The 138,417-nt window shown below is 47.0% G+C and overlaps 5 protein-coding genes and 1 non-coding gene across 26 annotated transcripts; 4 read left to right on the top strand and 2 right to left on the bottom strand.

The window, feature by feature from the left end:
- The first annotated feature begins 19,962 nt into the window (after window positions 1-19,962).
- LOC149332507 (BTB/POZ domain-containing protein 3-like) lies at window positions 19,963-91,653 on the top strand. Its single transcript, XM_089555791.1, has 5 exons — window positions 19,963-20,342; window positions 23,476-23,641; window positions 83,382-83,703; window positions 87,534-88,090; window positions 89,854-91,653. The coding sequence occupies exons 2-5, from the start codon at window positions 23,635-23,637 to the stop codon at window positions 90,384-90,386; spliced, it is 1,419 nt and encodes a 472-aa protein (XP_089411917.1). The 5' UTR covers window positions 19,963-20,342; window positions 23,476-23,634; the 3' UTR covers window positions 90,387-91,653.
- On the top strand, window positions 58,236-60,424 carry LOC149332509 (uncharacterized). The gene is made up of 3 exons (XM_089558115.1): window positions 58,236-58,752; window positions 58,815-59,027; window positions 60,179-60,424. The coding sequence occupies exons 1-3, from the start codon at window positions 58,550-58,552 to the stop codon at window positions 60,333-60,335; spliced, it is 573 nt and encodes a 190-aa protein (XP_089414241.1). The 5' UTR covers window positions 58,236-58,549; the 3' UTR covers window positions 60,336-60,424.
- On the bottom strand, window positions 66,876-72,547 carry LOC149332508 (uncharacterized). Of its 6 annotated transcripts, XM_089558113.1 has the most exons (16): window positions 71,871-72,547; window positions 71,256-71,370; window positions 71,030-71,198; window positions 70,597-70,969; window positions 70,193-70,366; window positions 69,818-70,073; window positions 69,482-69,730; window positions 69,252-69,423; window positions 68,970-69,118; window positions 68,692-68,889; window positions 68,498-68,616; window positions 68,297-68,416; window positions 67,895-68,211; window positions 67,691-67,809; window positions 67,490-67,609; window positions 66,876-67,351 (listed from the first exon to the last, which is right to left on the bottom strand). In XM_089558113.1, exons 1-10 carry the CDS (start codon window positions 72,174-72,176, stop codon window positions 68,708-68,710), a joined length of 2,145 nt encoding a protein of 714 aa, XP_089414239.1. In that variant the 5' UTR covers window positions 72,177-72,547; the 3' UTR covers window positions 66,876-67,351; window positions 67,490-67,609; window positions 67,691-67,809; window positions 67,895-68,211; window positions 68,297-68,416; window positions 68,498-68,616; window positions 68,692-68,707. The 6 variants fall into 6 exon arrangements, with proteins under 6 accessions (XP_089414239.1, XP_089414238.1, XP_089414235.1 ...); XM_089558112.1 differs by having other exon boundaries at window positions 67,431-67,809; XM_089558109.1 differs by having other exon boundaries at window positions 66,876-67,609.
- Window positions 91,654-98,467: 6,814 nt separating the features above from the next.
- On the top strand, window positions 98,468-101,522 carry LOC149332506 (sulfotransferase 1B1-like). Its single transcript, XM_089555790.1, has 2 exons — window positions 98,468-99,147; window positions 100,863-101,522. The coding sequence occupies exons 1-2, from the start codon at window positions 98,755-98,757 to the stop codon at window positions 101,520-101,522; spliced, it is 1,053 nt and encodes a 350-aa protein (XP_089411916.1). The 5' UTR covers window positions 98,468-98,754.
- Window positions 101,523-116,323: 14,801 nt separating this feature from the next.
- On the bottom strand, window positions 116,324-129,272 carry LOC149332505 (uncharacterized). Of its 16 annotated transcripts, none has more exons than XR_016285228.1 (9): window positions 128,650-129,272; window positions 128,526-128,582; window positions 127,446-127,502; window positions 126,271-126,339; window positions 125,350-125,425; window positions 118,438-118,481; window positions 118,135-118,347; window positions 117,862-118,052; window positions 116,324-116,599 (listed from the first exon to the last, which is right to left on the bottom strand). XR_016285228.1 is itself a non-coding variant. In XM_089558104.1 (7 exons), the coding sequence occupies exons 1-7, from the start codon at window positions 129,148-129,150 to the stop codon at window positions 116,498-116,500; spliced, it is 906 nt and encodes a 301-aa protein (XP_089414230.1). In that variant the 5' UTR covers window positions 129,151-129,269; the 3' UTR covers window positions 116,324-116,497. The 16 variants fall into 16 exon arrangements, 8 of the variants coding, with proteins under 8 accessions (XP_089414230.1, XP_089414227.1, XP_089414232.1 ...); XR_016285226.1 differs by having other exon boundaries at window positions 117,862-118,032; window positions 128,650-129,270; XR_016285227.1 differs by lacking the exon at window positions 117,862-118,052 and having other exon boundaries at window positions 128,650-129,271.
- Window positions 129,273-129,274: 2 nt separating this feature from the next.
- TRNAE-UUC (transfer RNA glutamic acid (anticodon UUC)) lies at window positions 129,275-129,346 on the top strand. Its single transcript has one exon. It is a non-coding gene; the product is annotated as a tRNA-Glu (tRNA).
- The last annotated feature ends 9,071 nt before the right edge of the window (window positions 129,347-138,417 follow it).

Below are 138,417 nucleotides of genomic sequence, written 5' to 3'. Positions count from 1 at the left end.
ACACCTCTCTCCCTCTCCACTCCCCCTCCCCCACTCGACACGGCGCATGCGCACAGCTGTTGCAGCTCGGTTTCGCTGGCGCGCCACCGGCAGCAGCAGCTGCTCTGCACCAGGTGACCAACCCATGTGACCAACCACGTGACCAACGGCGCCGCCATGGAGCTCAAGGGGTGCCACGATGAAGGCTCGAAGAGCGGGAGTAGTGTAGCTCTCGCTGCAATAAACTCCTGATTTCAGCCTTTTTATTTCTTATAGTAGCCTGGCAACACTGTATACCTCCAGGGGTTAAATATTGAGAGGAGGTAGAGCTAACATCCTTCGTCTACATCACTCTAGCATGGTAACTGCCCGCAAGTTTGGCCAGCATAGATTGTTTTTAACAGAATGTTCACACAAAAAAAGACATTCAGTTTAGACTGTGCTTCAGCAGCTATTGCAATCTGTCTAGAAAGAATATATTGATGTTGCTTCGGAGTACTCCACTGCAAAACGTTGCAGGATTGCTGTCTGGTAACTTTCGTTTTTTTTTTTTGTATTAGCGATCATCATTGTACACTGCCGAGAACAACGGGATCAAAAAATATCGACAATGCCACATTAGTTCACTGTGCATTTTCTTTCTGTTTAGAGTAGGGTGTAGTATAAACAGAAATGAGTAAAAAAGGGGGTAAACTGTGTTCCAACGCACTCACATTTAGAGAAAGGAGGCACGCTAGAGGGCAGAATACTCCCTTTTTACTCCCATATAGGAGTATTCTTGTTTAGTGCGCACGATGGAAGTACGGCAAAAATCAAACGGAAGACAGCGCGTTGTTTCAGTTTGTTGCGCCGGTAGATATCGTCTTCTCTTCTCAATGCGCAGGAGCGAATCCAGGCGCCAAGGATTAATTCAGGCCAACCAGTACACGGTGTTCCTAACGTACAGTCGGGGGCAAAAGTCTCCGGACCACGTGTTCTTCTAACGAAGCCGATATATTAGTCGGCGGCTAGGGACCACACTTGTGGAGGTAAAAGTTCAATTTTTGTCCTTTCATCTCCACAAGTGTGGTATCCAGCCGCTGTCTGGTAGTAGAGCTGTAACCTTCGTTTAAGGAACACGTGGTCCGGAGACCTTTGTCCCCGACTGTACACTGATATTCTGCGCGAGGTGCCATCACGATCGTTCAGCCGGCTAGGAGTAGGAAGAGAGTTTTAATACGATAACATTAGCGCTGTCGTCACACCGAAACACAGCTGATGTCCGGTGTCACGTAATTCGCCGGTTTGTCAAAAAGAGGTCGCGTAATGACTTTGTCACCAACCTGCTCACCGTGGCAAGTGACATTTAAATTATTGATCGGTAGAGACAGGTCACGTGACCTTGTGATGTCATCACAACCTGCTCACTTATCTTCCACACAGCAACCTAGATAGAAAATCGAGATAAAAAATCAGAAAAAAGCGACATATGCAAATGTCGGCACCGTCACAAAATAACGGATACCTGCTACTGAAGATAGCAGTCCTAATTTGGCGGTAGACGGACCGACAACTGCGAAGAATTTGACGTACACACACACAGCTGTTGCAACAGGAACTCCGGCAAATTTGAAATGTAAAAATACTGCATTCCACTAAATATAAGGTGACTTAAACGTCCAAGTAGTTTTTTTTTTTTTTGTCGCAAGTTCGAATCTCTCTGCTTTCCCTACAGGAAAATAAATTATCTCTTTCCATTCTTTCCATGCAACAGCTGTACCTTACCGGTACTCACCTATAGGGCAGAAACGTGGAGGCTAACAAAGAGGGTTCAGCATAATTTAAAGACAACGCAGCGAGGTATGGAAAGAAAAATGATAGGTGTAACGTTAAGAGATCGGAAGAGGGCGGAGTGGGTGAGGGAACAAACGCAGGTTAATGATATTCTACTAGTCGAAATCAAGAGGAAGAGGTGGGCTTGGGCAAGGCATGTAATGCGAAGGCAAGATAACCGCTGGTCCTTAAGGGCAACGGAGTGGATTCCAAGAGAAGGCAAGCGTAGCAGGGGGCGGCAGAAAGTTAGGTGGGCGGATGAGATTAAGAAATTTGCAGGGATACGGTGGCCGCAACTGTCGAGGGACCGGATTAATTAGAGAGACATGGGAGATGCCTTTGCCCTGCAGTGGGCGTAGTCAGGCTGATGATGATGATGATTCTCTCTTCTATAGTAGGATACAACTTAAAAAAACAGCAGTTGCTAACACTGGGCCGCGGTCCGCGGCGTCCTGTATTACTCCGCTGGCCAACCGTAACTCTAAACGAAATCAGCTTTTTAATGCTTGACTATATCAAACAATCCACGGGTAAAAATCCTAGAGCTTATAATTTTTTTTCTTGTGATAAGCTTCTTGTTTACGTAACAAGAAACATTTAACCAGCGGACTACTTTTTCGTCGTGGAGGAATTCTGTGCGCGGAAGCTGAATGTGGGCGGAGCTTCACTGCAGACTTAAGTTGTATCCGACTATAGTCAGTTTCGGCCCATGTTAGAATAAAGTTTCTCGTCGACCTCAAGTCCGGAAACTAATCCTGGGTATGGTCTTGGGCAAATGTTGAGGGGAATCCCCCAAGGTGGAGTGGGTTTGTAATAAGGGAGTAATTACTCGTTAGAGTCCGCCCAAGCGCAGCCATACGGCTACAAAGGAAAACTTTCCACTTCTAGTTATTGATCAATTCGCTCTCGCCCTAACATACACTACCCGTCCCGGTTAGCTCAGTCGACAGGGCGACTACTGCGGTGAATTTCATGTCTGGTATTCGTAAACAAAAATTTTGAACATTGGAATATTATAAGGTGCTGATATATAATGTATTGTAGGCCATGGTCCGTTCTTCCGATGCTTACCAAAATATTTATTTTAAAGTTTTTCCGTAGCTCGCATTGAGCCGTTAAGACTGGCATAGAAAACCAATGGGCAACGTCTCTAAAAAATAGCCAAAACGTCAATAGCAAAAAGAAACCTGCTGTCGGAAGATCTGCGGATAAATTTTTTGTTATAGCGAAATCTTGCAATAAATGAAAGAAACGGCGTTCATAAATTCTTTCCCGTTGAAATATGGCTTTTTCAGAATTGTTCGGTATGCCTAGGCTCGAACCTCTGACCAGGATGAATTTTTCTTTAACTACGAAGTTTCTGTAAAAGCTGTAGAGCTTTCCTTCGAGAGAGAGAGAGAGAGACTCTTTAATGAAATGCAGAGAATTTAGCCGGCGTTTAAAAATCGCTGGCATGCTACTCTGCGTAGGAAGGGGAATTTGGGAGAAAAAGACAGAAGGAGAGCAGCGTGGAAAAGGTAAAAAAAAAAACCCGAAGATAAAATGCGGCCATGAAATGGGTACTAAGGATGCAATGGCGAGTATTGATGTAACCTATGGAATGATGCAGCGCATAGTCCGACAAATGGGCTGACGAAGTTCACTGCATGAAGAATGCATGAAAGGTGACGTGCAAGTGAATTTAGAGCTTATCAAGACGTCGTATGGATGCGCTTCGGTGGATGCCAATGATTAATTACTCTCTTATTATTAATCTAGGAATGAAAGCAAAAAATCACCTTTTGCAGAAACAGAAACACCCTGGCCGGAGAAAGGAGGGAAGGCGGAGGTAGGGGAGGGGAGAGGGGAGAGGAGAGGAGGAGTGACGACGCCTTGCTTGGTGAATGGCGTCTAGAGGACCCCTGATGATGGAAGCTCGGCGCGTGTTGAAATCCCTCGCGAGCGCGTGGCGATCACTGCAGGAAGTTTTTCCGCGAAAAAACAGCGTCATCATCCCCATATACCGCCACTTTGCATTCTGCTCGAGAGCTCTCGGCGGGCGTCGCGTCATCCTCTCCCCCCCAAACTCGCGAAAACGAGCGACTGCATAGAAGGTAAGTGGGGGGGGGGGGGGGGGGGGGGGGTATGATTAGGGCTAACGACGTCGTTATTAATCTGCTCGCGAGGTGAAAATAGCAGGCGAAAAAGACGAAAAAGAGAGACTAACAAGATTCACGTATCACACGCAGTTCTGTACAGTACTGATGGGTAAAAAAAAAATGCGCCTGTTAGAGAGGGCGGGGGGGGGGGGGGGGAGGACTATATAGTCCCATACATATCCCCCTCGCCTCCGCATTACTGCCTAATATTCGGCCCCTACGCCCTCTCCACACGTTTACGGGGCGTTGCGAGTCCCACTCCTTGATACTTCGTCAGCCACGCCCGATTAAATTTGCGTTCGTTACTGGAAACAACAGAATGCACTTTGGAATGATCGCTACCTACGGACGCGAGATGATTTGTGTTCAGCAGGTTCTCTTCCGTGAGGAAAGGGAGCAAATGAAGAAGAGGACTGCTGCGCTGTTGTTGTCTTTTTTTTTTTTTTCAGGGCGGAAGTGTTAATCGTTCTTTAGGCTTTAAACCGAGGCTGATTTATATGTGATGGTTTCAGGATGACTTTTATGCTCCAGCCATGGGTGCACCCATGAAGCACTCATTAACTCACCTTAACGTGCACAAGCTGCTTTCAACACGCGTTGCCGTTTTTTTTTTTTTTTTTGCGGTTTAGATGCTTCACGACGACTGATTTATACGACAGCATACAGGGACTGCGCTCGTAAAGCAATCGCTTCAGCAACTAATGCACTACAAGTTGCCGGCTTTTACGACAGCCTTCCCAGAGGCCATGCTTTTGTGGTTTAGGGGGGTTTAACGTCCCAAAGCGACTCAGGCTATGAGGGACGCCATAGAGGAGGGCTCCGGAAATTTCGACCACCTGGGGTTCTTTAACGAGCACTGACATCGCACAGCACACAGGCCTCTAGAGTTTCGCCTCCATCGGAATTCAACCGCCGTTGCCGGCATCGAACCCGCTAACTTCGGGTCAGCAGCCGAGGGTCATAACCACTGAGCCACTGCGGCGGCATTTTGCTAAACATACATCTGACGCAAGCAGTCATAACTTCAGTTTAGATAATCGCAAGGCAAACTGCTTTTGTACTTTTATTACATAAAGGCATATGAGCTGTGCAATTAACCAAAATAATTAGTATGCCATCACCATAGTCCTCACTATCACTGTAGTCCCCATAAGTGAACTTTTCTTTCGACATAAAGCCACGGTGGGCGCGTGTGGCGCACATTCATGCACCCGTCTGCAAAAATACACCTCCTACACAATTGGTCTCCGCCCACCACGCCCCTCAAACTTCAAGAAGCTCCGCCTACCTCCATTTCCACCCTCAGGAAGGTCCTCCCACCACCATCCACACACCTCACCCTCCGTATACTTCCGGCTACCTAAATGCTATGCAGAAACGAAAAAAGTTGGGAGGGGACACTTAAGGACACTTAATTGGAGAGACATAGGAGAGGCCTTCGCCCTGCAGTGGGTGTACTCAGGCTGATGATGATGATGATGAATAAAATTCAAGGACGCAATTGGCGGCGATCGTTGCATAAACTAAAACGAAAAAAAAAACGATATAAAGGGTGTTTCACCCTAAGACTTTACACAATTCTTAAAAATAGGTTTTTTGAATTAAAAGATTGCTTTTTTCAGCGTAGCATTGTCTACGGTGTAGTATACATCCGAATACAGCTAAGGCATGCTAACTAGCACGGGTTAGCTAATATTGAATAGTTAACTTTTTAACCATTACTGTTAGACTCCTTAGTTACTGAGAAGCTGTAGCCCACTCTAAGTAATATCCATATCAGTTTTTGGAATTTCGAAAATGCACTTACCCTCCGTGCTTTGGCCCAACAAATTTTGGCTATATCGACGAGTTACGTTCACTGGAGAGGTTGCTTTTTTTTTTTTAGAAAGAAAGAAAGTATTTATTTAGCATAAAACATGAAATACAAACAGACAATTTCAGGGACCCAACAAAATTTGTTTAAGGGTCCCGACCACTATAAGCTATTACATATGACGTAGACGACAGCAACAAAAAACGCAACTATATGACAATAAGCATGTTACAGCAGTAGGCACTGGATACTAGTGACAATATCAAATAAACATGTTATAATTAGAAAAGAAAAACACAAACCACAGCACTAAAGAATGTAGACTAGGTTGAATTTAGTAGAAAATGTTTTAATTGTTTCTGAAAGGCATGAAGTGTAGGTGAAATTTGAACGTTATATTCAAGACTATTTCACAGATAAGGACCCGTAAATTGCAACGTTTGTCGACCATAATTTGTATGTATTGTAGGAAGCAAGAGCCGATGTCTTGTAGTAGAGGTGTTCGTGCGTAGTGAGTGACGAAGACATACTGTAGTTAAATTGAGTGTGTTGTGAATTATCTGATAAATTAAGGAAGCGGTATTATATGTTACTAGGTCATATACATTTAGGATACCAAGAACGGCAAATAATTCATCCGGATGAGTATGCTGAATGTTTTGCTCGACAATTCGAAGAGCTCTTTTTTGAAAAGCATATAAGGGGACGATGTGAGATGAATATGTGCATCCCCAAACAGACACACAGTAATTAATATGTGAATGGACAAAGGCGTAATAAAGGTTAACAAGCACATCAACGGGGAAAAAATTTCGGCATTTGGAAAGTGCATGCAGGCCGTATGAGGCTTTCTTAATTACTGAACGGATGTGTAAATCAAACTTGAGATAACTATCTATCACAATACCCAAAAATTTTGTGTTGGTAGCATGCTGAATAGGCCGGTTATTGTAAATTACATCTGTATGCTGAGACACCATTCTTCTGCCAGAGTGAAAAAGGATAAAAACGGTTTTATTAGGATTAAGGTTGACTGCATTCGCCATGCACCATTTATGTACATTTTGTAATTCTTTATTTACTTTTCTAATCAGGGCACTTTCATCGCGATCTGATAATACTAGAGTCGTATCATCGGCATATAATACAGTTTGGGCATAAGTTAATTGGGAAGGCAAGTCATTGATATAAAGCAAAAAAAACAAAGGTCCCAACACGGAGCCTTGGGGAACCCCGATATTAATCACCTTTGCAGTCGACTGTGAATTTCCGAAGAAAACAACTTGATGGCGGTCCTTTAGGTAACTTTCAATGAGTGTTAGGGGTGTGCCGTTGACGCCGTAACCAATTAACTTTTCTTTAAGAATGCTGTGGTTTAGAGAATCAAAGGCTTTTGCGAAGTCGATAAATATGCCTGCTGCTAGGGAACCCGAATCAATAAACTTCCTAACTATGTCAACAAAGGTCGAAACGGCAGTTGTTGTGGAATATCCTTTTCTGAACCCAAATTGGTAGGGTGACAGAATACTGTGTTTTTCTAGGTAGCTGTTAATTCTTGCTGCTAACAGTTTTTCAGCGACCTTGCTGAAAAACGGTAATATTGATATCGGCCTGTAATTCTGGATGTTATCTTTTTCTTTTGACTTGTATAATGGAAGAACTTTTGCTGCTTTCATTTTTGCCGGAAAAACGCCTGTCGAGAAAATTAAATTGACAATATGGGCTAGCACTGGAGATATTATTTCTATCACCAATTTAGCACTTTGGGCTGAAATGTTACCAATGCCACAAGAAGCATTACGCATGCCGGTTATTGCTGACTTTACCTCATCACCAACTGTAGCAAAAAGATAAAATGAGCCAGTTGGTCGGACGAGGCATGTGGCACAGGGTTCGGTTGGATTTATATTTTCTATTGACGAAAAGTAATCGCTAAAAGCTGCACAGATATCCTCTGGTGACGTATGTGTTGTGCCATTATATGCTACTTTATCAGGCGATTGTTGCTTTCTTTCTCTGCCAAGGTATTTGTTCACGATACTCCAGTTTTTCTTTGAATCCTTTCCATTAAAACGGACCTGATCACTGAAGTAGGCTTTTTTTGCAGCAAAGAGCACATTGTTTAAAATTCTTGAGTACTCTGAATACCGGCGTCTTAATGATGCATTAAAGGGTTGTTTTTTTAGTTTTCTATACATATTGTATTTCTTTTTAATGCAAAGTAAGACCGAGTTCGATACCCAAGGATTTCGTGGGGTTTTGTGCTTAGCAGTAACAGAGTAAGAGGTGGTCGCAGACGTCATTGCTTCTGTGTAAAGTTGAACAAATTGGTTATAGCTGTCATTAGCGCAGCTAGATGAATATACAGACGACCAGTCAATAGCACATACATTATTTACAAACCTGCAAGCTTCCCGAAGCGCGTGTATTTTGACGCGATGTAGCCAAAATTTGTTGGGCCACAGCACCGAGGGTAACCGTGTTTTCGAAATTATAAAAGCTGATGTGGATATTACTTACTGTGGGCCACACTTCTGTCAGTAATTTAGGAGCCTGACAGTGGTAGATAAAAAGTTAACTATTCAACATCAGTTAACCGCCCCGCCGCGGTGGCTCAGTGGTTACGGCGCTCGGCGCCTGCCCGAAAGACGCGGGTTCGATCCCGGCCGCGGCGGTCGAATTTCGATGGAGGCGAAAATCCAGAGGTCCGTGTACTGTGCGATGTCAGTGCACGTTAAAGAACCCCAGGTGGTCGGAATTTCTGGAGCCCTTCACTACGGCGTCCCTTATAGCCTGAGTTGCTTTGGGACGTTAAAACCCAACAAACCAAACCATCAACATCACTTAACCAGCCTGCTAGTTAGCACGTCTTGGCATTATTCTGATGTACTAAGCTGCTGACAATACTATGCCCAAAAAATCACTCTTCTAATTCAAAAAGCCCGTTTTTTTTTAATTTTGTAAAGTCTTAGGTGAACACCCTGTATAAAACCAATACTGCAAACTCGCATTCGTCGCATCATTATGTAGGATCGCCCGTCAATTTCTTTTTTTTTTCTCTAGCCTCTTTGTACCTTTTTCTCGCCTTCCACATCATTCTGGGCTTCTGGGCTTATAGTGCTTTTATTTTGCCTTCGATCTTCCTGTGCTTTTTAGTTTCTTTCACCTTCCATCCTTCTCCAGCCGTTGATGACTTTCATCTTTCTCTACCTTTTTCTTGACTTTTTATATCATCCTTTTTTTCCAGCTGTTTATGAGCTTTCTATAGCCTTAAAAAATTATTTCAGATTTCAGAGTGTTTATCGCCTTTTATCTTTCTCCACCCTTTACTTTCTCCCTGCACCCATTTTTAACCCTCCGGCAACTTTCGCCTTCACTTTTTTCTTACCTCTTTCTTGGCTTTCAGTGCCGTCTGTCGCTTTTCGGACCTTTTATTAATTTACATTCTCTTATGTATTTCGCTGGTATTTCGTTGACTCCTGCTCGCCTTCCATTTTGCACAGCCCCCCCCCCCCCTTGTTTTTTTACACCTTTTGACTCCTTATGCTTTCCTTGACCTTCGACCATCTTACATTTTCCAGCCTTACATCTACTTTTTTTGTTGCCTATTTTTCTGTGGCCTTTCACTGACCTTCCACTTTTCTGCAGCCTATGTAATTGACTTATTGCTGTCATCGGTTCGTTTATTTCCTACACAGAATGTATTCACAGTAAAAAAATCTAGTTAATGACTAGTTCGTCATGACTAATTAGTTGATGACTAACTAGTCACAATTGATTAATGACTAACTAGTCAACACTAACTATTTGATGGCTAGCTAATATCAGTTAGTTATGACTAGTCATAAGTGGTTAATGACTAGGTAGTCATTACTTGTGACTAGTAATGACTAGTTATGACTTTCACTTGAGATGTAACGGACGGACGGAGAGTCATGGCTGCGAGTATGAGCCATTAAAGGCTTTCGCCTTAAAAAACAAAAATAAAAGCACTGCGGGGCGGCCACCCCCGAGGAGCAGCCGAGTGCGCCGGCGAGATAACGCCTGCAGCGCCCTCTGTGCGCGGATATCGGCGGTGTGTACGTACTTAGGATGCCAGCACACAGTCCGATGTCCAGTGACGGACCCTCTGCGGCCGTCGAAAAACAGGGCGACGCGCGAGACGTGACCTGTGTTTACGAGGTCGTCGCGCGATTGCAAGCTAGCTGGACAGCCGCTGCGGCTCATGGTGTGTTTGTGTGTACGCACGGCTGTTGATTCGCGGGAACAAAAAGGTAAGGAAAGGCAAATAGAACGCTCAAGTTTCTTTAATCAACATAAATCGCTTCAGTTTAAGCACCGCAAGTAACTTGCAGAGAAGGTGATTACTTTCAGTTAGACATAGACGCTCTATACCGAAAAACTTTGACATCACTGCGCCGACCCGCATTGGAGCAATGCGAAAGCAAAACGTCCACGTACTATAACGACGTCCGTGGCTGTTCTGACGTCTATGTACTATATCGACGTCCATGGCTATTTTGACGTCTAAGTGTACTTTTTCGCGTTTAATTAATTAATTTAATTAATAAATAGTGAACCCCTTGTCTTTTTGGTTTCTTTTTTCGCATCATCGTTTGCTCTTGCATGACGTTCGTGCATATCTTGTTTTTTATTTGTATCTGTGCTCATGTCCGTGCTCATGCCTGCTTGGAGTCAAGCGACTCTGCAGTATTAAATAAATAAATAAATAAATTACACCTCATGGCAGTTTGCCACTATCAGTCAAGAGAAAAGTATACAACAGCTGTATCTTACAGGTACTCACCTATGGGGCAGAAATGTGGAGGCTAACACAGAGGGTTGAGTTTAAGTTAAGGACAACGCAGCGAGCTATGGAAAGAAAAATGATAGGTGTAACGTGAAAAGATCGGAAGCGGGCGGAGTGGGTGAGGGAACAGACGCGGGTTAATGACATCCTAGTTGAAATCAAGAGGAAAAAATGGGGTTGGGCAGGGCATGTAATACGAAGGCAAGATCACCGCTGGTCCTTAAGGGTAACGGAGTGGATTCCAAGAGAAAGCAAACGTAGCAGGGGCGGTGGGCGGATGAGATTAAGAAGTTTGCGGGGATACGGTGGCCGAAACTGGCAAAGGACAGGGTGAATTGGAGAGACATGGGAGAGGCCCTGGCCTTTGCCGTACAGTCGGCGCAGTCAAGCTGATGATGATGATGATCTGCCACAATCGCACTTTCTGACATTTATCTTCAGAGAACGACGTAGTCGTGCGAACAAAATTGCGGACGCTTTTTGCTGACACGATAGAGCCAGGCAATGCTCTGACATTAATAATGCCTCTGATGATGAGAGCCGTCAGTTGTGATGATAATTATCGGAGAGATGCTGAGATAACACCCGGCCTATAACACACGGCGCCGTCGAGTATATCCAACCTACCCGCTCTAGCTGATGTCAGTTCGATTCCGCGTGGCATAGGAACACGTGAAACACCTGCGCAAAGCGGTTGCGTCTGCGGGTGTTTTATATTTACAAAGCGTTGACTAATTTAAGGGATCTGTTCTCGCTTCGGCGAGCGCGGCTTCGGCCGCTTATCTGTTTTTTGAGCAGCGTCCGCTCCGGCGGACGCAGTTGTTGCTGCGACGCGCGTCTTTCCTTTCCTCTCTCTCCTTCCTCTGATCTTTTAACTCTCCTCTATCTGCACGTGGCAGCGGTGGTGGCTTGGCTCGAGCCAGTAGCAGGCCCGTGCAATTTCCTTTTCATCCTTCTCTCAGTCACAACAACAACAACAACTAATTTAAGCCTTTTTCTTTTGCGAAATGGACCAAAATTTTTTTACCGAAGATAAATTCGGCAGAGACACAAGACTGCTTAACGTGAGAATGCAAACGCATTAAAGTGCGGAGTCAGAATACGTTGCAGAATAACTATCAGTCATCAGTCATGACTATGCATACTTCGTACAAACTCTTTGTACAAATTTTGGTTATTTCGAGATTGATTCGCCTGCAAGCTTCTCGAAAGCGCATGTATTTTGGCGCGATGTAGCTGAAATTTGTTGGGCCACATCACCGAGGGTAAGCACGCTTTTGAAATTTTAAAAACTGATATTGATATTAATTACGGTGGGCTACACGCCTCAAAACAATTAAAGAGCCTGACTGTAATAGTTGGAAAGTTAACTATCCAATACTAGTTAACCAGCCTGCTAGTCAGCACGTCTTAGCTGTAGCCTGATGCACTACACTGCTGACAAAGCTATGGCGAAAAAAAAAAGCGTTCTTCTAAGTGGAAAAGCCTACTTTTAAACATTGCGCAAAAGATGAAACATCCTGTATGTTTCCTTACATATGTGTTATGACATCCGACATCGGCGTACTGCATAATCCGAATTGCGTGAAACGGACGGCGATGGACGCAGGCGTATGTGCTAATGGGACTTGTAATGGTTTGGCATTAAAACAGTTGTAAAAATTGGTTTTGAGGAAATGATTTCAAGTAAAACTCTTGTACGGACTAGCTGGTACGTGAGACTTACGAAAGAAGACGGGGCGACAGGCGAAGAAAAAATTGCGAGCACACTTTGGCAACTAAAATGTTGAGAGGCGAAAGCCGCGGACACTATGCCGTGACGACTTCCGGTATATGTGACGTCACACCGTTCCCCTCAACGTTCCTAGACAGTTTCAGTATCGCAGCTCCGCTCGGAAGGTGGCTAAAGTGGCGGTCACGGGAACTAGTGGCGCTGCAGTCGAGCTTTTCTACATCGTCTGCTGTCGCGGGAGTTTCGCTCGCTGCAGTTACGACAGGCTAGTCAGATTTTCAAGCTGGTTTTCCGTGTGGTGGTGCTGTTAGTGTTGTGAAAACGTGTTTGTGGTGAAATATGTGCACTTGGTGACTTCAAGCGAGAGGTACACATGCCATCCTGCTTTGCGCCCGGCTGCACAAGTGGCAACAGAAACGATGCCACCGGTCGTCATTTTTTCAAATCGCCTCGCGATGCAAGCGAATTTAAAAGGTGGGAGCAGACGTTGCATGGCAAGTACAGACGGCTCTCTCACACGTCTAAGATATGTGAGCATCATTTTGAGCATGAAGATATTATCAAGGAGTACAAGCAGGTTGTGAATAGGCAAGAGGTCCGAATTCCCCGCGGGAACTGGGCGCTAGTGCGCGATGCCGTCCCTCGACTCTTTCCCGGCCTGCCAGACCGATTCTCAAAGCCAAAAATTGTGAAATTCAGACGGAAGTCACCAAAAACGCGTGCTGTCATGCAGACTGATAAGTGTGAAGATTCTTGCAGCGACAGTACGTCCTCCTCAGGCGATCCTTGCGTAGAGGCAGTCAGCCCGAATGAGCTGATGCCTCTTTCCCGCTCAGCGGAAACCAGTACTACGTCGACTGCACTGAGGATTGGTGACCTGGCGACTGCGACTCTGCCATCTACTGAGTGGCAACATGATTCTATACAGGACGAAATAACTGGGAAGGTGTGTGCAGTTTTCTACTGCAGAAAGCTATAGCGGCAAGCCGTCTAGTCATTCCCAAGGCGTGGAAGATGGTAGCTGCTTCGTGAACGGCTACAACAAGCTGCACAAGCAGCTTTTAAAAACTGTAGCTTCTGTCACTGACCTTGAGGACATTCTGCTGGAAACAGATGGCTTAAATATCTGTGCAGGAGTAAATACAAACCTTCATGAACACTGTTATGTTTGTTTTTTTTTTCGAAACAGCTAATCTGTGCGCGTTGCTTGCGTTTTCGAAAACAGGTTCGAGCGAGGAAGAAAACGTCAGCACCTAAGAAGGGCCAGAAGCTGCAGAACTTGAAGAGGAAAGCTTTTCGAGCAACTGCCGCGCGGGAGAAAAAACAGAGCGATGTTGTGGCACTGAAAGCAGCGCTCGCAACGCTTACAGATCAAGGAATTGAAACAGCACTGGTTGATCTCCCAGCTTTGCAGCGCCTGCGTTCATGACATCCTTAAAGCAGCTGAAATCGATCATACAGTTCAGCTTGAGTTCAGCATAAGCTCTTTTTCGAGTGAAAGTGATGACTTGGGCGAGCATGGATACGAAAGAGCTGGACCAGAAGAAATGGTTGTTTATTACTTAGCAGGATATGTGCATAAGAAGATAGCTAAGGCAGTGCATTGTAAGGATTGCCAGGTCACGCTGACGACTGCTCCTGGACACGCCAGCCCAAGTGATGTTGTTCAGAGGCACTTGACTGACCTGAGGTCGTTCAAGCCAGGATGCCTTCACGAGCCGTCGCTAAGGCTGTACGCAGTCATAAATTAAATATGATAGAGAGCATTGTTCACAAAGCCCCTGAGAAACGCGTTGTATTTGGCGACCTGTCCTGGGAGGTACTAGACAAGCATGAAGAGTCCTCTGTGCCTGCAGTCGGTTGTCATGCTCACTGCCAGGAAGTCACTCCTAAAGTGATCAAGTTTTACGTCATCATGAGGATGAACTTTTTTCCAGGAAAATGAACTCTGAAATGCTGGTAACTGCTCAAGTGCAGTCGGCGAGAAAGAGAGAAAAACTGCTTTAAGCACCCATTAATGGAACGCTTTTTACAAAGCAAGACGTTTTTTTTTCTTTCCATGGAAGCGTTTGACATTTAAAATAATTTTCTCCTCAAGAGATCGATAAATTGTTTTTAAAAATGGCGCAGTTTAACAAACGATGTGCCGTAAAAGAGCTGTACAGTGAAACATTTAAACAAGTTTGTCTTACCTTATTCAGATCACGTTCAATTATTCGAACCTAATGAACACAAGAAACAGTAGATTATTTCGTTGCACAGGTTGGTGTGAAGTGCTATAACCGCCAGAAAAACCATAATATATACAATGACACACACGAGAAGGTTGGGACTATAGACACCTAAAAGGCGAACCGCGCCGATCGTGCGTGCCTCCTTCAGATATTGTTCGCCCCAACCTCATAGGTTGTACCCTTCTGCCCTCCAAGCGGAACAGCTTTTCGACACGTACCAACAGCAGTTATGCCATATTCTTGTTTGGTCACGCCGGAAAAAAATAATTAACCTGCAGGTATGGGCGCGGCGCCTCCCGTCTCTACGAGGGTGTAGCAGACGACGCGCGAGATGCGTAGAAAAGCGCGACTGCAGCGCCGTTAGTTCCAGTGACGTCCACTATAGGCACGCCATCAAGCGGCGAGTATAGGGAGCTGCGAAACTGAAACTGTCTAAGAACGTTGGTTCCCCTGGCTATATCGATACTGACTCCGACCCGAGCACTCAGCTTATGCTGGTGACGAGGGCCAAGGCAGCGGCGGAGGCCAACGGTATCCTGGACTAGGGAAGACCGACCACTGTAGCTCCACATCTATCTATCCCCATCCCCCTACTCCCTAACTCTTCCTTTTGAAAAAAAAAATAAATAAATGTTTTTACTACTACTACTACTATATCGATACCCAAATTATACATCTTTCGGTGATCTTAAGTGCTAATTACGCTTAATTACACATTTTGCCGTCTAATTTGACACAAGTCCGACGTTTTTCCGACCATTCTGTGACAATATTCACTATGCGGTGACGACTTCCGGTGGATGTGACGTCACAGCGTCCACGTGGCTATATCGACGTCCGCGCTATTTCGACGCAATTTCGACATTTTTGCCTGTAATTAATTAACTAAATAATCTACAGTCATAAAACTTGGTTTCTAGGTTCATTTTTTCCTCCTCTATCTGAAGCAAACATTGGTTTTCTTCTATCTTTTTTAGTTCCCTAGTTAAATACGTATGACACGCTTTGTTAACAGACGACAGTATGAGCCAATAAAGGCTTTCGCCTCAAAAACAGGCACAGAAAACGACAGGACCGGCGCCACCCGGGACTGGCAAGTAGAGGCGGTGATGAGGTTGACACAAACAATGGCAGGTTCAGTGAGGAAGCCTCGAAAAAGTAAAGGGCCAACTCTCTGTTAGGCATGTTCTGTTCTGTTAAGCATATTCTCTGTTAAGCCAAGCTCTGTTAAGCATGGTCTCCTATGATTCACATCAAATTTCAAGGTCAAGATCAAAGGTCAGGTACCCAATGGTCATAGTCATAGGATTTCATGGTCATACTACCATTGCTTGGGCCATACCACCACGGAGTTAAGTTCGGTTTGACCTTGTGAGTCATTGAAGGTCACTGGCGACGTGCCCACTGTCTCAAATCAAATGTAAAGGTCATGTTCAGGCATCCAATGGTCATAGTCAAATCATCACGTGGTCATACCGCAGCTTGGGCCATACCACCGCGCAGTTGAGTTCTGAAAGTCGAACGATCTGCAGTCATCGTTTTAACGCACACATTTAAGCATCGGTTCAAGAGTCGCGCGTTATGATCGTTATTTTATTTCCAAGTGCACAAAAATTCATCTGGTAGGGTAGCGAGCGATTGTTTTGCGCTGAGTGCGTTGTCCTGGGCCAACATGCGTGGCAGTGAAAACAGTCGTGCGTGCCGACGTCAGCAGCTGCGTTCAATGGAGTTCAATCACACGACCCTCTGAGAGCTGCGTAATGGCATTTCTTTTAACTGCAATGTTCCATGCACATCCTCGGGTTTTAAACGCTTCCGTTATGAAGCCCGGCGGCGTTGCTATAATGCGTTGATTTCCGCTTCTATAGTGCCACGTTTTCAACGAGGCATGTTAGCAGTAGCATGTCCTTCCCCGCTGCCATGAAGAGCGCGCTTTATTAGAGAAAGATGTTTGGATTCGATGTGCTGATCAAGCTGTGTGTACAGGTGTGGAATTCGCATGCTTTGATTGCTTCCGACAGTTAATTGGCTCGCTCACAAAGCTGGATAAATGGCTTTGTCGCTGAGCAAATTGCAGCTTGCCACAATTATAATAAAATCAGAGGGCGCCTGAAGCGTTATCAGCACTGTAGTACTTTTGTAACTTTAAAATGCACCCCTCCTTCACGATAAAATAGCTACATCATCCACTTTCTGAACGCATTTTAGTCGCCGCAAATATGGATTGTACGAATCCTGAAAAAAATAAAACGTTCGAACCTCACTTTTTACACATAGTGCGTATTCAAAAAGACGCATTAACACGCAGAACATGCGGACGCGATCGCACGATATTAGCCCGTGTACTGTGTGATGTCAGTGCACGTTAAAGAACCCCAGGTGGTCGAAATTTCCGGAGCCCTCCACTACGGCGTCTCTCGTAGCCTTAGTCGCTTTGGGACGTTAAACCCCATAAACTAAACTAAACTAACTAAACTGATATTAGAGGAAGACGATGCGTGGCACCTTGCGACAACTCCACGGTCAGGAGAACTTTCTATCCCTTCTAAAATTGTTGAGCACGGGAAAAACTTGAAGCCCGTGGAAAACTAAGCAGCAACAATCGGTGTATGGTTCTTTGAGTGCTATCAGTTCGCCACTACACGACAAATCGAGTTTTAGAGATGGAGCGCACTGAATACGTGTGGCTATGTGAGTTGCCGGTAAATTAATGAAAGGGCTTCTTCGCGACTGGACTGGAGAAACTGGAGAAACTCAGGCGTAGGCCGGTGGTGATGGTGGTAGTGAAACTTTATTACCAGCGGATATAGAGGAGCGACCCGAAGTCGCCCCCCGCTTAAACGGCGGCCGCTATCCCTTGGGCAGCGGCGGCGTCTTCAGCCAGCTGGAGGAGCTTGATCTGTATCCCCGGGTCGGGGCTGAGCAATAGAGCCTCCCAATCATCAGAGTCGGTAATGAAGTGACTCGCGGGTAGGGACTGCGGGCAGTTCCAGATCATATGATTTAGATCGACTTTCATATCACAATTTTTGCATTTGTCTGAGTAGAGTCCTTCCGAATAGAAGCTACACAAATGGGGATTTGGATAGGTGTTAGTTTTAAGTTTACGCCAGGCTTTGGCCTGTTGCTTGGAGAGCGTTTTATCTGCTGGGGGGAATCTGAGTCTTGCAAGCCTGTAGTGCTGCAGGATTTCTCTGTAAGAAAACAACCTGTCCTTGCCGGAGTATAGGGCGGGTGGGCTGCACGACCCATCTCGGCGGGACAGTTCTCGAGCTAGGTTATGAGCCGCCTCATTACCAGCAGCAAGGGAGGCATGAGCAGGCGTCCAGATTATGCGAATGCGCCGCGTGGGCTGATAATTTAGCAGAATCCGTGCTGCTTATGGGGAGATTCTTCCAAACGTGTAGTTACGTATCGCCAATTTTGAGTCGCTGACAAAGGTTTCTGCCGAGGATCCCGCATTGGCTAGAGCAATGGCGGTTAGAGGCAAATTTTTTATCCGGCCTACGCCTGTGCATAACTATACGCACAGGCGTAGGCCGGATAAAAATTTGGCCTCCTCTATTTCGTTGTTCAAGTAGGCGTCGACGCTTTCACGCCCGACTGGCTATGGGCTATCGGAGAGTTGATAAACGCAAGAATTTGGCTTTTTTTTTATAATAGACAGCAAAGACAGTGATCTGTATCTTAATTCAAACGCCACTCTCCTATAAAGCTTTGCAAAAATCAGCTCACTGGTCGGCGTGCTGACACATGATACCTCGCATTGCATTTGGTGTGATTAAAACGTTGGCACAGAATTTAAAAAAGCGAGAAGCTGATACGTAATTTGTTCCCACACATATCGCAGTATCCACTCAGAGCGCATAGCATAGCGCCGCAGTGCATCGGCATCTCACGTTTCAAAGAAAGCGCCGCCATTTTAACCCAATCCTGGGCAGAGGTTTCGTTTTCTCAACCGAACCAATGTGGCGCGCCTAGTTCTCAGAGCCCCAACAGATGGCGCCGCGCAATTCGCATATGTCTATTTAAAGAATTTTCAGTTCCTGAATGGAGCATCAGTGCGTCGAATCTTCTCTTTCCAATGCGGCGTGCAGTTTAGTGCTTCGTGATTTCCAAGGATCATATAGCTAAACTGCGGAAAGGAAGAGTGTAGAAGCATGCATGGCACCGCTCTAACATTTCTTAGAGGCGGTATCAACACACAGTTAACAAAGACAGATTTCAAAGTCAGATTTATTTCAGCATCCAACGTCCACTGGACAGGTGTAATGTTGAGACGGGCAAACAAAAATACTAAAAAAATTCAGGCGGCACTTTGGCTCTCTAAAGTGCTGCAAGGCGAAAGCGATTCTGGTGTTTTTTTTATTTTTACATTTTATTTTTCATTTCATTTCTTTTTTATTTTAATTTATTTCTTTTATTTTATTTTTGCTACCCATGCGTAGATGCGCCTTTATTCGTGCCCAAACCCTGAGCCTTCGTGGCGGAGTGATAGCGTCTCCACTTCAAATGCCAATGACCCTGGTTCGATTCTCAACCTTTACACAGTTTCTTTTTAAGTAGTGACGCCGAAACGCGGACACATTTGCTAACATTCCTTGGTCACGACAGCATGAGGCATTAAAAGCTTTCGCCTTAAAAAGGAATTGACAAGGCCAGTACCCGTGCAGGGGGCAGGGGGCAGGGCGACGCAAAGCAGACATAATAAAGTCTGTGAAAGTTACAAAAAGAAACAAAAGGTGAAAAAAGAGCACAAATAAACAAAAGCAAACTTAGACGCGGGTTCGATTCCGGTCGCGGCGGTCGAATTTCGATGGAGGCGAAATTCTAGATGCCCGTGTACTGTGCGATGTCAGTGCACGTTAAAGAACCCCAGGTGGTCGATATTTCCGGAGCCCTTCACTACGGCGTCCCTCATATTAGTTGCTTTGGGACGTTAAACCCCAATAAACCAATAAACCAACCAAAAGCAAACTTAGGACAAGTAAATCACGCCTATTCTCGACATCAGCGAGAAAGCAACAGCTAAGATCAGCATATAAACCTCAGTGAAAGCCTCAATCTCAAACCGCAAGTCCGGTAGTAGAAGCACGACTGCTCCAGGATAAGAACACACACGGCCCGGAGCTCTGTTGTGACGGTGGTTCCCAGCACGCGTGGACAGCGCGGTGTCGTTCACGAGGGAAAGGGGGGCTACAGGACCGCGGTCGCCATGACGACCCGGGGCTACGTGCCTCCCGGACCCCAGCCAATGAGCGAAGGCTGACCTCGATTCGCACCACGGATTCACCCCCCCTACCCTGCTGCCTGTTTTCACTGGTCCACGGGGGGATCGCTCGCTATATTATTTTCTATCCTTTTGTTTCGCTCGGCCCTCGCCGACGTAAACCACCGCATGCGGGCGCTCGAGCTTAGAGGAAAAAGGCAGCGAGGACCAGCTGACTCCCCGCGGGGTGCAGTTCAGCGACTACCTCGCTAGGCCTAGCGTTGCCACCACGAGGTAGCGCTTGCGTCGGCGGCAACGTGCGCGGTGTCGTAACGGTATTCGGAAGTGTTGTTGGTGGTACGGACGTCGTTTAAACAGTGGCGCCTCAACGACACGGATCTTTAGAAGGAAGAGCGAAAACCGGATGGTGTCCGGACGGCGGGAAAACGCGTCTACACTGCAACGTTCTCGTGCGAACATGTGCCGCGACCCATAGTTTACTGTCGTTCCTGATGTTTCCGAATACCTGTCGGGACTTGTTTTGAGAGCGCCGGAGGGCGGAAGGCGCTGCCTTTGGGGATAACGTCCCAGCAGAGGAGAACAGTACAAGAAAAGGTATTTTCTCTCTGGCATTATTTCTCTCTGTAAGCGTGGGAGAGAGGGTTCAGTGACCTGCTCGCGAGGCGCGCGTTTTGAAGCAGTGAGGTTTTGCGCTGCCGTCTTCGTGTTCATATGTGCAACGGATGTGAACCGGTCGAAAGCATGGATTATTACGGTAGTCGCTATACATATCGCAGTTGGAAGTTCAGGCTGTTTGATGGTACTGCTAGTATTTTGGAATGCGGCAGAGACGGTGGGCGCAAAGGCTGAATAACAACCGGATAGTAATGTGACAGCTTTGTCAACACGAGTGTCTTTTCAATTCCGATTACTGATGTGCTTTCATACTAGAGCCTGCAATGATAGTGGCGCAAAACACCGCATGAGAATGAAAGGTGGCTGAATAACAACCGGGAAGTAATGTGACACCTTTGTCAACATGAGTGCCTTTTTAATTCCGATTGCTGATATGCTTTCGTACTACAACTTGCAATGATACTAAAACCGCATGAAAATGAAAGGTGGAAAGCAGAGATTCGCGGGAGAAATCATGGTCACGACCTTTTCTTTTTTTTTTTGCGTGCGAATAACGTTCTTTCGCGAAAAGAAACGGAAAAATTATGAATCTGCTCGTTACCGAAGAGGCCGTGCAGAGTTTTGGTTTAACAGAAAAAAAAATTAATTCTTTATCGATTCTTCAAGAGAATATGAAAATTTACTACGAATTATTTTTCTGCCAAACCACATAGTTGCGATAGCCATGAACTTGACCGAAAATTATGTTTAATCTTTTCTAGGTAAATCTCGTTCATGCTTTAGGTTTTCCAGCATCCGATGCGAAGGAAAATTAAAGTCGTATAGCAGGTTGTTTTCTGTACAATTCATCTTTTTTACAATGAATTTTTTGCTCAGATGAATTTGCCATCTCAGCTAGTCTACGGAAAGTCTAGCTGGCTGGACTCTTGTAGTGGCGTAAAATGGTGTAATACAATAGGGGAAGGGATAGTGGAGGAGGGAACAGCGCATGTACCATGTTTTCTTCCCCGAATACTTTGTCGATGTTTGCGTCAGTTTCTGGCAGTGTTGCTTTAGCGCGAAATCCGACTAACGCAGTCCCACTGATACTGGCATCACGTGAAGCCAGGTGGCGCTTCGACTGCTGCCGTAAGCGCATGAGTGGCCAACAAGGCATGGGCGACGCGAACAGGGTGCAGCATGTTATTCGTCTTCTGTTCAAAATAATTTTGTGCCTCAGTGTACAATAGAACCGTACCACCGATCATCGGCGTCTTCGCTGCATGTTTATTTCTCTCAAAACATTGCGAGTCATTTATACACAAACGGTGTCAGTTGAAATAACATCGCATGACATTACTTGGAAGTATCAGGCATCCCGCACCTACAATAACGGCGCCGAAAGCGACCTCTTCTTTAATTTTCCAACATATATATATTTTTTTTTAATTTGCAAGTTTTGACGCAGCGGCGACTGAGTGGTTATGGCGCTCGGCTGCTGACCCGAAAGATGCGTGTTCGATCTCGACAGCGGCGGTCGTAGTTCGATGGAAGCGAAATTCTAAAGGCCCGTGTGCTGCGCGATGTCAGTGCACGTTAAAGAACCCCAGGTGGTCGAAATTTCCGGAGCCCTCCACTACGGCGTCTCTCATAGACTGAATCGCTTTGGGACGTTAAACCCCATAAACCATAAGCCGGCCCGTTTGTGAATTTTCTGTATGAAGTTATTAAAGGGAAACCACCGGGAAAGTTATCGCAGAGAACCATCAGTGGCCACAAGGGACTGAAACTTCATCACCGCGCTCAAGACACTTGTATACAGCGCAAGAAAGACAGCATCCCGGCAAGCGGCACCGGGCGAAAAAATTATGCCGTTGCCTGTCAATATAGAAATTTATGACATAGCGAGTAGAGGACGGAAATACCTGCTCGGCACTAAATCCACCGCGCTACCGAACTGAGTGCTTCACGGGGTGAAGTGTACACATAACAGGGGTAGGTGGCCAGGTTTAAGAAAAACAGCAGTCCGATGACAGCACGGTGAAAGAACAACGGACTACACGACGGTTTAGTCGTGTAGTCTAGCGTTGTTTAGTCGAGTAGTGTAGCTATAGTCTATCGTTCCTTATCGCTCCTGTCCGCTGTTTATGTTTTGTTAGCACAATTGCAATCTCGCTCAATGTTAACTGCAACGACCGAGATCTGGTATGGGAACTCTCTTCACGAAGAAGCGTGGGAGCGATAGTGCCGAAAATTTAAGCATTTTAGATGAAAATAAAGAGAGTAGATTTTCCTGTTGTGTTCCTGAATGTGTGGTGCTCTGAATCATGGCGTACTCATTTGCCAAGAAGCTGCTGGTTATCTTGGGTACGGCTGTAGTAACCCGTTCGTATTAGATCATTCTTCTGAGCAAGAAAGGGCACCATTTCCGATGCAATGGTAGAGGAGTCAGTATGAATGTCAGCGCCTCCGTATGCGTCATGCTTATAATCGGCATACCCAAACAATTCTAGACAAAACCATTTTTCAAAGGGAAAGTTTATGGACGCAAATTTTTCCTATATTGTAAGATTTCATTATAACAATCAATACAGCCGCAGATCTCTGGTAGGAAGGCTTGCTTTTTTTTTTTTGCCGTTAACGTTTTTGCTGTGGTCAAAAACGTTCCCCATTGGTTTTTTATGGCAGTTTTAACTGCTCGATGCGAACGAGGGAAAAGGTTAAAAGAAGGATTTCGCTACGCATCGGAAGAATGCACCCTTACTTGCATATTTCCATAACAGTATACTTACAATACTCCGATATCCAAAGACTTTTGTCCAAGAATGCTGAACACGGGCAGCTTATGTTCCTAACCAGCAATACGGAAAACATTCAGAATTGTGAGAATCTTCGTGAGGAACTTAAGCGTAGGCTTCTACGACGAAGAATGTTCAAGAAGAATGTATTGTGAAAAGAAGACTCCTTTGTAGAGACCCAATCGATGAGTTTCCCATATATGCACCATTGTGTAAGAAGAGATCATACCGTCTCTCCTGACTAGCCTCACCCTTCGTTCTGCATGTCTTTCCTTTCGCTCGTCAGCGGTTCCTTGACCCTCTGCTCAACAGTGTGTGGCGGGGTTTCCGCGCAGGGTCCTGCTCTCCCACCCCCCTGCTTGGTCTCGCGTGTGGCGTCTACTGCGGAGCGTGTCGGTCGGTCGGGCGAGGCGGTGGCGGAGGCCCGGCCCAATCGGCGAGTACGTGATCAGGCCGCTAGGGGCCGCTGAGTCACGGCGCTCGAGGCCATTGGAATGCAAGGTGAGCGCGCGCGAGCAGCGGACGGCGGCCGCTTGCAGCCCACCTCCTTCCCCTCTCTCCCTTTTCCTCATACTTTCTCTTCTCTTACCAACGGGCCACAGGCCAAAATCTTGGTCGTGCCAAAACGCTTCCTGCAGCTCATCCGGAAGAGAAAAGAATTTCAGGGGCCACTTTGGCTCTCTAAAGTGCTGCAAGACGAAAGCCTTTCCTGGCGCACTGTTTGGCATTGACTGCGAGGCTGTTTGTGCTGTACTAGTGCTTTATTTGACTACACACTTCGACTACACATTACAGCTACACACATTTGACTACCGTCTTTGACTGCTTCTTTAGCACTACTCTCGCTCTGCTTCGATGAGTTCGGCTGTATCCATGGCTCTGTTCGCAGTAATGGGGTTTGCAATGTTGTCATCAAAGGACGCCCTACGCCCCCTGTCGGAGCGGACGACAACTATTTTAGTAGTTGTCGTCTGCTCCAAAAGGGGGCGTCAGACATCCGTGGGTGACCTCATTACTCCGAATCCGCGCACTCTGACGTCATAACCATTTCGACCAACCGAAAAGCGTGACATGTCTGCTGACAACGTTCTGTCGACAACGATGAGGCATTAAATGCTTTCGCCTTAAAAGGGAATAAGCTGTCCTCTACAGTCGGATGAAACTCAAGACTGAAGCGGCTTTTCTCCGGCGAGGGACCCCCTTCCAGAAAATGGCGTCGGCCGATTCTCACGAACCTGCTAGTGTGAAAGTGCAAGGAGCGGACCATTCCCTGTATGGGAGGGAGGGAACTGTCCCCTTTCATCTGGTAGTCCTTGCACTGCCACGATAGCAGGGTCATGAGAATCTGCCGACGCCACTGTCTGGAAGGAGGTCCTTTGACGGGGAAAAAATCCACTTCGTTCTTGAGTTGTATTCGATTATAGTGCACTCTCCTTTTATAAAATGGAGTGCGTTATAAGACAGCTTACTCCCTTTTTTATTCCTTTCTGCTTAGAATGTAATGGATGAAAAAAAACGTTTTGCACCCCTAAAAGTGTTTTTGTGGGTCGAAAAGTGACCCCTTTACATTCTCTTCAGGAGACTCTAAACAGAAAGGAGTAAAAAGGGAGTAAAGTTGTCCTCTAACTCCCTTTCATGAAATGGTGTGCGCTAGAGGACATATTACTCCCTTTTACTCCCATATAGGTGTATTCGTGTTTAGAGTGTAGAACGGGTGTAAAATGCGGCTCCCCTGGCTCCTGTGACTCCCACATTCTGCGGCTCCGCTGGCTGTGTGGCAATGTACGCTTAAGAAAATAAATGTCCTGCTTCGCTAAGGGTGTTTAGACACCCCAGATTGGGTGTAAAGGGGGCTGAAGCACACTGCGCACTTAGTACGCAGTGCACAGGCCGTTGCATAGAATAAACACGTTGTTATGAGATGCAGTCAATGATTACTCCTCTATGAGCGAGGATCATACCTTCTTTCTTTTTTTAACGATAAAAAAGTGGATCTCATCTGCCTGCATGATCCGTTTAATGCATTTTCAAGTTGAACGCATATATAACGATATATTTATTTTTGAAGTTATTGCTAACTATTCCCTCTCATATAAGCCCTCTCATATAAGCTTTCTTTATAAAGTAGGTATAGGGTCGGTCAAAAGTTCCCAGGCCACAGGGTCGGCTTTCGAGCATTATAGACTGGCAGTTACGACACCCTCAAAGCCCAAAATCTCCACAGGAGATAGAATAAATACCATTCTCACAGAAGAGGACAAATACGGGCTGGTTGGTACATATTTTACGAATTGGGAAAACAGCGCAATGAAAGACGACACAAGAGAAGGACGATGGTGTTTTGTCCTTCTCTTGTGTCGTCTTTCATTGCGCTGTTTTCACCATACTCACCTCTGAGAGACTTGATACCTTTATTGCTATCATAAGTGGCAGGAAGTGCCGCTGAAAAGCCGACCCTGTGGCCTTGGAACTTTTGACTAACCCTGTACGCTAATTCGTTACACGCTTTCTAACTCCCCCATCTTTCACAACAGCTGTTGAAACGCTTGGAAATGTATTTATACGCTTTGTTTATTACATCTATAGGCCGGTGCCTGAGCGCACTATGTTCGGTAAACAAGCCAGGTGTCAAGCGCCTTTTAGGCGCTTCCCTTTCCCCCAACAGTTCAGGCGCTTATCTACGTTTCGAAACTTCGCACCGGGCCGTTGACCAGTGTGTTTACCTGATAGACACCCAGTGAGAAAGGTACAGGCAGTTATCTCAGATGGCGGTGCAAATAGCGAACGTCTAGTTCACGTCCCGTCAGATTGCCGGTCTCGAGTGTCGCAACGATGCTGCGGGGATGACGACCAGAAAACAGATACTCCCGTTCTCATTAATGCAACGCTTGCCAAAAAACTTCACGTCGGATTGTAGCGTCGAATGCATGCACCATACTGGCTCAGCTCACGTTACATTTCTACGTACAGAGGGCAAAACACATGTCTACAACGACCGACCTGTGTGTTCCGCAAATCCCAAAGCCACCGCGAACAAGAAAGCAAGAAATTAAGATGAAATCCTATGAGTTTAGCTGTATATGCTCACATCCAGACCATTTTTAACCCAAGGCTATTGCTAGATGTCGCGTGTTCAGGCCGAAACACGCCCAGAACAAGCGTTTTGCCTCTGTACGTGTGCATGAGTGTCATGCGAGTGTCTCCTATGTAACGGTGTGGTGGCGAATGCCGGCAAGGTCGGTACATTTTTTTTTTAATATTTTCAAACCAATCTGTCAAAATTTAAAGTACGATCTAGAAACTCTCCCATTTAAAAACAAATTTCAGGGACTTCTGTGGTGTTGACCAAGGTCGAATCCTGACATTGCATCTTTAGGTCATTGCCCTACTTTTAAGCCATCGATCCTCCAACCGTTTCTCAGTAATGTCCACCGCGGATGCATTCATACTACATCCGTTATCTCTTAACCGTACAGCCTCGGTCATACTGACTGCGTCGATATCTGTAAGGATAGTGCCATGTGAAAGCAAAATATGTTCTCTTGTTTCTTAAGATTTACCATCCTGAACAAACAATTTTATACAGCAAAATAATCTAAGGGGCGCCCGACGCACCCCGTAAGAGGTCGCTCCAAAAAACACCGTGCGAGGACGAACGATGCGGTCAATAAAAGAGCGCGAGACAAGTGCGATGAGTCGTCTCGACATTACTCCCTCTTCTGAAATAGCCGCCGCGGTGGCTCAGTGGCTATGGTGCTCGGCTGCTGACCCGAAAGACGCGGGTTCCATCCCGGCCGCGGCGGCTAGAATTTCTTTGGAGGAGAAATTCTAGAGGCCCGTGTACCGTGCGATGTCAGTGCACGTTAAAGAATCCCAGGTGGTCGAAATTTCCGGAACCCTCCACTACGGCGTCTCTCATAGCCTTAGTCGCTTTGGGACGTTAAACCCCATAAACCAACCAACTATCTCCTGAAATAGCCAATAAAAATAATCTAAGTGCATTTAGCTACTTATAACTGCACCATTATATGGGGTTAGAACTGAACTTTACAAAGAGACCAATTGTCACTTCCTAGAGGGAAACCCTCAATTTCTTAGCATTCATCAAAGTGCGGGCTCTTCTAGAAACTGTCGCAAAGGAACCTGGGCGAGCAGCGCTTAAGTTCAACCTGCACTAAGGAGGAGGAGGATAAACTTTATTTCCGCCGACAAATGTATGATGGTGCGGGGTTATAGCCCCCATCAAGTGGCCATGAGCCCGTGGCGTTCGGCGACTTCTAGGGCTCTTGTCACCACTCGGATCTGTGTGTCCGAGTCGGAACTGAGCAATGCGGCCTCCCACTGGTCTGGATTCGAGAGCTGCAAGCCTCGAGGAGGGGAGTCCCGAGGGCAAGCCCACAGTATGTGGGATAGAGCGGCATGTTGGCCACACAGTTGACAGGAAGGGGAGTAGACCCCAGGGTATATGCGGGAATATATCACAGAGTTGGGGAAGGCGTTCCAAGAAGTTACGTGGAGGCAACCTGCACTAAATCTGAGTACCCCTTAAGTATTCCATGGGACGTAGAGCTTATCACGTATGCACATCAGGACGCAGCGAAATGAGCCGGGATTCATGTCTGTTTCGCAACATGTCTTCACTATTCTGCAGCAGAATGTACAGTCCATGCCAGAATGAGTTTGAGGTCAGAAGACAAGGCCTTTACCCTGCAGCGGCTTAGCATGGCTGATGATGATAGTGACCATTGGAGCTGGAAGCGCTGATTGATCCGAAACGATGAGGAGGAGGCACGGCTTATCAGTGAAGAAGACAAGAGTAACTGAAACCATAGAAAGCATAAGGAACTGCTTTTATTCTGATCTTGAGAGGTGCACGCTTCCAAACATTTTGCACCGTCATCTCTGAAATACAGCCAAGCGTGCACTTTTTTTACCGGTTACACTGCACCTTTCAATTTACTGTCAGCTATGGACTGCTTGTATGTTACGCTGCACTTTTCAGTTTACCGGCGGAGACTATTTGCAGATTACACCACTGTAACCCTCATCTTTTCTGTGAGCTGCGAATAATTTACAGGTTGAGCTGTAACCTTCATTATTACCGCCAGCTGTGAATATTTGGCAGGCTACGCTGTACTTTTCGTATTTTTGCCTCCCGCGAAGGCACCCGTAACCAACATGCCCAGACACGTCCCGTGCGCCGGGCGGGAAGCACACACTTCGTGGAGCCGCTCGATATCGTTCCCCGGAACTCCGGCGGCTGCAATTGCCGTTCCTCTCCGCGGTGGCATTCATGTCCGACATTATCGGAGAAAAATATTGAATATTGAAAAACTATAAGATAATTTTATGGAAATACTGAAGGTAATGTTCCACTCTTCCGATGTGTAGTAAAATATTTCTTTTAAACTTTTTCCATCGCTCGCATAGAGGAGTTAGGACTGCCATAGAAAACCAATGGGGAACGCTTTTGATGATAGCAAAAACGTTAATAGAAAAAAAAATAAAGATAGACGTGGGGTGACCTGCGAATGTATTGATTGCTATAATGAAATCTTACATTACGTGAAAAAAATTGCTTTCGTAAGCGATTTCCCACTCAAAATTGCTTTTGCCCAGAATTCCTGGGTATGTAAGCCTGGAACGGTCAGGAGGGGGTGGGTAGCACAGGTAGCGATGACGTCAGAGTCAAAGTGTGCAGGTTTCAGATGGTCAACGGAGACGTTACCTTCCCGGTCGTTGATGAGCAGGAGAAAGTACTCAGGAGTGCGCTCCAGAATTTTCGGATAAGAGTGGTCATGAGGAAATAGTATTCACGGCTGATTTGCCAAAATGTGTCAATATTTTAACATCAATATTACCCTTCGCGACGGTGTAAGAAGCCCTTCGCGTTATCGAACTCATTACAGCTCAGTGATTAAGAGACTTACCCTGTCTGACTTAGTGCCTGATGGACTGAACACTTAAATAGCCTCTAACTAAAACAATGTTCAAGGCTGTTCAAGAATTATAAATTAATATATTTTTCGTAATAAACCAGGAAACCATGAACGCTATTCTGTCCTCTGAGTGCGCACTGAGAATACAATACTACGCACTATGCTTACTGAGTTTCAGAAGCAACCAAAAGTAAAAAAAAAACACCTTAACGCAAAGCTTCAGGAACGGCAGCACAAAGAGCGTAATGCTGTGAAACCGCTGAAAGAAACACAGAGTATTTTTTTTTATTTTGGCTTCCTTTATAGCAACTAATAAGGATCTTTTCACGCATTGTGAAAAAACGCTTGCGTAGTTCTTGGTGAGTCTTGCCGGCACAGGCTTGGTTGCCAGCGTAAGCAAGCGTCTGAAAAAACAGCGGCGACGTAGAAAACGAATTTAGACGTTCCCGATATATGGCAAGCTGCTACTGCAGGCCAGCTCAAAATATACGATTAAACACTACCGAAAACAAATATTGATATAACCGCTTCAAATGAACGCAGACAAAAGCGACTGCATGCGTAAAGTTCTTAAAGTAGTTATAGATATAACAGATGATTATTAACAATCAAGCAATGTACAGAGATTATGGTTTAGTATCTAGTTAAAACATAAAAGTTTACTCCGTGGTGAACTGAATTCCTTGATTACACACTGGAATGTGCACTTGTTAAGCCCACACTCGATGAGCGCACACATGCACACTGATCCGTAATATTTGTCTAATTACTCAAAGCAAAGAAAATAAATGAATTAATTCGCTCGCTTACACGATAATGGTGTGCCCTCTAAAAACTGCGCAAGTGAACTTATGACTGCATGCGGGTAAGTCGCATAAAAAGGGGCAATAGACGATGGCAATGTGGGTTTCTCCTGTGGCCACGTAACTGTGCGAGTTAGAAAATGCAACAAACGTAGTCTCAAGCCATTCGCAGTAACTAGCATGCATGGGCGGGTATATCAACACGAAAACATGCCTTGCAAACCGGGATTCATAAAACGTGAAATCCTAAAGACTGATTTCACAATGTTTAAAAGCAATTCACCGCATGATCAGGCGTTATTCACCGGCGTCAGGCTGTTGGAATGAATCCTCGGCCATGTGTCCTCCAAGCGCATTAGGACATTTCGGCAACGTAGCACGAATTGTTCCTTCGGAGCCGTGCGCCCACATTTACGTATTCCCACCACGAAAACAGTAAGGCTGTAACGAAGACGCGGGGCAATAGGACTGGTACAAAAAATCGCCTGGCTTAGCTTATGGTTAAGCCTAGGATGCGAAGCATACCGCCGGCGGAGGCTGCGCGTCCGCAAGCGAGCGCACGAGTTGAGCCCCAGCTTTCACAGCTGTTGTGACGTCAGCGCCCCTTGCGGAAGGAGCGGGAGTTAGGCCGCCGGTGGAGGCTGCGCGTCCGCAAGCATAGAGTTTCTTACTATTACCTAGAGGGAAAGCTGGCAGCCCGTCTATGGGAGTTTGCATGGCGACCCCTCGAGACCACTTCAGCCACCATGGGCGCTCAAAGCATCATGGGGCGGTGAGCTACTTGTTGCGGAACTGCAACTTTTGGCCAAAAAATAATAGAAAAATTAAGCTGTTTGATAACTACAAACGTCCAAATATTCAATATCTTGTCTAATGATTGCAACAAACGAGCAGAAAAGCATTTAAGTGCAAAGTTTGCCCAAAATAAAAGATGACTCGCTCTCCTATTGGCCAAGTAGTGAACACTATAAAAACAAATATTTCGTAATTAACAGGCGCGTTTTTAAAAGGAAATATGTTTTCAAAAAAATTTAGTTGCTTAAATACTTCAAAAGGTTTTTTAATGGCATTTTAGAAAAGTGAAACCGTTTATTGGCGTTGTGTGTCGTTGCGGTTTCACTACTATGGTTTTTGCACATTGCGTTCGCGCGAAAGTCGTCTGCGCACACACAAACAGCGTTTTCGGAATGAAACGTGTTAGTAGTGTCACTATGTATTCCCGAAACTACGATTGTCCCGCAACAAGTAGCTCACCGCCCCATGATGCTTTGGGCGTCCATGGTGGCTGAAGTGCAGCGCCGCCAGCTTTCCCTCTAGGTAATAGTAAGAAACTCTATGTCCGCAAGCGAGCGCACGAGTTGAGCCCCAGCTTTCACAGCTGTTGTGACGTCAGCCCCCTAGCGGAAGGAGCGGGAGCTAGGCCGCCGGCGGAGGCTGCGCGTCCGCAAGCCAGCGCACGAGTTCAGCCCCAGCTTTCACAGCTGTTGTGACGTCATATCACCTGGTGCGCCGATGTAGGTCAAGTGGTAGCTACGCGGCCGCGCGCGGCGCAGCAAGGAAGAGCTCGGTTGTGCGGCTAGTATGCTTCGCATAAAATAACAGCGAAAAGAATCCTTGCGCTCTGCACAAGCAAACGTAGCAGGAGCCGGCGATTAGCAGTCCGGCTCCTTGCTCATTTTATCTGCTACGCGCCGCATGCTCGGAAGAGAGGGGTGCCGCGTCAAATGATGTTTGCCTTGGAGAGAAAAAATTGCGAGTACACTTTGGCAACTAGTGTTGAGAGGCGAAAGCCAAGAACACTATGCCGTGACGACTTCCGGTGGATGTTACGTCACACCGCTCCCGTGGCTATATCGATACCCAAATTATGCATATTTCGGGGATCTTAAGCGCTAATTACGCTTAATTACGCATTTTTTTCAGAAATCCGACGTTTTTTTACTATTCTGTGACAATTTTCACTATGCCGTGACGACTTCCTGTGGATGTGATGTCACACCGTTTCCGTGGCTATATCAACATCTGCGTTATTTCCACGCAATTTTGACGTTTTTGACTATAATTAATTAACTAAATACTCTAGAGTAAACTTGGCTTCTAGGTTCCTTTTTTTCCTCCTCTATCTGAAGCAACCATTCGATTTCTTCCATCGTTTTTAGTTCCCGAGTTGACACGAGTTAACACGCTGCCAAAGGTGTGGCACCCTCTGCTAACGGACGACAGTATGAGCCATTAAAGGCTTTCGCCTTAATATTTTCCTTCTTTTTCATGGCCGCAGGGTCTCCGACAGCGTCGGACGCAAGTGTCCTTGAAGAAAAAAAATATATTTTTCTCCTTGTCTTCATGGTGCCGGGGTCACCGAGCCGTTTATAAGTTACCGTACCCAGCAATTCTCGACAGAAGCAATTTTGAACGAGAAATAGTTTATGAGCGCAATATTTTCATGTGTCGTAAGCTTTTACTATAACAATCAATAGATCCGCAGATCTCCTGTCGGCAGGCTTCTCTCTTTTTTTTTTTGCTATTAACGTTTTTTTGCTGTCGTCAAAAGCGTTCCCCCACTGATATTCAATGGCAGTCTTAACTGGTCTATGCGAGCGATGGAAGCACTATAAAACAAAAAAAAAATGCTACATATCAGAAAATGGGACCATTACCTTCAATATTTCTATGCCGGTATCTTACAGTTTTAAATTTTCAAAATTTTTGCCCACGAATGGTGGACATGTGTAAACGGAAGAGCTCACTTTCTAAGTTACGGAAGCGCGAAAACCGGTTTCCGTATAAGTTACAAGGCATATTCTACCAAATTAACATATAAATCGTCCGCCTTTAGGCGTTGTAACCTTTACACTGGCCAAGAAAAATCTCTGCATCAAAACGAACCTCACTGTAACCTTCATTTTAGTGGTCACTACTCCTTGTAATATTTATACCGGGTGTCCCAGCTAAATGTAGCCTAACTTTTAAAAAAGGCTGAGTGTCCCAGTCCAGTGAAACCAACTCAGGGTTGTTCATAGTCGCGTGGCCTAGTCTTGAGTATTTTTTTCGCTCTTCAAAGTTAACTAATTAGTTATGTTTAATTAGCTAACTTTTTAATTATTGACTTCAGGAAGAAAGTGTCAATGCAAGAGTTTTAGATTACCACGAAAAACCGCTAGTAGTGCTGTTTCCGTCAGGTTACGATGTACATAGCTTCATTCATTGGCCTTAAAAGAAAGTTGTCACGTGACCAGCTGCTCGCTCACTTCTCTGCCCCAATGTGCACCCAAAGTCTCATCGAGGAGAGGACTTCAGAAAAAAATGGATTTTATTCTTTAACGCCCGTCTTGGGACGTTGAAGTGGCACAGCTGTCATGTGGAAGCTTTTTCTTATTGTGCGGGTTATGGTTAAAGGCCGGTAAAAAAACTACTTTACGTAAATATTACTTTGCTGCAAATGTCTCAGTAAGCTGTTTCTCAAAGCGATCTACAACTTTTCCACTGACACTTTGTTCCTCAAGTCAATAATTAAAAAGTTAGTTAATTAAGTTTAACTAATTAGTCAACCTTTGAGAACGAAAAAATACTGCAGACTAGGTCACGCGACTCTAAACAACCCTCTATGGTTTCAGACGGCTGGGACATCCCGTGTTTTTTTAAAGCTTGGTTACATTTAGCTGGGACACCTGGTAGAAGTAGATTCATACGACGGCCACTCTGCACGGGAGAGCGAGCGGCCCTGTTCATACGTTACTAGGTTTAGAGACTAGCCCCTGGCTCCAAGAGCGCGTGATCGCGCGGGAAATTTCCCCCCGGAGTTCTGCAAACAGCGTATTTCTGAAGGAGGTGTTCGGTTTCGCGAAACTGTATTGGAGGAGGATGTGCCTGCGTTAATCAGATACACGATGTCTGTTTAGCTATCTGTCGAGAGGGCCGCTATGAAACGGAGTCGAGCTGTGGTAAGTTTAGCAGATAAGAGATTCTCATTCTAGTTAATTAACAATTAGCAGTGAACAGGAAGTTCACGCTGTGAACATCGTTATATTGACTGTGAACTCTCGGTAACTTTTAATCACCGTCGTAGTCGGAATACCTTCGTCCAACGAAATATGCCGCTTGCACCAATGTGTCGGAGTGTATAAACGGCCAAAAAATTCTAGCCAAGGCTTCCCAGAGTTTCTAGCACTAATGTTTTAGCCCCACTTAAGAATGGTCACTCGTCCTCACTTCGTTAGAAATGCGCACAGGTTACCGTTATAATGTTAATGCGAGAGCACTATTCCGATGGGTCAACACCGAACAAGATCTTGAGATGTTTGTATGCTTGCGGTGTTTATGAGTCTGTGCCAAGTGAAAGTAATAAATAAAAATAAATCAAATAAATGTCCAAGACAGGGAGTCGAACCCGCGTCAGCGCGAACCGATCAGCTTCGCTGGCGACTGCGCGAGAGCACTATAGGCTACCGCAGGAGCCGAGCACGCCTCGTGTTAAACTGCCCACTCTCACGCTGTGCATTGTACACCGTCTTCTTCATCCACTGATACTACTGTGAAACTAATATTTGCGCTTTGAGCTATGTGGGGGTAGTGACAGAGAGATGCGCGCCGCATGCGTTGGCGTGGAGAACGCTGTGGCAGAAACAGGGCACTAAAGCAGTACGCGTTGGCGTTGACAACATTGCTGTAGAAACGCGGCACTGGAGCATAGGCCGCCGGCGTACAATGGGTAAATTGGCACTGAGGATGAAAAAAGTTGCAGACGCGCACAACTTGCTCCCTGGTTCAGCGGAAACCTCAATCACGCTTATAGGTACAGGCACGGCCATAATTAAACGGAGCACCCTATTGCGTCGTTCGAAGTGCAATCACGCTTTCTCCATTGGTAATAAAGAAGCGTTGTTTGTCTGCAAGAAAGCCCACCAACCTCATCTACCAGCACGCGCGCACCACTGCAGGAAATTTCAATTAGGTGACGCGTGAAAAATATTCAAAGAAAGTTGCGTGCTTCGTTTACTTTTGTGCGCGCCTGTACTTGCCGTTGGTATCCTGCAAAAACTGTGCTTTCGCACAATATTTCGTGCTCAGCAATGCTAAACAACCAGCAACTTTTTTTTTTATGAAGCGGCAACATCATCCAGTTACTTTTATCGTACGTACCGCAACCATTAGTGGGCAATGGCATTTTGATAGGGGTGGTTTCTGTCTAAGCTACGGGTCGGCTTTGTGCTGTTTCTCTTTCCTGCACCCCTCTCGCTCACTGCGCACGCTTCCTCTTTCATCTCTAAACCGCGAAGGCTGAGAGGGAAAAGAAAAAAAAAGTCGTCCTCAAGTCTCCCAGCATCGCCCTAGTCAGGCCTTACTCGTGGTAGCAGGTCATCGGTAAATGGCGAGTCACTTATACTGAAGTGTCTACGGAGTCGTCGCTTGCACTGTCGGAGACATGGGGAAAGAACCGTGGATTAGAGCTCTATCTTCACACTTAGTCAAATGTTTAGGGGAATCCCACAATGTGGAGTAGATTTGTAATAGGGGAGAGAGAGAGAGAAAAAAACTTTATCATGGCAAGTGTGTTTAGACCCCCCTTGGGTCCCTGGACCACCGCACGGTCCCACTCTACGTCGTAACGTTCATGCGGTGTTTGTCCATGACGTCGGCACCCCGAAGCACCGCAGCAAGCTGCGATGGCGGGTCCGGAGACGAGAGCACGACCTCCCAGTCCTCCCAACTTGATAACGCGGGCTGTCCCTGCGGGGGAGGATCAGCAGGGCAGCCGAAAAGGATGTGGGAGAGTGTGGCGTGAGGGTCGCCGCACAGGGTGCATGCAGGGGAGGTGCCACAGTAGAGAGATAGCAGCTGAGGGGATGAGAGAGAGCGGGTCTGGAGGCGTCTCCAGAGGATCTGTTGGGAATGGGTAAGGGAGGGGTGTGGAGCAGGGTAAGTCCGACGGTCCAAGCGGGGCATTTGCGTGAGCTCTGCAAAGGTGTGCGCCCGCTCTCTCGAGAAACCTGGACCGAGGCCGTCCTGAGCCCGGCAAATCAAACCTCGGGCCAATTTATCGGCAGCCTCGTTTCCTGGATTCCCAGAGTGAGCCGGCACCCACTGGAGCTCTACCCTGCGTGGTAAGTTTTTGGAGGGGGTGTTCAACAACTTCCAAGCAGGGGCGTGAATCCTGCCTCTCGCGAAGTTGAACAGAGCCGTTTTGGAGTCGCTAAAGATGTAGTTTGCATTGGAATGTACAAGGGCTAGGGCGATGGCGGTTTCCTCTGCCTCCTCAGACGTACAGCCCGAGGGAAGGCGGTGTGTGAGGGGCTGTGCTAGGGCTGGATTGTAACCAACTGCTACAGCTTCATGAGTTGTGCACGCGGCGTCTACCCAAATGGCGTCCTGGGCTTGTCCGTAATACTTGTGTAGGGCCTTAGCGCGAGCCATGCGGCGAGGGATGTGGTACTGGGGATGAATGTTCCGGGGAAGGGGTTTCACAACGAGGGGGGTATGAATGTGTCGAGGAATGGCTATAAGGGATGTCTGATTAGCGGGAATGTTGATGCGAAGGGAAGCGAGGATATGCCTGCCAGTTGCGCTCGCGGCAAGTCTTAGATACTGTGTCTGAAGGTGCGCGTCTACTAGTTCCTGAATGGTGTTATGCATGCCTAATTCAAGGAGCTTGGCTGTGCTAGTGCTGCGGGGTAGGTTTAAGGCTGCCTTGGTTGCTAGACGAATCATGGCGTTCACTCGCTCTGTTTCTATGCGGTTCAGCTTAAGATATGGGGTGGCGTATAAAATGCGGCTAAATGTAAAAGCATGCACTACTTTCATGCTATCCGCTTCGTCTAAACCTTTGTGCAGGGAGGATACGCGGCGTATCCTCCCACTGTTCCCACTCGAAGTGGGAACAGTGTTGGTCAGATGGTTAGGAGAATCCCCCAAGATGGAGTAGATTTCTAATAGGGGAGTAATTACTCATTGACGTCCACCCGAGCGCAGCCATACGGCTACAAAGGAAAGCTATACAGCTTTCTCAGAAACTTCGTAGTTCAAGAAAAAAATTCGCCTTGGTCCGGGGTGGGAACAGTGTTCCCACTCGAAGTGGGAACAGTGTTGGTCAGATGTTTAGGAGAATCCCCCAAGATGGAGTAGATTTCTAATAAGGGAGTAATTACTCATTCACGTCCACCCGAGCGCAGCCATACGGCTACAAAGGAAAGCTACTCCCTTATTACAAATCTACTCCACCTCGATGGATTCCCCTAAACATATGACCAACACTGTTCCCACTTCGAGTTATTGATCAATTCGCTATCGCCCTACCATAAGCTTGCCGTCCCGGTTAGCTCAAATGGTAGAGCGACTGCTCCGGTGAAGCGGTGGTCCCGGGTTCGAACCCCGGACCAGGACGAATTTTTCTTTAACCACGAAGTCTCTGAGAAAGCTGTATAGCTTTCCTTTGTCGCCGTATGGCAGCGCTCGGGTGGACGTCAATGAGTAATTACTCCCTTATTATCTTCACACTTACTGTAGCGTGGCCGATTCGCTCACGGCGCAGCGCGCACTATAATCACACGTGACTTTATAGCACGCACATGCGGCTCGCTTGTTGAGAATGGCGTCATCACTGACGTCACGCAAAGCAGCCCTCTCTGCCGTGCGCGGAAGTTTCGGTTTAGGCACAAAACTTTATGGCGAAAGCACTATTTAACGGGGTAAAATCAAGCCAAGAATACTGTGTGAAGTCTCAGATTAGCTCAGGTAAGCGGGTTAGTTCGGAAGAGCGTCGCGCCAGCTGTAGTCAAGGGAAGGGTGTCGCGCCAGCTATAGCCAATGGCAGGAGACCGTCGCGCCAGCTATAGCCAATGGAAGGAGAGCATCGCGCCAGCTATATCCAGTGGGAGGAGAGCGTCGCGCCAGCTATAGCCAATGGGAGGAGAGCATCGCGCCAGCTGTAGCCAAGAGGAGGCCGTCGCGCCAGCTGCCGCCAAGTGGAGAGAGTGTGAGAAGATGAAGAGGGAGAAACGCGGTTGAGTGCACATGCAGATGCCAGAAAGAAGAGGGGAAGAATGAACACATGCTTTCGCACATACACTCGGTTGAACGACTTTAAAAGCCTACCATATTTTTATTGCGAAAGCAATACTGCCCGAGGTTTCCGCTCTTGGCCGTCGTCCCGGAGAATCCACCATTGACCTTTAGCGTGACCTATGTGTGACGTCATACCAGCTGTGGAAAAACGGGGCCCCAACTCGGCTCGTCGCTATCGTCCCAGCAAATCCTTCATGCCGCAGCTGCGTGGCGCTGCCGCGAGGGGCGCTCCCTGTACGTTACGTCATACCAGCTGTGGAAAAGCGGGGCCCCAACTCGGCTCGTCGCTATCGTCCCAGCAAATCCTTCATGCCGCAGCTGCGTGGCGCTGCCGCGAGGGGCGCTCGCTGTACGTTACGTCATACCAGCTGTGCCCCAACTCGGCTCGTCGCGATCGTCCCAACGAATCCTCCATGTGCCGCTTCCGTGGGGGAGGCGCTCGCTCAACAAGCCAAACCAGGCGCAGCCAGGTCTATAGCCTTGCGTTCAAAGGGCAAGGCATCGCGCTGAACGGGTGGTGGCGTTCCTCCCTTCCTGTACGGTGCGGTTCGGGTGTCCACCGAGATGACAGAGAATTACTGCGTAATTTCCTCTCCTCAGAAAGCGTCGCGTTCAAAGGGCAAGGCATCGCGCCGAACGGGTGGTGGCGTTCCGTGGACTGCCTGGCAGCGCTACAACATGCTTTCGCGTTCCACTCCTAAATGCGAACCTTAAGCGTCATTAACTAACTTTGATAACATAACCCTTACTAAGAGCACCACCAAGACACACCACCATCCAACCTAGGCGCAGCCAGGGGAAATTGCTTTCGCAATTACCTGGCTTAACCAAGCTAAGCCTCAGCCAATTTTTGCCTTATTTACAATTATTGTTTAAAAGTATTTTAAACAGTGAAGTGGCTTACTATGACGAGAAAGGCTTCAGCAATATAAATCAGCCACAAGTTACTGCCACTAACTGAAAAAAATCACCGGAGTCGCCCTTTAACGCTACCTCACCTTGTATAGACAGGTACTCGTTCTAACGCATTTTGACAGTACATGAATAATGGACACCATCAGAACGTACGCCTTTGGCCTGCAAGTCTCTGTCGTGCAGTAGCCTATGAGGATGACAATTGTGGTGATGTCGACGATGTGTTTGGCGACGACGGCGAGCTGCTTGACGTCATCACCTGTGGTACAGTGAGACCATTTTTTAGACCCTAAAGAGTTCACTATCAGCCGCTGCCGATATCTGGAGGCCCAACGCTTTCAGTGCTTAATTATACTTTCATGTCGCGTGCGCTACCGAATATCCATCCCCTCACACACGCACCGCTCCTATTACCGCACCGCCAAAGGACGGGGGGGCGTCGCTGTGTTTATACGTACCCGAGGCTGTTACGTCGACGAGCGTCCTCGGCGGGCCATTACGCCTTCGTCGCAGCCGTGTGTTCTTTTGTATGTTCCCTCGCCGCCCCGTCCATCGACAGCTGAGTGGCGGCGGTTGAAGCTCGGTCCAGGGTCGCGCGGAAGGGAAGTCAGGGCACGGGAAGAGAGGAGGGTCCCAGTGCCGCCGGGGGCACAGCGTTTTGTGGAGGCGGGGGAGGTGCGACCTTGAAAGGCGTTCGCCACGGGTACTGCCGCGCAGGCAGCAGAAGCAGCGCACACCCCCGCCCACTTACGTCGGAACGACGCTTTTTATTAATCAGTTATGGAAATAAAGTATGGATCTGTCTCAGTGTGTCTGTCTGTGGCCTGCTCAGAGGGAGGTACGCTGGTCGGGGGAGAGTAGGCAGGGATGAAGAGAGGGATGGAGAGGGGGAGAAGCAGAAATGGGAGCAGGAACAAGTAAAGATAAAAAGAAGCCGCACACAGAGGAGGGGGGAGGGGTTCCGTCGTTCCTGGAGCCCCGGGCTTGATGAGTTAGTCGGGAGGGTGGTGCGAGGTGTGACAAAGACCTTCGGCTGTGGGTGGAGATCGAGTCGGACGTGGTTGCGGTGGCGGAGTCGCCCTCCATCGGCGAGTTTTCCGGTTCTGCTCGGGGCGTCGCTGCGTCGTTCGGTGAGTCGACCGGCGCCGATCGAGGAGACGACGACGACGCGGTTCGCCCTGTGGTGCGGTTGTGTCCTTCCATTGTCTTCCCTGCCAGAGAGATTCTGCGGTGAGTTTCCGAGTGTAGCGAAGTTCGTGCGTGTTATGGAGTTGAGTTCCGTGGAAAGGATCACTGCTTGCACGACATTGACAATATAAGTGCGGAACTGTCAACAGAACTGCCATGAATACCACGGATCTTGGAATACCTCCGAAGAACAGTCGTTCTCTGGGCCTGTGTGGTGTATTTTCTTCCGCTGTGTCCTCGTTTCTTCGCGCAGTTTAAACCACGAACAGTCGTCCGCACAAAGAGTAGTGAAGGCCCTCAATTGACGACGGCCTTACAATAGAAAGGCACCTGGAAACGACACCTCCAAATAGTCAAGCCCACGGAAGACCCAGTTAATGATAAGGACATCTAGTGGGTGAAGAATGTCCCAGAAGGACACCTCATAGCGACAGTGGCCTTCAAGGAGAGCTGTGAAGGTCCCAAAGTGTTGCTGACAAGGATTGTATGGCTCCGACATGTCCACGCACTCGATGACGAGCGTTTGAAGGAATAAGAAGGATGCGCAGAGGGAAAGGACCTTGCAGATGTTCGCCTTGGAGTCATCTTCGTCTTATGCTCAGCAGTTTTCTGCGAGTACTAGAACTGCATTGTGTACTTTATGCGGCAGACGTTTCATTGACTTGTTCGGCAGCGGAGTACAAATGACTGCGAAGTCAACTTAAGTCTCTCAGCGTTCAAAGAGCCACCGGCTACAATCGAAGCCAAACTCTCAGGTTCCTCTATTCGGCTTGAGTGCACCTTTCGGTTACAGCTAGCCGCACTTTATAAGCCCGTGAAAGTTGGAAAGACTTCAGCCTGCCCAGCTCTTTGTTAGCGTTTCTAGACTTCAAGGGTATTTCACCGGACAAACTCTCTAGAGTGAGAAACGTGTGCAATGTGTTCAAGACATTCAGCACTCCCGAGTCTTCTTGCTAGGAATCTGTGACGACTGAAGCTTCGTGTTTTGTGCACTGAATGAAGTTCAAGAAACATATAGACCTCAGGACGAGTGAACCGAGGAACATACAGTACCCAAAGGTTCATGTCACCCGCAGCAGCAGAGTAAGGAACAGAGGCCAAACTGCCAAGCCCATTTTCTTTGAAATCTGCGAAAGCTCACTTGTAGGGGCCACCTAAATATTTATAATGCATTCTGGCGGCAGACAGGTACAAAATGCTTCGTGACCGATAACTCGGGAAGCCATCAATACATGGACTGCCTTCGTCGTAAGGAACACGCCGTTCGACCTTAAAGGTCACATCCACTGCCAGCGCCCTCTCCCCTTCCGCACACTGGAGGCAAACAGCTGCGTAGAGGCAGGTGCAGGTTGCCAAAATGGAGCCTGCAAGGCCAAATTTCAGATCAGCACGGAAGTGGTTCCCGTAGCATCGTGCATTCACGATTCCGCTGGATCGGCCTGGTTGCGCGACAGAAGGATGGAACCGGTCCTTCTGCAGTCCCTGTACTGGAAAAGTCCATCGGCACTGCTCACTACCACAGGATTTCCCGAGTACTGCGGCATCGATGGCGGCGGTGCCGACTGCGCCGACTGTGAGTGTCGTAGAGTAGTGTATAAAGCATAGCTGTAGCATGTGCGTGGTGACGTCGTGAAAACGCTCGCGTAAAACCTGCGCCGCAATAAACAGTGACACGTACACAAAACAGGGAACGAAACCATTACAAAAAAACTGTATGGACGCTTAAGTCACCTGGAGAGTGGGATGCGATAGCATTGGATTTAACATTAGTCCCAGCTTCTGTTGCAATTTCTGTATGTGCTTGCATCAGTTCCTTTGCAATTGTATGCCCATCAACTGCATATTCGGACTGATAGCTGCAGTAGCCGGCGTCATCTGTAGGCTGTGACGCTTCCGACATTTGCATCTTATTATGGAAGGAGGTTGGCCAAAACCCGGTGGGCAAGTTATGCTGACGTCACAAGGTCATGTGATCTCTCTCGACGAATCATTAATTTCGATGCCACCTGCCATGGTGGGCATGTTGTGACGACGTCACGAGTTCACGTGACATCTTTAGACCAATCAGCGAATTTCGTGGCATTGGACGGCGGATTTTGCTCCTGACGTGAACTCTAATGCTATAGAATTAATAACCCTCAAGCGACTATAAGAAAGGTGATTTGTGTGTGGACTTCAGTTTCGTGCTAACCCACATGCAATCATATCTGGGCATGCCCCGCACATTAAAGACTGGATCCCGAAGTTTTGCAAACACATCGTGCCATTCGTTGGACAGGTCTGTAAAAGCACAGTGCAAGCTTAAAAAAGAAAAAAAAATCGAGCATCCCGCAGTGATTTCCAACATTTGTGCGAATAATGCTCTAAGGGTTGGAAATCGACCTGGCTGATAAGTGTAACGGGGAGAACATATAATCCCTGGTTTCTTAGAGAATTATGGTGGGCTCTATGGAACGGAAAGCCTTGTCGGGGTGTCAAGTAAGAATTGAGTGCGGATGACATGAGGAAATTTGCTGGGACAAGGCAAGCGCGGCTAGCTCAGGATAAAGCTAAGAGGAGTTCACTGAAGGTGGTCCCTGTCTATCATATATGAAGTCACCTGGGAGATGGAGATTTTGTTGATGACGGGCGTCAAAAAAGAATACCTGTCGCGCAGCACCATCACCGTGGAGCCATTGCAGTTAAGTCACTGACTGTCATGACGGTACTGGGAGACGATTTTGTTACAATGGAGTCAGTACTTCTGGTGATGACGGTCATATCTTTGAGCAATGCCCATTGTTATTTCCTATGCGGAGTTACGCGACAGGATAGGACCCCTCTGAGTTGCGGTGGCTGTTCACGTCATCATTACGTCATGCGTTTGAATAAGTGTGGCGGGAAGAAGTATTTCAACTTTAGCTCCGAATTTATGAGCTTTGAAAGCGCCTTTTGCTGCCGAGCATACGTTACCAGAATCGCCAAAAGGAAAGCTATCGGATTTTATTTTTAAAAAAAACGTGATACAGAAGTCTTCAGACGACAGCTTCAGCAAGAAACAAAACTAGGTCATCGTTAGGTATTAGCGGCTTACGCCATGTCCAGTGTCCCTGCGTAAGAACGACAAACCATTTCTCGCCATCGATACCGGCAATTTTCGTTTTGTGAAGTGACAAAGCAGCGACCTCCGGTTTCTTTCCCGGCCAAAGCCTTTCACGTCGAGTCCGGTTCTGACAGGGGCGCGCGGAGCGGAGGTTTGTACAGACGCGCGCACCGCAGCTTGACAGCATTGGCAGTGACGTCGGTGACGTCAGGCAACAGCGAGACATCTTGACGTTCTGTCGTCACTCCCTGGCCACGCCCTTGGCGGGACACGTCATCCGTGACACGACAGACGAGCGGGCTGTCAGCCAGGGCGATGCGCTTAGTTATTTTCCCTCTACGCTCGACCCCGTCGCTTTAAGGTCTAGCTGCAGTTTCGTCATTTCTCAACGCCCTGTCAGCTGGGCATTCACCACTCCTTTCTTGTTCGTAGTTAGATTCGTGCCCGAGATCAACCTCTGACACACGAAGGAAAAACAAAAGGTAAAAAAAGGATAACGCATAGTGCTCTCTGCAACTACCGTACGACGACCTTGAGTAGGGCGTGTGTGGGCACCAACGAGGCAGCTGTATTTGTTTTGAAGAGCATTTGGAGACCAGGTAGCAGTAACAAGACCACGGATGTGCTATAAAGAGGAAGACGTAGTAGACGAAAAAAGAGAGCGCCTCTATGGAGTACGCAGGCTAATCCGCCTTATTCACACAGGTCGCTCGCTCTGCGCATGTGAGCGACCTTCCATGCGAGTCCTCCAGCTCCACTGGTTGAAGACGAAAACCGCCAGCTCCTACTGGGCATGCGCAGTTCATGTTAGTGACAGGCGCATGCGACAGATGGCGGCAGCTTCCGGTAGATGGCGAAAGCACACACTTGCCACTTCGCTGGTTCCTCGAGGAACCACATCGCGCCTGCGTCTGTCACGTGCGTTTGCTTTCAACCAGTAGCAGACGAATTTTCGCCCCTCCCCAGAGGGCGCGGCGAACCTTGTGAAAAAGGCGGATCTATTGCGCATCAGTGGAACTTAACTTCTGCAGCGGTTGCGCCAAGCGTTTGACGTGTGTATAGGTCTGCAATTTTCGTTCGTCTGCAACTCCTATGTAGCGGTGGTGCCGGAAGGAGGCTGTACCTCCTCTCTTTATTATAACCAAGCTTGCTCCAGAAAAAAGCTGAACCTCCTCTATTATAACCAAGATTGCTCTACATTTTTCTCTGTGAAGCTTTGCGGTTTATTTTGCGCGCGCTCTGCTCAGTCACATCTGATGGCCTGCCGTGCTTGGCCCATGCTGCGCGCTGGCCCAAAATAGAGAGAGGTAGTTAAGGGCCTGAGCCATGCGTCCGCTGCTCTGGCAGTATGTTAGCTGGCGTCAGCGAACCCTGCGACGGGACATGCGCCCGTCCGTCGCCGCCACACGTGGCTGCGTCGAGGTGATCACGCACTCATTTGCCCGGCGCCATTTAATGACCCGCGCGAAGAAGCCTGTTTTTCGTGCTAGGTATTTCGAGCGGCCGCCGCGTCCTGGATTTAACTGCGCAGTGTTGTGGAAGCTGGCGACACCTAGTGAGAGGGCAGCCAACTAGTTCCGCCTGAAAGTTCTAGAATGTTTACACCCAGGAATTCTGAACAAAAGCAATTTAGAACGGGAAAGAGTATATGAGCGCAACTGTCTCATACATTGCAAGATTGCACTATATCAATCAATATATGCACAACTCTCCCGTGGGCAGGCCTGATGTTTTTTGCTATTAACGCTTTTGGTATCGTCAAAAGCGTTCCCCATCGGTTTTCTCTGGCAGTCTTAACTGCTCGATGCGGGTGATGGAAACACTATAAAAGAAAGACATTTTTACATATCAGAAGAATGGACCATTTCCTTCAATATTTCTATACCAGTACCTTACAGTTTTGTGATATTCAAAATTTTTGTCCGAGAATGTTGGACAAGATAAGGTGGAAATAAAGGCTGCAAAGAATGAAGGAAGAGAAGCGGAAAAATGAAGGATTCAAGATTGAAAGGAATGAAGGAAAGAAGAAGGAAAGGACAAGAAAATAAGCCATCATGTTGTTGAACCACAAAACGTTAAGCCAGAGGACACCATCATCATCGTCACCACAAGACGAACGACGAAGTGCTCACTTTCAACTCAACAAATTTTGTCAGATGCGCACAATGATATGAATAGCTTTACATACACAGTTTAGGTAATGGTACAAGAACACACAAAAGCAAGAGTCCACGAGATACGGCACCGCGAATCGAGAAGGATAAGGCGTTTTTGACCGTCGTCATCATCATCCTCACTACGCCCACTGCAGGGCAAAGGCCTCTCCCATGTCTCTCCAATTATCCTTGTCCTTGCCAGTTACAACCACCGTATCCCCTCAAACTTCTTAATCTCATCAGCCCACCAAACTTTACACCAATGAATACACAAATTTACAACATAATCGACCCCTGCCAACTCGCTCAAATTCGCACCCTTTTGTAAGAACGGTAGGTGCTAGTATTGTGGTATACGCGGTTTAAGGTGCCAGAGTGGCATATGGGCGACGAGGAGATGCCGCAATGGACGACTGTGGGTTAATGTCTCTCACCTGTTGTCCTTAAACGTGCACTCACATCGTTCAGCAAACGGGCGTTTTTTTGTGTTTTTTTTTGCGTTTCGCCTCCATCGAAATGCTACTTTCGCAGTAGGGATTCGGAACCGAGAGTCGAACACCATAACCGTTGAGCCACCTCAGCTAGATAGAAAGGAAGGAATCCTAAACTGACTGCATTTTCATAATCAGATCAATGTTGCTTGGGTAGTGGCGGTCGGGACTATCATTCAGGTGTACAACCAGCAATTGCTCCTGTATTTCAACAAACACAAGTGCCCTTGTAGGAAATTTATGATCGCAGTTTTTTTTTTACTTTGTCTTCTTTTAAGTGCATATGAGCACGACTGCCAGAACAAGATGACTTGTGTGGAGGACACCACTATTGCACGTTTACGTGTTTCTTGATACCTAAGCGCTGCCGTCGTTTGTACGGGACAATTCGTGGACTACCAGCCCTCCAAGGAAGTCGACGATGATATAAGCAATGTACAGCGTTCGCTGTCAAACCGTTCTTCGACGTGAACAGCTCAGAATGAGCTCTAATTCCCCTTACATGTATAGCTGACGCCATGGAGCTCGCTGTTGCTCGTACAACGCCGTACGGGCTTCTGTGAAGAGGGGTACGTATTAGGCGCACGCGTGAACGCGGTGGACTCATTCTGTCAAGCGCCTATTGCTATTGCGTCCACTTCTTCCCCGAACTCCAATCTCCACAACGGGGCCCACTTTGTTAATTTAATCCGTCGCCCCAGCGCCAGTGGCCGAAAAGAAATGACCCGTTTTAATAACATGAATGTAACCTCTCCTCCCGCCCCACATCGCCTGCCTCGGGAGTTATTTCACCGACCAACCCTGCTTCCCTTGCCGTTTCTTTTTTATACTTGTTTTCGGTCTAAAACGGCAATTTCGTCGAAAGTGGCGGAAGTTTAAGTTTTCATTTTTTGTGTATACAAGGGCTGTGCGTATTTAAGTCGTGCGAATCGGTCAAAGCCGACGGAGGCCCCCAATTTCGCTTGTGTACGCGTAGCGTGTTCGTGAGTTTGGAAGAGTATATCGACTGGTAACTCCATCCTTCACTCGACACATTAGGCACTAGGGGCGTGGCTATTCTCTGCAGGCACGTCGGTCATATGCTCCCCGAACGCTTTTGTCTCTCTATACATACGCACTTTTGCGTCGCTGAGGGCCATGGATTCATTTTGAAACACCAGAACGTGAGATTCGCAGTGCTTTATGTCTATTTGAACCTTTATGTTTTTTTCGGGGGTTTCCTGGGTGTTTTCATTGACCTCCGTTTTCCTTCATGGGTGCTTTTACTGCGTTATACTCTCGCATGCGCTGCAGATTTATTCCCTTTAGGGTGTGTATATTATTTTCTTACTCTATCTTATGTTCATTACTTTGCATTTCATCTGCCAGGAAGAAAAGTTGGACACCCACAGGAATAACCCTTTGTTATATTCCACCTCAAAATGTTTCCGCAGTGCAGTCGATCGAAGTTAAGATTCGCGTTGGGTAGTCAACGCGCTAATTCTAGGAAGTCTAAAACCTGTTTGGCTTTATTGGGTTTTACGTCCCAAAGCGTAAAGGCGCAAAGGGACGCCGTAGTGAAGGGCTCCGGAAATTTCGACCACCTGGGGTCCTTTCACGTGCACTGAAATCGCATAGTAGACAGGCCTCTAGAATTTCGCCTCCAGCGAAATTCGACCACCGCGACCGGGATCGAACCCGCGTCTTTCGGGTCAGCAGCCGAGTGCCATAAACACTGAGCCACCGGGTCGGCTAAGAAGTCTAAACCTGTATAACTACTCAATGTGCCTTGACGCTGGAAGATAACTCTTGGCAATCAAAGGTTAATTTAGCATAGTTAAGTTTATTTCACTCAACCAGTTAGTCTGCTCTAACTTGTTTGATGTTGTAAGCTTGTTCTTAGTAAGTGTTAGTGTTAGATTTAGTTCAGCCAGCCATTTTTCATCATAGTAGCAGGACGCAGTCCTCTTCTAACCCTTCAATTGCGAGGGGCCAATGCTCCACTCTCCATTACTTGTCCTACACCTTTGTGGTTATGTTCTTAAAAGCAATAATATTTGACACGGCATCAATACAGTCAAACCTGAACGCAACAAAACGGTGCATAACGAAGCATTCGACACAGTGAAACATAATTTCGACTCATAACCGATTATAGGTACGGTATGATATGGTTGGTTGGTTTGGTTTATGGGGTTTAACGTCCCAAAGCGACTAAGGCTATGAGAGACGCCGTAGTGGAGGGCTCCGGAAATTTCGACCACCTGGGGTTCTTTAACGTGCACTGACATCGCACAGTACACGGGCCTCGAATTTCTCCTCCAAAGAAATTCAACCGCCGCGGCCGGGATCGAACCCGCGTCTTTCGGGCCAGCAGCCGAGCACCATAGCCAGTGAGCCACCGCGGCGGCGGGTATGGTATGGTATGGTATGGTATGGTATGGTATGGTATGGTATGGTATGGTATGGTATGGTATGGTATGGTATGGTATGGTATGGTATGGTATGGTATGGTATGGATTAGGGGATTTAGCTCCCTGAAGACACAAAAAGAATGAAATTCAAACTTCAACTGACATAAAGACAAGAATATTTGTTTGACACATTTCAAACAAAGCAGTTTATTTATTCCCTCAACGTTAACGACAAATATTCCGCGCAGCGTTCACTTCAAAAACAGTTTAAAACATTGTCGCTAATGATTTTCGGCACACTTAAGGAGCTGTGGAAATTATTCTACGTGGCTCAAACGTTAGATAACAATTCACGGCTTGCGCGGTCGATCTGTCGCCGGATTCGGCTGTCTTGTAATTATTGTAGCCTCTAGCCTCTCTCCCCCTTTCATTCCTAAAGCACAACCCCAAGTACCTCCTTAAAGTACTTCCTCCCGTGGAGTAGCATGCTAGGCTTATATAACCAGGCAGACCTCTCCTTTATTCATTAAAGCCCTCCGGTGAAGGTTGTACGAACGATTAAAGTTATGCCTCGATATCAAGCAAAACAACCCCAACCTCCTCCCCCAACCCCAAGTACCTCCTTGAAGTAATTCCACCGGTGGAGTAGCATGCTAGGCTTATATAACCAGGCAGACCTCCCCTTTATACATTAAAGTCCTCCGGTGAAGGTTGTGTGAACGATTAAAGGTATGCCTCGATATCACAAAACAGAAGTTGTGATGAAATACGGCCGGTGCCCTTTTAACCTTGTTCGAACGGGGTTTAGCTGTCCAGCTTCCCGACGCGTGTTTGACGAACCGCGGGTGAATGGTCCCTTCTTCCCTTGATCCTGCGACCCAGTGACACGTTTTCCCGAAACTCCAGTGGAGCCGCTCTGATTTGCATACAGAGCGTCCGTGCAAGCGACAGCGTGCGGTTAGCCGCTGACGAGTCTTTCGCATTAGCAGTGAACTCAGGTGTGCTTGGTGGCAATGCGCGTGACGTGTCCCGGTGCGGTTCCCTCGGTGCGACCCGAATTTGGTGACCCGGATCGGGAACAGGCAGCACCGTATCACCGCACTGGGGGAGGATGAAAAAAGGGAAGACAAGGAAAAGGTAAAACGGGAAATTCGAACGTGAGAGGCTTCAGTGGGAAAAATATTGGGAAGTGGTCAGGAAAACAGGCCATGGGGAACACGGGAAAACAAAGTCCAAAGAGGAAATTAAGGTTTCGGGATAAAACTGGGAAGAAGCGGATATATGTCGCCTGAGAACGACAGTGGTAGGATGATGGAAAGGGCGTGACGGAGAGTAATAGATTTCCCCGTTCTGCTTTTGAAGCGATGGGGATGGCGGAGAAAGGCATTAGGGAAAATGGGTAAATGCTGTATATAAACCAAAAGATAGTTAGGGAAAACGGGAAGAAGTGGATACATTACAGGAGGGAGGAATGTTAATGGACAGCCAAGTAATGCATGTTTTTTTCCTTCTTGTTTTCGTGGCGGTGGGTTTAATGTAGACCTGGCGAAGAGGGATCTGATGGTCGTTGAAGGTGACCGAATTGATGTAAGGGCGGGTATGATCATGCACACTTGGAAATATACAAAAAGCACTGCGTCCCGTGCGGCTACACACACTGCGACGATAGAGGAAACGAACGTGAGGGAACGCGAGCATGTAAATAACAGCCACTGTATTGGGGACCGAGAAAGGTGCAGATTGGGGAAGCGAGGATTGCACTGGGAAAGCATGCCAGACAACACTAACACGGGGCTGCGCACACGCGTAAATCAAACGGCGAAAAATAATAAAGAAGAAGTATAAACGGAGACGGGTTGCGAGAGACCTGGATGATCCTTCAACCGAGAAGCGCCGAACCACTTGCCGTTGGTGCTTCCAGCTGAGCTTGGCACACGTACGGGCCGTGGCACGACGTGGGTTCATAAAGGAGGTAAGAGTGCGGGATTAGATGAAAAGAAACAGGGGATCGGGGCAATGGGGAAACAGAAGGGAAAGGGAAGTTAGACGTGGATCGATGGCCCCAGCGTGTACCAGGCCAAGCGCATCCGCCACCGCGTCTGGTCGTTGCCACGCGCCGTGGTGGGCTGTTCCGAGCGAGTAGACACCGGCCGGGTACGTAGCCTGCCATACCAGGAAACAGCGTGACGTCTTGCGTCCGAGGGGACACAGACGCGCTTCGCACCTACAACGTTTAGGGAAAGCCCACGATTCGCCTTCCGTGGAATTTTGGGGATAATATGCGAGGAAGAAGGGTTGCGCTTGTTCCATGAACGAAGCTAGCGGTGGTTGCTAACTTTCCGGTCTGTGTACGTATCAGTTGCCCGAGAGCTCGGCTTTCGCATGAAGCGATCAATTAGAACTTGCGTCCACACCTGTGGACGTGACCTGAAAGTTGTCGAATCTTTGCGTACAGGCGCGGACAAAAGTAAACGGAGCACAGAACTGTCTTTGAATATTTTTCACGCGTCACCTAACTGAAATTTCCAGCAGTGGTACGCGCATGCTGGTAGCGGAGGTTGGTGGGCTTCCTTGTAGACAAACAACGCTTCCTCATTACCAGTGGAGAAAGCGTAACAAAATAACGTGCTCCGTTTACTTATGTCCGCGCCTGTTCGAGGCGCAAAGTCCATAAATGTGGATGCAGTGAAATTTTGCTGAGACGTAGAAAGTAACGCGATTTGTTTACACTTCACAGAGGTTTTCAGATCACTTTTTGGGAATTAACTCATTTTTTTCTAATCAGATATGTTCGATACCATAGGGGGCGTTAAGGAAATCATGATCGCTGCAAAAACATTTTCTCTCGTAGTGACGCCGGTGCATTCGAGGTCTTTACAGAACGCAAGTTTGCAGTAATGCAAATGTTAAAATTCATCGAAGTTGCAGTCTGCTTTCGCCTTCCACGTCAAACTAAATCAGTTAACGTTGCTCTTCCAGTTCGGCCTGTCAGCGTCAGTCTAAACACATATCTGAAGCCTCGGTGGTCCTGGGAATGTACAAACAGAATCTGGCAGCTATAGGTTCCACAGTTCCTCCTTTGAGTGTCTCCATGCTCTCATCTACGCGCCTCTGGGCCTGCACAAACCAGCAGCAAAGTTTTGTGGGGTATATTTAGTTAAATACATGCACGACAATGCCGGTATTTAAATGAAGATTACAAGACATCTCAAGGAAAAGCACGAGATACTTATGGGAGCTGTTTGGCCGCTGAGAACAGGAATCTTGTTAAGACTAATCAACCAACTTAGGAGGCTGTTAAGAGCGCCCTACGTTTCAAACTTGTTGAAAAGCTTACTGAGTGGGAGCACAATGAGTACTATCTGAATTCCAATGGGACTGAGGCTAAAGGAGAGTGATGCGTGCTTTAAGAATTCCGTAAAACACAAATGTGCATTATAATGTAAGAGGGGTCTGACCAGGATAGACGAAACAACCCGTCTCCGACTGGCAACGTGAAGCCACGGCATCAGGTGGAACGCACAATGGCTTAGATGGGTAGCAAAAAACAACCCTCATATTCCACCTAGCCTCCGTCGCCTTAGTTAGACGTCTATAGTGGGATACAATTCAAGAACGCAGCGGCTTTTCCCCGTCAAAGGACCCCCGTTCCAGCCAATGGCGTCGGCCAGTTCTCATGAGCCTGCTAGCGTGACAAAGCAGGGAGTGGCGAAACAATGCAGGACAAGGGTCACTCCCGACAATGCAGGGAGAGGACTACAGGGTGTTTCACCTAAGACTTTCTGCAATTTTTAAAAATAAGCTATTTGAATTAGATGCGCGCTTTTTCTGGCATAGCATTGTCAGTGGTGTAGTACATCATTATTCAACTAAGACGTGCTAACTAGCAGGCTTGTTAACCAATATTTAATAGTTAACTTTTAAACTATTACCCTTGGGCTCCTTAATTATTGAGAGGCATGTAGCCCACCATAAGTAATGTCGATATCCGTTTTTAGAATTTCAAGAACGCGATTATCCTCGGCGCTGTGGACCAACAAATTTTGGCTATTCCGACGAGTTAGGTTCACTGGAGAGGTTGCTTTGCCTGCAAGCTTCTCAAACCGCATGTATTTTGGCGCGATGTAGGCGAAATTTGTTGGCCCACAGCGCCAAGGGTAACCGCGTTCTCGAAATTCTAAAAACGGATATGGACACCACTTACGGTGGGCTGCATGCCTCTCAATAATTAAGGAGCCCAACTGTAATAGTTTAAAAGTTAACTATTAAATATTGGTTAACAAGCCTGCTAGTTAGCACGTCTTAGTTGAATTATGATGTACTACACCACTGACGATGCTATGCCAGAAAAAGCGCGCATCTAATTCAAATAGCTTATTTTTAAAAATTGCAGAAAATCTTAGGTGAAACACCCTGTATATCGTTTCATCTGCCACTCCGTGAATTGTCACGCTAGCAGGTTCATGAGTATCGGCCGACGCCATTGGCTGGAACGGGGTCCTCTGACGGGGAAATGCCTCTTTTTCCTTAACTTGTATCTGACTATAGTAATGAGTTCTCACTAAAACTAGAGTGCTTGTGTAACTCCTTAGCTGGTTCACGATGAGGCGGCGCCCAATTTAATCCTTTTCGAAAACAAAAGGCTCGTGTCCTTGAGATGGAAGTCACTGTTTTTTTTCATCGAAACAAAGTGTTTAATGTATTCATAATATATTTTAAGTTATACTTTCGTGTTTTCATGGAATGTTTTCATAAAGTGTTTCAATGTTCCCTTTTCGCCTTGAAGCAGTACCTCACAGAGTCGCTTTTGATGGCTAGTTGGGCGGCTACGTAGAGGGTTGTCAAGTACCATCATTTGTTTCTAAGCTTTTTAAGCGGCTTCCGGAAGGACTGTCGCGTTTCTCTACAGCTTTGGGTTCGCCTAGCGTGAATTCCCCAGCATCTCCTTTCGTTCTTACTCCAAGGTGCGCGCGTCTGTTGACAGGCCAGATGGTTCACTTCTCTATGTGCTCTTTGTTTGTATCTTCCTGAATTGTCAATATTTCGCGCAGTTTGAAAATGAACCAACTGCTTAATTTGCCTGACTACAGTCATCACCTTTACTATTAAATACTCACTAAAGCAAGTTTCAGGCACGACTGCATCTGCAGGCGAGAGCAGCTCGGTCGTTCTCGATGAGAGCCAGCAAGGGGAATCGGAAGCCACCGGCCGAATGCGTGGAGGGTTTGAAGAGAAAATGACAGCTTGTAGATGCCATACATCAGTAACTGGTCAAAAATTGCGCGCATTCCAGGTGGATGCATCGTATTGGTTATGTACATCCCACATAGTACATTTCCAACCTTCAGAAAGCTACTATGTTGTTATGGTCCCGTGACAAGTTGAATTTTAGGGCTTAAACCACGAAATGGTTTCTCACGTTTCGCATCCATCACGAGCACTATAGTTTTGTGAAAATTTAGCATTGCGTAACTGAGCAAGGCCTCCTTGTTGCCTCCGCTACGGTGGCTCAGTCGATATGGTGTTCGGCTGCAGGATCCAAGGTCGCAGCATTGAATCCCGGCTGTGGCGGTCGCAATTCGATAGAGCTAAAATAAAAAACTACGGACAGCACTTAAGACTACTTACAAGCCTTGAGTGCAAAAGCAACCTTTTTATTTCTATTTTGTTTTCATTACTTTATTATTTTTATTTAGTTATTTTCCAGATCTAATGGTACACTTATCAATTATTACATAGTTGCAAGGCAATGCGTATACCAGGTTCACCTTTGTTTGACGAGGAGAAAACCCGGTTTTGTGGCCTATGCGTTGCGTGCTGGTCTCGCAGACTGAAAGTCCTGGGTTCGATTCCCACATCTCTGGGAATTTCATTCTTCTTTGATACGGTAACGCCATCTGGGATTTTTGAAACTACTGTTGCTGGTCAATGCCGACGCCGGATTTCGTTGCCGATAAGCTATATAACCTATTCGCATTAAAAAAAAAAAAACGCCCGTGTGCTGTGCGGCGTCAGTGCACGTTAAAAAAAAAAGTAGTCGAAATAAACCCAGAATCCTGCGCTACACAATCATTTCTCTCTCCCTCCATCACACCTGTGGCGGTGAGGTTCGGGCGTCCACTGTGAGGGAGAAATTTTTGGCGCCTTACGTTTCTTCATAACCATTATTACCTTTATTTTACTGTAACCAACAATATCCCGCAGGCGCACTCTATAGCAGACACCATCTTGCCTGAAAAACGTCTCAGATTGTTATTGTGTAAACAGAATACTTCTATATAGTACCTCTCTCTCCACTATCCTTTCTGGCTGTCCCCTCACCTCATTCAATTCATTTCTCCAGTCTGTCTGCTATCCCTCTATTTCCGCTGCCCCAGCTCAGGTGCTTCCGGTAGCGATGGGGCTAGCACAAATCTTTTCCTTCCTTTTAACTATTATTTTAAAAAACCACCACTACTAATTGCAACTGAGTTCGAGCGAGGGGGTTTAAACAGTTCTTTCGGCTGCAAGCACTCTAGAGCGTAATCTAAAAGATAACAACACATCCCCAGAGTAAATGACGAATCATTTGGTTGCTATCCTGGCTCCCGAACCTGCACGACTCTAGTCGTGCCCATGGCGCGAATGCATTCGCGCGAACGCAGACCGACGGATACGCCGCGCCACACGGGTTTGTGCGTCGCCCTGGCTTCCAGCTCCTCCTGTGACAGTGTAGCCAAGCGAGGGGCAAATAAGTATCCACACACAATTGGCCGCCTGTCCTCGCGTTCGCCACCTTTTTGTTTTCTCTGTCTTTTTTCTCTCTCTCTGCCTGTGTTGTTGGCGATTTGGCGGTCGTTAGCCTCCCTTCGCGGTGCTAGCGGGTATCGTGGACGGTGCCACGCCCTTTAGCGCTACCCTGGAGTGGAGGCCAGCGTCGCTTGTAAAGCTGCAGGCTCGATGAGCCACAAGAAAGGGGGAAAGAGGAGAGAGAGAGAGAGTGAAGCCGGCTGGGCTCTAGACAGCGCGGTCACGTGCTCCACTGCTTTGCGCTGCATTATATTTATTTATTTGTTTATTTATTCAGGTACCTACAGCGCCCGTTGAGGACATTTTTGTAGGGGGGATACAGTTGCAAAGTATATATTGTCATGCAAATGACACTGTGTACAAAACAAACAAACAAACAAAAAAACAATAAAAATACAACGCATTCCAATACTGAGCCAACTTATAACAAAAGAATCATGAAAGCAAGAAAGACGCAAAAAAAGGGTAATTCAACAAAAGTCGCGACAGAGCACTTTCAAGAGAAGATTGCGGGGCTAAGACAACATCTTCCGGCAATTTATTCCAGTCATGCACTGTTCTGGGAAAAAATGCGTTTTTAAAGACATTTATACGGCACTGGTATTCTTGAACCTTTAAAGAATGATCTAAACGGGAGGACATATAGCTGGGAGCTTTCATGTATGAATCTTGAGACAAACCTGTTGCGCCTATAAAAATATTTTAAAATAGCTTAAGTCTAAGATATTTGCATCTGTCTTGCGTTGCTCTGAGCCGCGAAGGGAGATTTTATAGCTACGACAGTGTTGGATAGAACTTTCTAACAATTTACAGCAGCAGTAGGGAGGAGGCAGGAGGTTAGGCGGGAGGATGAGATTAAGAAGTTTGCGGGGATAGGGTGGCCGCAGCTGGCACAGGACAGGGTTAATTGGAGAGATGTGAAAGAGGCCTTTGTGCTGCAGTGGGCAGAGTCAGGCTGATGATGATGATGATGATGATGTCTCACAGTTTGTAGGCCCTCAACAGGAAGTTGTAGCTACCAGGAAAATATGTCATACAGCGGATCTTCTCCATACTGGCAGTGCACAGAACTACTCGTGCCTTGTCGTTAAGAATGGGTGTAAACGCATCGAAATGCATCTCAGGAAGGTCATACATTCTGAACAGAAAAAGAGTAAAAAGGGAGTAAAAAGTCCTCTAGGGGCACTCCCTTTTATGAAAGAGTGTGCGCTAGGTGATAAAGCAGCCCTTCTCAGGTATCCAGCCTGTATTTATACTAAGCTGATGTGCTTGCATGCACTGAAAAACTCTATGCGTAATTAGGAGACGCAACGCCTTAACAAACATTGCTGAGCGCACATGACTACCATGCAGATCTCAAGCGCGCACAGGTTAGTGCGTATCTCTGCCTCTAATGGCTGGCCTTATTACTGATATTTCTATTATTGCGTGGTGATACGGTGCTTTGGTATCCACGGAGAGGCGGGATGACATAATGATTTTATTGAAGTTTTATTTATTTATTTATTTATTTATTTATTTATTTATTTATTTATTTATTTATTTATTTATTTATTTATTTATTTATTTATTTATTTATTTATTTATTTATTTACAAAAGAGTGCTGTCTTCAAAGCAAAGTTTTAAGCAAGAGTTGTCGGGTTCAAGTTAATACACTCTGTCGGATTTCACTCTGATTATTTTTTGCCCCTCGATCATTTATGCGCAATGCGCTCTCGCTATCACCGGATTCAACCTGCCAGACGGCAGATCCCAAATATCGGATAGAATAGGACGAAAAAGATTGTATCATACCGGCCCCTATAAAAATTATCCATATACAGTCTATAGACTTCTTATAGACTCCATCCACTGCCTTCCTATAGATATTTCTCTTTGTCTATTCATAGTCTATATATTGCCATAGACAAAAGTCTACGAAAAGTGTATGACCACAAATCGATAGGTTGTCTATAGACTCTCTAGAGCATTTGTAGTGCCTGTTCTCAAGGATTTGTCCATAGCGAGTCTACAGACTTCATAGACAGAAGTCTATGGAAAGTGTACAGACTTTCTAAACAAAATTTTTGTAAGGGACACGCTCATATTATATTGTAGCATACCGGAATTCGCACGCTCAATCCGCGTCTTTTGTTTTCATGATGACTTGTCCCGACATAAGCTGCGATTGTGGGCCGATTTTTAGCTCGACGAGTTCCCCAAGGAATTTCGATCTTCTCAAGGAAAGCCGAGTAACGTGGTCACGGCCCACGTCACGAGTGTGAAACGAAGTTTCTTATTTATATACTCATTGTACATTTATGATGCAAATTTTTGTCAAGCGCTTCTGTCTTTTTTTTGCTTAGTGTGTATGTATTTTCCTCTGTATGTATTTTCTTTCGTATGTATTTTCCTCTGTATAACGCTTACTTTTGTGCCTACTTTTCTTTGATTTTTTTTTCTTTATCAATGATACTATTTTGTACCGGCCCGCCGGACTTTTATAATTTGTAATTTGTATGTTTGTCATGTAGTAGGGGGTTGAGGCCCTGTCAGGCAACATTGTGCCTTTAGCCTCAGCCCCTTCTTCGGCAAACGTCTAAGCAACAAATAAAAAGAATGAAAGAAAAAGAGAAAGAAAGAAAGAGAGAGAAAGAAAGAAAGAAAGAAAGAGAGAGAGAGAAAGAAAGAAAGAAAGAAAGAAAGAAAGAAAGAAAGAAAGAAAGAAAGAAAGAAAGAGAGAAAGAAAGAAAGAAAGAAAGAAAGAAAGAATGAAAGAAAGAAAGAAAGAAAGAAAGAAAGAAAGAAAGAAAGAAAGAAAGAAAGAAAGAAAGAAAGAAAGAAAGAAAGAAAGAAAGAAAGAAAGAAAGAAAGAAAGAAAGAAAGAAAGAAAGAAAGAAAGAAAGAAAGAAAGAAAGAAAGAAGTTGCCTGGGATCGCCACTTAAGTAATTGGCCCAATATTGAAAATGGATTGGTCCTTTGTAGGACCGACCTTTATATGTGTCCAATATTGGGCCGAATACTTATGCTGCTTGTATTCAAACTTCAATTCCAAGTCTCTCGGCGACTAAAGCTTCATTTAGCGACGAACGATTCTCAAAAGAATGGCGAAAGACGCAGCTCCCAGATTTATGAGAACATTACGAGGAACTTTAGCGCCTAAAGTGGTGAAAGGCGAAAGCCTGAGTGCTGCATTCTGCTACGCGATTGTTCACTGCACATTTTGTTGGTGCATTAATTAACTGCTCATTAATGACGCTTAAGCTATGCCTTTAAAGGTGCACTGAAGAGGATTCTGAACATGTCTTTTTGCCGCGGGAACTTGATGTACACGTTCCCAGCATTCTTAGGAGCTGCGACTTATTGCCCTGTGTGGCCGATTTCCTCAATTAAATCTAATTAACGTCCGGCTCCCGCCTTTTTTTTTTGAATTCGGCCTCATACGATGGGAGGAGTCTACCAGCGCGTCGAGTGCCTTTCAGCCAGTTCCGTGGAGGCTTGCCGCTCCGTCATCGGCGGAGTAATACGTAGTAATACGCGGAGTGACTTTTTGAAAATGCGCACGTTGTTGGCCGAACTACGTTCAGCCATTTGTGTTTTTGTAAGCCGATGAGATGGACATCGACGATCTCACAGAGCTTGAAAGAGAGATTCTTCGGCGGACGGCAGATTTAGGCACCATCTCTTACGATAGTACGCCTTTGCGCGATACGGCCGAAGATAGCAGCAGTGGCCATCCGTCCGGCCGTACCACGGACGAAGACTCGGACGCCGATGGCTCCGAGGACGGCTGGCAACGAGTGGGAAACGTGGACTGGTGAGTGATATGAACTCTATTATGCTCGTGGCACGCATCGCTGACATCCGTTTTCTGCGAAGGTGCCAGTGCGACGGCTGCGCTGCCATGCCGACAGCCATCGAGAACGTCTGCTGCCGGGAATGCCCGGCCGCCGTTAAAAAGCAGCCGGGACACAACTGCATCACAGCGCACCCCGAGTTCGGGTATCTTTGCCTGGACGAGGGTGTGCTGCAGCTTGCATATTTAAACATGCGGCATTACCGGCAGCCAGGCATGGGCGACACCGCGAACGAGTAAGTACAACTGCAAGCTTCACGGATTGCGTAATAACGCTACCGGTGCTAGCTCTTGCAACTACGTTTATTGACCACAGTGCGATCTAAAGCGCATACGCATGCGGTGCTGTTCTATTTAAAAAAAACGACAGAGAATGCCTAATACTTCGTATACAGTGCGGAATCACGGTGTGCTATGGCCATAACCACTGCAAAAGACTGCAGCTGTCCACTGCGCAAACAAATGGGATCAGGATAGTTTGCACTGACAAAGCCCATTACTGTGCAGGAGACAGACTCATTCTCCTTTCAGGAATTAGATTACGAGCTATATAGCATAAGAAGCATGGAACCTTTTTTTACCTTACATGCTGTCATTTTCAGAAAAAGGAACCTTATTTACAGTTTCAGGAACGGCTGAAAATAAGGCAGACCTTATTGACTGCTAGTCTAATACATGTCCGGGTTCAGGTACGTCGGGATTTTGGCTGGTTTAAATTTATCTTTATTGCAGTTGGCAGCAACTGCTGAGCCAATTCGAAATTTCAAAGGAGATTGTCCTATCAGAAGTGGGCTTCTGGCACCTATATATATAAATTTCCTTAGTTGCAGTGATAACATAAATACTAGTAAGTGTGATGAAAAGTGTGCTTTTGGAGCATTTAGCAGAGTTGTAGAACTTGGTTCCCATATATGGAATTGTACATAGTGTATATTGCCGCCCAACACCTATCCTTTCTTACTATCGCTCCCCCCTTTCTTTCCCTCTCCCTGTCCTTTTATTCTCGCTAGCCGCAGCTCAGGTTTGGATGGCAGATGCCGCGGCTAGCAACATCGTTAGCTTCCATTGTTATTTTTTTTATTATCAATAAAGAGCCACTAGCAACAACAAGGGAGGTCAGCTTGAGACATCTAGAAAAGAGTGAACATTGGGCCTCAACCTTGGTGTGCATGCTTACTCAAGTCACCATTGTTTAGTGTAGTTACAGGAATAATTGTTTTTGGTTCAAATGAGTAAATATGCAGAACAGGCACTCTTCTGGCTGAATTAAAAAAATTAGGAGGCGGCTAGGGGTCAGAACATTCTGTCCCCTCCCGACTTGGATGCGCATCTGATCAACTTCATCCTGTGTACTGCTTGCTACATCTAATCATTGGCATTGTTTCAGGCACTACCGGTTTGCTGCCTACAGGCAGTGTGTGCTCTGGCTGTGGGGGCGGCTTGGGCGCCACAACAGAAGGCCACTGCCCGCCTGCATGGTGAAGGCAATAAGGGCAAAATATCCTGGTGAAAACCATGTAGGTTTTCAGCTTGCAACTCCTTAAAGCGGGTAGACGACGACGACGACCAAGAGCGTGGGAAGAGTAGAAGACGACAACGAAGTTCGGACTGTGTTCTCGGTGCCGCTAGCAGCTGTTCTTTCCTATTTGTAAATATATTCTCTCCCGCAACATATTTGGTGGAGGTGCGGCTTTCCCCTACGTCTACCAACGACGGAGCTCCGCAGCGGCCGCCAGTTGCCTTCCCTCATCATGACCCAAGACGCCTCCCAGCAAACCTCAGCCCCGGCCATGACATCACTCGTTCTTTCTCCCCCTTGTGACCCTGGGACATTTTCTGGTACCGACAACACTGACGTCGACGACTGGATCAACATGTACGAGCGAGTGAGTACCTACAACCGCTGGGATCCGACCCTTATGCTCGCAAATGTAATATTCTACCTAAAAGACACTGCCCGGGTCTGGTATGAGACCCACGAAGACCATCTAACCAGCTGGGACGTGTGCAAAGAGAAACTCCGCGAATTGTTTGGACCGCCGCTCGGCCGAACACTTGCTGCTAAGAAGGACCTCGCCTCCCGAGCTCAAACATCTACGGAGTCCTATGTGTCGTACATTCAAGATGTGCTGGCCCTCTGTCACAAAGTTGACGCCAACATGCCCGAGTCTGACAAAGTCGGCCACGTGTTGAAGGGAATCGCCGACGATGCCTTCAACTTGCTCGTATACAAGAACTGCACTACAGTCGACGGAATTATTAAGGAATGTCGACGCTTCGAGGAAGCCAAAAGCAGGCGTATTAGCCAGCCGTACACACGCCTCCCCAACACGGCTGCGACTTCTTCATGTGAAGACCTGCGACACAGGGAAACTTCAGCGCCCCCAGAAAATGTGACCCGCATCATCCGACGCGAGCTCGAAGCTATGTCCCCTGCCCCCCTGCATCTACATGATGGCGACAACCGCTTGCCTACCATCTCTCTGGTACAAGCTGTCGTCCGCCAAGAGTTTGCAAACCTTGGTTTCCAGCCCGTCAGCCCTGTACGGTCTTCACCACCACCCGAAATCACTGCGATTGCTCCTGGACGACCTTCGTACTTCACTCCACGTCGCCGAAACCCTAACGACTGGCGGACAACCGACGACAGGCCCATTTGTTTCCATTGCCACCGCATTGGCCACATCTCCCGCCACTGTCGAAATTATTGGTCCCGTCGCAGCACATACCGTCCTCTCAGCTCCCATCGCGACGACGAACAGCCCAGCCACTACACGCCCCCTCAAGCCCAGCACGGTGCTACAGTCGACGGCCAGATTCCCCGCTCCAGCCGCTCCCCGTCCCCCCTGCGTCGACAGTCTCGTTCGCCCCAATGCCGTCGCTCCTCTCCTGGCCCCTACGGACGCTCGCAAGCGGAAAACTAGACGCTGCAGTGTCTGGAGGTTATGCTGCAGTACAGCCCCAGTCCCAAAATCCTCGATTAGCCCTTCGTGCACACCATAATTTGCTCGCCATTCATGTCGATGGAGTGCCTGTGAGAGCCCTGATCGATACAGGCGCGCACGTATCCGTCATGAGTTCAGCCCTACGACGCCGCCTCCGAAAAGTACTGACCCCTGCACCCAAAGCCGTTCTCCGCGTTGCCGACGGCGGAACGCCTCATGTTGTTGGACTATGCACAGCCCGTGTGACCATATCCGGCCGCCATACATCCATTCTGTTCTCTGTTCTAGACCAGTGCCCTCATGAAGTCATTCTTGGCCTCGACTTCCTGTCTGAGCATTCAGCCCTCATTGACTGCGCCACTAATGTTGTTCAGCTTGACCTTCCTCTTTCTGCTGAGTCGCCGTCCCCAGTTATACAGTCTTTGTGCTGTCAACTTTGTTCGTCTACCGCCTCAAGCCGCAACTTACATTTCTTTCTCATCTGTTCCCCTGTACCTGATGGTCACTACGTAGTCACTGCGGAACTTGACGTCGCCCTGACGCGCAGCATTGCGCTTCCACACATTGTATTTACATTGTCGGCCAACCGCGCGTACCTTCCTGTCCTGAACTTTGGTTCATCCATCCAACCGCTCCCGCAAGGCATCTCACTCGCCACGCTGTGCCCTGCTGCCGAATGTGTGATATCAGTGGTGGACAGCTGCTTACCTTCCACTCAGCAATGCCGGTTGCCTGCAGCCCCATCAACAGTGAACCCAACGGACGACTACCCTGACATGATCGCTTCTGACCTACCGCTGATGCAAGCTCGCGATATTAGGTGCCTCTTATCATCTTTCCGCGACATCTTCGACTTTGATAGCCGTGTTTTGGCTCGGACCTCTGTGGTGACGCATCACATAAACACCGGTGATTCCGCTCCTCTCCGCAGACGTACGTACCGAGTGTCCAGCGCCGAACGCACCGTCATAAATCAAGAGGTGGACAAGATGCTCGCAAAAGACATCATCGAGCCCTCGTCAAGTCCTTGGGCTTCACCAGTCGTCCTGGTGAAAAAGGACGGCAGCTGGCGCTTCTGCGTTGATTATCGGCACCTCAACCGCATCACAAAAAAAGACGTATATCCACTCCCAAGGATCGATGATGCCTTAGATTGCCTCCACGGCGCCAAATATTTCTCTTCAATTGATCTTCGATCGGGGTACTGGCAAATTGCCGTTGATGAAAAGGACCGCGAGAAGACCGCCTTCGTGATGCCTGATGGCTTATACCAGTTTAAAGTCATGCCGCTCGGCCTCTGTAACGCCCCGGCTACCTTCGAACGAATGATGGACTCCCTTCTTCATGGCTTTAAATGGTCCACCTGCCTCTGTTACCTAGACGATGTTGTGGTTTTCTCGCCTACTTTTTCCACGCACCTCGAGCGCCTCTCCAATATTCTGACAGTGTTTCGTAACGCCAGACTTCAGCTGAACTCATCGAAATGGAAGTTCGGTTGTCGCCAACTCACTATTCTCGGACACCTCGTTGACGCTTCTGGTGTACGCCCAGATCCCATCAAAATTCAAGCTGTGAAGGACTTTCCTCTTCCAAGGTCGTCGAAAGATGTGCGCAGCTTTGTCGGCTTGTGCTCGTATTTTCACCATTTTATCAAAGATTTCGCCGGCATCGCTCGTCCCCTCACCGATCTTCTGAAGAACGACACCCCCTTTACCTGGGGCCCTGCTCAAGAGAACTCATTTTCATCCCTCGTCCATTTGCTGACCACTCCGCCCATCTTAGCACATTTTGACCCGTCGTCTCCCACAGAGGTTCGCACCGACGCCTCCGGATATGGCATCGGCGCCGTCCTAGCCCAACGTCAACAGGGTCAAGATCGAGTCATCGCTTATGCCAGCCGCCTACTTTCAGCCGCAGAGCAAAATTACACCATTACTGAGCGTGAGTGTCTTGCCCTTGTCTGGGCAGTAGCTAAATTCAGACCCTACCTGTTCGGCCCTTCATTCGCTGTTGTCACTGATCGCCATGCTCTCTGTTGGCTGTCTTCACTAAAAAATCCCACCGGTCGCCTTGGTCGCTGGGCATTGCGCCTCCAAGAATACTCATACTCCGTCGTGTACAAGTCAGGGCGCCATCACCAGGACGCTGAATGTTTATCGATACCCTGTGGAACCACCTGACCTAGAGGACGCAGAGACCCTGCCCTGCCTCTTAGCTATCTCTGATCTTGCCGATATTGCCAACGAACAGCGCCACGACTCATCTTTACGACCTATCTTTGATGGCATCCGTTCTGCAAACCGATCTCCGTCTCTGAACCTTTATGTGCTCCAGAACGGCATTTTGTATCGCCGAAACCTACGCTCCGATGGCCCTCCGCTCCTGCTCGTGATACCCCAACGTCTACGCTCTTCTGTCCTGGAAGAACTGCACGATCTGCCGACAGCCGGTCACCTTGGCGTGTCCCACACGTACGCTCGGGTGCGGCACCGCTTCTTTTGGCCTGCTCTCTATCGTTCCGTCAAGCGTTACGTGGCCACTTGCGACCTGTGTCAACGTCGGAAAAGGCCCTCCACTTTGCCTGCCGGTCTTCTGCAACCCATCGACATACCTCCGGAACCTTTTCACCGTGTTGGCCTCGACCTTCTTGGCCCTTTTCCAACACGTCCCTCTCCGGCAACAAGTGGATCGCTGTCGCAACTGATTATACGACTCGGTACGCCATCACGCGTGCTTTGCCGTCCAGCTGCGCTACCGATGTCACCGATTTTCTTCTGCAAGACGTCACCCTTCACCACGGCGCCCCTCGTCAACTGCTCACCGACCGCGGTCATTTTCTATCCAGAGTAGTTCACGACATTCTTCGTTCGTGTGACACGCAGCACCAGCTCGCGACAGCTTACCAATGGGCTTACGGAAAGGTTCAACCGCACGCTCACCGACATGTTAGCCATGTACATATCGCCAGACCACCGAGATTGGGACGCAGCCTTGCCTTATGTGACATTTGCATATAACTCTTCCCTTCATGACAGAACAGGCTATTCTCCTTTCTACCTTTTGTTTGGTAGGCATCCCACCTTGCCTTTGGACACACTCATGCCGCCTTCTTCAGCCCCCACCACTGCTTACGCTCGGGACGCCATCTCCCAGGCCACGCTGGCGCGCCAAATAGCACGTAGTAGGCTCCAAGCCTCTCAAGTTTCCCAGAAGTCAGCCTACGACCGCCATCACCAGGCCGTCGAATTTACCCCAGGATCACTCGTCCTTCTCTGGACGCCCTCTCGCAGCGTCGGTCTCTCCGAGAAGCTCCTTTCGCACTACCGTGGCCCTTACCGTGTCGTGTGCCGTGTTACCGACGTGAACTATGAAATTGCTCCCCTTGAAACCTCGCCATCGTCCTCTGGCGCCACCACCGACATCGTCCACGTCTGTCGCCTTAAACCTTATCACGACGCTCACACGTCGCCGCCCTAACGCCGAGACGGCGTTTCAGCAGCCGGGGGTCCTGAAGTGGGTAGACGATGACCAAGAGCGTGGGAAGAGTAGAAGACAACGAAGTTCGGACTGTGTTCTCGGTGCCGCTCGCAGCTGTTCTTCCCTATTTGTAAATATATTGAACCATTGAAATATATTGAAAAATAGTGAACCATTTCGCACCTCATTTTTGCTTCCAATGCGTCACAGCATTTACAGATTGCATGCAGACCATTTTTGGGAATGTGCTTAGTTTATTCAGTGTCTGTGTAGTAGTATAGACAAAGTCTCTGCCTGACAGGCAAGGACAAGCTCGTCCTTGTCATACCTCAGCACCATGAGAGGTTGCTCAACTACACTCACACTCACGGCCACTTGCACTCACTTACACTCATGTCCACTCGCATTCACAAGCACTCATTCACGTCCTCTCACACACTCGCACTAATGTTCACTCACATTCACAACCCGTCACCCAAACTCATGACCACTCACTCAACCGAACAAGCTTCGCTTGTGTGGTTGAAGAGCTAGGCCAAGTAGATCAGGCTCATTGCATGGGTCTGGCCCAATAAAAAAAATTATGGCCCGAGCAGAGCTCTACAGTGCACACGGCCGGCCATAGAAAAAAAAAACGAAGCGTCCACTGCAGTACTCGAGATCCCACCTTACGCTAGTTATTGCTGAGAAGTTGACAGTCGTGGTTTCAGCAGCAAGCATTGGAACTCTGTGTACAGAGCTCGAGCCGTGTAGGAGGCATGTCAACAGACATCTGCCTTTCTAGCTGTGGTAATGCGAAATTCGATAAAAGGATCGGACACAACTCGTATCGGTTCACTGCACCCGCGAGCCTGCGCCCATGCCAACGGTGAACTAGTAAGGTGAACAACAACGAAATATTTCCATTCTCGCGCCAGCGTAATCCTCTGCGTCATTTGTAAATAGACACCGGTATGGTGCCTTATGCTACCTCGAGCGCCTTCGGCAGTGAATATGTAATTCCCTCAGCTATCAACAGAAAAAAAATAAGCACATGCAACAAACTTCACTGTCACGCGGCATTTGCCTCCAATCATGACCACTCATGCTCACAGACGCGAGTGAGGTGATAAGAGTGCACTCACGAGTGAGTGTGCCGACCCACAGTCCTTGTAAATCGTCCAAAGGTAGGCATCCTACGCACCCGAACATGGGATTTCAGCTTTCCACTGGCAGGATAAAGAACTGGATCACCTCATACCACATTTTTGCTTGCAGTGCATCAGAGCTTTTGCACATTGTAATTCATCCAGACCACTTTTTTTTGGAATGTACTAAGCTTATTCAGTCTCCGTGTAGCAAAGACTTATTTGTAATTCAACTGCTCTATAAGAGTTGGTTTAAAAGGCTTACAGAACTGTGGTGGTGGACCAAAACTTTCAGACTTCAACTAACCTGCTGATACATGAACCAACAAGGTGTGAACCTTCCACATCTTCACAAAATTTTGTTCTGCAGCTCATCAAACTGCCATACACAACTGAATCGCAGGAAATGTATTTGCCTAGCAGCGTTTCAAAATCAGTAAGTTAGGTGGCTCCATTGCTCTTTTGCAGCATAATGTATAGCTCTGTATTTCAGCCATGCGGTAAAGTACGAAAAGATGCACAAAGCCACTCAGAATAGCAGTTGTAAAATAGTTTATTGACTTGCTTAGATGTATCTGCAGAATCCTTCCGGCACTTGGTAGGTGGCCGGGATCCTGCTCAAATCTGAATGCCTTTTGGTCCGCGGGTGCAAGCACCACTCTTATCACACTTGCCTCAATTGCTCCTCTGCCAGTCAAGGGGAATGTAACTGCAGGTGCACTGAATCAAAGTTTATTCCTGCTAAAAGTGTCTTGCAAGTGACTGCACAAATTGCAGAGGAGAACGGCCAGACTGTGATAAGAGCATCCCTATCCGCCAACTGGGATACGCGCTCTCTAGCAGGCAGGTTCTTCCGAGAGAAAAATCTGTGTGATCTGGCTGAACCAGTCATTTTTCTGCAAAAGATGTTGGTTGCCAAGGTGACCATTCAACAAAGGATACGTGTCTTGGCATGTCCATACAATCTGGGGCCGGGTAGACAGGAACCTGGGAATCTGTAGCTGGTTGGACCTGCATGCAAGAAACTTGTAAAAGTATGTGCTGACAAGACGTTCATGTCGACCTCCGTTACAGTAAAGGGGAAACGCACATCTTGCTGCTCGTCAGACAGTTCAGACTTTCAAACACGCTGGATGTTGTCCCCCTCACCTTGGCGAAAGCCGATCGTTGGTGCTGGGAAAGCACTTATGCTGGCTTCTGATGCATCAGAGAAGGATCGCTGACTCTTGGCGCTGCTCATAACTTCCTTGTCAAACTTTCAGGTGCGCTCTGGAAAGGAAATTGGCGCATGATATTGTTCGAAAATACGCCCCGAATGTCATTCATGCAGAAGTTACACATGTTACTCACTGAAAGTTGGAAGTGTTTGCATGGGACACAGTGTGAGTGATGTCATTGGCAGCCATTGGTCCTCATTACACTTGCAAAGTAGGATTCCGAGCCCTGCCACGAAGATGCTATGTCGGCCTCTGGTGCAGCAGAAGGGGGAACACGCATCTTGCAGCTCATCAGACAGTTCAGAGTTTCAAACACGCTGGATGTTGTCGCCCTCACCTTGGCGAAAGCCGATCGTTGGTGCTGGGAAAGCACTTATGCTGGCTTCTGATGCATCAGAGAAGGATCGCTGACTCTTGGCGCTGCTCATAACTTCCTTCTCAAACTTTCAGGTGCGCTCTGGAAAGGAAATTGGCGCATGATATTGTTCGAAAATACGCCCCGAATGTCATTCATGCAGAAGTTACACATGTTACTCACTGAAACTTGGAAGTGTTTGCATGGGACACAGTGTGAGTGATGTTGGCAGCCATTGGTCCTCATTACACTTGCAAAGTAGGATTCCGAGCCCTGCCACGAAGATGCTATGTCGGCCTCTGGTGCAGCAGAAGGGGGAACACACATCTTGCAGCTCGTCTGACAGTTCAGAGTTTCAAACACGCTGGATGTTGTCGCCCTCACCTTGGCGAAAGCCGATCGTTGGTGCTGGGAAAGCACTTATGCTGGCTTCTGATGCATCAGAGAAGGATCGCTGACTCTTGGCGCTGCTCATAACTTCCTTCTCAAACTTTCAGGTGCGCTCTGGAAGGGAAATTGGAGCATGATATTGTTCGAAAATACGCCCCGAATGTCATTCATGCAGAAGTTACACATGTTACTCACTGAAACTTGGAAGTGTTTGCATGGGACACAGTGTGAGTGATGTCATTGGCAGCCATTGGTCCTCATTACACTTGCAAAGTAGGATTCCGAGCCCTGCCACGAAGATGCTATGTCGGCCTCTGGTGCAGCAGAAGGGGGAACACACATCTTGGTCAGTTCAGACTTTCAAACACGCTGGATGTTGTCGCCCTCACCTTGTTTGGTCTAGCCTCACTGGGGACCCAGGCTGAAGCGGGACCTCCTTGCTTCCACAAGGTCCTGAAGAGAAGGCCTTGTGAAGGCCGAGGTCATTGGTGCTGGGAAAGTACTTGTGTTGGCCTCTGATGCATCAGAGAGAGATTGCCAAAGCTCGCTGCTGCTGATAACTTCTTTTACAAGCTTTCCGACATACTCTGGAAATGAAATCTTCACATTACTTCATTCCAAAAGGCTCCCCTCAAGTCACTCATTTGGGATGAAGCATAATACTTACTGTAAGTGGTAGCTGTTTTGATGGGGCACACTGTGTGATGGCCTTTTCGCGCCTTGGTAGTCTTCATCATCCAGCGTGAATTGCCTTCCTTTGTCTTCGCCTGGGACCGGTCTGCATTTTCATTGAAGTGGAGGATGGCAAGCTGCGTCCTGTAAGTTGAGGATATCGCATCGGATGGCAATGCTGCCTAATGATCTGGAGTACGTGGATGTGGTTACGTGCTGACTCTTGGAATAAACCAACTGCCTCTAGACAGAGGACAGAACTACAATATAATATTACCTTGCGAGCATCCCTGCTGGAGAAAATGCCATAGACTTTGGCGCGAAGTCAATCAAGATGCTGTGGAATGCCTCCAGAGCAAACGTTTGGCCATGGGGGGACATCTGTGTGATATCCTTGAGGAGACGCTTGTCCTCAGTGATGTGCTTGAATTGCTCGTATGCCTGGGACTCTTGAGGAAAAGGTATGCTTTAAAACAAGTTCTTTAGACAAGGGCAAAAACAACTCACTAGGGTCCATCCAAACTCTTGTCTCCTCTGGCATGTCGCTGTGGAGACACCTTGGGTACAGTCCACCATGTCCAGAGTGCTGGTTGATGACGTGATTTTTCATACTCCGCCAGACGTCGACGACCAGCTCTGCATTGCCCCCTCCAGCGCGGGCTGCCCAGTACATGTGGTTGGTAGTTGACTGAATCCAGAGGTCCAGCTCCTTGCATCCAGCCCGCTTGCTTGCCGCAGCTAGCTTTTTCTTGACACCTTAATTTTAAAAAGGCATATCAGGGAAGCCTGCAGCACATTCTGTGCAAGCAAGCATCTTTTCAATCATGCTCTCAACTTTCTTACCTTTTGAGATGTGCCAAATGTCAAAGTAGTGCTTGATCTTGGGTTCACGGGTCTGCATGTGCTTTCGTATGGCAGGGTGACGGTCAGTTGTGAGAGACCGGATCTTGATACCTGTGTTATGCATTGTCGGTGGGATAACGATAAATTGTCTACCATATAAACCTTTGTGGCATGCCATACATTTCTCCTTGAAGAATTCCAGCTGCTTGATTAGGCCTTCCTTCTCCATGTTCACGCTGGCCATTGCCTGCTCCGACTGCATGAAGACGGGTTTCAAACATTACATTCCTGTATTTCCACTCTACATACCAACGGCTTACATAAATATTTATCACTGAATTACTGCAACAACTTTCCACAGACGTGTCTACTGACCTCCCCCAGCTGGACCTGGACCGAGTGAAGAATTCTGTTGATCTGCTCAACATGCGTGGTGTATGTCAGGAACTTGGCAGAAAACCCAGGGGAGTCAAATCGTCCATCACCGGTGACATCAACCTCTTGGTTGTTCAACTGGTCCATGAGTTCAGCTTGTTCTTGTAGCCAGATCTGTTCAAATGTTATCCCATTTCTTGACTAGCCCAGTGTAAAATTACAACTTAGTTTGATTGTGCACTACTGCAGCGGTAGTTACTACAAAACAACAAAAAAGTGATGTCAGGAGAAGTGTGTTCGTTTAATCTGAACTTCATTTCTGCCTTCTGGCTAACGAGAATTGAACTTTTTTGAAAACATCTGGTCAAGCTGGGGTAAATATATCAGTATGGTTTGTTGGTCACCTTTTCTATCGCAGGAAAAAGGAGGGCATCCTGATAGTTGTAGAAGGTCCGGTCACTTGGGACCTGCACATTCATGTGGCGCAGCATCCTCAGTGTGGAAGCTACATTTGCTCCTGAAAAGAGGAGGTGGCTGGACAGCAGAAGGTTTCCTGCTGCCCTTCCATTGATGACAGGCTGGCTGTTCCACGTCCGGACATGCTCCAGAGGACAGATGCTGATGACATTGATGAGGCTGCCTTTGGTGGTAATGGTGGTTTCACAAGGCCTCGAGCACTCTGGGCATGTCTGGAACAGCTCCCTCAGACAGCTCTCAAAGACCAAGAACTGCCGTTCTTCTTCTGGGGGGGCCGGTGTACTCTCTGCGGATGACTCACTGGAATCAGAATAGTGCCAACTGTTAGGCCCAAAACCCATGCAGCTGTGAAGAGCCCACCTTTCGGTATCGTCATGGTAGGTTGGAGAGTAGCTGGAGTCAGAGTCTAGCCTGTCACCCTGTGGAGATGTGCAGTCAAGTGGATCACTGCTGCATGTGGCCGGGACGAAGGGTGGAAGCAGCAAGGGCTCCTCTGTGACACGGCCAGGAGAAGTCGCAGCTGGCGTCACTGTAGGGAAACAAATATTCATCCACACAGAATGGACGAAATGCAATAAGGACTTACAGACAGCTTCAGATCTAGTGCTGTGTTCGACAGAACCATTGTCCTGGTACGGACCACTGCTGGCTGCAGCTGTTGAAAGCCTTGCCTCAGAGGGATCTGGTTGAAGATCCTTGCTCTGAAAGATGGTTGTACAAAGGCCGATCAGTCACTTCGGTTTACAAAGCTGGAGGTGGTGCAACATAGCATTTCAGGATTGCTCTACATTCCATGCCTTCACTATAAATACACCGATTTGGGAACTTGATTAGTTTCTATCGGATGCACGGCATCGTGAATCACAGCATTTACAACCAAACGCCATGTCTGCGCGAAATTTGAGCGCGAACAATGCACCGTTTTAGCCGGCGGAAGCATTGTACGGCGCGCGTAAAATTGCCGAACAAGCTGTATATCAAAGTTTCTAAGCTTATTTAGCCGACCCCACACTTACGAACGCGAAGCACGGAACACTGTTACTTCTTTCGCTTCTGCAAATGATGACCATTCGCGTCATGATACAGCCACGTAACTTTTAGAACAAACTATATCTTCAGCCTGACGCATGTTCGAGTCGGCGATCCTACAGAACGACACTGTCGAGCCATGCTAAGAAAATTAATTCATAGAAATACTTACCAGTACTCTTTGGCGCTTCGGGGCTTGTTGCTCGGTTCCATCGACGACGGGAAGTCGAAGCGTGGGCATAGCGTTCCAACGCAGGCGAGAGTGACTCACGTCGGGCCGATGGAAAGCGCTTATCTCGAAGTGTTCAGAGCAGAAGCGGACACACTTTGGTAGCGTCTCGGTGTTATCGAGCCCCGCGCAACGTAGCCATGCACTACGTCGCGGTTCGTCCTTCGGCAAGGCGAACAAACGTAGGCCCTTGTGCCAATTTTTCTTAGTCCGATGAGGGCACAACCTCACCGCACAAACGTCCGGCATCGCGAAAATATCACTCGCGAACCGAACAACACTCGCAACAAAACGCGATGGCGTCCCACAGATCACACGAAAAAGTGTAGATCCAAGGATGTCGCAGGATAGCAAAAGTAGGAAGTGGGGCACACAGGACCTTCTGGGAGTAAGGACCGCGTGCACCAACAACCGACAAGTAAAAGAAGCGAGGCGAGCGCTTCCTCGGAGCAGGCCGAAGCCACCGCGGTAGGGCGCATCACTCCTATGGCAGCAGACGAGGAGAAAACATAGTCCGGCTGCTTCGGGCTTGTTTTTTTTTTAGTGATACGCTCTATGAACCACAACTATGTCGCGGATTTATCAAATTATTGTATCCTGCGTGTCCAGAAAGAGTAATAGAAATTAGTTCGATTATTTTCGCGGTTTTCATTCACTTCAGTCAAGTCATTGGCGAAAGCAAATAGTCCGCGCGTAATTTTATTTCTGTTGGCTTATTTTGCGGCTATATTATCTACGAATGCAACTACTTATTCACGGAAACTTAAAAAACAAAATAAAGCCAAAGCAAAGCCTCCACAGAGCTGACTGAAAGGCACTCGACGCGTTTGTAGACTCCGCCCATCGTATGAGGCCGAATTCAAAAAAAAAAGGCGGGAGCCGGACGTTAATTAGATTTAATTGAGGAAATCGGCCACACAGGGCAATAAGTCGCAGCTCCTAAGAATGCTGGGAACGTGTACATCAAGTTCCCGCGGCAAAAAGACATGTTCAGAATCCTCTTCAGTGCACCTTTAATGCCTTTAGGAGTGGAACGCGACAGCGTGTTGTAGCGCTGCCACGGAGTCCAAGGAACGCCACCACCCGTTCGGCGCGATGCATTGCCCTTTGAACGCAACGCTTTTTGAGGAAAGGAAATGGCGCTGTAATTCTCTGTCATCTCGGTGGACACCTGATCCGCACCGTACAGGAAGGTAGGAAGTGTGAGTGAAAGAAGAAAGAGGGGCCGTAACGAAGAAAATGAAAACTGTATTTGAGGAAAGGAAATGTATTTGTCTCTCATCTCTCGGTGGACACCTAAACCTCGCCGTAACGGGAAGGGAGGAAGATGGGAGTGAACGAAAAGACCGTATGCACTAGACGCACCTTTGTTTATTCCAAACCATCGAGCTGGCATGGCGGAGTGGTAGCGTGCTCGACTCGCACTCCTGAGACCGGGGTTCGATTCCCAAGCTCGGCCAATTTCCTACTCGGTTTTATTTATTTATCTGGTCTTACTTAGAACATCACTATACGATCCCTTTGATTAGTTGCATGGTTAGTAGCCAAAGTACAATTGGCCCCGTTTGAAATTGGCGCACTGTGACGTCACGACCGTTTCGACCAATTGAAAAGCATGACATTTCTGTCGACAGCTCCTGCTTACAACGATGAGGCATTAAAGGCTTCCGCCTTAAAAATAGGCTCGATAGAGTTGTCCTCATTGTTCCATTTAAAATATAGGCATACCCATGCAGCCCATGCAGCTAGACTGTAAGGCGTCTATTATGAAGTAGCTCTACTTGGTTTCAGGGCTTGGAGATAACTTCCGTCTGCGTGTCCGACGGGAATGTCTTCGCATACGTCTCGCTTCACGCGACTGTGAGCACGGGACGAGGTCATCCCTCAGATGACAGAAGCTGTGCGGTGACACAATTCCATTCGCTGGGTCACTGCGATTCGCTGGTCATCCGCCCGCTGGGAAAGATCGCTCACTTGTAGTAAATTATGCCAAAAATAAAGAGGGGGAGGGAAGGGAGGGCTAGGCATATTCGTTGATTGTGCGGGCCCAGTTGACCACCTTAATATCACCATTTCGACCCAGTTGACCCCCCCCCCCACCCTTTTTTTCCTAAACGAGATTTAATGCCTCACGGCATCACCCTGGAGACGAAGTTTTTTACAGCTCATTGCGTATTCCACCCTACATTAGCCCTCCTGCACGCATTTCACTCCGCCTTGGTCATCCCCTGCAAGTTTCCCGTCCACAGACTCATACCACAACGTTTGCTGCATCATTCTTTCCTCGCTCAGCCAAAGACTGGAACGGCCTTCCACACGATGTCGCTGCAACCACCTGTCCATCTTCATTTTTGAATTGTATAACTGCCATATTTAACGAATAACATCTTTGTACATAAAGTTTGATTCTATCTGTACCCACCCCTTATGTATTACCCCCTAACAGGGTGTCTTTAAGGTAATAAAGTGAAGTTTTAGACTGTCTATAGAGTGTCTATGGACTTCTGTCTATAAAGTCTATACACTCTCTATAGACAAATCCTAGAGAACAGTCTGCAGGCAATCCTAACGCCATAAACAGTCCATAGACAATCAACAGATTCATGGCCATACACTTTAAGTATACTTTTGTCTATAGACAGTCTATAGACTGAATATAAAAAAAGCAATATCTATAGGAAGTCAATAGAGCCTATAAGAAGTGTATAGACTGTCTATAGACGATGTTTATAAGGGCAATGGGCGAAAGTGTGATGAAGGATGCAGTAATGATTGAAGTAATGGGAATAGGTTGTCCGATTTTATGAAGTCCAGTACTGAGCGATGGTATGCTCCCTACGTCCAGGCAAAATATGAAGCAGAGTTGCGCGATGAAAGACCCGCTGCCTTCAGGTGCCGGATCCTTGTAGACTTGCGAGCAGGTCAGTCCCACAGTAAATGGTGAATGTCGGTTTCAATGTCCTCGCGTTTACATTCTCTTCATGCTTCCAGCTTTTTTTAACCCAATTTCTCAGACATTTAATTCCTTCCCCCGAGTTTAGTTGAGTTTGTTCCATTATAAAAGTGGTTTATAGACAGTCTATAGACTTCTTACAGACTCGCATGCAACGCAATTTAGATAGACGTGATCGCAATTGCCTGCACCGAATTCGTCTGGACGTTGCCTTCACTAAATTCTACTTCCATAAAATTGTTGCATCAAGTAGCCCTCTGTGCCCGACATGTGGTGTGCGCGAGGATCTTCAGCACTTGATCTGCCGCTGCCAAACCTTTAATCCCCACCGCAAGGCACTGTTAAGTGATTTAGGACTTCGTCAGGACGGCCCCGTGCACCTGGAGCATGTCCTTGGACCCTGGAGTGATGCGACTTCGGCTCCGCGAGAGACAAAAGCATTCTTAGTTTTTCTTAGGGACACGGGTTTAGTGGCATGCTTTGATAATCACGTGTGTTTGTGAGTGTGTGAGTGTTGAGTATGCTCGATGTCACCTTTCTTTTTTCCCTTTTTCTCTTTTTCAACCTCTTTCATCCTCATCTGGAGTAGCATGCCAGGCGCATAACCAGGCAGACCTCTCTTTTATTCATTAAAGTTTCTCTTTCTCTCTCTCTCTCTATTGCCTTCCTATAGTATTTTTTTTTCTATTCCTAGTCTATAGAAAAAAGTATACTAATAAAGTTTATGGCCAAAGATCTATAGGTCGTCTATAGACTGTCTATAGCATTTGTGTTGCCTATAGACTATTCTCTAGGATTTGTCTGTAGAGCGTCCACTTTATAGACAGAGGTCTACGGACAATCTATAGAGTGTCTAAACATTTTGTAAGGGTTGTAAGCCGGCAATTTCTTTCCCGATCCCTCCCTTCCAAAAGCATTGTATTTCGCTATTAATCGTATACGTATGTCTTTTTTATGTCGCCGCCCACCTTTGTCAACTAACTGTGAAACGCTGTTTATATAGGTAACCAGAGGGGGTTGAGAGAGGCACACTCAATAATTCTGGACAAAAAGCATTTTTGAACGAGAAAGAGTTTATGAGCGCAATTCTTTCATATATTGTAAGAGTTCACTATAACAATCGCTGTATTCGCAGATCTCCCGTCGGCAGGCTTGAATTTGTTTATATTAACGTTTTTGCTACCGTCAACAGCATTGCCCTTTCCTTTCTATGGCAGTACTAACTGCACGAACAGAGCGACGGAAACACTATAAAAGAGAGATTTTATTACGCATCGGAAGAATGGACCATTACCTTCAATATCTCTGTACCAGTACCTAACAATTTTCCAGTTTTCAAAATTTTTGTCCTAGAACGTCGAACATGCAAAAGAGCGCACAAGACATAAACGACTTCCCACTTGCGGAAGTGCACGTTAAAGAACCCCAGGTGGTCGAAATTTCCGGAGCCCTTCACTAAGGCATCCCTCATAGCCTTAGTCGCTTTGGGACGTTAAACCCCATAAACCAAACCAAACCGAAAAGAATGGCGTAAGAACTATAACAATGTAGTCTCTTATTCTGGCTTTTGTCCATGATGATCCCGTCCATACTTCCTTTTTTAGGGGGAGGAGGGAGGACGTAAACTTAGGAAGTTTCATATGCCATATGGTGTCATATGGAAGTGTTATGTGTCATATGCATAGGAAGTGTCATATGCGCGAACATGAGTTTGTTTGAAAAATACGCGAATTCGGACAAATTTCGACGGAGGCGAAATTCTAGAGGCCCTTGTTCTGTGCGATGTCAGTGCACGTTAAAGAACCCCAGGTGGTCCAAATTTCCGGAGCCCTTCACTACGGCGTCTCTTATAGCTTTGAGTCGCTTTGGGACGTTAAACCCCATAAACCAAACCAAACCGAAAAGAATGGCGTAAGAACTATAACAATGTAGTCTCTTATTCTGGCTTTTGTCCATGATGATCCCGTACATACTTCCTTTTTTAGGGGGAGGAGGGGGGACGTAAACTTAGGAAGTTTCATATGCCATATGGTGTCATATGGAAGTGTTATGTGTCATATGCATAGGAAGTGTCATATGCGCGAACATGAGTTTGTTTGAAAAATACGCGAATTCGGACAAATTTCGACGGAGGCGAAATTCTAGAGGCCCTTGTTCTGTGCGATGTCAGTGCACGTTAAAGAACCCCAGGTGGTCCAAATTTCCGGAGCCCTTCACTACGGCGTCTCTTATAGCTTTGAGTCGCTTTGGGACGTTAAACCCCATAAACCAAACCAAACCGAAAAGAATGGCGTAAGAACTATAACAATGTAGTCTCTTATTCTGGCTTTTGTCCATGATGATCCCGTACATACTTCCTTTTTTAGGGGGAGGAGGGGGGACGTAAACTTAGGAAGTTTCATATGCCATATGGTGTCATATGGAAGTGTTATGTGTCATATGCATAGGAAGTGTCATATGCGCGAACATGAGTTTGTTTGAAAAATACGCGAATTCGGACAAATTTCGACGGAGGCGAAATTCTAGAGGCCCTTGTTCTGCGCGATGTCAGTGCACGTTAAAGAACCCCAGGTGGTCCAAATTTCCGGAGCCCTTCACTAAGGCATCCCTCATAGCCTTAGTCGCTTTGGGACGTTAAACCCCATAAACCAAACCAAACCGAAAAGAATGGCGTAAGAACTATAACAATGTAGTCTCTTATTCTGGCTTTTGTCCATGATGATCCCGTCCATACTTCCTTTTTTAGGGGGAGGAGGGGGGACGTAAACTTAGGAAGTTTCATATGCCATATGGTGTCATATGGAAGTGTTATGTGTCATATGCATAGGAAGTGTCATATGCGCGAACATGAGTTTGTTTGAAAAATACGCGAATTCGGACAAATTTCGACGGAGGCGAAATTCTAGAGGCCCTTGTTCTGTGCGATGTCAGTGCACGTTAAAGAACCCCAGGTGGTCCAAATTTCCGGAGCCCTTCACTACGGCGTCTCTTATAGCTTTGAGTCGCTTTGGGACGTTAAACCCCATAAACCAAACCAAACCGAAAAGAATGGCGTAAGAACTATAACAATGTAGTCTCTTATTCTGGCTTTTGTCCATGATGATCCCGTCCATACTTCCTTTTTTAGGGGGAGGAGGGGGGACGTAAACTTAGGAAGTTTCATATGCCATATGGTGTCATATGGAAGTGTTATGTGTCATATGCATAGGAAGTGTCATATGCGCGAACATGAGTTTGTTTGAAAAATACGCGAATTCGGACAAATTTCGACGGAGGCGAAATTCTAGAGGCCCTTGTTCTGCGCGATGTCAGTGCACGTTAAAGAACCCCAGGTGGTCCAAATTTCCGGAGCCCTTCACTAAGGCATCCCTCATAGCCTTAGTCGCTTTGGGACGTTAAACCCCATAAACCAAACCAAACCGAAAAGAATGGCGTAAGAACTATAACAATGTAGTCTCTTATTCTGGCTTTTGTCCATGATGATCCCGTACATACTTCCTTTTTTAGGGGGAGGAGGGGGGACGTAAACTTAGGAAGTTTCATATGCCATATGGTGTCATATGGAAGTGTTATGTGTCATATGCATAGGAAGTGTCATATGCGCGAACATGAGTTTGTTTGAAAAATACGCGAATTCGGACAAATTTCGACGGAGGCGAAATTCTAGAGGCCCTTGTTCTGCGCGATGTCAGTGCACGTTAAAGAACCCCAGGTGGTCCAAATTTCCGGAGCCCTTCACTACGGCGTCTCTCATAGCGCGAGTCGCTTTGGGACGTTAAACCCCATAAACCAAACCAAACCGAAAAGAATGGCGTAAGAACTATAACAATGTAGTCTCTTATTCTGGCTTTTGTCCATGATGATCCCGTCCATACTTCCTTTTTTAGGGGGAGGAGGGGGGACGTAAACTTAGGAAGTTTCATATGCCATATGGTGTCATATGGAAGTGTTATGTGTCATATGCATAGGAAGTGTCATATGCGCGAACATGAGTTTGTTTGAAAAATACGCGAATTCGGACAAATTTCGACGGAGGCGAAATTCTAGAGGCCCTTGTTCTGTGCGATGTCAGTGCACGTTAAAGAACCCCAGGTGGTCCAAATTTCCGGAGCCCTTCACTACGGCGTCTCTTATAGCTTTGAGTCGCTTTGGGACGTTAAACCCCATAAACCAAACCAAACCGAAAAGAATGGCGTAAGAACTATAACAATGTAGTCTCTTATTCTGGCTTTTGTCCATGATGATCCCGTACATACTTCCTTTTTTAGGGGGAGGAGGGGGGACGTAAACTTAGGAAGTTTCATATGCCATATGGTGTCATATGGAAGTGTTATGTGTCATATGCATAGGAAGTGTCATATGCGCGAACATGAGTTTGTTTGAAAAATACGCGAATTCGGACAAATTTCGACGGAGGCGAAATTCTAGAGGCCCTTGTTCTGCGCGATGTCAGTGCACGTTAAAGAACCCCAGGTGGTCCAAATTTCCGGAGCCCTTCACTAAGGCATCCCTCATAGCCTTAGTCGCTTTGGGACGTTAAACCCCATAAACCAAACCAAACCGAAAAGAATGGCGTAAGAACTATAACAATGTAGTCTCTTATTCTGGCTTTTGTCCATGATGATCCCGTACATACTTCCTTTTTTAGGGGGAGGAGGGGGGACGTAAACTTAGGAAGTTTCATATGCCATATGGTGTCATATGGAAGTGTTATGTGTCATATGCATAGGAAGTGTCATATGCGCGAACATGAGTTTGTTTGAAAAATACGCGAATTCGGACAAATTTCGACGGAGGCGAAATTCTAGAGGCCCTTGTTCTGTGCGATGTCAGTGCACGTTAAAGAACCCCAGGTGGTCCAAATTTCCGGAGCCCTTCACTACGGCGTCTCTTATAGCTTTGAGTCGCTTTGGGACGTTAAACCCCCATAAACCATAAACCGTTGAGGATCATGATTCTCGAAACAGATGTGAAACAAATTGCATTGGCCCTTAGCACTGAGGGATGCAAACGGCAAGTTATGTGTAACATAAAGTAGCTACGTTACACTACGATCTGTTAAAACGAGAAAAAAAAACACTCGGGCGGGAAAGAGCTAATGGGCCCCTTCAGCGGCTTGGAGGGTCTCTTTGCGTATTACTTCGCAGACACCGTAATTCTCTACTTTACATTAAGATATATCTGGGAGTTCTCATGCCGCTCCTGGAGCAGTGGTGCAGCGGTTAAGCGATGTTCCACTGCCCTGCATTGGCAGGTGGTTGTTTCAAACAGAGCCACCGGTGGGGCTTGTGGGACCAAGGTTGCTCTCCCCGAACAACATCTCGCTACCAATCATTAATTTAACTGTCACCTGCCATGGTGGGCAGTTTGCTCACTATTCGGTGGGTAGGTTGCCACCTGCCGCAGTGGACAGGTTGCTATGACGTCACAAAATCACGTGACCTAGCTGGCAAGTGGGCACCAGCTTTTTCGGTCACAACGCCGACGCCGGTTTTTCTGCAGAACGGGAGCGTTAACGCTATCGTGTCAATAGAGTGTTTTAGCATAGCGTTAGGGTGATAGCGATCGACCGTAATGGAAATTACGTTAGCGTGCTGCAAGCAACTTACCCTCGCAGAGAGTTTTAGTATGGCGTTCCGAAAGCGTTAAGCGCAATATGCGTCATATGGAGGCGAAAGGTTTTTTTTAACATGATTGCCACTGCCGCAAATTTACCAGAATTTACCGTTTCAATGTTTTACAGCCAATTAATACAGTAACGCTCGCTTCCGCCCGCAAAATGTTCTAACAATTCCTCTGCAATTAAAATTCTGTGAAATGAGAAACATACGCTAACGCTATTTCCCCGTTAGCGTTCTGCGCATGCGCACTCTGGACCCGCTATTCCGGTAAGACCACAATCACGCAAAGTCCGCTGTACTAAAACTCTCTAATGACACATCCCGCTGCAGAATGCACAATGTCAATAAACAATGCACAATAAACATTCAAAACTCTCCACACCTCAACCCATGACAAAGTTATGGCGATGTTCACGGAAAGTATCTGCGTACGCGCGGAAATTGAAACACTCAGTCACCCCGGCTTCGAAAGTTTTGTGCAAGCGCTTACCATGTAACACTCGCTGTCCTAGATTCCTTCCCTCCTAATTTCACTGCCTCCCTCGCCACACGCTTTCCTATTTAGGCCTCTTCTCTCACATTTTTCCCCATTAGCGGCGCCGACCTTTCCCGGAATCCCCCCGCGGGCGAACAAATGGGAGCAGACTGCAGCGCCAATTTGCTCCGAAATCCGTTGGAGCGGGCACGCGTCCGCATCACGTTTTCGTCGCGTCCTCAATCAGACGTGAGCGTCACTGTACGGCCACCGCAAAGAGGTCCCTAGGGAGTTTATCCGAGAGAGTGTCCACCACAGCGCTCTCCCTTTCGGGAGAGTTTGGGGCACGATCCATTTGCAAGGCCTGTATAGTGTGCAGTGCGCGTTACAAAGCGCGGCTTCGTTGTGCAGCTAGCGTAGTACGGTCTAAGAGTTTGCGTCACGTTGATGCAGGTCGGTCACGTCCGAGCGACTTACAGCTTTTCTACGTGTGCCCTATTAAGCCTCGCTCTGCAAAAGCTGACGTAGTTCGTGGCGACCTCGACACTACTCTTCGTTTAACGAGCGACGTTATGAACCAAAAAATATAGTGCATTGCGCCCTAAAACTGGTGATCACGCAAAATCTTGACGCCTGTTTTGAAACGACAAACAACTCTTTGGGCGAGCGCGAACGCTAAAGGCCCGTTTAGCACTTAAAGTGAATGCCGCACCTGCGAGACCAGATGCTCCATCAAGAACCGCTTACTGTCAAGAGAATGAGACAACTGTGGGTTGGAAATAAAAGTTTAAAAAAAGAATCTTTAACAGTTTTTAATCTCTATTGGACGGAGCAGTTGCAACATCTGTGTCATACCTTCGTCTTCCTCTCCCCCAAAATTCCTCCCCCCCCCCCCCCCCCCCCCCCCCCCCCCGTTTCTGCTGATCTGGGTCGCTTGGCCATATAAGGAGCCTGTGAGTGCAAACTTTCCGGACCATTCGGAATAGGCGAATGCTGGAGTCTTAAGTTACAGGATGTACAGTGGCAGTCACAGCGGCGACGTTTACCCCAGAGATAGTTACATTTAGAACCACCACTAGCACAGAGGGAGCCGTGCTTAGTCAATCAAGAAACTTTTATTCACTTCTCATGTTGCTCTTTCGCAAGCTCCCATATAAGCATGTGCATTGTATCGAGGCTGTCCTCTCCTTCGTCTACTAGCTCTTCCTGTTCATGCCAGTTGACTTGGGCATCGTGGACAACCTGCACTCCAACGTCCACTGCCGTGGATGCGGTGTCCGCTATGCGTAGCCATTTTTACGGTGTGCGCATATAAACCCATGGGTGCTCTTGTTCTCATCCGGGTAAACTTGGGCATATACTCTATTTAAGTACACCGCATTGCTAAGAGGAAGAAGTGGGCATGGGCAGGGCATGTAATGCGAAGGCAAGATAACAGCTAGACCTTAAGGGTAACGGAGTGGATTCCAAGCGAAGACAAGCGTAGCAGTGGGGGAAGGGGGGGGGGGGGGGAGAAAGTTAGGTGGGCAGATAAGATTAAAAAATTCGCGGGGATAGGGTGGCCGCAGCTGGCAGAATACGGGATTAATTGGAGAGATATGGGATATATGCGTAGTCATGCAGGCTGATGATGACGATTGTTATCCAATTGAGTCGTTCGAGCGCGGACGTGCGGACAAGGCAAAGAGCAAACGCTGACATCAAATTCATTCCATGCATTCATTCAAAGAAACCTAAACAGAAGAGGCTTTGTGCATATGTTTAAGAATTACTCCTGCGTTCATCACCATGTAGAGCTTCTAGACTAGGGTGATCAAACAGCCGCAGGGGACAAAGATCTGTGCTTCCCCTCAGAGGTATACGCATCTTGGTTGTGTTCATCATGCAACAGAAAGGAGTAATAAGGGAGTAAGCTTCTTCTAGCGCATTCCCTTTAAAAAAAGATGTGCACTATAGACGGACACAACTAAGAACGAAGCGGCTTTTCCCCGACAAAGAAAGAACCCTCTCCAGCCAATGGCGTCGGCCGATTCTCATTGTCCTGCTAGCGTCACAATGCAGGGAGTGGCAGATGAAAGGGGACAGTCCCACCCTCCATAGTCGGTGATAGACCCCTCTCTCCATTGTGGCACCGCTCCCTGCATTGTCACCCTAGCAGGGTCATGAGAACTGGCCGACGCCATTGGCTGTAGGGGGGTTCTTTGACGGGGAAAAGCCGCTTAGTTCTTAAGTTGTATCCGACTATAGAGGACAGCTTACTCCCATTTTACTCCCATATAAGCGTATTCGTGTTTACAGTGGCCAGTCTAGAGTTCCTCAGCTGCTACAATCAAATAACCATGAAGGGTAGAGGCTATCCGGCTAACCTTAGAGATGACCTGTGTGTGGCTGTGTCCACTATGCAGGCTGCAGCGAGCTGGCGCACGCAGGCAGCAGCAACAACCCCCAGGGCCCCCGTGGGGCCCGCGGGGACGGCGGGGGCGCCATGGAGGCCGACGGTGAGAAGGTGCTGCAGCGCACCTCGTCGCTGCTCCAGAACAAGGCCTTCACCGACGTCACCTTCATCGTGGGGCCGCCGTCGGCCTCCAAGAAGTACGTGGGCCACCGCGTGCTGCTGGCCATGACGAGCCCCGTGTTCGAGGCCATGTTCTACGGAGACATGGCCGACAAGTCAAAGGTCATCCGCATCGCCGACATCGCGCCCATCGGCTTCGAGAACCTGCTCAGGTGAGGGCCGGACGAGGCAGGAACACGTCATGGCCGCCTTGCTTATGAGAGAAACTTTAATACGCGTTTCAAGTTTACTTTGTTGGTTCAGGTGGGTGGGTTGAGGCTAGAGTTCGGCGCGGTACGATGGCTACCATGATGGCTGCCGATCACATGGTTAAAGGGAAACTGCAGCACTTTTTTGAGAATTTCGCGATATTCAAGGATTCAAATCTATATAGGCTAGAGGTAAAGCATGCCAAGTGTTTTTGCACTAACATTTAAAATAGTGACGTAATCGACGATTGAATTTTGCGTTTCTCCTCAATGCTTCGAAGGAGTGCAGGGAAATTCAGCGTGACGTCACGGAAATTTCAAATTACAGCTGCCGTCAGCCGCACCCTCCCCTGACGCTTAAGATGCCGCCAAACGACTCTCGGCATTGTTTGTCTTAGGTGGCGTTGGTTTTTTCCTTCAAAGCAGGCGTTTGTGCGTTGGAAATGTACCGATACCTTCGATGACGTCATCATACGCCCCCCACTTGGCGTTGTGCGCTGCGGAGAAGCTTGAAGAGCGTCCGGATACTAATCGGCGATTACTTCACTATTTCAAGTGCTAGCCCAGAAAGGCTTCGCACGCTGGACCCTGCAAGTTTCACACAACCCTATTAAGCTCGTTGATTTCTAAAACCTATGCAGTTTCCCTTTAATACGGGCTGCCAAGAGTGGCCATTACGTTGGACAGAGGATATCACGAGGAGCGGTCCGGCTGTCCCAAAAATAGAGGACATAGTGTGAGTTGTGAGTAAATTGAGACGACTGTCAATCAACGCTTCAGTAGAGAGCAGACTAACCAGCCACAAACTATAACAACTATAATAACAAACCGGGGAGTGACGGGAAAATAGTTGGCGACAACGATGAATATTCTCTGGCCCCTTCAGATGTGTGCCCGTAAGCGGCCACGTAGCGTGCGGTCAGGAGAGCTCTCTTCACAAGCTGTTTTATTAAAATCCTCATCGAAAAAAAAAAAGAAGTCTCGTCGTTCATAAAATTGGCCTATTGGCTGGAGGGAAGTGACGCCACCTGACCGGACGTGACGTCACTTCCGGTAAAGGCATCACCAGCTTCTAATGCTATCGCATTGGCACCACTTAAGGTAATTAGGCGTCCCTGTGAATTTTTGTCAGAACAGAATGCGATGGTGTCCCTTTATGGGTCGACTGAATTGAAACTGTAATCTGACGCTTTGTGCGAGTTTGTAAAGCACACTTGGTCATGGGGACAACGCGAAAAGGACGAGGGCACTTCAGAATAAGCGACACTTAAGCTCCGCCTTAATGGCATGACGCGATAGCGGTATGGGTCAATTCCCATATGTGCAGAAGGTCATTCTTCACTTTACTACTTTACATTGATAGATCCCTAGGAGTCCTCATACCCCTCCTGGTGCAGTGGTGCAGCGGTTAAGCGATGCGCCACTGCCCTGCGATGGCAGGTGCTCCCAGTGATTGGCATTGTGCGACTCAGGTTGTTCTTCCCGAGCGACCAATACGACCAATCATTATTTCTTCCACATCACTGCAGCGTAAAGAAGACGAGCACAAAGGAAGAAAACACTTACGACACGGACAAACGCTGCATTTTGACGTGCAAAGATTCTAGGAAAAAGCAAAGATCAAACTGCACGTGAACTACTAGAAGCGTACCATATAAAGATAAAGGGTGATTTTTGTGTAAGCGATACCTCTATTCATTTGTACAAAGCGGAATGTGATCTTTTCTCTGCCACACGATAAGATGTATCTGATGTATAATGTATCTTTGTTATTCATGGCATGTGTACTTTCCTGCGCGCATTAGCAGCGGAATCTTTATATTTCCCATTGCTGGCGAAATAAAATCAGTTGTGAGTGCAGCGTTTGTCCGTGTCGTAAGTGTTTTCTTCCTTTGTGCTCGTCTTCTTTACGCTGCAGTGATGTGGAAGCAAAGTAACCAACTTGCCCAGAAGCTTGTTTTACTAAATCATTATTTCAACAGCCACCTGCGAAAGTGGGTAGTTTGCTCACTATCTGATGGGCAGGTTGTGATGACGCCGCAAGAGCACGTGACCGAAGCGGGCCACATGCCTCCTATAGGTTGCTCTCTTGGGACGACCTGCTAGAGCCATGCCCGCGATTTTTCGCCCAAAAGGCCGACGCCGACAACGCCAACACAGGATTTTAAGGCGGAAGCCTTTAATGCCTCATCGTTGTAAGCAGGAGCTGTCGACAGAAATGTCACTCTTTTCAATTGGTCGAAATGGTCGTGACGTCACAGTGCGCGAATTTCAAACGGTGCCAATTGTACTTTGGCTAGTAACCATGCAACCAATTAAAGGTATGGTATAGTGATGCTCCAAGTAAAACAAATAAATAAATAAAACCGAGGAGGAAATAGGTCGAGTTGGGGAATCGAACCAGGGTCTCCGGAGTGCGAGACGAGCACGCTAACCACTCCGCTATGCCAGCCCGATGGTTTGGAATGGACAAAGACTCGTCTAGTGAATACGGCGACTTCTTTAAAGCGTCAGTCTACTCACCGAGATGAGTGTATAAATAATGGCATATTCTGGTAGTTGGCACCCTATAACATCAATAACGAGGGGTCTTCGCCCGGTTTAGGCAGGAATTTATATTTTATTTCGGCTTTAAAAGTCGCGTAAGAAAGCATGGTGGCGACCCCAAACGTTCATTTTGTTCAAGAAAGTGGTAGTCTTTTTTTGTAGAAGCATAAGTGAATATACTACGTACCATTTGTATGCCCCAATGTCAGAGAAACGCACGTTTTGTTCTAGTAAACTGTAGAAGGCGTACCGCTCGCTTTTTCTGTAAATCACATGAATATCTATAGTTACACGTCCGCAAAACGCAGGCACATTCCCACTTTTAGTTCAGCGTATGCTAGCAGAGACGCAAAAATAAACTCAGCCTATAGTGGCGCCATCTGGTCGTCAGGACGGGAACCATTGCTGTAAACAAACCGACTCTCTACTTAAGCCTAGGAGCGGCAGAATCGTCACTCTAATTATTAAAATAAAGCAAATTTATCTCATATGTTTTCTTAGAGGCGAGATGAGACGAAGCGAAAGACAGGCGCCCCATTTATGGCCAGTGAACGCACTGAAAAAGGCAGCAACAACGAGAATTCAGTCCGAAGCGAGAGGACCGGCTTTGACGGGCGCCGCCATGTTTGTCGCCGCGCGGCGGAAATCCAGATGGTTGCCAGATGAGACTACCATCTCATACAGATGTGTTCCCACATTAATAAATTCTATTTTAAAATGTTCTACCGCACTCCTTGGCACCACAGCTGGCTAAACGGTAATTTGAGTAAAGAGCTATCGGTTGCCGCAAAGAAAATATGGTCGATAAAATTCAGTAGACTGACCCTTTAAGGCGAGGTTCGGGTGTCCAGCGAAATATGCAAGACAGATACATTCCCTTTCCTCAAAAACCAATTTACCGACGAGCAAGGCGTAGAACCGAATGGGCGATGGCGTTCTGTGGACTCCCTGGCAGCGTTGCAAGACACATCAGTGACACAAGCAGCAACACCGCGCCTAAGGCTTTCGCCTCACCGCGCCTAAGGCTTTTGCCGCACCGCACTTTAGGTCAACAAAGCGCCGCCCTGAGTTTTTTCTGGTAAACGGGGAATTTAACGATATCACTCTACCGCGTTAAAACGGAAACAATGCAGTGCTTACTGACGGTTAACTAGGGAGACTGCTCGGCCCTCGTAACATATTCAGTAGTGGACAAGCATTCCACGTAGCTGTGGTAGAGCCCATGCCCGTTCCATCGGTCGTCCCAGGTATGCGTACACGGACAACCTGAAGCTCCAAACGGTGGACGACGCCATGCTGACCGCGTACGCGGCCAAGAAGTACATCCTGCCCCACCTGCTCAAGGACTGCTTCGCCTTCATCGAGAAGCACGTGACTCCGCAGACCGTGTGCCAGGTGTTCGAGTTCGCCCAGGTGATGGAGGCCTACCCGCTGGTGCACCAGTGCCTCAACATCATCGACCGGCAGACGTACCACGTGCTCACCTCGAGCAACTTCCCCAACGTGGCGCTGCACACCCTGGAGACCATCGTGCGGCGCAAGTACCTCAACCTGTACTCGGAGTACGCGCTCTACTCGGCCGTCGTCCAGTGGGGCCAGGAGGAGTGCTCGCGCAGGAACCTCGAGAGGGACATGGACAGCGTGCGCAGCGTCATCGAGACGGTGCTGCCGCTCATCCGGTTCCTGGCCATGAGCCCCGAGGAGTTCTGCAAGGGCCCGGCCAAGAGCGGCCTCCTCTCCAAAGAGGAGTGCTTCTCGGTCTTCATGAACATGGCCATCCCGGGGATAGTGCCTCTTCCCAAAGGTCAGTGCCGCGTGGCGTACTCCATAAGCACCGATTGTAGTGGCGCGTCGAAGAACACGGAAGACCTCGGGGCGCTTTAAATGCGAAAACAACGGATTCCTCATCGGGAATAAGATGAGTCGCCGGAAGCTAAATTCGCTGAGTGGCTGGAAATGAAGTTGCCAGACCATAGAGCATTTTCATTGGCGTTAGGCAAGCGACGTCATTATACCAGTAGTGACGTCACTTTTGGTAAAGGCATCAACAGCTGCAAATGCTATCGCACTCACAACGCATGATGGGATTAGGCGTTCCTGTGAATTTTATTCACCACATGATCGAGGACGTCCTAGTGTGATTAACGAATAACTTGTTAAGAGGTCCAGTATTAAACCATCGTTTCCGAGCTATCTATAGTCGGATACAAGTCAAGAAAGAAGCGACTTTCCCCCGTCAAAAACCCAATTCCAGCCACTGGCGTCGGCAGGATTTCATGAGCCTGCTAACGTTAAAAAGCAGGGAGTGGAAGATGAAAGGGTATAGTCCTCTCCCTACATTGTCGGGGATAGTCAGGTTCTTGAGAATCTGCCGACGCCATTGGCTGGAAAGGGGTGCACAAGAATGCTGGAAGGGGGTCCTTTGACAGGGAAAGACCGCTTTTTTTCTCGACGCTGTAGTAGGCTTTAATGATATAACGAAGGTGAAGACGACCGAGGATGTGCCTTATCTGTCGAGTACGACAGGCCAGTAAGCTTCAGAAATTTTCTACCATGATAAAAGAGGCAACGAAGGAGAAAGACTGTCAACCTAAGAATGCTCTGCGAGCTGTGCACAACGCTTTACCACATAGCTTAGTATCACGCCATACTTATATGCAGAGAATACGTTAGCTGTGACATCTGCGGAAGCTTGTCAATGTTTCGGTTGTAAGCATGTCCTCCCTCCTTCTCCACACAGAGCAACCGCTAGCCTGCGTGAGACGCTGAACCTGAGCTAACGATCGGCATTTTGAATCCTGTTCTGGCTCCATAATCAGAGAATAGATTTCTTGGCTTTGTCATTTTAAGACCATTGACAGACCGCGCACAAGTAAATTACGCAAGGACGTCGAGGTTTTGAAGCCACTGAAAGATTACATGGGTCAATCGGCGCCTGAGAGAGGGGATACTCCGCAAGAATGCCCAGGCTGCGAGAATACGCGAGGTTGTGGAAGTGCACAGACGGCACCTGTGTTAACTTTACCTAAACGCATATTTCCATTTTGAAAGGACTCTGGGGACAACTTAACTTTTATCTTAGGACAATTTGATTGTTTAGCTTTTCGGGCTCTGCTTACCTTCGTTCAGCAGCCAAATACATACTTATTGCTGAAAAATTTGCAATTGAAGTAAGAATCCTTCAAACTAATAGCATTTGTGACGACGTCCGGAGTAATTAAGGACTTAGCGATCATCGTTTGGCAGTGAATTACGGTACGGTTCAGCATCAGAGATCCGCACTCCAGAATCCGCTTGACACCATCGCATGCTTGCTTGTGGAAAAGGCTTGACTCAGCAATACCCGAGTTATGTTGTTTTCATGTCTAGCTCATAAAAGCTTCGTTTTCAATTAAGGTAACGTCTTTGTCAACGCAGCTCGATAATCAATCGATATAGATCAACTTTTTATTATAGTCCTTCGAAATGTTGATGATACCTGCCAAGACTCAAAAGATGGTGTGCTTCCATTCTAGTGGCCAGCATGCCTCGTGATTAATATACATTTGCGCTCATTTTTTTGTGCAGGCGTGAGCATGGAGGGAGCCAAGAGGACGTCCCCACCCGAGCACTTTGTGGCCCGACGCTACCAGGCCGTGTCTTTCCACGCGCCGTCGCGTCCGCTTCGGCTGTTCGGCCTCAAGTTCACCGTGCCGACGCGGGACGTATTCCTCGTCGGAGTGGGCTTCCCCGTCCGCCAGGACCTCGGCTCGTACAGCGTACGACAGCCCAAGTTCGACGGCCAGCTACGATGCAGCTACAAGGTGCAGGAGGACCGGCGAGAACGGGAGGAGCTCGACGTGTCCTTCTCCCTGGCCAAGGACAAGGACGTGCGCATCAAGTTCAAGAAGCCCATCTTCGTGCGCAAGGGGCTCGAGTACGAACTCGAGCTTCAGCTGAGCTCGCTCATGAGCGATGATGTCATCGTGCCCTCGCTCAAGAACCGGAAAAAAGAGGACACGGTAGAGGGCGTGACGTTCCAGTTCTCCGCCTTCCAGAGGCCACACATGTCCAACGTCCTGGAGATACTCGAGTTCTCTGACTTGCTGTTCTACTTCTGAATCTGCGCGTTTTTGGGACTCGGGAGGTTTCGGGGGCTGTTAACGCCAGTGGTCTTGTGAAGTCCCGATCGTTCTTGGCCAGCGCTAACGTGACCGAACTGCCAACTGCCTTACTTCCAAAGCCCTCTATGAGAGAGTTGAAGCTCTATAGATTAGCACAGTGGGCCCCGACAAGATTTAGTGCAAATGAGCACAATCAGGAGCGGCGGGTGTCTTGTACCGTAACTCAAGGCTTCACACAACACGGCAGAAGCAGACATGCTATCTTTAGATACATCGCACACATACAAAGTAACAATAAGGTGCGTAGGCACTGCGATACTTTACGGACGCAGATGTCCTATCCTGTTGTGAGGAGAGATGATGCACTGTCTGCAATCCGCTGCCTGGGGATTTAGGTTCCCTTGCGATGACGTTGAGATCCATCAGACACGCGGCAGTTGCTGCCCTGGCAGAGTGGCATATCCTTGCCAAACCCTCGGTTACTGATGACTTCTTTGTTCCCTGTCCCGCGAATGCCATGTACGTCTTGTACAGTACCTGCGACAAGCACGCTAGAGTATCTTCGCTTGTTTATTAACCTCTCAAGACAGACGGGTGGCCTAGGACTTGCACACATTCAGAGGTACACAAACAAGATTGTTCTCGAAGACGTTACATAGGGCAAAGCAGTAGCTTTATAACCGCTTTCATCCACCGTATAATGTTGAACCGGCGCTCGTACACAAGCAGTTTGGAGAAAAGAAAGGGTATATGGTGTCAACAATGTGACCCCTTAGTGTGCCTGCCAGCGGCACGAACAGAATAATTGCACCCTAGTTAAGTATACAGGTACTACCGCGTAACCCTGCCTTAAACTTGACATTTAAGTCGCTTGATAGGTATGCCTTATGTATTTTCATCGCCGCTGATAACTGAAACATTTTTCTCTCCTTTGTAAAGACTGCTTGGGAAGCAGTGTCAAGACAGAAGTGCGCCTTACAAATACAAGCTGACCGGCTCTTCACGTCGCAGTAGCGGCGTTGTGTCTTCCAGGTGTAGAGCTTTCTAAAAACACTGCGGACACTGAGAGCTGACGCCTGCCGAGATTTCTGGAACTAGACCTGACAACGAGCAATAAATAGGAGGAGAGTGGCGCAGTCTTTATTGCTAGCGTTCCACGTAGACTGGTCTTCATCGGATTAGGCGGTCACCGTAAAAAAAAAAAAAGAGAGAGAGAGAGAGAGAGAGAGAGAGAGAGAGAGAGAGAGAGAGAGAGAGAGAGAGAGAGAGAGAGAGAGAGAGACTTCCTAACGTACGCTTCGTTACGAGAAAAGTTAACCTTTTTTATGTTAGAAATTAACGCCGGCCCAGTTCTCATTTGAAAGCACGGGGTGTTTCTTCACCAAGGTGTGAAGCTTCGGACAAGTTACAGCTTGGCTTTTAAATACACGCCCAGTCTTCGCGACTGCTGATTGTGCCATGACTTAAGCAGTATACTTCCGGGTGGGCTTGGCCCGGTCTCCAGCACAATATTTCCGTCAAAGTAAATCCTGTGGTGAAGTTCGCCTATCACTAAAATTTACATCCCCAACCAAAGAGACATCAGTCGAATGTTTTTCTTTGAAGAAGAAACCTCGAACGGCCGAGAGAAGCTCGTCGCGTTTACTTCTGTAGTGTGAGAATTTGAATCAGTACGATGTCTACCCCAATCCCACCACTGTTGATCACTGCGCAGGAAAGAACAAGGTATCAAAAAGTACTTGGTATCACGCGTTGCTGCCCCCTCTCTCTTTTTACTTCACATAAAGTGCGCCATGCAACACAGCCTTTAAAGCAGTGAATTTCCCAAAGCCAGCTCCAGGATTACCGGTTTAATCACGAGGAAGATGAGCCCACGTTTCGCCTATATAAAGACCCCCCCCCCCCACAAAAAAAAAATCCAGCTAGTTTCGTATTCTCTCTGCAAACGGTATACTATACTCGAATGCGTTCTTGTATATACTTCGCTACAGTCACATAGCGCGCTACAGGAAATTTAGTTCTAGTTTTCAAAGTTATCGTGACATTTCGCTCGTGACCACAACTGTCGGCGAGCTGCACGGTTGGGTTCTTGCCTCAGTCCTGAAGTCCGAAAGTCAATAGAACCTTTAAAGCAGCAACGGCTGGAGCCCGCCAGCCCATAGACGTCTGACTAGGCTGCTTCTGTGGTACCGCCAAAAATAAAGAAAGTGACCGGGGACTATTTTAAAAGCACTGTACATCCTTGTATCAAGGTCCCTTTTTGGAAAACAATATTTAGAGATTTTCAGAAAAACTCAGTGGTTGAATATGCGTAAAGAGATCACGAGCCACAAAATACTCGAGCTTGGATTCTTCGTTCATGTCACTTTCAACCTTTGTACCGTGTCCTGGACTGCCTATTCTCTTCCTCGATGGGCGCAGTTTGCCATCAGCTGATCGACAAATTTTAATTGGATAGCGCTAGAAGCCCCATGCGTCCCAAATGCGCCGTCGGTGAAGAAATTCGCCCATTGGCTGGAAAGGAGTGACGTCGCCAGATCGGAGGATTCCCATTGGCCGGAGGGAAGTGACGTCGCCAGATTTGAGCCTTCCCATTGGCTGGGGGAAGTGACGTTACCAGATCGGAGCGAAGGAAAGTCACGTCACCAGAATGGGAGCGGCGTCGCTTCGGGTAACGGTATCAACAGCTGCTAATGCTATTGCATTGCCAACACATAACGGAACTAGCTGTCCCTACATGTGAATTTTTCCCCTCTTTTCAAGATTTGTATTTTAACACTGGTCGAGAGATTTCGATCTGCACTGTCTTCATCCGCACACTTAAATCACGGCACTATTTCTAGTACACGCTACACTCGTTCAGCCGTATACATAGAGTGGGCATGATAGGTCCACTTATGAGACTTCCAGGTGGAGAACACACGTACTGCCATTACCACCCCTTCCCATCTGGTGTCTCCATGGTACTTTCTATTTGACTGTAGTACCAAGGAATTAGCAGAATAACGGGCTGCAACTCCGATCTTGCGTACCTTACATTTCGCAGGCGAAAAAAAGCGGTACGAAGGTTCATACGAATGTAGGTCGACCTGAAAACCCGTGCTTGATGAAATAATAACGTAGTGAAACAGTGGGTAAATTGGTTACATTATTTTCACGGATAGCGCGAAAGGCTGGCTACAAAATGTGCAATGAAAGCTAGCTCTATGTATCATACAGTTGTTGTAAAATATATAGAGGTCGCCTATTTCGCTTCTGGATCGTGCGATCTGGCTGTGGCGCTCAAGCAGCGGTCCAGACGGGACGAAGGTCACGTGACACGTGCGCTGCCGAGTGACGTTTCCTTGTGGGCGTGGCTTTGAGCGCTCGATGGCCGCGCGGTTCAGGATGAGCTTGCCGGGCGGGCCAGAATTCGCCGTGTCGAGACGAAGACCTGAATCGCGTTTTTGAAGTTCTATAAACTGATATGGCTTTTACTAACGATCAGCTACAAGTATTTAATTACAAACGGGCGCTTCATCGATAGCTATTAGAATTTAGGTGACCAGCTTACTATTGTTAACACGACTCACCTGCTTTCTGGTGTCTGCCACCAATGGTATCATTATGCCGCAAAAGCCATCTTTATGTCTCAAAGATCCTATTGTTTAAAATAACTGTAGGGCTGAGCTGAAACGCTCTGTAAATGATCGCTAAGCGAACGACATGGGCCGAGGATTAGGCCAAGGTATCCTTCACTGTGAGGTTTATTATTACGTCTCATGTAGTACCTTTCACGCGAACGCCGCTGGACAGGCAAGAAATCTTTCTTTTTTAAGTTTTATCAAGATATAGATTTAACATGCGCCGCCATGGAAAGGACGAGTAATTTTCCACACAGCTATACTGCAAAAAGTTCAACCTTATTCGATATTCACCGAAGTGTCCCTTTACTCCAACTAGGCCTAACTGTTGGAATAGACGGGACGCTGACGGATCGATTTTTTAGACTCAGTTTTATAGCAAAAGAAAAAGAAACAAACACTGGCGGGTGACCGACACTCAGTTACAAAAGTTAAAGGTGCACTGAAGAGGATTCTGAACTTGTCTTTTTGCCGCGGGAACTCGATCATCACGTTCCTAGCATTCTTAGAAACTGCAACTTAATGCCCTGTATGGCCGATTTCCCTAATTAAATCGAATTAATGTCCGGCTCCCGCCCTTTTTTTGAATTCTGCCTCGTACGATGGGCGGAGTCGACCAACGCGTGAAGTTCCTTTCAGCCAGCTCCGTGGAGGCTTTGCTTTCGCTTTATTTTGTTTTTTATGTTTCCATGAATAAATAGTTTCATTCGCAGATAAAATAGACGCAAAATAAGCCCGCAGAAATAAAAATACGCGCGGACTATTTGCTACTACGGACTACTACGTATTACTCCGCCGATGGCAGAGCGGCAAGCCGCCACGGGACTGGGTGAAAGGGACTCCACGCGTTGGTCGACTCCGCCCACCGTACGAGGCCGAATTAAAAAAAAATGGCGGGAGCCGGCCGTTAATTCGATTTAATTTGGGAAATCGGCTATACAGGGCAATAAGTCGCGGTTTCTAAGAATGCTAGGAACGTGTAGATCGAGTTCCCGCGGCAAAAAGCCAAGTTCAAATTCCTCTTCAGTGCACCTTTAACATAGAGCGGGCAGTCGAGAATATATGAAGCCACACTATACCCGTAAGGCAACGCTTTGCAATGTAGCTGGACACTGACAGTGCGCTACATCTAGCGGACCATTGGCAAACGCGTCGCTAGGGTGCGCATGTGTCGCGAGGTGTAAGCGTTACGAAAACTCCACCTCACTTACACCCTATGTGGCAGTTTGACGGGCACTGTATAGTTAATTTGGAATAACGAAATCATTATAACTTCGTTGACATAACTTTATACAATAAAACCTTGTTGACACAAACTCGGCTAAGTCGCATTCCTGGTTTATTCGAACTCCCCTGAATTAAAACAAATTGTGGTATCCTTCGAACTAGAATCGCCGAGATATGAATGTATATAAACATTGCATTCGTAGCCTCTAGCCTCTTGTTCAGAATATGTATGACGGTATACCTGTGTTCTTTACCAATAATGGCTTCTCTATGCGTGCGGGATAATGACTCGACCAAATGAAGAGAGCAATGTTGAGATTTGATATGCGTCGCGAAACAGAGTTATGCCATCTGTAGTCGAACGTTCATATTTACGCAAAGTAGCTTGATGGCCTGGTTTGGTTTTATGCACTCCATGCAAGACGATGAAACAGAAAAGAAGGCGCGTAAAAAACGCCTCGTGCATGTCTTGTTTTTTGTGTCCTCGACTTGTACGCGACGAGTGATTCATGTTTTCGAGACAGTGTCACAATGTTTGACATTTCGGGTGTGCAGTCTTCATTGCAGTGGCGCAACGTACAGCCAAGACTCATATTGAAGATATCATTGAAAATTATGTTGTAAACTTGTTGATGAATAAATGCTACCGAATATTCGCTAGCCTACGATGAAGCCTTTTTGTCCGACCATTTTGACTGCTGCTACGATTTTAATGATAAACCCGCTGTTTGTGATGATTAAAGTAAACTCACTTTCCGATATGCAAGGGTGCGCCTGACAACAAGATGGCGGATAAAATTGATGGGGCTTCTCTCAAGGTTGCTCAGCCTGCTGTGAAAAAGTTGTACTCGGGTTTTTTTTTTTTCTCGACAAAGATATTGATGTCACCACGATATCATGGTATTAGACAAGCTTGGTTATATATGATGAGTGGGCATTTCGCTTCCGGGTTTAATTTTTTTTTCAGAATTCAGGGGGTATAAATCTAGCGCTATATTTCGATTCAAATTCGGGTACAGATTGGGTTACTCAACAAAATATTGTACATTTCTGTTTGTTTGTTTTTAATATTTTCCAAAAGACATAATTGACTACCAGTGTTCGTTTCTGTGCAGGAATGAAATACCTTATTTTTGCTCCTATTTTTAAATAATGTATAAATGATAGATTCTATGAAGAAACTGTTCATCGTATGAATTATTTCTCTGTTTTCTTTATTTACTACATTAATTACCAGACCGATGTGCAGCACCTCCGCTTATTGGCTAGATATACCTGCCCTTGTTTTATATACTGCAAAAGTATTCGTTCAGCGTCAGAGCGGCTATTTTAAACGACCAGAATCCTTGGAGAACGTTTCTGTCATTCCTCTCCCTCTGTCACACTCTCTCACAGCCTGGGAGAAAGACGTCGTCAGAAAAGGTAATGCTCATACCGTGCGCTGGTCTTTCGCTTCTAAAAAGTTATAAAACGTACTCTGTGAAGAATTAAGCCATGCATTGCAACTTAATCGTTAACATAAGTTCACAAATTAACTGTGGACACCGCTCTAGAATAAGTCATCATCATCATCAGCAGCAGCAGAAGCTTGACTATGACCACTCCAAGGAAAAGGCTTCACCGATGTCTCTCCAATTAACCCTGTCCTTTGCCAGCTGCGTCCATTGTGTTATCTTCATCATCATCATCAGTCTGACTACGCCCACTGCAAGGAAAAGGCCTCTCCCATGTCTCTCCAATTAACCGTGCATTTTAAGTCCTGTAATAAGTACACGACAGATATACATTTTATCCCAGTCTGGCGCCTTCCGCTCTGTCAAAGTACATTTCATTTTTTAACGAGATTTATTGCTTGCCTGCATCAATGGGCGAAAGTGTACCTTATTGAAGATGTATTTCCGGTTATAAATTTGGTTTACCCGATTCTTCAGAAATCTCCTCTGAGTGCAGGAATCCTGGCTGTGCCTGAAAACGAAACACCATTTGTATGAGAGGGCCCTTCGATTTCAGATCAAACCCTATTCCATGGGTGGTTCTAGCCCTGTAGGCTGACTTCTCTGAATATGGGTTAAATCCGATTTCTACACGAAAATGCTTCAAAAAGAAGAGTAGTTTGTCTATGTACAGAGCTGAAGGCGCTACTCGAAAACAAAAGGATGTCATTAGCGGCGTTTTTAGTTAGCTGGTGATAATTTTATACCTCCTTTAATGCTTGTTATACATAGCGTTGTTCAATGTGTGGATAAATTCATGAAGTACATCTTCAAAGCAAGAAGACAGAACACAGGTACTGAAGGGACATTTTATTGGCATCATTGCCCGCGTACTGTTCTAAGGATGTTGGATGCTTTGAAAGTCCGCTGTGATGTTTAACGTTTTCTCGATACACAAAGGCAGCAAGTCTTTCAAAGACGTGTGAAAAATGTGGACGAGGATACTAATGCACACGACCAAATATTTGTGACTACCGAAAAAAAATGTCGTCCATGGAAGTACTGAGCGGAAATTGAGCCAGCTTTGTTCCCCGAACGACAACCTTGTAACAGTGACCTGTTTTTGCCGGGGGGAAAAAAAACCAAATTAACCCAAATTAAGAAAATCATCGTCGAATAATCCAATTTTTGTCAGAATTAGAACTCAAGAAGCACCGCCCGATTTCTACCCTTCGCATTCCAATTACAGTTACAATTACAGGCTGTTAGACACATTTGTCTCCGAAGGCTGGCTTCAGCGCGTAGTTCTGAAGGCCACTTTTTAAGCACTGCCAAGCTCTGCAGGTTTCGACGTCAGTGAGTCTTTGACGAGGCCGCGCAGAAGGCAACTTATCGCTCCAGGAATAAAGAATCACCGTAGCGTCGTCAACAGGCATCCGCATTGTAAAGGCGTTCGTCATGCTTCGAGATACTCACGTCTCTATTCACGTGGGCGCACAGGACCGGTCATGCGAGGACCTTCTCCACTTCAATATCTCCCGTGGACACGCCGAGAACCCTAAGCAGCAAGTTTCGAGGAGGAAATGGTCGTTGCGCAAGCGATAACGCTACGGCCGCCTTCCTCACTCGGTGGTGGTAAGCCGGGCGAAGCCGAGATGTGTGGCTGGCGAGTCGCTCGTAACAGGTGCGTTGCCGACTAGAAATCACGTGGTCTCAAATGTTCTCGATATCGTTTTGTTTTTAAGTTTCGGAAATATAATTAACTGCATCGTCGTAGCTCGACTGTTACTATGGCAAAGTAGCCCGAATGCCTTGAGAACTAAGAAAACGACCACTTGCCCGCGATGTAAAAAGGAACGCAGCGTGCTTAAGTACGGACTCTGCTCGGGACGTGCTAAAATCTAACAAGCCTACACGTGCTCGCTTAGAGAGGGTTAGCAGGACTAAGAGCCTTCGGAACGTCTGCATGACCCCCAGGCTGAAGATATATGCTTTCGACTCCGTACAGTTGTGGCCGGCCCAGCTCTCCTAAGCTCAAGGTTGGCCTTCCAGAAGAATCGGCGAAAGAACCGACAAAGCGCAATGGCGAACATCATGCGGCTCTTCAAGCTGAGACCCAAAAACCGAGGAAGAGGAGGATCAAATGACAGACTCACACCAGAACCAGACGGTTTCGGTGACACAACCGAGGAAGAGGCCAGCCTAACTCAAAGCGTGCGGCTGTCCGGTCCCGTCGAGCTGGAATACGTCGTGGATGGCCTTCCACTTCCACCGAAGGCATTCAACGTGGAGGTGGTGCGGGACGCACTCCGGTATGAAGCACGCGCCAGTGATGTGTTCATAGCCACATATCCAAAGACTGGCACGACTTGGACTCAGTACATCGTCTGGATGCTTCTGAATCTGGACCGTCTGGACAAAGGGTTGCCGTCGTTCAGGGACATCATGACGAAGCATGTGCCTTTCCTGGAGATCGTGAGCACAGCCACCGTTCACTTTGACAACTTTATTGTAATGCGTCTTTGGAAAAGTGTAATGCACTGTTGAACATGCGCGAGGAGGTAAAACTATTGCACATACCGTGATATACATAACCAAATCCGAGTGCACAGCTGTACTGCAAGCATAGGCGTCCGGAATAGGGGGGGGGGGGGGGGGGAGGCAGGGGGGCGGTTGCACCCCCCTGGAATTACAGATACTATTTATGCACTAGTAGAAAACAACTACACAGCTTGATTAGCACGCTTAGGTGATAGTAACTTATCGGATTTTGCTTATTCAGTTCAGTTCTTTGTTCACTAATAAATTCCAATGTTTGTTCTCCAAGCCTAGCACTAATTTGCTGCTTCTAATTTTTGTTTCATGTGCGCAGTTTAGACCACAAATAGTTCCCTTTTTGTGCTAACCTACCGCCTGCCCCATACCCGGCCATCGGGTGTCCCCCCTGGAAAAAGTTCTGCGGACGCCCTTGACTGCAAGCAATCGTGTGTGTTCCCCCACAGAAGTTAGCAGCCCGACGCCTATCCTCGACTATTAATAAGCCCTAATAGTACGCCAAGCGAAGAAATTTGGCTATAAACAGAGTCGAAGTGGCCACAGTGTTGGCTGATTACCGAAGAATGATCTGATCTCTGGGAAAGTTGGGAACAAATCACCCGAGGTAACTTTTCAAAACAATCTGTATAACTTCATGGCCACGTACGCGCACACAAGTTGTGCCGGTTTTGCAGATAATGAATGTTTGTTATTATTATTCCACATATGGTTTGGTTTGGTTTGGTTTATGGGGTTTAACGTCCCAAAGCGACTGAGGCTATGAGAGACGCCGTAGTGGTGGGCTCCGGAAATTTCGACCACCTGGGGTTCTTTAACAAATCCTGAGCTTCCAACGTGTGATCATCCGTTACGTATAAAGGGGCTTGGTAGACGGCACCCGTTTCCAAGTGGATGTTGACAGGAGGATGCTTAGCGCAATGGCAGTTCATCAGCTGCGTAATTTGTCATTGGATTTCACTTAACTGCACAGCGTCCTGCTGCTCCAACAGCCCGTTGGAGCTTCTCAGAAACAACTTCACCCGCTTTTTAAACGTCCTTTAAACGATGAAATTTTGGTTTGGTTTATAAGGTTTAAGTTCCAAAGCGACTCAGGTTATGAGACACCGTAGTGGAGGGCTCCGGAAATTTCGATCTCCTGGGGTTCTTTAACGTGCACTGACATCGCACAGTACACGGGCCTATAGCATTTCGGCTCCATCGAAATGCGACCGCCGCGGCCGGGATCGAACCCGCGTCCTTCGTTCGGGTCAGCAGCCGAGTACCACAACCACTGAGCCACCACGGCGGCTTAAAAGATGAAAGTATGGCAGCCAAAAAGCACTAGGATGTCTTTCCATACTGTTCCTGTCCCTCCTTTTTCGTGATTGGCTCGAGAGACGCCGCGCTTCACGTTCGCTCTTCACTCAAGCCTGGGCGATAGCGGGCGCGTGACGTCGTTCAGCCAATCACGAAAAGTGAATCGGGGTGGAATCGCTGTCCTATACTGCTCCAGATGTCAAAACGCGCTCCAAGGCGATCTCCACCTTGCATGACCCTGGTCTGAGTGCCAAGGAAGAGCGAAAGATTCGCGTTCTGACTCTTCAAGCGCGTTCCCTTCTCCTTCACGCCCACTGCATGAAATTTTTCCCTCGCAGGCAGGCCGCGCTGTGGTCGAACAGCTTCCCGAGCCACGCATCATCAAGCACCACCTTCCTTTCTGGCTGTCCCCGTACCATCCGCTGGCAAAGTACTTGGTCATCGTGCGCAACCCGTTCGACTGCGTCGTCTCCTTCTACCACCACTCCCGCGCCGACCCGGCAATGGGCCTCCTTCCTGGCACCACCTTCGACGAGTTCTTCGACGAATTCCTGGCAGGACACGTGCCTTTCGGCTCGTACTTCGACAACGTCCTGTCCTGGTACGCTCGACGCGAAGACTCCAACGTCCTCTTCTTCTACTACGAGACGCTCAAGGAGCGTCCCGTCACCGTTACCCTCGATATCGCTGAGTTCCTTGATGCCCGCATCGCTGAAAGACTTCGTGGAGACGAGGCTCTTCTACGTTACATCGTCGACAAGACGTCCTTCGGCAGCCTCAAGGCCAGCGCCATATCGGCCATCTCTGACTGCGGCACAGCGAAAGGTCTTGAGAGGGACCGGCTGGATAACCTTGCCAGAAACTTCTTCCGTAAGGGTGAGGTTGGAGACTGGAAGCGGCACCTCAAGCCAGAACAGGAAGAACGCTTGCGCCGACTATGTAGAGAAAAATTGAAAGGCACGGGAATGTTGCGCACGTGGGAGAAGTGGCTCCAATGAATATCCCTGACGCGAAGGCAGCTGTGGAAATTGAACGTTTTGGACGAAAGTAGCGGTTATGGCGATGCGGAAAATAAGCGGAGGTGCGATTAAAGAGAGTAGGCGCAGACAGATGAGGCCAGTTTATATTTTCTGGTTGCCGCAAATAGCTTCCAGAACACGATGAAACTGAACAGACAGAGTCGATGACTCCTCCCAGCCATCATTGCTCCGACAGTAGCCCAAATATTTTAAACGCTGCCAACGTTTGCTCTCCATAGTCATCTCACCGACAACAGCACTTTCGTTACAGTTCTTTGCTAGTTCACAGAGAGTTATCAACACTCTAAACGCCAACCCACTAATAGACACACAGAAATAAAGTTCCTGTGGAGATATTAATCCGCGGTGGTGGTGGTGGTGTAAAACATTTATTTATACTATATACAAGAGAGGTATTGCTTGGACCGTGCCTGAAGGGCCCGGCCCTCACAATCACTAGGAGGGATCCCTAGTCCGGGACCCCTGTGGCCTCCGCGGCGGCCCGGGCTCTTGTCACCAGGGCTCGTTGGTCCTGGAGAGTTGAGCAGCCAAGCAGGGCAGCCTCCCAGTCCTCTCGGGTGGGGTGGGGGTGGGGTGGGAAAGCAGGATTGGCAGGGCATGCCCACACCATGTGATACGCGTCCGCAAACACTTCCCCACAGTGTGGACACTCGCCCGAAAAGGCCGAATTGAAATGTTTGAGCACTGCCGGGCACAGTACCGTGTTGGTGTAGAGGCGAAGTAGCCAACGCTCCTCTGCCATATTATTGAGGCCTTTACAGGGGGGTGGGTATCGGCCGTGAGCGTTTTGATACAGGGCCTGTCCCAGCTCCGCAAGGGTAAGCCTCTACTCAAGTAGCCCACTGTATTTCCGTCGCTGGAATTGTGGTCCCTGCCACCAATCAATCGAAAAGTACCACAGCTGAACCTCGTTATAACGAAACGGTTTATAACGAAATAATGGGTATAACAAAGGTATGACGATTCCCCTTGAAGGCTCGGTCAACACGGGCTATAAAGAAGCTGCAGCTATAACGAAGTAATCGCCGGGTCCCTTCAGCTTCGTTATAACGATGTTCAATCCTGTAACTGCATATAAGAGAATACATAACGCCGAACCGTATACAATGGGCGCACTGCGGAATTAAAGAGGTAGATCTAGCCTCATACATACCAATGTAGGGGGCGCTAAGGAGGGAGGAGAAGGGAGGGCTTGCAATAAAGATGTGCGCACCATATGTTTTTGTCCATTTCTTATTTTTGCTGCTGTTTTCGAGGAGGCGTTCCCTAGTAAGTACTAAAATTACTTCCCACATGTCTAAATGGGTATAGATGGTTCAGAGCTACTTAATCTTACCAGCTGCGAAAATTCCCATAGCGGGTGGAGGAGTAAAAAAAACTTTATTAGCTCTCGAGAGTATCCGACGCAGTGGGCGGGTCACTTAGTTCAGGCAAGGCCGCTTGATGCAAAGCGGTTCAGGGCTCCAGCAACCACGGATGCAGCGATTGCTCGGTCGACAAACCGGGCTCCTGGTATCTGTGCATGCCGTCTTCGCATTCGCCGTTTCGATGGCTTGACTGTGGTGGCATAGATAGACGACGAAGACAACAGCTGTTGGAACGCCATCTCTTGTTTGTATCCGCTATGCACCCTGGCCAATCCCCCTCCGTGGGTATGTGCCATTCAGCCTGAGGACATCATCATCATCATCCATCTCTTGTGACCATCGCAGGGCCTCAACGACGGTCGCCGACGGAATTTCGTCTAATGGGGCCAGTAAGGTCTTCGTCTTAAAAATTGACAGACGATTACGATAGCTGGTAATGAGAAATTTGAGCGCAGCTCTTCAAGGCTGGTAGGTGGCGTGTAATGCTGCTAGCCAACCTCCGGAATGCCTCCGTGATCTTCCCGTGGCAGCCACCTTTCAGGTTGCTTTTCGCTCTGCTACTTGGACAACCGGTTACACCGACTACGACGACGCGGAAGCCAGGAACAGGTGCCGAGAGAGAATAAACATTTATTATGTAAAAGGAGACCGGAGCGGATTGTGGGTGAGGTCCTCAGTTCAGGACTCCAGTAGCTTCCGCCGACGCTTTGGCGATGGCGACTAGCGCCTCCTATTGTGTAAATGTAGAAATACCACCACGCCAGGGACATGTATATGCGTGCAATGTTAGGTGAAAGCAGTGTAGGTGGCGGAGATTGGGGAATGCGAGTGTATGGATGAGCCTTAGATGGTAGGAGTCCACTGGGGAAAGTTGCAACGTGGAGGGGTAGCCCGGTAGCAAGAGGTAGGGCTAAGTGTGACATCGGTAAGATACAGTGAACAACAGAATGCAGCTATAAATCAGTGCATCTTCCATGCATGCATGCAGCTGTTTTACGGATTGCAGCGACACCCGTGGTCAGTGATGTAAACTATGTTCAAGTGCAAACTTCAAGATTGTTAAATGCACAACCACCAGGAAACAAATTAAAACAAGTGAAACAGACGTACTAACAAAAGCCTATAGACATAATAGTCCGACAGATAAAGGTAAAATGAGCAAAATAAACGCTTTTCAGAAGATAAAGGTGACATATGGTGACAGCTTTTATTTGTCCACTCCAGATAGTGCCCTCATCCTTAAGCGCCGCCGCGGTGGCTAAGTGGCTATGGTGCTCGGCTGCTGACCCAAAAGACGCGGGTTCGATCCCGGCCGCGGCGGCTAGAATTTCTTTGGAGGAGAAATTCTAGAGGCCCGTGTACTGTGCGATGTCAGTGCACGTTAAAGAACCCCAGGTGGTCGAAATTTCCGGAGCCCTTCACTACGGCGTCTCTCATAGCCTTAGTCGCTTTGGGACGTTAAACCCCACAAAACCAAAACCAATCATCCTTAAGCACCCGGAAAGCGCCAACTGGGACTAGTCACTTTTTGAAGTGGAGTTACACGTAGGAGCCCTGGACTAAGAACATTGAATAAAAAGTTTACCGCTAACACCATCACCCTACGGGTATGATCAAAGAGCTCTGTAGATGGTTTGCACGTAAGTTGTATGTGCCGGGACGGTTCGCCACGCATATATCTTCCACCAGGCTTTGACAGGCAGGTGGCAATAGGGTATCAGACAAGCGAATAGGCTTTTACCGAGTCCCAAGTCCAGCAAGAGGAGGAGGAAAAACGTTTATTGAAAAACGAAAAGGTATTGACTGAGCTGGTAGTTGCAGCCCTCAGTCCAGTACGCCAGTGGCCTGATAGCAAGAGGGCTACCAGTGTCATATCGGTAGGACAGTGAATTACGGAATAACACTAACTCACTATCTTCCATGCAAGCTATCTATATAGGCAAAGGGGTTTTGCGTCCCGATATCTTAAAACTTTTAGATCTTTCGCCCTTTTTAAAAAAGACAAAGTGATAACGGCAACTGCCATCATGATCATCAACAGCTTAAAGGGGTGGAGACACCAAATTTATGGTTCGCGCGTTCTTAGTTGCAAACGTTTCTTATGGCTCCAGGAAGCATGATACACACTCAAAGATTCATATATTCACAGTGAATAATTTATTATAGCATTTTTAGGTGAACGATTTTCGGTTTCGGTTTCGGAACGCCGAGTTGTACAGTGACGTCACAGAGGGGGAAGATCAACTGCTTCGCTTGGTCACGTGGGCCCACAAAAGTTGTGACGCACCTACTGCTGCATCGTCTGCTTTCCCACACACGTGCTGACCAGCGCATATGAAAACAAACAACTGCACGTCTAGTCCCAGCAGCTCGGATTCTGACAGATCTGATTCCAACGAGTGAGGACATCGACTTTTTTTTTGTTCGCACGCTAATATCGCCTTCGCGGGTTCCCGTGAGGATGCGAAACACTTTGCAAAATGCCAGTAAGCATCGCTGCGCCGCTCTACCCAAGCTGCGCCCACAACCGGTGTCACACTTCGCTGCCGTGCAGCAGTACCTGAGCGCTGCTTGGGATGGTGTACAAATATCACAAGAAAAGACAAGATCGCCTTGTTATCAGAACTGCCAGCTATACTCGAGCAGCGACAAAGCATGTCTGCCAAGGGCGTCCGCAGAACTTCTTCCAGGGGGGTGCACCCGATGTCCGGGGATGGGGGAGGTGGTAGGTTTGTAGTTGTTTTCTACTAGGGCAACAATAATGTCCGTAATTCCAGGGGGGGGCAACCGCCCCCCCTTGCCCCCCCTTCCGGACGCCCATGATGTCTGCTTATGTTGGGAGCTTTCGGCAACGGCACCGCTCGCGGGCGCTCCGGGCGACGAGCTCTGCTGCTGCCTGGCTGCCGTGGTCGTCGCTAGGCCTATAGCCTGTTTAGCAAGCGGCCGGCGCTTCGGAAGTCGCCTGCGCTATAATAAAAGGCCTACTTTTCACAACTAGCTGTAGTGTTAACAGAATCATCTCACAATAAAATAATAGTATGGTCAATCTCCTCGACGCCTTCGGCAGCTGAGCTAGCGGGCGCCAGGCGAGCCGGACCCCGACGTCGCGCCAGCGGCAGCTGCTAGGCGCGGTTGTGAGAAATTTGCTCATATCACAGTTGTTACCTCTACTAGCAGCTCAGTATTGGTCAGCGATCCTCAAAAATGACACTTTTTTCACATTTCTTGTCCAATGGTTTATTATTTACGTCAAGAACACTCTTTAGCTCGCTTTTATGACGTCGGCAGACGGTATCCAGGCTGACCTACCGGCCGGCAGACTCGGCGTACTTCACGTCCGCACAAGAAAATACAAACAGCCATGCCACCAGAAAGGATGCTTTCTAGATTCGAGATACGACAGCATGCATCTGTGCTAAAAGTGGATCTTTCGGCAGCGACACTGCCTGCGGCAACGCCGGCCGACGACCTGCGCGCTGGTCCCAGACTGCCCTAGTCGTCGCTAGGCCTAGCTGCTTTCGATATCGACTCCGCAGCTGAGGGAGCTTCGGGACTGGCCAGCGCTCAGAAACGTGCTCCGCTCGGCACCCCTTTACTGTGAACTCGTCCCATAATAAAAGATATGCTCGATTTCCACGACGTCTTCAGCAACAGAGCTAGCAGACGGCAGGCGAACCGCACCAGGTAGCAGCAGCACAAAACCGGCTATGGGATGAAATTTGCTTGCATCGCAGTCATCACTTCTACCAGGAACTCGGTATTTGCCAACGATCGTCACAAACGATGCATTTTTGATATTCATATATCCCAGGGTTTGCTATGAACGTGAACAAACAATACTATCGCGTTCTTCAGATGCCGGCGTTCGGCACGAAGACTGGCGCAGGCCGCCCGGCTCCAAGGAGTGCGCCCTATGTCATCATGACGCTGCCGCTCTCCGCGCTCGCATTGGCTGCCGCTTCCCGTCGTTGTTGCCGCGAGCGGCCCGCCGTTGACATCTAGCAGGCCGGACGCAGGCAACGAGCTGCAATCGGACGTTGCGACGCTGTTCGCAACGGCGCGCCGCAAACCGAGCGAGTGGCGGTTAGCAGCAAACGCGGCTCGCTGGTGCGTCGACTGCGCTCACGCGGCTGTGCGCCGCTCATCGTACGTCACTGTATTTTGGTATGACGTCACTAAAACTTTATTTTTCTACACCCCTTGTGACGTCATGGTTGATGGCGCTAGCGAATGGGTCTAGGTCGTGAGAGTGAGCATTTAGGTAATCTTTGGAACCGAATTAAAATATTTTTTAAACGTTTGCTGCGTCCAACACCTGGCAGTGACTGCCCTTGCATACATAGGAATCCCATAGCAGGCTTTTTATAGCTTCAAAATTTGGTGTCTCCACCCCTTTAACAACGTCCATACACCACAGGACAGAGGATTGAATTCCATTGAACTCTAGTCAACCCTGTTCCGTGCCAGCTACGGCCACGACATTACCGCAAACTTCCTAAACCCAACGTCACTAAACATGACAATCGTTGTTCAGTCACGGTGCAACAGAAAGCGCAGAATGACGACGTATATCAAATGGGGGCTGCTTAGGCTTGCCTGAACGGACATCCTTGGGCACATGGCTTCTCAGCAGCTCGATCGCTGTCGCTATAATGCGAACAATAACCTTAGCAATCAATTTAGTTACCATAGCAATCAACTTATCTCTCATGTTTATGGCGTCCATAAATGCCGTTGTGTCTCGGATCGCGCGAGAATTATTTCATCACAGACTACTTTTGAAAACTAGTTTTCCCGCCAACACCCAGTATACAGACGTGGACTTTGTGCACACGCAAGCGGCCAAGCACACCTATTCAGAACGCTGTTTCAGAAGTGAAATGATTGCCTTGTGTGCGTGTTGGTGTGTGCGTATGCGTATGGGATAGCTACGCATCTGCGCCGAATGTTACATTCTCCACTGCTATCAGATTTTACAAAGGCCGCTCTGATGCACAAACTGCGCCTTTGCAGTATTGCAATTTTTATGCACCCAGTGCAAAATGTGCCCTTATAGGCAGCCTTTACCAATTTTGAGATCTCTTCAGTTGTCAGTCATTCGTAATGTTGCCTACTTTATCCAATCTGCACTGCTATGTATAAACTGCCAACATGCCTTTTAGGGCAAAAGCACTACTTCACTGGCAATCCTGAAAAAGCCAATGGGTCTCTGAAAGCCTCGACCTTTGCGACGAAATTACTTGGACAGGGTATGGCTAGGGGAAGGTCACATGGTATGAAAGTTTAAAAAAAATTGTCTTGGAGGTCAATGTAAGGCAATGTTTAGGCAAAAGTCAAGCGAATTCGAAGGACAAGTTAAGGCAATGTTTAGGCAATAGAGTCAAGCTAATTTGAAACCATGTGCTTTCACGCCACTGCCCAGCCAGATGGTTACTTCAAACACAGCCACTGGTGGGGCTTGAGATTCAGCAGCTCTTCTCGAGCTCCTGTAAGGCTCATGCGCAGCGCCACAGTGGCAGGTGGTGACTGCATTAAATTTGGCAATGGTGGACAGTTATCATGGCACCACAAGGCCATGTGACCTCTTCGACCAATCAGGAACCACCTAGTTGCTGTTAAACAGTCACTTTACTCTTTATTGCACAGAGTGAGACATCCTCAGCCTAGCTTTGAAGAAGGCTGCCCAGCGGTTCCCCTCCCTCCTTCAAAAATAGCCAGTGTTAATTTCTTTTTCTGAGCAAACTTCCTAAAAAAATCTGTCTGAATAAAATAAAGTAACTGCGTGCCCAAAACTTGAGTTGCACTAACTTAAAATTCACAGCATACACAGTTTTCCTTATACTGCACACAATGTCGTCACAGTGTCGTAACGGTGTGCAAGATCTCTAAATAATATCAACATCAGTAAATGCCCAATTGTGTGCTATAAAAACAGGAACAATGTTCAAACAGATATGTCAACATAGATATGGCATGTGTGGACAAAAAGATGGTCTCAGTATAATTCACTGTTTGCTATTGTGGTCATCAGAAATTCTAGAGGCCCGTGTACTCTGCGATGTCAGTGCACGTTAAAGAACTCCAGGTGGTCGAAATTTCAGGAGCCCTTCACTACGGTGTCTCTCATAGCCTGAGTCGCTTTGGGACATTAAACCCCATAAACTAAACAAGAAATTTTAAAATTATCTTCCTAATTAAGGCCCCTAACTTTCTGCAGTGAGAAACTCCGAATTCTGCAGATGCAGAATAAAGTAGCTGTGAAAAACATAACATGCATGAAAGAAACATGCTGAATTATTTTTTGATCATATGCCTTGCAAGTTGCAGAGGTACTATCGCGCTCAATATGAGTTGCAACGCGCGGTCATCGACCGGGGCTCGTTCCGTGGTGTGCCTCCTCCAAACAGTCGCTCAGAATTCTGGGAGAAACTGCTGTTCCAGGAAACAACAGCACCCCCGCTCAAGAAAAAGTTTCTCCCAGAATTCCGAGCGACTGTTTGGAGGAGGCACACCACGGAACGAGCCCCGGTCGATGACCGCGCGTTGCAACTCATATTGAGCGCGATAGTACATCTAAAATTGAAGGTGGCTGCAGTAGCTTAGCATCAAGTAATGTTTCGTGCTATCTTCACTCAAGAAATAGTGCATGTTTGATATGAGATCTCCATAACAACTGCTATGGAATAGTGTGTTGGGGGTCACTTCTTCCATTCCAGCCCAGAAAATAAAGACACCTAAATCATCTTCTTCGTCTTGAATAGAAAGAAATGGTGCAAGGTCTCTGTCTCTGGATTTCAGTTCAACTTGACTAGCTTTCAGATGCACTTGCTTATGGGCAGCTAGGACTGGCAATTCCTGGCAGGAATGCTAACTCCAACCCTTTTTCTGATAAAAATATGACCTGAAGCGGATCCTCCTTCGGTTTGGTTGGTCTGAACGGTTTGGGATTTTGTTATAATTGTAACAATATTTCTTTGAAAATTTCCTCGAGTACCAAGCACCACCTCGTGTTCTATTCATGAAAATAAAGTAGACTGGCCACTTTCCATCGATCTGTTATTCCTGCAGAGGTCCGTAACAACAATTTCAACAACAGTTGACAACACAAAATTCTGCGAAAACTGCCTAGATATGCAATTTTTAGTGGAATCTCGGGAAACTAGGGGCGTTAGTCGTAATGTATGACTAGATTGCCAAACCTTATTCTCAGCAGCTGTGGCTTCTAACACTGCCACAGTCTTACTAGTGTGCCTGGCCTGAAACCGGACGCACCTCGGATGACCCTTGATCCTTTATGCTAGTAGTGCTGGAATAAAATTTCTTTGACGAGTAGAGGATAGCGCTCATGCATGGCACCCTTGTCTGCCCCATCATCCTTCTTGCATGCTCCATCACAGAGTGTGACGTATACCTTCAACAGAAACTTAAAGATATCACACGCTCACGGCAGACCCTACATCAGTGAAAGCTTATGAAACTTTTCATGCCTTTTGTAAAGCTGCTGGTATGACAAGGATGATGATCAGTCTACTATCATTTTTGATCTTGCCCTCAAGAGCATTTAATGCACATTCTCAGCTGAACAAAGGGTGTGATGTACTACATCGGAAGGCATGATCAGTCCAGCATTTTTTCTGCTAATAATTGGTGGAGACAACACAATGCTAAACAAGCAGTCTAGTAAAAGAAGAATGCGCGCTTTTAGTTAGTTAGTTATATTGATTTTAATGGCGCAAAAGCAACTGAGGCTATGATGCGCCAAACACAAGGTTAGAGTTCTTGTTAAAGGTGAAGCTTTCTATACTTAGAGTTTGTTTAAAATGCTTGCTTCCTTGAGAAACCTAAAAATACATGAGATGTCAACCAGTGCTCGATCACCTAAAAGTAACATGGGGTGTAATGGGATGGTTTCCCTGTAAAATGTTGTAAAATATTTCTTTCTTAGTTCTTCTAGCTTTATACATGAAATTAAAATGTGGTTCACTGTGAGTTCAGCACCACACGTCACAGAGAGGTTTGTTTTGTTTGGTTAGCAGAAAGTTGTGCGTGAGGTGGGTGTGTCCAATGCGGAGCCGACATAAAATAACTTCGGTAAAACGTTCTTGATGCCTACACAATTGCCATTCCCCTAAAATGGGCTTAACAGAATGTAATTTGTTGTTTACGTGCTCTTCCCATGCTGCCTGCCACTTATTTCTGAGTTTACTGTAGATAAACTTTAAACAATCCCTGTGCGGTATGTTCACTTGCTTTATTTGGCCATTCCGGGCTTGTGCAGCACATACATCTGCTTTCTCATTACCTACAATTCCAACATGGCTAGGAACCCAGCAGAATTTAATGTTGTGCTTTTGTTTTGTGATTTTAACTATGTTATGTATGATGTTTCCTATTATGGGTTCAGTAGCATTCCTGGAGTGCAGTGCTTTGAGCATACTCAGGGAATCGGTGTAAATGATGCTATTTTTTATGTTCTCTCTTACTATTTTTTCTACAGCTATGAAGATGGCATAACACTCAGCAGTAAAAACTGATGCGCATTCTGGTAGTCTCATTATCTGTTTATTTTTTTCTTGGATTACTGCACTTCCAACATGACTTTCTGTTTTTGAGCCATCGGTATAAAATTCAATGTAGGTGTCATACGTTTCTTGTAGTGCAAAGAATTCCTGTAATATGTACTCGTTTGGCGTTTGCTTTTTGTCTAAATGTGTCATTGTGAAGTCACATACTGAAGGCAGGCTGTACCATGGTGGCAAATATTCATTCCTTTGTGCAATATTCGGTAGGGCATCTAGTACTGTTAGCTCTTCACATTTATCTTCAAAGCGCAGTAGTAATGGCCTGATAGAATGTGGTTTGTTGATGAATAATCTTTTAGATGGGCACTTGGTGACAACTGGATAGCAGAGATGTTTCGGAAGAGAACGGATTTTTAAGACGTATGTGCATGTTAGTGCGATTCTTCGGTCCTCAAGAGCGGGCTCATTAGTTTCAACGTATAGGCTGGCTACTGGTGATGTTCTGTATGCTCCAGATGATAGGCGGAGACCAAGATTATGAATGGGGTCTAATCTTTTCAAGTAGGATGCTCTTGCCGAGCCATATACTATGCTCCCGTAGTCCAGCTTGGAGCGCACCAGAGAGCGATATATTTGTAAAAGGCTTGCTCTATCGGACCCCCACCGCTTCCGTGAGAGCACCTTTAAGACATTGAGGGCTTGAGAAGCTTTCTTTTTAAGGTTGTTAATGTGTGGTAGGAATGTGAGTTTCTTGTCGAAAGTTAGGCCTAAAAATTTGTGTTCTTGTTTAATTGGTAGCGCAGTGTGATTCAGGTATAGACTGGGATCGACCTGTAGGCCTCGTCGCAATGAGAAAAGAACAGCTACTGTTTTTTGAGGGGAAAATTTAAATCCATTTTTGTCTGCCCAAGAACCTAGTTTATTTAGTGTGATTTGTATTTGTCTCTCACAGGTTGATATGCTGGAGGACGTGCATGCTATTTGTAGGTCATCTACATAAACTGAATACATTATGGACTTGGGTATTTCTTTAGCTAAGGAATTCATTTTTATTATGAAGAGTGTCGTGCTTAGAATGCACCCCTGGGGTACGCCGTTCTCTTGGGTGAAAGTCATGGAGAGAGTTGCTCCTAGGCGGACTCGGAATGTGCGGTTAGCCAGGAAGTCGTTCAAGCAGTTCAACATCCTGCCGCGGATACCTAGCTCCGCTAGGTCACGGAGGATGCCGAACTTCCACGCGGTATCGTAGGCCTTCTCCAAGTCGAAGAAGACCCCAATACAGTGCTGCTTGTGGATGAACGCCTCCCGGATGGTGTTTTCTAGGCGGACAAGGTGATCTGTGGTGGAGCATGTTTTCTTAAACCCACATTGGTGTTTATCTAGTAGTTGCCGAGATTCAAGTACGAAGGTCAGTCTAATGTTTATTACACTTTCGAAAGATTTAGCAATGCAGCTGGTGAGGGCTATTGGTCTGTAACTGCTAGGACTTGTTGGTGGTTTTCCGGGTTTGAGAAAGGGTATTATGACTGCTTTTTTCCACTCGTCAGGTATATTTCCAGTTATCCAGATTTTATTAAAGAATTTTAACAGTGCCTCTAAGCAGCCTCGGAGAGATGTGCAAGCATAGCGTAATGCACGTTGTCTGGTCCTGGTGCTGTCTTTTTTCCAGAAGATAATACCTTATTTATTTCTTGTAGTGTAAGAGGCTGGTTGTAATCCTCATGAACACCTGCTCCAGATGGAAATTTTTGTTTTTCAGCTATTGCTTTGTGTTTTTGAAATGTGCTTGTGTAGTTGGATGAGCTTGAGATCTCAGCAAAATGCTCGCCCAGTATGTTGGCCTGTTCTTCTAAAGATGTTTGTGTCCCGGGTGCTGTCAAGAGAGGAAGTGTGAAAGGGGTATGGTCACCAGTAAATTTACGCACTTTTTCCCACATTTTCTTTGATGTTGTTGAGCTGTTTATTGAGGAGACATATTTCTGCCAAGAGGTTTTTTCTGCATTTCTTCGGACATACCGCGCTCTGGCTTTTGCCTTCTTAAAGGTAAGTAAGTTCTCTGCAGTGGGATATCGACGCAGAGCGCTCCAGGCTTTGTTTTGTTGTTTTTTTGCTAATGTGCATTCTTTTGTCCACCACACTTTGTGTTTCTTTTGTGCAAGTCCTGTTGTTTGTGGTATAGCGAGTGTTGCGGCCGATATTATGCATTCAGTAAACTTCTGATTAATTTCATCTGTGCTAAGGTCGTCACAAAATTCCATTTCCAGAGTGGCACTTTTTGTAAAGAGTGACCAGTCGGCAAGCTGAATTTTCCAGCGCCGTGGCCTTGTGGGGATGATTGGAGTGGATGATGAGAGCCTGATGACAGTAGGTAAGTGATCGCTGCCCATGGGGTCATTTAAAACATCCCATTTAAAATCGTTAAAAAGTAATGGTGATGCGAAGGCTAAATCGAGAGAGCTCATTTTTGCTGAGCTTGGGCAGCAATATGTGGCTTTTCCCGTATTTAAAAGACAGACATTATTCGAAAGTATAAAATCTTCGATTGTTTGGCCTCTAGAGTCGCAGCGTTCGCTTCCCCAAAACGGAGAGTGAGCGTTAAAATCGCCAACTACCAGAAATGGCTCCGGCAGTTCATCGATCAGGCCTTCTAGATCTTGGCATGTTAATGTGATGTGTGGGGGAAGATATACAGAACATATTGTTATGGTTTTGTAGCTGATGACGCTAACCGCAACCGCCTCAAGTTTTGTTTTCAGTTTGATTTCTTGAGCCGGGACGCCGCTTTGGATGATGATTGCGACGCCTCCCGAGAGTCTACTTGCATGTTCGCGATCACGCCTAAAAGTTGTATAATGCTTTAAGATATTTGAATGTTGTGGACCAAGATTGGTCTCCTGGAGACATAGAGCTAGAGGCATCACGGACCCTAGAATATGTGTTATATCACTGTAGTTCCTTAACATTCCTCTACAGTTCCATTGAATCGCAAATATCATATTTGTTTTTTTGGGTGTGAATGGAACTGAAGGAATTTACTGTTCTGGGCCCGTTACCGGGGTTTTATCTTTTCTTCGCTCCTGAGAGCCGGTCCGCCGCCGTAAAGCGGGCGGAGTGGTAGTGGTATCCATCACCTCACCAGAGGTGCTGGAGGACCGCGAAGCCGCGGATGTGTTGGTGTCAGGCCTCCCCCGACGGGGGGAAGTCCTGCGGGATGCTGGCCCATGGGCCGGCACTCCCTGGCTTGGAGTTGGCAGAGCAGCCTTGGCTGTCTCTGCCTGGGGCGTTGATGGCACTACCACAGGCGCGGTGGGAGTGGCCGCGGCAGATGCCGGAGTGCTGCGTGGTGCACCGCCCCTGCGCGCCACGTCAGCATAGTTTGGTTTGGCTGTGAAAGAGAATGTATGTCAGTGCAAAACGCCTTCTGGCTTCTTTGAATGAAATGTTTTCCTTGGTCTTAATGGTGATGATTTCCTTTTCCTTCTTCCAGGACGGACACGCCCTGGAGTACGCAGCATGTTCTCCTTCACAATTAGCGCAGCGTAGAGCTGCGTCGCATTCCTCAGAATGGTGTTCCTTCGACGCGCATTTCGCGCAAGTTTTGTGGCCGCGGCAACTCTGCGATCCGTGGCCAAACCGTTGACAATTAAAGCACCTTCGGGGGTTAGGGATGTAGTGTTTTACATTTACTTTGAGGTATCCAACGTCGATGGTTTCAGGCAATGTGCATGTGTTAAAAGTCAGGACTAGGTGTTTGGTATCTATTTCTTTGTTGTCCTTGCGGATCTTGATTCGATATACATCAATGACATTTTGCTCGGAAAGCCCTTCCAGCATTTCTTTCTCGGTAAGGTGTAGAAAATCATTTTCTGAGATGACGCCACGGACAGTGTTGAGGGATCGGTGTGCAGTGATGGAGACAGGTGTGTCCCCAATAGACACTATGTTACAGAGTTTGGTGGTTTGGACATTTTCTCGGAGTTCCAGCAATAAATCGCCACTGGTCATTTTGGATACTTTGTAGCCGGGGCCCAAAGCTTCTGTTAAGCACTTCGATACCATGAAGGGGGATAGAATTCTGGCCTGTTTATCTTGAACTTCACTGTGGATGACATGGAATTTGGCAAATGTTGGTTTCTTTTTGGAAAAAAAGTTCTCTGCTTCGTTCCGCACTCTTTTAAGAGAGCGATCAGGTTTGGAAAGGGGGGGAGCCATAAAAAATTGATGTTTTTCGGTCATGGTGCCAGCCACCCACCATGGAGTCCAACAAGGGGACGCGACAGGAACTTGAAAGAAAGTCCTGCCCACGCCAGCTGTACACCTTAACTATAACCTAATATGACTCAACACAGGGTAGTTGGTCACACACGGTTAACCCTCGCCGCCAGGAAAAAGAGGAAAAAACCAAGAAGGGAGGAGGATACAGGAGAGTTGTAAGAAAGGAGATAGGAAAGTGAAAGATGGAGAGGAGAACAGGAAAAGGCGACTGCCGATTTCCCCCGGTCGGGTCAGGCCGGAGGTGCCGTCTACAGGAAGCTGGGGCCAAAGTGGTGTGTTGCCTCCGCCGAGGGGCCTTAAGGGTCCAAACGCTCGGCATCAGCTCAACCACCAGGATCCCCTTTTCCCCGGACACGGCGATGCCACGCACGGCTAAGCGCGGATGCTCGGGTCCGTGGTGACGCATTGTTCACCATCATCCCCCTGCGGGGATGTCCCTGCGGATGCTCGGGTTAACCCCGTGGTGTCGCCACTCACCAACGTCTGGAATGCGCGCTTTTGTCTACCAATCTCATAGTGAAGCTGCAAATGTACTACAGAACATTACAACAGAAATTAGGTTGTAGATGCAGACAACAGAATAATGCTCCACAACTGTGACAATAAAAACTGCCTTTGGTGATTTATTGATTTCATCATCTTGTGTATGCTGAGATGTCACAGTGTTGGAGTGTATTCAAGGTCTAGAGCCACATTTCCAGTGATCACCGGCCATACATCAGCATAATTGTGAAGACTGTGGCAGGCATGTCGGAAATGCAAGGCACTTTTACACCGTTGAAATGCGTTGCTGTTCCAACTTCCTTGATGGCACATACAGTTGAAGCACGCTTCTAGGCAGTCTGGGCTCTGATGATATGTACAGGTGCAGCTGTAGAAACCAACAGTAGATAATTATTCATATGATCTCCCAATAGGCACATTACTCAAGAGGATGCAGGTTTAATATGCTTACGTCGTTAACATGGGCACAAAAAAAAAACTAATTCAGAGAACACTAAGGTTTAGCAATAATTAATTCAAAAGAAATGACATAATCTGGTGTATGGTCGCAAATCAACTGCTTTGCTGTGCAGTGGGCAAATTAAGTGCATATTAGACTATAAGGATATCTGCAACAGGGAGTAGTCAAAGGGGCGACCACTGTTACTATATCAGCTTAGTGAGTCTTTGCCATATAGCTTAAAGGTGCACTGAAGAGGAATCTGAACTTGTCTTTTTGCCGCGGGAACTCGATCTACACGTTCCTAGCATTTTTATAAACAGTGACTTATTGCCCTGTGTGGCCGATTTCCCCAATTAACGTCCCATTTCCCAAGAATTAACGTCCGGCTCCCGCCTTTTTTTTTTTAATTCTGCCTCGTACGGTGGGCGGAGTCGACCAACGCGTGGAGCGCCTTTCACCCAGTCCCGTGGAGGCTTTGCTTTCGCTTTATTTTGTTTTTTAGGTTTCCGTGAATAAATAGTTTCATTCGCAGATAATATAGCCGCAAAATAAGCCCGAAGAAATAAAAATACGCACGGACTATTTGCTACTACGGACTACTACGTATTACTCCGCCGATGGCAGAGCGGCAAGCTGCCACGGGACTGGGTGAAAGGCGCTCCACGCGTTGGTCGACTCCGCCCACCGTACGAGGCAGAATTAAAAAAAAAAAAAGGCGGGAGCCGGACGTTAATTCGATTTAATTGGGGAAATCGGCCACACAGGGCAGTAAATCGCAGTTTCCAAGAAAGCTCGGAACGTGTAGATCGAGTTCCCGCGGCAAAAAGACAAGTTCAGATTCCTCTTCAGTGCACCTTTAAGAAGATGTAAAGGAAAGTTCAGTTTTTAAGCACAGATTTCTAATATTGTTCTCCAGGTGGTCGGTTACCCATGATCATGTTTACCTAAAACCAACACAATGCAAGAAAACTATTTCTTCAGCACAGAACACGACTGAGACCAAATGTTACCTTGCATCACTGTGCTTACTAATAGCATTACATTAGTATTTGCATGCCTCTCTTGCTTTAATGGGCAAGGTTGAACACCAAGTTTTGAAGCCGATAAAGGGCGGTTTGCATACGTTTCTACTGCCAATGTGCTGAATCATGCCTAAAGACACCTGATGCACAGTTTTTTATCCCTACCTTCACACAGATTTGAGCCTCCTTTCCAATAGCTCGGCGATGCTTTGTAAATAGAAGGCCAGATTGTTCACAGACATATTCACGGAGGGATGCAAGCAGATGTAATATTAATTTGGCTGAAGAGGCCAGCGTGGATTCCTTATGTTAATTGTTGCAGCTTGGTGCGGAGTTCTGAAATGCAATGCAGAGAGCTTTTCATGAGTCCAGGGTGTCAAAGAAGCTGGAAAATAGCATTACTAAGTAAACAAGAATAAAGTTTATGCAGCAACTTACCAGTCAGCAATACACTGTGCTTTTCATACGCAGCCATTGACAGGGTCCAGCTTCAGTTTCTCAAAGTATCTTCTTACAGAAGAACTGAATGTTTGCACACTCAGTTTTACTTTCAATACCAGCCAATCGTATTAACTGTGAATTCTTCTGAGTTTTTTGGTGTTCAGTGTGAATTATTCTAAGTGTTTTAGCTGCTGGAAGGCCTCCGGCTGCCTGGAAACAATTCAGTTCTTCAACAAAGTGATGCAAAAGCATCTTGCATTAAAACCTGCATGACTGTCAGCTAGACAAAGCGCTGCTTACTTCATATGCATTGCTCCGTAAACTTCGTAGTCTCCCACAAGATTCTGAATCAAAACACAAAATACAAATCCCTCATGAGTTAGTGCTTTGTTCGTTGCACCTACATGTCCTTACTGCTGGTATTTATGTGTAAATAAATCTACATATTGAGAGCAAAAAAAAGACTTGAAACATCTTCTATCGCAACATGTCATTAAATCAATGACACCCTGTGGGACCCACCCTCATGATGAGGACTAACAATTGCATATTACATATTACATTACATTGCATAACAATTCCATATTGCAATTGCAAATGCACATAACAGTGTGCATATTATAATTAGTACCGCGGACAAGTACATCTACATTTTGTACCAGAAGTACGCACCCATGACAGCAATTCTCCACCGCATATCCTATGTGTGCGGGCTGGGACACATTTCTCTGGTTTCTTTTTCTAGTCCCAATATAATCTATGCATATACTTTGCGCAGACAGGGACAAAGAAAAATAGAGTGTGTTTGCACTAACACCTAATAATGAAAATACTACAACTAGCCCAGTTCTACATCCTCCTGCAATGTCATATTCAAGTGAAAAATATTTAAGGAGTAGGAACACTGAAATTTGCTGCTATTATTAGTTGTTTTTTTTTTGCTGTTCACAATGTGCAGAACCTTAGGAATGGCAGAACTACAGAAGATGTGCACAGGTGTGCTTTAAATAATTCATCATACCACTCTTTGCCACCTACACTTACAGCTAGTGAATGGTGAATAACATAAAGTAAGAGACTGTCACGATGCCTTCACATAATATCAACATCGTGGCTCGATGGCAATACGACATGACTGGCAAACAGTGCAGAGAAAAGCAGCAGACCTAAGACAGAAGTTGTGATCGTCTTTCTGTCTCCGGTCTGCCATATTTTTCTGCGATGATTGTCACTTATGACATCATGCCACTGCTTATAACTGTCATCATGTTGTAGTCACTATCCTAATTTGCTGCCATATGTTTTTTATCTTTTCTCACTAACACACTATTGTGTTAGCGGCACTAATGCAAAAACCCACAAAGCTTTGTGCTTACTACAGCAATTTCTCCCATTTTTCTCCATACATATGCTGCTTCCCAAAGCGCAGAGCAGATTCTTTAGCATATACAGGGTCCGTTCTGAAAGTAGTAGGACTGGTTTTTTCCTGGGCGAACGGGCGGACGAGAGGTGGTCTGCGCGTGCAGGATCGTTGAAGGGGGATATTGGGAATGCTGGGGAAAATCGGCAGTCGGCTCTCGGCCGTTGAAGAGAGGAGGTCGCTTGTACTGTGAACCCCTGTGGAAACGTCTCGTCACGCAGAATCGTCGAGCCTTTACTGGATCAGCGATACGCGATCAAATTTTGAGTAAATCTTGGTATAACGGGCAAAGAGACTCAAAACATGATTAAGGAGGCCTACGGTGACGCTTCCATGGGTAGATCAGGTGTTTTTTGAGTGGCACAAGCTTTTCCGAGAAGGTAAGGAAAGAGTGGAGGAAGACGACCGCTCCAGACGCCCTTCGACCAGCAAGACCAACGAAAATGTGTAGCGAGTGAAACATTTACTTAACAGTGATCGTAGAATGAGTATCAGAATGATTGCTGATGACTTGAGCATTCCTCAAACCCAAGTTTTTGAGATTGTGACAGAAAACTTATCCATGAGGAAAGCGTGCGCGAAGTTGGTGCCGGGAGTGTTGTCAGAGGAGGAAAAGGCCAACCGGTAGGATCTTCTTCATCGTGTGAATGAGGACCCCGATTTTTTGCCCAGTACAAGGCGGCAACGCTGCCTCAGCCCCCCCACAGCCTCGACTTGGCCCCGCCAGACTTTTTTCTATTCCCGAGAATAAAATCGACGCTCGAGGGGAAACATCACGGATCGGTACAGGTGGTTCAACAGGCCGTGACGAGGGAGCTAAACAGCATTCCGGTCCAGGCGTTCCTGGAGGCGTACGAAAACTGTGCAACTCATTGGCAGCAGCGTGTAGGTGCGGAAGGGTGCTACCTTGAAAAATTGTGATCGTTTGTACTATTCTATTGAATAAATTTTGTTTAAAAAAATCAGTCCTACTACTTTAAGAACAGACCATGTATGTCAGAGCTCAGTCGAAGCAGAAAGTCAGTTTTTACAAGCTAGGTTAACGTAACCCTTTTTAACTGACAAAGGCTTGCACACTATGTTACTTCACATAGTATGCCTTAACATGGAAAGCAACAAAGTTGAAGCACGAAACCTGTTTGTTTCTTCCATAACGATTTGAACTCGAGTTTAGCAAACTTGGTTCTTGAAGCTTGGCACCTGCTTCTGTGGCTATTACTGATTGTTTACTTTCACAATGAGTAATCAGTGAAGGAGCAGCTTTACTTTTGTCAAGGACTGGAAGCCATGCTTTTGATATCAAACGTCCCAAGCAAAAGATATTCCAGCCTTATGAAACGCATTAGTGTACGCACCAGTTCATTCCCTCATGCATTATGTTTGCGTGCCGAAGGTCCTCATTGTGTGGTTTATTGCTGCCTGCGTGAACTTGTGTTTAATGTGGCTTGTGCACTGTGTTTGTGTTTGTGCATTCCGTCCATAAAATACAGCTTGAGAGTAAGTGCCTGAAACAGAGTGTGGGGAACCTGCAAAAATAGAAACACCAAGAACAACAAAAAAATCGATCAGCAAATAAGTGACAATGGCTGGAATCATTTAAAGGAGTAAGCGCCACTACTACTGCAGATGAGGTGCAGACACAATTAACTTCTCAACATAAAGACAAGGCTTAAAATTTTAGAAAACGAAATATTTTGTCAAAAATAAAACAAGGTGCAGGCTCATCAAGGTCTATTTACTAACAGGCCTGAAAGAACTATAGGCACCTAATTTTAGTTCCATGTTTTCTTCTCTGTAACGATGCATAAGACATTGGAATACACGAATCAGCAGGTGGTATTCACTTAAGACAACTAAGTAATTAATCATTGAATTTCTTGTCAATGATCTTTCAGTTTCAGATTCAAATGATTGCTTTCAGCTAAAATGATGGTTATGACTAGAGACCGGATCTTAGGCAAATGCCTATTTTCTTCAACGGTTCGTAGGCGCACCATTTTTACATATGAGCACGAATTAGGTGTTGACAATATGTTTAATACTCTTTTTATAGTGCCTATAAATGCCTATTTTGGGTGTCAATGCCTATAAATGCCTATATACGACGTCGGTGCCTAAAAATGCCCTATTTTACAGAAAAGGGGCCTGAAATACGCTGTGGTTTTGCTTTCAGATTCTGTTTGCTTTCGAATACATTTCGGTTTTGAGTAGAACACACACGTGGCAACATTAGATGACCTCGTCAGTTGGCTGTGATGAACACTGCACCTACGCCGGCTGCATACACAATACCTTGTTGATGACTTTGGCTGTTAAAGTGGTAGTTGACCAGATGGCACCACATTTCGGAAAGTATACGGAGTAAGTTATAGGTTCGTCGAAATAATTCCCAGTTGGTTCCAATTGAAACCAACTGTAAAATGTTCCATAAACCTGCTGGAAACAGTTTAACTGATTAAAATTTCCATCTGGGTAACCTGCCTTATTTTCGTTCCTTGTGCCCCAGCCGCATGCCATCTTCATCAAATGGCATTTGGCAGTAATCTTGTTGGAGCAGGCCACACTACACAGCTGGCAGTCGTGCGTGCATACGAAAGCGCATTCGTGCTTGTCTGCTACTGCTTGCATAGCTTTAACAGTGATTTCTAGGTGCATGATGTTTATTTTACCATGGATCCTTGTGGATGTACGTAGGCCCCTGCAGAACTATGATTCTTTTCGGCATATTCCGCATCAAGCAGCACTGTGTGTAACATTTTCTAGCACCTCGTATTTATGGTTTCCAGACCGTTCTAATGGCAAACACCATTTGATAGTCGCGTGGCTCCAGACACGTGAAGCCACAAACTATAAAACACTGTTTACAGAAATGACAACATATCTTTTAATGTTAAAGCATCGTGTATGCCTGCAATAAATAAGTTCAATTCCTGTGTTTTCGAAGACTGAACTCATTTGTCAGATGCTTTGCATTGACAATGTTTCTATCAATTTCTAAATACATGGCCTCCTGTTAAGGTGTTCATTGTTTCTAATTCTGTACACGACAAGGGAATTGTTTGTTTCGAGGTATACCAAAGTGTTTTAAAAGGGTTGGTAACCGTCCCTTTTGCTCTGCTGAAGCATGTGTATTGTACGAAAAGTTGCGTGACAGCCTTAAAAAAAAACGGCTTCTAACGTTCGCACCTTGCTTAAGGTCCCAAATTATTCCTGCTGTGTTTGTTTTATTTTACGGCAGATATTGTGCGCTGAAGTTCTGAACTGTGTGCACGTTTGATAAAGTTTATAGTGCCTATTTTTCTCCGTTAGGTGCCTAAAATGCAATTTTAGCTGCCCATTTATGGCGCCTAAAACGTGCTTTTTAGTGCCTAAAAATCCGCCCTCTAGTTATGACATACAAGAAGTGTTTAAGTTATGAAAGGTATGAACAAAAGATGATTGCTGCTACATTGTTTGCTGCAATTGCAGCTATTAGAACATGCTTGCTTAAGGTGAGAGGTCACATTCAAATCTCATTTTTTTTTTCTCAAAATAACAATTTTCTACTCTTTTGTGAATTAATATTTTTATTCGAAATTTTTTCTGCCTATTCCTAACATACAGGTTCATGCAATCAACTAAGATAAATAAAATTGATGCCAAAGTTGTGACATTACAGCTCACTGAACAGACACAATGAAACTTGGTCATTTTTGTTCATTTTCTTCAGTTTTTTAAGGCTGCATCTTTAACATTACTTGCAACACATTTATCTTTTAGTTCATTGCGCAGGGCACGCATACAGCTACATAATTACCACACCTTACTTTATTTCGACATTCAAGGTTTACTTACCCTGCTTGCATGACTAGCCACTGTATCGAAATTTTTCCCAACAAAAAGCTCTAAAAAATCAATTGCACCATTGTTTACGTTTCAAATGTGATAAGGTATACAAAATGTGCTCTATCAGATAAAATAATATTTACGATCACAACTGTTGATTTAAAGATCTTTTTTTTTTCATGTGGCCTACCACCTTAAGTATTCTAGCGGGTTAAAACTACGTATCAGTGAATATATAGCAGTTTTTTTCCTGCCTCAAGTGACAAACATTTCTTACAGGTCACAGCGATTGGTTGTTGAAACTGAAACAGCACCAAAAAGAAATTCAATTATAAATTATACAGCAGTCGTAGGAGAATGCCACGGGGTATCCTATTTATACTAATGTCCAGAGCATCATTTTAAGTACAGCATTGGGTAAACTTAGTTGAAGCAATTTTAACAAATATAGTATATCCTCGTGAGATCCAAGCAAATGTGCGGCCTGAGTGTGTTAATCCAAAAAGATATCAAGCCTCAGCGGTCCAATGAATGTACACACAAAATTTGGCAGCCGTACGTACGTCAAATATTTCTTCTCTTAAGAGTTTTCTCCATGCTCTCTGCTATGGGCCTCTGGGCGCACATAAACATGCGACAATGTTTTATGGCGCATAATTAGCTGAATGCATGCATGACAGAACCTGTATTTAAATCAAAGTGACAAGAAATCGCGTGAAAAAGCACGACAGCCTTGGGAGTTGTTTGGGCGCTGGGAACAGAAATCTGGTTCGGACGAATCAACCAACTTGGGAGGCTGCTCAGAGCGCCCCTATTGTTTCCCACTTGTTGAAAAGCTGGCCACATGGAAGTTACTGAGTACTCTTTTGACTTCCAATGGCACTTGCACTGGGGGAGTGATGCATTTTTCAAGAATTGCGTAAAAGACAAATGTGCATTATAATTAGGGTTATTCGTTTTCGGGTTTTATATTCTTTAAAATTCGGGGGGTAAAAATCGGGCATTATTTTTCGGCTTGATAATAGGGGAGAAATCGAGTTTTTTGTGAAAAAACTCCGAAATTCGGGTTTTATCGGGTTAAATTTGCAAACTAATAATTTATTCGATTTGCTCTATCCGGTGGGTAACAATTACGGCAATATATTGGACTGCTTTCAAGAAAGTATTGCAAAATATGGCCTTTCTTTGGTAATTAATTATTACTCGCAGTGAGAGGCAACGGTCAGTTTTGAGAAAAGAAACAGTTTATTCACGAGGGCTGGTTATCGACGTTCTGCACGTCCTTATTAACATACATAAGCATCTGCATGCACATCATCTCGGTTTTCATCCGAGACCTGTCTGGTCTCTGCAGGTACCTTAGCTGAGAGAATGCTCGCTCAACGTCACAGCTGCCATTAGTCAGGCACAACAATGACAACGCTGCATTTGCTAGCCTTTGGTAACGCACAGTTGCGTCGTTACAATAGTCCATCACTTCAACACCTTCATTTGTGGGGTTTGCTTCCAGCAAGTAGTTGTTAAACTCCTCACGAAGCGAGCCTACATCGTCCATCACGGAAATAAAGAGGGATCGGTAGACATCAAACGACTCACTCAGCAGGCGCTTCTGGAACGGATCAAGTACGGCTCCCAGTTTCCACAATGTCAACTGGTTTTCTTCTTTGTCTGAGATTGTGGAGGCACAGTTATACCGTGGGCACAATTGTTTCAGAAATCGGGAAAAATCGGGTTTTACCCAACATTTTAGGAACACGTTCGGGGTGCAAAAATCGGGTAAAATCGGGTTTTACCCGAAAACGAACAACCCTAATTATAATGTATGCGGGCTCCGACGAGGATATCAGTTGTGCACATGTGTCAATGTTGCCCCTTCCACAGAACCATTATCTTCAATTTCAGTTGCACCTTAAAACCTACCTAACAATGGTTTTTCGGTTTGGACAAAAACTGGGTGCAATACATACCTCGGGCTCGTAACTTGATGGCCTGGTTGAAACTCCCACACTTGTCAGCAATTGTGACTCTATCGTTAGAAGGTGCCTGCACAAAACAATTAGCACTCATAAAGCAGCAGTAGGGGGAGTACAGATCTCACTAAGTGTGTCTGTGTGGGCACCCTCTAGTCTTGGGTGTTTCAGCCCTGTTGAAGCGTTACTGAGACCAACGAGTCGCATGGGCACAGTCACGACAGGATGAATCATTGGCACGGCTTCCGAGGTCAGCAACAGTCTCGCTGGTTCTAAGCTAAAGTCAGCAAGGTTAAGCCTGGTCTCGCTGGTTCTAAGCTAAAGTCGGCGAGGTTAAGCCTGGTCACACACATAACTGCCTACCGAAAAGTGAAGCTAACACATTACACTCAGCTTCCCCGGTACCGAGTCACTTCCATCTGTTTGCCAAGCAAACGAGAACCAGGCGTCCCAAAGCCCCCATGGCCAAGCTGCACCAATGCTCCCTGAGAGATGCATAGTGTAGGGCTCCGGATTATTTCACACAATTAATTCGCACAAAAGTGCATGGGTATGTACCAAGAAGAGTGGGGATTTAACCCCTGCTGGCCGCATATGTTTGGCCGGCAACAATAAAGCATGCCAACAATAAAGTGCAAACTGCGGTTGCAAGAATGATTTCACCTCCTCTTTCTGACAATCATGTCACAAGGTATGGGAAACAGATGGAGCCAGTTGCTTGAGCCCAATTCATTGCACAGACAGGGCTCACTGTCAAGGAGATAGGAATAGCTGTGAGTGTAGAGACGCTACATCTTACAGCTGTTATCACAGCTCTGTCAGCATCACTGCCAGGCAGTGCCAGGCAAATATGTTTACATTCCTTACACATAATACAATCATGGCAAAAGGGCTATGCACAGTATTTATTACACCTACTGCATAACTATGATCCCTTTCAGAGGATGCATTAGATTCATGGCTAGGAGTGGGCTGTCTCGCTTGTATCTGAAATAGAGCAAACTTGCCATAGTTATGGGCTTAGGAACCAGTGTAACAGTCACACGATACTTCAGTCCCGGCAACAATTCGGCAAATATGTAGTGTTAGCCTAACTCAGCCTTGCAACAAGCACAAACAAGGACCGTATCGCAGAAATTATCACTCACTGCACCAGCACGGTTCGATCAGCTCGAAGCATGCTGCATGTGTAGGGCTAGACAAGGGACACTGTTTCTCACATCTGGAACAGAAGACTTGTCACAGATGTGGCACATCTGTATGCCACTGCTTTCATCATCATCATCATCATCAGCCTGACTACGCCTACTGCATGGCAAAGGCCTCTCCCATGTCTCTCCAATTAACCCTGTCCTTCGCCAGCCGCGGCCACCATATTCCCGCAAATTTCTTGAATCTCATCCGCCCACCTAATTTTCTGCCGCCCCCTGCTACGTTTGCCTTCTCTTGGAATCCAATCCGTTACCCTTAAGGACCAGCGGTTATCTTTCCTTCGCATTACATGCCCTACCCAAGCCCACTTCTTCCTCTTGATTTCAACTAGGATATCATTAACGCGCGTTTGTTCTCTCACCCACTCCGCCCGCTTCCGATCTCTTAACGTTACATCTATCATTTTTCTTTCCATAGCTCGCTGCGTTGTCCTTAACTTAAGCTGAACCCTCTTTGTTAGCCTCCACGTTTCTGCTCCATAGGCGAGTACCGGTAAGATACAGCTGTTGTATACTTTTCTCCTCAGGGATATTGGTAAACTGCCATTCATGATCTGAGAGAACCTGCCGTATGCGCTCCACCCCATTCTTATTCTTCCAGTTATTTCCCTCTCATGATCTGGATCTGCGGTCACTACCTGCCCTAAGTAGACATATTCTCTTACTACTTCCAGCACCTGGCTACCAACTGCGAACTGCTGTTCCCTTGCTAGGCTGTTGAACATTACTTTGGTTTTCTGCACGTTAATCTGCAAATTGGTCAGCGTTGTATTGGGGAACAGTGTCCTGTACTGAAGTGCGGCTTCCTAATGAGTGTGTTTTCGTCACTGCTAGAACTGCCATTGAGAGTGATGACTAGCGCGAACACTAAATATTACTTACTGTGTTTACATGATGCACTTTCACACTTCCACCAGCAGTAACAGCTGTGCCTTCATCCTGTAAAAAAAAAAAAAAACTTGCTCAGAATGGTAAACAAACATTTAAACGACAACATTCAGTGTTCCTCGTGCACTCTCCTTTCCACTAAGGAACATAGGTGGTCTACGGTAGCACACAACATAAGGCGCGATGTTAAGAATTGCGACAGCTGAACATAGGGTGCCAGTTAATGATGTTGACTTACCTGGTCGCTTTACCTGGCGGCAAACATTCTGCTCAGATCACAACATTACGCAGTTTTTCATATGCGACGATAAAAGGGTGCAGGTGCCCTAACTACAGCAGCTGTCACCACCACAGAGCACAGCATTCATCGCGGCATGGAAACTGGCTTTTGCGCTCACAGGCACGCATAAAATATAATTAAGAAAAACACCAATCAACAGCAAAATTACATAAATCACTAGAAGCTGGATCCAGCGTTGCCTGCTGTTTCGTTCAACATTGTTACATGTGCAATACGATTGAAAGTAGAGCCAAACGACTCTGGTACAACCGTGCACGAGTGCGGGAATTGTCCTGCAAACATCGAGGATGGTCTTGATTGACGGTTTCACTTGAATGTCAAGGGAGACCGCTAGCAATTTTTGTTCCACCTGTTCGGTGGCATCTTGCAGGGATCCAGCAAACCAAAAACCTCTCAGAGACGTCTAGCTAGACGTCTCTGAGAGGTTTTTGGTTTGCTGGGGAACAATCACTCCATTTTCTGCCTCATTTTGCAGGGCAGGCATCGCCGTCCAGCTGAAAGGAGCTGGATGGTTCTAACTCGTTTTATGGTCTAGTTCTTTAAAAGATACTGCATTAACACTTCTTTTTGGGCTAGTTGGTGCATACTTCAAGTGGTGAAAAAACAGCGCCAAACCACGAAAACCACAAGAAACGAAGACGAGACACAGACGCCTGTCTCCCGACTTCGTTCTTTCTTGTGGTTTGCAAGATTTGGCGCTATTTTTTCACCAATTCTTTGAAAGCACGAAACATCATTACTAACGTGGACATCGATATCATGCTTAGACAAACCTTTCTCTTCGGCAACTCAACTTCGGGCCTCAGGATGCGGCGTGGACCCTTCAACACCTGCATCGAATTAACGGCTGACATGTAGTAAATGTGGGCGCTACTACGTTACCGCTTAACGCCTTACCTTTTTTTCGTACCCGAGTCGAAGCATCGGAACCGGATTCTGCTCTGTCCTCCTGCCACCAACAAAATGCTGCGAGCACACGCGAGAACATTCGGTAGGAACGAAACCCTTTCGATTAACTGCCATTAGCCAACGTTGCCGCAATTCGCGGTCCGCGGGAAACCTGTGGAGCGAGTAGATATTACAGCCGCACTCCTCTTGCAAAACAGAATGGGTTTCGCAGAGCTCTTTCCTTGCGACATTTCTTTTCTTCTGGTTATAAGTGCAGCCGTAAACAGCGCAGTGATGCCCCGATGAAAACTGATGCTGGTATGGCATCCCTGATCCAGTGAAACGGCAAAGATGGGAAGAAAACTGCCGCGCAAACGCGATACCCAAAAACCAGCCGTGCACCCAGCCTAGCGTCCCAGCTATGCCTGCTGCTAAGTAGCGTCCCAGCCCAACGGAGACGCGCCTGATACACTTTGTTATCAACGTCTCGATGCAAGACAGCAAAATCATATTACGCGCTCCCCGCTACGAAATTTCGATTTTAGAACACTTGAAAGATACCAAAAAACCATACTAAGAAACGATCAATGTTATGAGTAGGTTCATAAAGCTTTTCCACGACATCAGCTTTCAATCCGGCGTGGTCTAGTGGCTAGGATATCTGGCTTTCACCCAGAAGGCCCGGGTTCGATTCCCGGCGTCGGAACAAATTTTTTTTTTTTCCCCTGCATTTAATATGAAATTGTTTATTAGATTTATCTTGCGTGTAGCCTAACACACAATCGTTGCCCAATCATACAATACTTTTTTACACGGCGACTGCGTTCACGAAGTGGGCGGGCGGGCCCTCCTCACAGCAAGTCTCTCGCCGACTTCTGCTGACAGTGCGTGTCCGCAGCGATCTAGCCCCCTACCTTCTCGTGACACGCGCGTGTCATCAAATTAGTACGTTCCTTATTTGCCTTTTCTTTTCTAGCTATGGTCGGTTGCATCGTACGGATTCGATTGTCCCATAACAATAAAGAATTGGCTGTGACCAAAGGCACGTCGGGGGGGCCCGGTACATTTTTAATGCGAGAGCGTATTATATGGCTCACCAGCAACGAAGCCTGCCGGCAGCATTGGCCACAAAAAAATGGTACCAAAACCTGATGTCGTCACCATGGTCTCGCATGCCATCAGCAGTAGACAATAAGAAAGTATGATAGGTGACCACGGCAATGAAGCAAATCTAGCCATGTTTAACGCTATAATCTCATCCGGTGAAGCTAGAGCAGTGCTTCGTCGCTGTACGCAGTTGTTGTCTACAGAAATGTCTCGCTTTTCGATTGGTCGAAATGGTCGTGACGTCACAGTGCGCGAATTTCAAACGGAGCCAATTGTACTTTGGCTAGTAACCATGCAACCAATTAAAGGGATGGTATAGTGATGCTCCAAGTAAGTGGGACTGAGTTTAGTTAATTAACCAATTAGCCTAATTAACCTTTCTAGTACGACCAGATAAATAAATAAATTGGTCGTGTTGGAGAATCGAACCAGGGTCTCCGGAGTGCGAGACGAGCACGCTAACCACTCCGCCATGCCAGCTCGATGGTTTGGGATGAATAAAGGCGCGTCTAGTGAATACGGTGTCTTCGTTCGTTCCAATCTTCCTCCCTTCCCTTACGGCGAGGTTCAGGTGTCCACCAGTGATTGAAGAACTCGCTACCATCTAAATCTACCAGTGAAAACTATGCTTTCAGTTGCTATGCTAATTGTTTGATTAATAGTCCTACACTGCTCAAATATTCGAGGGACTATGTATTGTGCTCCTGCAGCCCTGATTGGACGAGAGAGCTCTGCCATCCGTAGTGCTGCAAACACCTTGTGAGACGAAGTATAGGAGGTATTCACATGACGTCATCCGCAAGGGGCGCTAGCGGCCGGCGCCAACGTTACTAGAACCAACTCGCGGCATTCGCCATGTTGGTGGTCGCGCGCGCGTCCGCCGCAGCCAACCGTAGCGTTTAAATAGCTGGTGATGTGTGAAATGTGAGTATTTCGCGTCTCGCCGCAGATAATTTCTGTCCGACCCGTAGCACCGCATGACTGAGTAAATATTCCGTGAACTGCGCGGAGCAGAAAAGAGCGGGCACGCTTAAAAGCTTCCAGTTTGTGAAAAGGTCGATCCGTAGGAAAGTGGAGGCGCCGGCGCGGTGTGCGACGTACAAGACTGCTGCCGCGCGTTGAATTCACCGGTATCGAGGCCCACCTTGTGCACGGCTTAAGTTTGCTGGCAGGCCAAGGACTTAAAGCATACAAACCTATGAGAGGGTGCAATTACTTGGCCAGCGGGGTGCCCAAGAGGCGTGCTGAGGGTGCCGACGGCCGAAGTGCCGTTTTTAGAGATGTAATTCGAAGAGTCTGTTCGCTTAGCTGTAGCTTAACTTCTCATCTCTAGCTGCTGAAAGTGACGTGTTACTACTGAACCTAGCGGAATGACTCCACACTGCGTTGCTGCGAAAGGGCTAGACATCTTGTGCATTCGAAGCAGCGCTACGTAGCAACAATCAAAACTGCACGCTAAGTCTACCGTTCGTGCTGCGAGCGCAGGACAGTATTTGTTTGACCGCTCTGTCATGTAAATAATGCGGCTATGACGCTTTTCTTTCTGCTCAAAACACCGCCTGTGAAGCTTCAGCAGTTCGCGGACTACAGCCGCTGGGAATATGAGTTACTGCGGCGCCAGTTTCAGAATTTCGGCAATTAATCGTGCTGTTTATCCACGATATGCCCTGCATGACTAGCTGAAAGTTATCAACTCATGTTAAAAGCTGCAAGACATGTACATTCTTCCGCGCGTGCAGTGCACCCAGCCAGTTTTGCTGCCGAGTTGAGATATCACGGCACAGAAGAATTCTGCTGCAAACTTCATGCACAATAAGTGTTCCACAAATATAAGTGGTTGCTGACGCCTTTAACAACGAGTAAATATGTTACGGATCACTAACAGTTCAGGCCGGGTACCTCAAGGCGTACCGCGACACTGCGCGAGCCGGCGTGAAACGACCGCAAACATGGCGCGTTTGCCGCGACGATGCTCGCGCCGTCTGGTAGAGCGGCCTCAGTGAATACCTCCTATAGTCATGAAAAGTAAAAATATAGCAATACAGAGAGAGTGGTCGAAGAGAGCCTGACAAAGGGCAAGACTGCACAGGGTTCTAGAAGCAGTAAAAAATAGCTAAAAAAACAAAAAAAAACAAAAGCGCAGGGAGAAACCACTCACGTGTTGACTTCTCAAAGGCCTGCCGCGAAAAAAGAAAACGTCGATAAGGACAAGCAGCCTCAGACAACACCGAAGGCACGGAGTGCGGAAAAACATGTGTGAGCACAGCGGAGCAAGGCAGCAAAGGCACGCGCACCAAGCAATGCGCAATGACGATGGAGAAGCGGAAGACGAAAACAGGCCGGTAAAAGACAGGAGTCAAGCAGTTTTGTTGCTTGCCCAACCAGGAAGGGCAGGGAAGGGAGTTGAGGTGAGAAAAAAAAAAGAAGCTTCAAACAAACGAACAAAAACAGCAACTGGGGAGAGGAAGAAAAAAAAAGCGCTAGGAAACACGGCGAGGAGACCCAAAGAGCAAAATAGATAGAGGGTCTTGGGAGACCCGCCGCTAACCGCCCACATGTAAGCTCCCTAGACAGGGATAAAGCCCCTCAATGTTCATTAAAGGGGCTGCGAAACACTGTTTGGGGGATAGCGGCTATACTTCAGGTGGCTTCTTTATGTCACACAGATGCTGATTTAAAAAGAATTACAGGAATCGATGCACTGGAACGGGAGTTATTCAATGAAGAAATTTCAAAATACAAGCAAACAAAACGCTGCCCTCAACTCGATTTTGGCGGGGCTTCCCCCTCCTATTTTGCTCTCCCAATGACGGCACCTGGCGCAACCAATCAAAACAGCCAGCCAGAACACGTCGCGGAAGTTTGCACTCCATGGTTGCCTGCTCTCTGTAACTCGTTCTTGCTGAGACTGGCAGCGTCGTTTCCAAGCCAGAGCCCCTGGTGGTGGTGTATTTTTATTTTACTTGCTTTGCAGGGCTTTTATCTAAGACGAACAAGTTGTTTTTGTTGATCTAATATAAAACACCGACCGGTGGCAAAATGTGTCTCTATTTATTTACACAATTTGCAGTATATTTACTGTTTGTCCGATCATCAAGCTCGCGCCAGGTGACGTCATATCCGCTGCTAAAACCCGCCACTGTGTGGGGACACCATCAGAGCCATGAATTTGTTTTTGGGAGGATATTAAAATATTAAAAAACGGAATATACGCGGCATTACCGACGCTAATAGCACCATTGTAGCTCACTGCATGCAATCAAGAGGCAAAACAGTCAACTAAGATTGTGTTTCGGGGCCCCTTTAAGAGGCTTTATCCCTGTCTAGAACCCCTCAATGAAAAGCTAGCAGACGCACCCAACGCTCGCCCTTCGGCGCGTAGTTGACCGCACGCCTGAATGAATTTTGTGTTGCGTTTTTATGCGAAGCATATTACTAGAGCTACACTACAGCCCGTCGAGCGCGGCGGTGGAGCTACCATTGACCTTTAGTGTGACCACGTGACACCACGTGACAACATGACGTCACAGCAGAGGAGAGATGGGCTGCCGGCTCGCGCGGTCGGCCGCGGCGGTGGAGGCTCCACATCAGAGGCGCTGCAGCTGACCACGTGACGCTACAGCAGCGGTATAAAGCTGAGCTTGCCTCGCTCTCCGGACACTTACGAGGCGGCCAGGTGTTGGGATGCCGCCTAGAAGCAGGGCTGATTTGAACGAGAAGCGAAAGCTTCAGCGTGCCACAGAGACCGAAGAAGAGCGGGATGAACGTCTGGCTAAGCGGCGTGCTCAATATGCGGCTCGGCGACAACGTTCTACAACAACTGAAGAACAAAGCGAGGAACTTTACCAAGCCTAGCCATCAATATGCTTCGCATCTGACTAGGCTTAACCTTAGCTAAGCCTCAGCCATTTTCTGCCTTGGCTTCGGTTGAAATGAGGTCATGGCATGGGAGATTAAAAAAGTAGCTACTCCAATAACTAATCCGGCCCACATTGCACAGCTTTATCGAATCTTTTTGAACAGCGATCGCTTGATTGGGTGGAAGTGGCGCCCTCGAGCGAGCACCTTCGGAGTGCTGTTTTTTCGAATGGCGCCTTTTCCGCAATATCACTCAATATGCGGCTCGGCGACAACGTTCTACAACAACTGAAGAACAAAGCGAGGAACTTTACCAAGCCTAGCCATCAATATGCTTCGCATCTGACTAGGCTTAACCTTAGCTAAGCCTCAGCCATTTTCTGCCTTGGCTTCGGTTGAAATGAGGTCATGGCATGGGAGATTAAAAAAGTAGCTACTCCAATAACTAATCCGGCCCACATTGCACAGCTTTATCGAAGTTTTTTGAACAGCGATCGCTTGATTGGGTGGAAGTGGCGCCCTCGAGCGAGCACCTTCGGAGTGCTGTTTTTTCGAATGGCGCCTTTTCCGCAATATCATTTGAACCTTAACAAGAGGAAGTGGAACGGAATGCGCTATGGGCGTGAATATTTAGCATTTACTTTTGTTAGGGACAGACGTGCGGTCTGGGCTTTATATGAACCAGTAACATATTCTACTTTCAAGGGAGCGTTCACACGTGTAATCGCGGTTGCACTTTTCAGGGCGTAGTTGCCCTCTTGTCTTAATTTTAATTTTTCTAGTGCTAGGAAGCTTGGCAATTGTTTCGAAGTGACTATGCCCCGCGTACGTCACAGCTAACGTTTAAAGGATCCGACTGCCTGCAGTCACTTGTGTTTGCGTGTAGATTGGCGGATACAATGCCCTAGTTGCCCATTCTTACGTGGTTTAAAAAATTTTGATACGGGATGAATTGTCTTAGTTGACTGATGTCAACCACAGAAGTCTTTATAACCACTGCTACGCCCGAAGATGCAGTACTGCGTGACTTATCACTTTAAAGCTGCTTGTATAGGTGATTGACATCTTGTGTCAGCACAAGCAATAATGACTGATAAGTGGAAACGGGCTTCCGTAGTGTAGTCCCCATTCAAAACGCGTAGCAGCCTGGTCTATCGCAGTAAATAGGGTAAGATTCGGTGCGGCACAACATTATCAGCAAAGATGTGAGGCGCGTAAAAAAAGCGTTAAATGTCATAAGTAATTTAAAAAGCCCGCACAACAGTTAACTGTTAACACGGCAGCATGCGGTACGCAAGGCCATATCAGCTTTAACAAAGTAAAAACGCTGAAAATGGTCTGAGTGGTTGCGCGCACCTTTGGGTTAGTGATTCCTTACTCCACCTAACCACGTTACAAAAGTTCCAACCAGCCCATTTTTTACGTGTATTCGGCGGCCGCGACGATGGCCGTGACCAAGTTTGCAACTATGTTTAATGGACGTCCTCGCTTGCATGCTCAGATATTAAGCACACACTACGGCGTGTTCAGGAGATAGCAGAGTAACGGCCGACTGATCATAACAACCCAAGCAGAAGAAATACGTTCAGCAGTGCGCGCAACGTCATAGCTAGACCTGCACCGCGAGCAGCATGAAGAGCGGGGCTTGAAACATTGGGGACCACCGTTTTAGCCTCGAGTTCGTAAGCGAAGATGTCCAATTGCAATAAATACGTCCAGCAATGCGCGCAACATCACGGCCAGTCCTATACAGCTTGCGAGCAGAGTGAACGACGGGGCTCAAACAACATGAAGCGCAACTTTCGAGACGAGCACGTGAACGAGTCCATCAACAACCAAACGGATACGCCAGGCAATGCCCACAACATTAACGCTTGAACAGCAGACAGTAGAGCGATCGGCGTGGCTGAGACAACACGATACGCGGTTTTCGTAGCCCGCGAGCGAACGAGTCCAACTTCAACCACGCCGAACGTCATTTGCTGCGGAGAAAGACTGCAGTCTCTCGCGCTTCACGCCAAATCTTCCGGAAAAAAAACTGATGAGTAGTGAAAAACGGTCACCTCACAAAGGCGCAGATCCGGAAGAGTACCGCAGTCTGCCCGGCCTGTACTGTGCATCCAATCCAAGTGCCGCGTTGTTTTCCCGATGGAATAACGAGAAGTACTTTGCCGTTGTCTCTTTAGCTGCCGGAACCATAAGCACAACACAAGCTCGACGTCGTCGTAACACGTAAACGCCGCCAACGCTGGCGAAACCTTTCCCGCCAAAACTCCGTCGCACATAAACAAAATGAAGCATCCACTGGGAATGGCGCCGGCTTCTGCAGCAAAGCGAAAAAGCGCGCGTAAACACGTGACCATGGCGCTTCGACCAATGAGAGCGTCAGCTCTCCCGGGGAGGATGGGGGGGGGGGGGGGGGGGGAGTGCGGAAGCGGCAAAGTTAAAAGCGTGTCAGGTTACTTTTGGTACACATTCAGGAGCTTTTAGAGAGGCGTTAGACAGGGAGGGTCAAAACATAAGGGCGCGGAATTCAAAGGTACAAATACGCCTTGGATAGGAAAATATGAGTAGGTTCAGGATTGGTGTTGGCTATGCTGAAGTGGTAAGAGGGGAAATACGTATACTTAGGGCAGGTAGTGACCGCAGATCCGGATCACGATAGTGAAATAACTAGAATAAGAATGGGGTGGAACGATATGGCAGTTTACCATTATCCCTCAAGACTAAAGGATATAAAGTATAGAACAGCTGTATCTTACCGGTACTCACCTATGGGGCAGAAACGTGGAGGCTAACGGAAAGGGTTCAGCTTAAGTTAAGGACAACGCATCGAGCTCTGGAAATAAAATGATTGGTGTAATGCGAAGATACAGGAAGAGGGCAGAGTGGGTCAAGGAATAAACGAGGACTAATGACATCCTAGTGCAAATAAAAAAAAATTGGGCTTTGGCAGGGCATGTAATGTGAAGGAAAGGTAACCGGTGGTGGTTAAGGGTATCAGAATGGATTCCAAGAGAGGGCAAGCGTAGCAGGGGGTGGCAGAAAGTTAGGTGGGCGGATGAGATTAAGAAGTTTGTGGGTTGCCGGAAGAGGCCTTTGCCCGGCAGAGGGCGTAGTCAGGCTGATGATGATAGTGTTGATGGTGATGATTATGATGTTTTTTTTGTGATAGTGACTGTGGTAGTTTTTGAATGATAAAGGGTGTTACTAAATAATGATGAGGTGAGTTAATGGCGATGGCAATGATAAAGGCCTTTTGGCTGAAGGCCTTGACCCCAAAGTACAAGCTGTCCATCAACATAACCATAAAGTCCTTTACCTTAAAGGCACTTAGGGTGAAGGCCATAAAGGTAACTGCCATCACGGTAAATGCCTTATGGTAAAGGCCTTCACCGTGGCCTTTATCTTTACCATTGTAAAGGCCTTTAGGGTGAAGGCTGATATCTTCAGGATTAATACCTTTATGCTAAAGGCCTTTAGGTAAAAGGATTTTAGGGTTAAGGAATTTAGTGTAAAGGCCTTTAGGTCAAATGATACTTTCACGTTCACAGCACGCAAGGGCTTTAAGTTCCCACCGTAACTTTTTCCTGGGCACGTGCGACCGATCCGGACATCCCTTGGGAATAAAGAATGGTATACGGCCGAAGGTACGTTGGGCAGACCTGGTACGTACATTCTTTTCCCCCGAGTACGCAGAACAGACTTGTCTTACATATCTCACAGAATTTTCTAGTATATTAGGTATCATGGATTCGACGGCGTTTCCGTCCACTTCGGTCGTAACGGGGCAAATTTAAGTTGATATGATTGCTTTAAATAAGAGAGGATGGCGCGGTGGCATATCTTAATTCATCCATTGCTTTACTCATGTTGCATAAAGAATCCACGAACGTGCAGTTGCGACCTAGTGAACTGTAATCTATTCTAGTGTCACAAATGGCTCCACACAGGCGGCCCGTTTTCTCACGGATGCCACGAGATGGCGTCACTGCAACCTTTTCGACTTCCTTCCTCCATGTTTTCGGCTGCTGTGGCGCGACGGTCTACGGTTTATTTATTTATTTGAGAAATTTGTAGCACAACTCAGCAGACACAGGGCAACACACGCACAAAAATAGAAATCGGTCAACAGGTCGCGGATATTATACTTGGACAAACGAGGAGTGCAAGAAATGCAGCCATCTGCATACAACAATGCAACAGTTTCAAGAACATTGAGTACGAGAACCCTGCGGGGACAGGGCAAAATAATCACATATTTCAAAAAAAGTGCAATTTAGACTTTTTTTTATGAAGGTCGACAAGGAAGATGATTGTTTTAGAAAATGAAGTATGGCAGGGTTAACAGCCGACGGCCGACAATTTTATCCGACATGGGGGTGCTAACTCGAGTTTTAAAAAAATGCGACCGTGCATGTCTGTACGTGTCATTTTGTTCATTGAAAGGCACGCCAAAGGCTAAAACTGCCGTGAGGCTGTTGCAAACTGTTTGGCATCGCACCACGCCACTCATAAAAAGCAGAACGAAGAATAAAGCATGATCCAGCTGCACCTAAGACAGATACAACGAGAATAGGGACGTTGTATTGCTGTTGTTGTGCCCTCGCAAAATGGCGCTGCTGCTGTTGTACCTGGTAACTTTGGCTTTTGGTAACTTTGGCCCGGTTACTTTTAACATGAGCCATATATTAGACTGAGCCGACCAAAAACCTTGCGTCTGGCGCTCTTTGGTCTTAAATGCCCTTGCGCCCTAAAAACCTAGCATCAAATCAAAACTTTGTCCTTTACCTCTTCACTTCTTCCGTTCAG

This window comes from Amblyomma mixtum, chromosome 8 (genome assembly GCF_055824585.1).
Source record: "Amblyomma mixtum isolate Tamu chromosome 8, ASM5582458v1, whole genome shotgun sequence".
NCBI lineage: Eukaryota > Metazoa > Arthropoda > Arachnida > Ixodida > Ixodidae > Amblyomma > Amblyomma mixtum.
Note: the sequence above shows the minus strand (reverse complement) of the source record. Positions and strands in the feature narration are given on the sequence as shown.

Coding starts and splice junctions, on each gene's coding strand:
- LOC149332507 (XM_089555791.1), top strand. Junction 83,704..87,533: donor GGCTTCGAGAACCTGCTCAG/GTGAGGGCCGGA, acceptor CGGTCGTCCCAG/GTATGCGTACACGGACAACC. Junction 88,091..89,853: donor GATAGTGCCTCTTCCCAAAG/GTCAGTGCCGCG, acceptor TTTTTTGTGCAG/GCGTGAGCATGGAGGGAGCC.
- LOC149332509 (XM_089558115.1), top strand. CDS start 58,550: ATGGACATCGACGATCTCACAGAGCTTGAAAGAGAGATTCTTCGGCGG. Junction 58,753..58,814: donor CGAGTGGGAAACGTGGACTG/GTGAGTGATATG, acceptor TTTTCTGCGAAG/GTGCCAGTGCGACGGCTGCG. Junction 59,028..60,178: donor ATGGGCGACACCGCGAACGA/GTAAGTACAACT, acceptor GCATTGTTTCAG/GCACTACCGGTTTGCTGCCT.
- LOC149332508 (XM_089558108.1), bottom strand. CDS start 72,176: ATGCCGGACGTTTGTGCGGTGAGGTTGTGCCCTCATCGGACTAAGAAA. Junction 71,371..71,870: donor CGAAGCGCCAAAGAGTACTG/GTAAGTATTTCT, acceptor ACCATCTTTCAG/AGCAAGGATCTTCAACCAGA. Junction 70,074..70,192: donor TCCAGGTCCAGCTGGGGGAG/GTCAGTAGACAC, acceptor GTCTTCATGCAG/TCGGAGCAGGCAATGGCCAG.
- LOC149332506 (XM_089555790.1), top strand. CDS start 98,755: ATGGCGAACATCATGCGGCTCTTCAAGCTGAGACCCAAAAACCGAGGA. Junction 99,148..100,862: donor ATGTGCCTTTCCTGGAGATC/GTGAGCACAGCC, acceptor TTTCCCTCGCAG/GCAGGCCGCGCTGTGGTCGA.
- LOC149332505 (XM_089558103.1), bottom strand. CDS start 129,150: ATGATTTTGCTGTCTTGCATCGAGACGTTGATAACAAAGTGTATCAGG. Junction 128,583..128,649: donor GACTCGGGTACGAAAAAAAG/GTAAGGCGTTAA, acceptor AATTCGATGCAG/GTGTTGAAGGGTCCACGCCG. Junction 126,340..127,445: donor AAGTGCATCATGTAAACACA/GTAAGTAATATT, acceptor GCTCTATTTCAG/ATACAAGCGAGACAGCCCAC.